General features: G+C 39.3%; 1 protein-coding gene and 1 long non-coding RNA gene across 4 annotated transcripts; one reads left to right on the forward strand and one right to left on the reverse strand.

Moving 5' to 3' along the window:
- Positions 1-9,261: 9,261 nt before the first annotated feature.
- On the reverse strand, positions 9,262-115,861 carry ZNF608 (zinc finger protein 608). 3 transcript variants are annotated; one of them, XM_073344840.1, is made up of 10 exons: positions 115,629-115,861; positions 111,511-112,571; positions 67,641-67,896; positions 19,501-19,588; positions 16,581-19,032; positions 14,442-14,859; positions 13,730-13,902; positions 12,660-12,813; positions 11,316-11,397; positions 9,262-10,242 (listed from the first exon to the last, which is right to left on the reverse strand). In XM_073344840.1, exons 2-10 carry the CDS (start codon positions 112,399-112,401, stop codon positions 10,236-10,238), a joined length of 4,521 nt encoding a protein of 1,506 aa, XP_073200941.1. In that variant the 5' UTR covers positions 112,402-112,571; positions 115,629-115,861; the 3' UTR covers positions 9,262-10,235. The 3 variants fall into 3 exon arrangements, with proteins under 3 accessions (XP_073200941.1, XP_073200939.1, XP_073200942.1); XM_073344838.1 differs by lacking the exon at positions 115,629-115,861 and adding an exon at positions 113,457-114,071; XM_073344841.1 differs by lacking the exons at positions 9,262-10,242; positions 115,629-115,861 and adding an exon at positions 113,457-114,071 and having other exon boundaries at positions 11,312-11,397.
- Positions 115,862-116,398: 537 nt separating this feature from the next.
- On the forward strand, positions 116,399-120,001 carry LOC140911555 (uncharacterized). Its single transcript, XR_012159045.1, has 2 exons — positions 116,399-116,559; positions 119,522-120,001. It is a non-coding gene; the product is annotated as an uncharacterized lncRNA (long non-coding RNA).
- The last annotated feature ends 24,178 nt before the right edge of the window (positions 120,002-144,179 follow it).

Genomic DNA, 144,179 nt, shown 5'->3' on the forward strand with positions numbered 1-144,179 from the left:
GCACCTAGTGTGATCCAGTACCTAAAAGGCACAACTGAGCCCACAGAGCATGATCCAGCTCCCATGAAAGTCAATTACAAAACTTCTCTGATTTTCAGTCGTCCATACAAAAAGGAAATTTGGCCCCAAAAGTTACTTCTACCCTTAGTAAGATGATCTTTTTGTAGCTGGGCATGCTAACCATCAAATCATAGAATCATAGAATATCAGGGTTGGAAGGGACCTCAGGAGGTCATCTAGTCCAACCCCCTGCTCAAAGCAGGACCAATCCCCAACTAAATCATCCCAGCCAGGGCTTTCTCAAGCCTGACCTTAAAAATATCGAAGGAAGGAGATTCCACCACCTCCCTAGGTAACGCATTCCAGTGTTTCACCACCCTCCTAGTGAAGAAGTTTTTCCTAATATCCAATCTAAACCTCCCCCACTGCAACTTGAGACCATTACTCCTTGTCCTGTCATCTTCTACCACTGAGAATAGTCTAGAACCATCCTCTTTGGAACCACCTCTCAGGTAGTTGAAAGCAGCTATCAAATCCCCCCTAATTCTTCTCTTCTGCAGACTAAATAATCCCAGTTCCCCCAGCCTCTCCTCATAAGTCATGTGTTCCAGACCCCTAATCATTTTTGTTGCCCTTCGCTGGACTCTCTCGAATTTTTCCACATCCTTCTTGTAGTGTGGGGGCCCAAAACTGGACACACTACTCCAGATGAGGCCTCACCAATGTCAAACAGAGGGGAACGATCACGTCCCTCGATCTGCTGGCTATGCCCCTACTTATACATCCCAAAATGCCATTGGCCTTCTTGGCAACAAGGGCACACTGTTGACTCATATCCAGCTTCTCGTCCACTGTCACCCCTAGGTCCTTTTCCGCAGAACTGCTGCCTAGCCATTCGGTCCCTATTCTGTAGCGGTGCATTGGATTCTTCCGTCTTAAGTGCAGGACCCTGCATTTATCCTTGTTGAACCTCATCAGATTTCTTTTGGCCCAATCCTCCAGTTTGTCTAGGTCCCTCTGTATCCTATCCCTACCTGCCACCGTATCTACCACTCCTCCTAGTTTAGTAACATCCGCAAATTTGCGGAGAGTGCAATCCACACCATCCTCCAGATCATTTATGAAGACATTGAACAAAACCGGCCCCAGGACCAACCCTTGGGGCACTCCACTTGATACTGGCTGCCATCTAGACATGGAGCCATTGATCACTACCCGTTGAGCCCGACAATCTAGCCAACTTTCTACCCACCTTATAGTGCATTCATCCAGCCCATACTTCTTTAACTTGCTGTCAAGAATAGGACCAAATCTATTGTGTGTATGTATATCAATACACTAAACACACACAGGTCCATCAGCATGGAAAAGTAATAGACACACACACACACACACACACACACACACACAATTACAGCAAGCAGAAAAGGTAACAAAAGTCATCCTTGCTTTGTGATGCTCTTTAAAGAAAGTCTAACTGAAAATCATTCAAAGAAAAGCATGCACCTGGAGAACTGTAGAACTTTTAGAGAGGTTATAAATTGGTGCTCAAAATTAAATTTCTCCAGTGCTACAAAAAAGCTGACTGATAATTTGTCCCCATTTTTCAGTCCCTAGAATTTTGATTCACACCAAACTGAAAAGACTTAAACACTGATACTTACTGTATATAAATTTTCCTGTGTTGAACAGGAAGTTGGACATAAGTACCCAGTAAATAACCATGGCTCCAACAAGAGACACCATTGAAAATAAAAGACTGGACCATTGACCAAAGGATCCAAAATAGTACTTGCAAACATCTGGGAATTCCCAGTTTGAGGTATCTATTAAAGCTGAATAAAGACAAAAATACACACAAAAAATGAAACAGGTGATAAAACATGAAAATACTCTGATTAAGAGAGATTGTGCTGTTTACATAGAACTCTGACTCAAAGTAAAATAAGTCTCCTTTCACTGCTAGATAAATGCCACCAAACTTAAAATACACTTGTCGGGGACAACATTCTGTTCCATAACTTGATTTCTATTACATCAGATGGTTGGTGGAGTTTGACTGAAGGAGTTCAGATGTGGTTAAATTTGCTTAAGAAGAAACAGGTCCTTATAAATTAAAGCAGCAATGTGACAGGTGGAGATGGCCAAGCAAACGATAGTATCTAGACCACTTGAAAATTTTCTTGGACCACTTGAAAATTGCTGAGGATCTCGGCGGACCACTTAATGATCTTTCCAAATGTTGTTTGTACCGTTAGCTAACTATATTATAACGCACTTTGGATAAAAGCACTATATATAGATATATAAAAAAACGTAATTAACTGTATTTGTTCTACAAATAAAAGCACACAGCTCATATTTTAATATCAGTAGTCTTACCTTTCCAACGCCATGGATGTGCCCTCTCTCCGCTGCCGTGGTAGCCCCCCTGTCGAGGCTGGGAAGGAGGGCTGGGAAGGAGGGCTGTCTCTCCCCAGCAGCTGCAGCCCTGGAGCTGGGAAAAATCACCTCTTTCTCTGGCCGCTGCAGCCCTGCACATCCCAAATTCCCCCACCCCCTCTTCTCACCCCACTTCTCCCTCCCACCTACCCCCTATTCGCCTCAAGGCTACCACCTCACCTTACATGTGCGTCTTCTCCAGGGTCCAGGCACCTAATTAGTGGAGCCCCTCCTGTGCGGCTCCACTAATTAGGTGTGTGGCCTTTCATTCTCTCGTGTGCAGCCGCCCAGGTGCGCACCTTATAGGGAACTATCAGCGGACCACCTGAACGGAGCTCACGGACCACAGTTTGAGAACCTCTGATCTAGACACTTACATACAGTATCATACTAATAAGAGGCTGAAAATAAGCAGAAAACTCAGAATTCACACAGCAGCTCCTTAACAGTTTGGCAGATTTTTCAACCAGAGAATTCCAGGACGTTTTTATACAGCACTTCATGTTTATTATCCAAGCAGAGTTTTATTTAAAGTACATAAAGACAAAATCACTTTCCCCCCTTTACACTTAGCTAATGCTACTCAAGAAAATAAGTGTGTTGCTGAAGAACATAACCTGCAGTGAATTTATAGAGCTTAGCAATATATACATCCTTCTATTAGAAAGGTAGCCTGAAAATAGACCCATGCTAAAAGAATCCATACAACCCTGCTCACAAATCAAAAAAGAAAAGCAGAAATCACTTACTGTATATTTCACAAAAACAATTTTTAAAACTCTCCCCTCCCCCCCTGGATTTAAATTGGCTTTCAGAGAGTCTTCCTTTCCTCATGGTTATGTTTAACTGGAATTGCTATGCCATTCAGTTTCATAAACAAATATTGTAACACTACACTGAAAGCAATAAATAAGCACTATTCTAGCATCAGCAAACTCAAATAATGGAAATCATATAATTAAGGTACAATGTTATATCATTCAAAATGCTTGGAAATGGTGTTGAAAGGACTACATATATGACTCCACTGATATAGAACTGCACGTATTAGCTCCGTGCCTAAAGGTTCATTCACCTTAATAAAAACTACTTCTGAAAGTCCCCAATGCACATTTATATGGTATTATGGTGGAAATAAGTTTTCTGAGTCTGTAAGTAATAATTATATTTGCTAAATCCTAAAGTTTGCTAATGTATCAGAACATCTAAGAAGTTTCAGAGTTGCCACTGATGTTGAAAGAATAATTTAGCATACTAACAACCATCATGAGGATTTTAATGGGGTCTAGCATCCAATCACGGCACATGTTAATGGCTTTCTGTGTGCATCAATGGTCCTTAAAGACTCAGATAAGAAAGTGAAAAATTCACTATCTTTGCAGTTTTTCCATAATGAAGCAGATTCAACTTGTAAACATTGTATGCACAAAAAGGGGTCATTTCCTGTTCTCACTGGGGCCAATGAGAGTTGCAAAGTGAACCAAGGGAATGGTCCAAAGTTGGAATGAGCGATTAGTGCTTGAACAGACAATAGGGTACCCCATTTTCCTAAAGCTTAGTGAAAATACATATCTGCAATATTTTTCATTTCCTATAGTGAAAGAAAACGAAAAAGGATGAAGACAAAGTACAATGAAATACTGTACATAGACCTTCTCTATGTTAAACTAACACAGATAGTTTATTGTACTTACTAGAGTCGTATTTCTCTGCTGTCTGATGCAGTCATCTTAGGTTGCTGGTTAACAAGTAACAGAAATATAGAAAGGCTCCAACAAACAAACAAAAACTATGTTAACTTAGAATTATGGCTGTCTAGTGCATTTCCTAGCAATGGAGACACTAAAATCAAAGAAATATAGTCAAGGCTGCATTAACATCCAATCCAACCTCAGTTCATATGCTTTGCCACCGAGACATCATGCTATCTAAATACAGGCAGTCCTCAATTTTACGATGTTCGAGTTATGACAAATGGTACTTATGACGTTTATAAACTGACATCCTGTTTTGACTTTCCAATGTCGGTTTCGACTTTATGATGCTCGATCCGACATTGTTTCTATGGGAAAATCACGTTATGACATTTCAACTTAAGACACAATTTTCAGGAATCAATTGTGTTGAAAGTCCGAGGACTGCCTATATACCCAGATTCTCCTCCAATCTACAATATATTTCCATTCGATTCCACTATACAACAACCCTCAGCATTCAAACAATTCTTCCAGCTCATGTGCAGCTGCACAACCATAATTCTTATCTCAGCAAGATACAATGCCTTACCAACACATCTTTTACTTGAAAAGTATAGTGTGTGTTATTAATACTTCTGGAAATCCAAGGTAGGAGTTCAGGTTGTGCATTTGAGTGAAATTTTGAGGAATCTAGCAAATGCTGACCTATCCAAAGAGAAGTTATCAGGTATAGGGAAAATGTAGTTAAGAGTTATTGCGTCAGATTAGTTAATACAGAATTCTGAGTTTACCAAGGGATGAATTTGGGGCAAATTGAGAACAGCCATCTTTTTGTAAAAACTAAAGAAAGACGGATCACAAATCAATAAATCATGACTAAATCTCCAATTCTGGCTAAGAAAACAAAGACTAAATGAAACTCCTTTAAAATTCCAGTACAGAAATGATTTCTTCCCAAGTTTTGAAGGGGACAAGACAGATTCAACAAGCCTTTTAACTTTTTTTTTTTTTTTTTTTTTTTGGAAGTATCGAGGCCTCATAAAGAAGTAGTTAGTAATTGTTCTATTTAAAATACTCATAAGCATATTGTGTTATCTAGTGAAAAGATAAAAGCATGAGTTATTTTAAAAATCATTCATATAGAGCAATAAATGCGCAGAGTGCTACATAAACATAAAGTGAGATGTGTTCCCTGTCCCAAAGATCTGAGCCTAAAGACAAATACACACAGTGTATGATACAGAACAACTGTGCAGGGAAAGGAGAGTGAGGAGACCAAGGAAGATGGAATCCTGGAAGAGAGGTGTTTTGAAGGCAAGAGAGGGGACTTAGTGGCCAGTTAACAGGAAACTGGTTCAGGCATATAGGCCATTGGAATAAAAGCTGTAGAGCCAAGATTGCAATGAAAACAAGAGATGGGTAGAGCAACATGATAAGACATAGTAGAGAGAGGAGAGAGAGAGAGAGAGAAGGGGAATTGGGGGAAATTTATGCCTGGTTGAAAAACTCTAGAGTCCTGAAGATGACAGGAAACTTGAATTTGATGCAGATGACAGGAAATCAATGAAAAAATATGGGAGAGGTGTGGTCAGTGTGGCAGAAGAGGAAGTTATGGATAGTTTGGAAAGCAAAGGTAACGATAGGAGAGGCCAGAAAGGAGAAAGGTGAAGTAATCAAAGGGAGAAATAACCAAGCATATACATACAGTTTTAGCAGTGAGGATAGTGAGAAAAGAGTGGGTTTTGGTAGATATTAAAGAGGAAAAAGCTGGAGGACTTATTGTCTGGAGATTGGAGTAGGAGAGAAGAGAAAAAAAATGGTGAAGAGGACACTGAGATTTTCAGTCAGGGAGATGAAATGCAGTAGACATCAGTAGTAATAGACAAAAGACAGGAAAGAAAGGAATAATGAAGACAATGCAGTTACATTCTCTGCTACTCCCATTTTCCATTGGGTGCACCTGAAGTAGGGAGCCATAAAAGAGGTCTGTACTGCTCCCCAATCGTGGGTCTAGTACTATGCCATTCCCATCCCTAACATATTTTAAACACAGATTCAGGGTTGCCCTAATCTATACTGGCTGGCTCTGGTCCCCAGGGGCCACCTAGGAATTTCCAGAGTAGTGATTCTCCAGGCCTATCTCCAACCAAACCACTATATCAAGTACCTGGAGGGACTGGCATAGAACCAGCTCTACTAGTTCTAAGGGTTCCCCGATACCAGGCAGAATTCCCAATAAATTGGTTCTGCTGGCTTTACAGTCCCTTTGTACTGGTGGGACCAGCAAAAAAGGGACCAGATGAAAGAAGGGAATCTGGTCTCTCATATCCATTTTTTTAAGTGTTGATTTTGAGATGACAGTAGGACCTCAAACAGGAGACAGATGAGAGGTGTTCTGGAGGTGTAGAAGGTAGGGAGGTCTATGGTCCTTCAACAGATAGATAGAAAGGCTGAAGGACAACAGAACTAAAGTTAGATGTTGAAATTGTCAGTATACCTGTAGTGATACTAATAGCGCCTCTTCTGGGATTCTCTGTGCCTTTGTGGACTCTCCCACAGAGCACCTGGGAGCACGAAGAAACAAACTGGGAAGCCGTCGCTTATTGCTTTACTCCCTCCACAGGTTTCAGGTCTCATGAAGGGGTTGTCAGGCCCAAGAATGTACTGGGATGAAAATCATATTGAAGAGCAAAGGCAGCACCTACTTCTGGGTACATTAGTCACCCTGGAGAAGAGATGGAATGGAGCAGGTGCTTGTTGCTGCTGGAGTGAGCAGAGCGAGATACATTTCACTAGCGGCAACTAGGGCAGGACTATCCTTGTGTCTGTCACCACACCCCTGAAATGCCACTCTGCAGCATCAGGGGAGTCACGTTAGACTGGCTCACAGGGCTCGGACTGCAGGGCTGTTTCATTGCTGTGTAGACTTCTGGGCCCAGGCTGCAGCCCAGGCTCTGGGACCCTCCTACCTTGCAGAGTCCTAGAGCCCAGGCTCCAGCCTGAGCCCAGAAGTCTACACTGCAATTAAATAGCCCCTTAGCCCAAGTCGGCTGGCACAGGCCAGCCGGGTGGGTTTCTTTGCTGTGTAGACCTAGCCTGAGAGATAAAGCCCCCAGTGAGGAGATGGCTTAGCAGGGAGGCCCAACTTTTCTTGTATTCAGACAGGTCCTGGGCTGGTGAGAGTTTCCCCCACATTGTCTCCTCTCTTCATTGATTTTTTGGAGTCTCAGCCTTCACATAGCTGAGGCAGAAGTGTATATCGTGCCTGACTGTTGATGCTTGGCAGCATGGCCACTTCCTGGCTTTGGAAGAGGTCAGCCATGGTGTACTCCTTCTAGCGGTTCACAATTGCAAAGATGTTTGTCCCTCAAAGTGTTAAAGCCAAAGGAAAGCCACAGAGAAGGAAGAACAGATTAATCGTCAGTGGAGGGAAAAAAAATGAATGGCTTTGGCTGCTAGCCTCTCTTACAGCCTAAAGACTGTAATGAAACCCTGTCATTAATCATCTTTTAAATGGCTGCTTACCCCATATCAATCAGAGTAATTCATTCTGGTTACTTACGGACACTCATTCTTAAGCCACACTAAATCAGAATCACCAATAGTGTGAATATGAGGTCTGTTTTGCTGTGGAAGTGTTAAAGGCGAAGGCTGCAAATCAATGGCACATTTCAATACAAAACCAATTGAAATTTTAATGTAGAAGTAATACAACACTTATCTAAGTGGTCAAGAATTCTGTATTTGAAGGACACCCCACCTCCCCAAGGAATACATCCTTTTTTCCCCATTTCTTGATTAAGTTAATTTGAACTGTGTCAGCACTACAAGCTTCCCACATGTGTTCAAGACTAGATGATAAGAGCAACCCAGAGATGAATAATGTATAGTAAAATCAATAAACCTTATTACTAGCCACTAAGGGGGCTGATTTTATGTCCATAAAAGTAAAACAATTATAGCAACATTAATGGCAGATTCATCAAAGTAATATAACAAATTCAAGTATGCTTGTCTGTTGGGAATCTTTAATTCACCCTTGTGCATTTAGTATCCACTAAGCAAGAAAAACGGTACCCACTTCATATACAAGCTCTGACCTCTGGCAGTGCAAGTTGTCATCAGAATAGAGAATGAGAGTTCAAACACCCCTGTATTTGCTGAGGAATGTCAGTGGTACACAATCAAGGATAAAGTTGACACCCGAAATAACCTGGCTAACCATCTGTTTCTTTCATGCATTAATTTTATTATCATTTTGTACTCTACTTACTGCAGTGGAACAAAACTATCGGACAACCATAGGATCATAGAACTGGAAGGGACCTCGAGAGGTCATCTTGTCCAGTCCCCTGAATTCATGGCAGGACTAAGTATTATTTAGACCATTCCTGACCGATGTTTGTCTAACCTGCTCTTAAACATCTCCAGTGATAGAGATTCCACAACCTTCCTAGGCAATTTACTCCCATGCTTAACCACTCTGACAGTTAGGAAGTTTTCCCTAATGTCCAACCTAAACTTCCCTTGCTGCAATTTAAGCCCAGTGCTTTAAGCTCATTGTTTCTTGTTAACGCAACAACATGTTCTTGGGTAGTATGGGTAGGAATATTTAAAATAAAGGTGGCCTAGTTCTGTCCACAGGTACACACAATCAACTCCACAACGTAAGGCTGCACAGGTTAAATCCAGGGCAAAGTTTGGTTAGCATTTCTAGTGCACACAGCCAGTCATTTCTCAGCTGAAGGTATTAGAGGTGTAAATATCAGAAAGATCACTCATGGGTACTAGGGACCTGATCCAAAGCCTACTGAGGTAGATGGAAAGACCTCCTTTAACTGCAGTTTTGGCTCAGGCCCTATGTGCCCAAAAGGAAGAAAGGGCAAGGAGAAAATGGAACAGGCTGGGCATGGAGAGTGTGGATTCATGCTTCACCTTATTCAAGGATAGCTTAGCTGCCAAACTGGTGAGTGCTGCCTGGGAACCAAGCCAAAAGTCCTTCTGGGGACACTAACAACTGTATAGTGCCTCCAGAGTCTGTCAAACATACCTGTTGGTAACTAGGACACAATCTCTCTCTGAGCTGGGCAGAGGAAAGCAAAGTGAGACAGACGCCAAAAAGTACAAAAACAACTTTTTTTTTTTATTCTGATTGCCAAATTATTTAAGGCAGGTATAAAAATGAAAGCATTCAATATACATTTTACATAAAATAAACTAGATTACAGCATAAAACAAGTAACCAGGCAATGGCATTAAAGTCTCTCTTCTAAAACTGGATAATTGTAAACATTAAAAAAAAGACTGCAGGACTATTCAAGTAATAGAACAATCACAGATGTCTTCTGGTATGCAGGCTATTGGGTTATTTGCCATTCAAGATTATAAAAAAAAAAGACATTTCATTATTCACAGATACTCATTATTTCCCCATTTAAAATCTATACATTATGTACAACACAGTTTTTGTGGTACTGGCAACCCCATGCCTTCCAAATGTATATTTTTCACAATACACAATTACAATGAAACAGTGAGTACAGTAACATTTTACACTGATGCATCTTAACAGGAGCCACCAAATAGACATCTAAATTGTACCAAAGTGTCATCATCACAGTTAGCCTCTCTGAGGGCTTGTGGGCAATATTAGAAGGGTATGCAAGGTTCAGGCACACTGATACATAATATTATTTATTTACAATTAAAAAGCAAAAAGCAAAAAAAAAAAAAAAAACCGGCCTTTTGTGGTTAACATTTTTCTAAACATGACAAATACATTTTTCCTTTATTGTGTGGTTTGCAACTTAGCAGCAGACCCAGTGTGCGAGCCTGGTTACCGATACAAAAAAAAGTAAAGAATATATATATATTTATATATATATATACGCGCATATATATATATATATATAAAAACAGAAGTCTAATTACAGCAACATTTGTTACTCTGTGATAAAATCTGCAATTTACAAAAACGAAATGACTGGTTTTTGCCTGCCATTAAGGCATTTCAAATTAACACCATGGAACTGATGTCTGTAATAAAGCGCTTCCTCATGTGATCCAGTCACATGACAATGTACATTTCCAAACTCCTCATTCTCTAAAAAAAAAAGAAAGAAAGAAAAAAGAGGTTTTAGTAGGATATCCTTTTCCATCATTTAACTCTGAACTCTTGAAATGCACAAAAACTGTGAAACTAAACACATGTAATTAGTATTGCCAAACCTAGCCCCCTGCTCCAAATCATGAGATTTTTTAAAAATAATAAAATTGAGAGGGGGAAAGGAATAGTTTGTGTCTCTTCTAGTTTCTGAACCTTTAGGGTGCACTTGGGTCATGTGCTCAGGCTTGTCTCTACAACACTGAGTGCTAAAAACTTGCTTTTTATTCAAATGAAAGGTGAGATTCTCATGTAATCACTGCCTCTGGGGAGCTGGGACTTTAAGAAAAACACCATATATCACGGCACTTGTGATAAAGTCATGAAAATTGGTAATTTTAGTGCGTAAGATTTATTCTGGAAGTGTTTGTGGATACTCCATTGTTAAGGCAGAGTTGAGCTTTTCACTTAAGACAGAATTTTTATTATATATCAGGTTTTCATTTCCTTTAGAGGTTGAAAAGTAAATTCTATTTAAAAGCAAGTAAACCGTTTACATTTGATTCTTAGGTAACTTTAAAATAATATAATCTTTAATGTACCTTCTAAAAATATTTTATTTCCAATAAAAGTATCTGCAAATCAGGAAGCCAGATAGACTTGTACTTATACATAAGAGCAGAAGTTTACTCAACTTTAGATGGATCTACTCCAAAATGAATCCCTTGCTTGCCTTTTATGAAAATATTTTGAATCCTAATTATATACTTCATAATAACTTGTTTTACTTTAATAGTACCAAGAGGTAAAGGATATTCTCTGAAAATCTCAGAGAAGAAGCAGTCTATTTCATTGATTAATTATCTACATTATGATTATAGTATGAGGGTCAACGACAAGTGTCTTGTTCGGAAGAATAGAGCTACAATTAACCAAAAAACCCCCCTCCCTTCTCAATAAAAGCTGCTGTCTATAAGGATGCAGATCTCCAGTCTTAGAAACCTATAATTTGCTTCCTCCCTCTCTATTAAGATGTCTATGTAAGTATAATTCAAGGGTTACAAGATATTTACCTTCTTTGTGCAGGAAACATACCAGATGCAGATGCCTGAGCAGCCACCTGCTGAGTGGCAACAAGGGCAGCAGAGGTCAACCCTGAAGGAAAGAAGAAACAGAAGACTGTGGATATACTTTTGGATTTTATGGTGTTCAGGAAGATAAGTATTGTCGTCAGTTCAAAAACCATAAATAGCAGCCAATCACTTTTTGCAGGATGCATACATCAAATATTTCAGGTAAGAGAGGTAAGACAATTTGCCTGGTCTGACCAATTTGCCTTAATATAATGTACTGAATTCTCCTTAATAGGCATTTTACAAGAAAATATGGCATTCTACCTTATTGTATTTCTTTCCAAGCACTGCACTGCATGGTGCTAAACGGTTTGTATGAATTCCTGAATAGGAAGCTCAGTTGAAATAATGGGTACCAGGAAACAACAAGAATCAAAAGTCACAGTGAATTAAAGAAACGACATGCTAGCTGCTTGGAATACAATACTTCCGTAGTAACTTCTCATTTTAAATTTCTCCCACTGAATGAGCATAATGCATCCCATAAGGCGTATGGAATCACTGAATCCAATTTAGAAATATTCAAGACTTTTGCATAGGAAAATGACTCTAAGGCACTGAGAGAACACAATGAATTAATGTCATTTTAGCTACAAACTGTACTAGTGTGTACTTCACTGCAGGGGAGGAAATCTTAATTCTGCTAGAACAGTGTCAGAAAAGGAAGAAAACCTGGGGTAAATCAAGAGAGAATGAATGATCTTTCATGCATCTCTTATTGTGCTTCTTTTTCCTTGACTGCAACAATACGTGCTGAATTCACCTAAATAAAAACAGATCATGTGCTATTGAGAAGCTGTAGCTGTGAAAATCTCAAGGTTGACTGCAGGGTCTCTCTTGTACATAAAATTTGTTCAAAATTAAAAGCTTTTCTCTTTGCCATGCTCTCTCCATTGTTTACACAAGACTAATTGTGTAAAAAAGTTTATTTTTTTACCTCCTTTGGGTCTTTCTAATCAGTTAGTGTCAGTTTTTATTATCGTTGAAAATACTCATGTGAATGATATCCTAGCTGACAAGTAAAATTTTAATAATTTACTGGCAATCAGTGGTTGAGTTCTAAAACAGTATTACTCAAGCATGAAGCTGTAGCTATAGTGTCATTTGGTGTTACCAGCTTAGTCCTTGCTGAGTGTTTTCAAACCTTCTCCCTAGATGTAAACTATTTTTTCTGGTTTCCGTAAAACACGGGTTTCTATTAAAATAGCTTCACATCACACTTGCAACATCAATTAAATGACTTTAAAAGACACATCGATCCTACAGTCAGAAGCCACAGCTCACCTTGAAATGGGTCATATTGCCCAGGTATAAGTGGGTAGCCCATTCCAACGTGTGTGTGGTGGTGTGTATGAAGGTGCCGCTGGCTAAAGGGGGAGTGACGATCTCGCTCCCTCTCTGCTTCCCGCTCACGCTCAGCTGTAGATTTTTCCACAGGCTGACAATAAAAAGGTAAAAGAAAATGTATATAATATTTTTTAAATTGAGAATATCACAACCAATACACTCACTCTGGGTATCTAGCAATGGACATTTAAACACGAACTATGAGATCTGATTCTCCAGTAAACTGGAGCGGATTTGCTTTGCTCCCCAGAATAGAAAGCTGCCCTAAGGCTGGTGTAGCCATACTCTCAGGATAAAGGGATCCTCAGGCATCACACAGCAGCCACAAACCACCTCTTCTCCCACCAATTCTGCAGGAGGAGGTGGCCTATAGGCTCCCTTATGCCCAGCTGATTCCTGGCTGCTCTAACAGCCTATTTGAGCTGGTGGCAGCCGGTGTAAATCAGTCCTTGGACTTCTTTCATTTGCACTGGGGACTGAACCAACTCTCAGGAGCAGGAGAGCTATTTCAAAACTATCTTTCATCAATTACAACTTTACTGACTTATCTGAAGGCAAAATAACACGGTTTACTCTGACATGCAAGTCTCCAAAACAGGATTTTAGTAATTTGCTATTCAGAAGATAACAGCTCCGCAGCAAATATATTGAAGGGATATTACCAAATCCCGTAGTTCAACTTTTTAATCTCATTATCTGTTTTCAAACAGGATCTTCTTGGTAAACTTTAATAAAGCGTACCATGTACCAAGAGCTATCTATGAATCTGGATTTCCATATAAATCTGCTACTTATATTAGGAAGTATATTAGCAAGAATCCTATTATACTTGTCACTTCCAGTATATGCCAGGGAAGCACCCTGATTTTAAATTACTTTGGATTTAGATGCAGATATTAAAAATATAGTCATAGCTTGACTATGCACATGTTTGGATGATGTTCTCTGCCCTTTCCCTACCCAACCCCAGATGTATTGCTGTTCAATAACAACAGATGAAGCCTTACAGCAGGGGACTTGCTGCGGTACTGGTTGGCATGCTGCTGGAGCAAATCCAGTGCTTTAGATTCAGTGGTTGATTTTGCGTTGATGCTAGGGCTGGTATTGACTTTCTCCGCCTCTTCTCTCCCTGACATCTTCCCATAAACAGGATAATGAAATCCTGGCGAGAGATAGGCCCCTGCAGATAAACAATAAATGCCACATCAAGTTACTGTTTTTACATTTGGTTATACATTGGGGTGGAGAGATTCCTATACAGGGGATTACATCAAAAATGGATCACGTGACTATAAAATTGTATCTTTGTTCTTCGATTTTTTCAGCTAATTCACCCTGATGAATGGAGGTTATAAAGAGGGTTGAGCTTACAGACATTTCAGACATTTATGGGTCCTCTTAAGTGAAAGGAATAGTAACTATAATGGTTCTGACAGTAAGTGCTTAGAATATTTTTATAGGCAATAAACTATCTGTCAGTCTAACAGCAACAGCAGCCTGTCAGGGGTTGTGGAAACTGTAACTGGGAACTCTGACAGTTCATAAAAGGAACATCTTGTATTAAATCAGTTTAATCTGCAGAACTTTCCCTAGCATAAGAACAAGCAAAACAAATGTCATCCGTGAAGCTGCTAACAGCCAATATTAAAATGTAGGTTTTACTCCACTGTTAGTGTGTAAATCTTTACTAGTGTACAATGCCAGTTACAGAACACATACCAGGATAGCTGTGCATTAGAACAGGAGAGACTGCACGGTATGCAGGATGGTTGGGATCATACATCTGTGGGTAAGGATAAGCGTGCAAGTACTGTATATAGGACTGATGCTGACTCATTGGTGAGGAAACGGCCACTCTAGCACCCCGAGAGTCCTTCCAATTTACAGGAGTCTTTCGATCATCGTTTTTGATCTTGCTCTCCTCCAATGACTGGGAATCAGAACGCTTGACCTCTTTCGGCTCCTCTTTAATGCTTGTTAATGAGACAGGGAGGTTGGGTATGGAACCTTCCTTATTAGGTGTTTTTCTAGGGCTGTCTTCTTTTAGTTTTTTCTCCCGATCAAGTTCTTCTGATTTTTGCTGATCAAGGTATTTGGGCTGGTAGACATAATGATGCCATGTTCTTGAATCTGCGTCCTAATATGAGGGAGAAATACATTTGGTTCTAAATGCACACTGTGAAACAAGATAGTTATTGATATTTCTCATACTTCTGTAGAGGTCTTTTTTTTATAGAAGTGTTAACAACACACCCAGATTATGTATACTGTAGGACAGACATGCTTCTTATAGGTTCATTATACTTTTAAGCTCAAACTCCAGCCAATATTACAATGTAATAGCAATGTAATAAACTTCTACCATAATCTGATTGAATTATTTTATTTATATCCTTTCCATGCCTTTGACTAGTTTAATCATGAATTACATATATATTAGGTGTTAACATTATGTGATCATACTATATATGTATTTTGATTAATGGCCATAGAGAGAGAGATTTTCCCATCTGTGAACTACAACATTGCTAATGCTACGTCAAAGGACTTAGATAACCTGGAATGATGAACCTGAAAAATGGATCTTGCTGGAAAGGTGCTTATATTGGCCTTGATCCTGCCAACATTTGTACACTTGAGTAACTCTACGCATTACAGTCCCATTCAATTAAGTGGGACTGTTCACATGTGCAAAGTTATAAAATCACTGTTCACCGAGATAGAGGTCAGGGTTTGAGAAATGTGTGTAGAATATGTCTAACTATTATAAAACAGTTTATAAACATGCTAAAGAGTGGGTACATGGTTTCTCTACAGGATTACTTAAAACAGCACTATCTTTACTGAATAACAAAAGAACATTATTTTTTATGAGATGTACAAGGGCTAATTACTATTACTTTACTTTAATGGTCAATGTTCACAGCATAAGAAATACTAATAGGTAAACTGGATTAGCGTTGGTTCAGATACTCATCATAGTCCATGGAAATCTTCTCCTATCCAAACTTGAACCATCCCACTTTCCTTCTAGTTCCATGACCCTCAGCCTTACCTTGAAAGATGGCTTATGAAGATGAAATCTAGGAGTCAATCTAGTGCCAAATGCCAGAGCATGAGGATATTCAGTGTGGGAGCACTGGATCACAGCAAAGAAACAGTAAAATGTCTTGGCAGGGGTGTGTATTGGAAGGCTGTCTAAAATGTGAGAAGGCCAGGAGGAGCCAGAGTGGTAAAACCATCACTGGCTTCAGTGGGGCCAGGATTTTACCCATTGTGTGGGCCTGCAGAGGTCAGGAGCTTACTGACGACAGATAGGGAACCATGTCCCCGATTTTGAAAAGGTCACGTCGGATTAGGATAAAGAGTTGAGCATCAAAGAACCTGCTTGCCCTTCTTTAGTAAATGCCAGCTGTCATCAAAAAAACAAAACAAAACCAAAAAAAAAACCCCAAGCCATTTTTTAAATCTACTTTGCACTTCATTCATAGTGAAGAGTGCTTATTTCTTGAAATTTCACTCTGCTGCACTAAGCAGAATGACTTAAATTTACATTTAAGAGTTTTAATTCTACTTGTTTCTATATGGAAACCATGAATTCTGTTTAATTAAGATTAAAAATTTTCTAACTAATTTCTTAAACCTGGATTCTGTCACCTCTACTCATGCTCAGTTTCCTCTCTCTCAGAAGCCCCACTGAAAGCAATAGATCTATTCAAGGAATAAGGTACTACTCAACGTCAGAAAGGGTGCCAGAGTTTGGCCATTTAGGTAAGATAGAAAAATACAATAAAATCGTGCCAGTAAAACCTTAAGAATAATTCAAGATTATCCGTGTTCAAGTTCCAGTGGCCTCACCTGTTTAAATCTTGTGGTAGGATCTACTCCTGTTTGTTTCATTGAATCCATAACAGATTTCATTTCCACAGCCTCCTTTATAAGCTGATGGTTTTCCATTTGTTTGGCTTTGAAGCTATCAGACTGAAGCTGCTGCTGGTGAGTGGAAAGAATCTGTGATTTGCTTGTCTCTTCAGCTTTGCTGGGGACTGATGACCCCATTTTAGTGTTATTTTTGCTTGTCTCTGGAACTGAAGGAGCCTTTGAGATAGTAGCAGAGGGGATATTTTTCTGCTTGTTGTCATCCTTTCCTAGTTCCTTCAGTGGAGGTTCACTCTTCCTTTCACAGTCTCTCCCAGTTTGTGCCATTTTCTGCTCTGCCAGTCTCTGGTCCTCATAATATCTTTCATACTGCTGCCTATAGGCAGGGTTAGAGGCCATCAAGGACTTTTGGTCCATGTAAAGCCCATAGGCATACTGTCCATAATAAAGTGACTGGGCAAGTGCAGGATGTCTCTGAGTTATTACTGACTGGTGCTGAGGCTGTAAATTAGTGGAATTGGTATCATTTTTCTTGGAATCTGATGGTTCTGTCTTGTCTTTCTTTTCAGCCTCTTCCTCAGCCTCCTTTTTGATCTTCAGTCCCTGTGAGGTACTGCTGTTCCCAGCTGCAGGGGTGCTGACCTGTCCAGAGTGCATGTAACTTGGAGAATAATAAGGATCGTAGCCATGGTAATAGGGAGAATGGGACTCTTTTACTTGTGATGATTGTGCTGTGATTGAAGAATGTCCTTTTACAACACTTTCCTTATTAGAAATAATATCTGAAGGAGAGCTGGCCTTTGACCTCATGCCCTCTGACCTGCTGTCAGAACCACCATCGTCCGCAGCATCAGAAATATCAGAGTAAGCCGGGCTGTTGGTTTTAGCAGCTCCACTATCTGCACCATTTTGTGTCAACACATGCAGTGGCGCCAGAGAAGATTGTCCATTCACCAAAGTGCTGCATTCCATTCTGGAGGCACTCCCTATAGAAGGGCTGGGTGCATTGTCTGTGAAAGTGTAAACCTTATCCGCTTCAGCTTTAATACTTGCCATCCTGCTCTCTTGAGACTCTGACAGTCCATTAGCTAACACTTCATTCTTGTTGAGATGGTCCTTTAAAAAATGTCCAGATAAATCTTTCCCAGACCCTTTTGAATCCTCTAGCTTTCCCAGCTTAGAATCCATTTTAGGACTTCCAGACTCTTTGCTTTCTTTGTCCTTCAGCTTTCTCTTCTCCTTTTTCTTTTTGTCTTTGAGTGATGTGAGAGCGGGGTTTACAGTGCTTGGCTCTCCCATAATAGTGGGCTTTGGTTGAATAGGTTTTAACGGAGGGCTCTTTGGTGTAGCCTGAACAACAGTAGTTGTGAGTGAGGGCAATCCGGGTATTGTCCCTGTAGTGGTGGTTGTAAAGGCTGTAGTGGGTATAGCTATTAATTGGGGAGGAGTAGGAGCTGGAGCTGGGGCAATGGGCCTAGCTGTTTTAAGTTTTGACAGATTTTTATCCACTTTGCAGGTATTGGCTTTTTTGCCCCTGTCTTTGTCTCCCAAATTTTTCTTGTCTACTAATCCTTCAGCTTCCAGTTTGGGCATTTCAGAGGCCAAACTGCCATCTGCTACTGAACAATTGTCCAGTGAGGCTGCCATATTAGAAATTACAGGAAGGGTGTTCAATTCACTGTTTGGGCCCTTCTTTTTACCAGAATTTTTGCCAGTTTTAGAACTGATGATTGAAGTTGGGCCATTATTGGTCAACTCTCTTTTCCCCTTGGGTGTCCCAGGGGTATTAAGAGGGCAAGGAGATGTTGGTGCTTTTAGCTGATCAAAACTTGATATACTTGTGCTTGGCTCACTGCATTCAAGTGCCACATTACTTAATGCTTCCTCACAGTCTGAAATTTTATCTTCGCTGTCAGGCTCAAACTCCAGTTTGTTTTCTGGATCTAAATGTGCATGAGCCTGGTGGTAACGCAGTCCATTAATGTGCTTGTACTTTTTGTTGCAATTGGGGTGAGGGCAATCAATCAATACTGGAGAAGAGCAGCCTTGGTCCAAAAACGTAGTCTCAAGTTTCCCCTGTGGGGTGGTTGGAGTGCTTCTAGAATTGGTGCGAATGCGCTTTCCAGATTTATTGTCCTCTGAACTGGAGTTCAAGTCTAGCTCCATTGGAGGCTTATTTTTCCTCTTATTTGTGGATGAGGGGCTAGCTTTGACATCCTCCACTGCACAATTTGGGGGTGTCCTGCGTCCACTTGAATTAAGGCTGCCCCGCCTCCCCTTCCCATTGGCACCACCCCTGTTCTTGTTCTGCAGTCCTCTTGACTCTGTAAAGCTAACATCATTTCCAGGTGCAGCTGCAGCAGACCTTGCTCGCTTTCCTCTCCCCCGACCTCCTCGCATTTCCAGGTCACTTGTTGGCGATTCACAAAACCTAAGTTAAGAAGAACAGATGTCAGAACAGATACTAAAACATCACCACCAGACACCATCAGCTGTTTCAACCATGAACTGATATTTCAAATATCAGAACGACACAGCTTTATGTAACAGAATCCTCTTCCAAATATTAATGTCATGAAAGAAAAAACATTTGCTTCAGGAATAATACTGACAGAGAAAAAAAGTAGTTCTTGTATCCAAGAAAATATTTTAAAATAAACTCAATTTCAATTTAATTCCAGAGATATTTTTTCAGTAACACAACAATAGAAAATACAAATTGCCAGCTCAACGTCTGCATTTTGCAGTGTGAAAGAGAGAATTACTCATTCTTCTTCTGAATGGTGTCAATTATATACAGTTGTTCTTTATTTATCTCTATTTGGTTTCTTGCCAAAGATTGGGGGTGGGGGGGTGGGGGGAAGAGTGGAGAAAAAACAGTCCCAGAATGACTGCCTACCTGGGAGGGGCCCAATCATGCTTTGTACAATCCAGCAGGGTCCCGACATAAGTCTTGTTCCGCCATGTAACATTTACCACCAGGACACCTGTAGGAGGAAGAGAAACAAAATATTATCACAGTTACAACTTTTTTTAAAAAACGAACAGAGCCCCATTCTTATTTGCTTTCAAAAGCTGTGGTCTACACTCTTCCTCTTTTCTGGTTTCAGGGACCTCAAGTTAAAACCCACAGGAAAGAGTGTGTGTGTGGGTGCGCGCGTGTGTGAGATCAAGATACAGCTGACAGAAGGAAATGGTTTTTGCCATGTCCTGCTGTAAAACGGCAACATTCACCTCTTAATTTTGCTATTACTGCACATAATTGCTTTCATTTGGCAGGCAGCCAGCATAAACTGAGCACCAGTTACCAGTGCTTAAATCAGTAGGTGACTCAGAAGAATGTGCTTTGTTTTCAACAATACTATAGTGGTGATATTATTGATCTGAAATTACAAATATCCAAATCACCACACACACAAGTTTTGTTATATAGGGATATCTACAAACCCTCTAGTTATTATTTGCTTTCTCTCTGTCATTGTGAGCCTTCCATTAACCTGGCCTCCAACCTAAATTGAGGCATTTAGGAAGACAAATAATAATAATAATAATAATAATAAATAATAATAAACCAATGTGCTGTTTCAATGTTAATGTCTTTATCATTTAAAGCTTTGCTTTAAAAATACTTATGTTAAAATTTAAATAAATCTGCACAATAAATGTGGGCTTAAAATTTTGTTTTATCTGAAAAATCAATGTATTAATAAGTATATACATTAGGGGCTTCTTTTAAAAAAAATTAAATGGAGGGTTTCATTCAAACTCATTCAGCTTTCTCTCAAACACTTTCACAGACAGAGACAATTTATACTTTCATTTTCACAGACAGAGACAATTAATCATGTTTGTTGACCAGTCAACATAATTACCCCTTTAATTCATTAGATACTGTAGATAAACATAAGGTAATATTCTGAATCAGTTATCATTTCTCTTTAGAATGCATGCTGAAAAGATTAATTTCACCTAGGCAGAAGAAGAGGCATGGTGCAAAATGTTAGCAGATTCACAGAAATTCATTCTAAAGAACTAAATATTTAACTAAAACTACACACGCGAATCTCATGGTTTGTATTTCTCTACACTCCCCTTGTTCTAGCTAGCTTTAGCTTTCCTACAATGGAAATAATAATGGCACTGTGCCAAAGACGTTTCTAGCCTGTCTGCTTGCTTTGTGTTACCAGTGTGATTTCTAATTTTACACTAAAACTATCCCACTCTGCAGCACCAATGTAAAGTAAACATGTAACCTCCAGCTTATTTCCTTAGGGACCTTTTAACAGCAGGAAAGTATTTGAAGTGCTGTTAGCTAAAGTACTAGGGAAGAAGGGATTTCCTTGAAAATTCTCAATAGCAGATTTGAAAATTGTTCCCCATATGGTTTTAAGTTGCTATTATTATAAGTTGACAGTAGAATACCATATATTGTGGTAAGATGGTCTAAAGGACAAAAAATAAATCACTCTTCAACCAAGGCTAAAAACAGGCTCCCAGGATATAAAAGATCAGGCTAAAATTCCTATTTAGACAATCAGTATATTAAATTTATTTTTTATCATCTGTGCTTTGATATTAACAAAATGGAATAGCTGGGGACATATATTTTATTCTGACCCCTTTAAAATAAAAAACAAACACCTGACAAAGCTATGGGGGGGAGGGAGTGAAGGTTTTTCCCATCATTTGCTCTCTAGGGCATCGTGTGTGGTGTCAGAGACCTTTCCAGCTGCTTAAAATTCTTCAGCATGTCAGCTATATTTACAACACTGGAATATATTTGTATTGCCAGAAGGTTACTGCATTTTAGCTTTAGATGCAATAGGCTGAATCACTGTGTTTCAAAGTCTCTGATGTAGCACAAATGTATAATTAAAATTGCTTGAAAGGAAACATGAAAGAAACAACAAACCGTCCATTCTTAGAGTAATAAAATTAAAAACGAGAAAAGTCTGCACAGACACTTAACATTTGTCTGCAGTGAAAGGCTTTTGTTATTGCATTCCCCTAAGGGTTTCACGTTTCCAGCAAAAGCAGGCTTTGGATTGGCCAACTCCTACTGCGAGCATTACTATCTGATTGGCTGGGCAGAGCACTGCAGCACAGACCACAAAAAGCAAGTGCCTCGGATAAGTAAGCTTCAAAGGGAAAAAATGATGCAACACCACAGAACAGAGCAGTAAGTGAGAGGGTGACTGACTGAGTGAGAGAGACTGTATATGCAGAAACTGTTTTATCAGGCAGGAATAATCCGAACAATGAGAGAGGCTTGCCTAATGCTTCTTGACTCTGTAAATCAAACACTGGTTTATTTGCACTAACTAGGCTTGTCAATGTGACGAAAGGTTACTGTCTGCTAAACTGCGTTGTGTTTATACACTGAGACTCATGTCATTGAACTGTTTAAGATAGCATTCAAACCTATTCAAAACTGTAAGAACTGAATTTGCTCACAGGAAAACAGGATTAAGAAAAGGATTACTTAAAAAATAAGTTATTAATCATTAATCATCTGTGGCACCGTTTAAGGCAGGGTAAGATTTTATAAATAACGGCCTAAATGAAACTGATACCTCAAAATAGTAAACCATTAGAGGCTCAACTTAAATGTATACCCCAAATTAAAAAACACAGTAAAAGAACTAAAAAAAGAGCCACCGTGGCTTAACAACCATGTAAAAGAAGCAGTGAGAGATAAAAGGCATCTTTTAAAAAGTGGAAGTCAAATCCTAGTGAGGTAAATAGAAAGGAGCATAAACACTACCAAATTAAATGTAAAAATGTAATAAGAAAAGCCCAGAAGGAGTTTGAAGAACTAGCCAAAAACTCAAAAGGTAATAACAAAATATTTTTAAAGTACATCAGAAGCAGGAAGCCTGCTAAACAACCAGTGGGGCCCCTGGATGATCGAGAGCACTTAAAGACGATAAAGTCATCGCAGAGAAACTAAATGAATTCTTTGCTTCAGTCTTCACGGCTGAGGATGTTAGGGAGATTCCCAAACCTGAGCCATTTTTTGTAGGTGACAAATCTTAGGAATTATCATCACTAGAGGAGGTTTTGGAATTAATTGAGAAACTTAACAGTAACAAGTCACCGGGATCAGATGGCATTCACCCAAGAGCTCTGAAGGAACTCAAATGTGAAATTGCGGAACTATTAACTATGGTTTGTAACCTGTCCTTTAAATCAGCTACTGTACCCAATGACTGGAAGATAGCTAATGTAACACCAATATTTAAAGAAGTGCTCTAGTCTAGAGGTGATCCTGGCAATTACAGACCGGTAAGTCTAAACATCAGTACCAATCAAATTAGTTGAGACAATAGCAAAGAATAAAATTGTCAGACACACAGAAGAACATAAATTGTTGCGCAAAAATCAACATGGTTTCTGCAAAGGGAGATCATGTCTTACTGATCTATTAGAGTTCTTTGAGGGGGTCAACAAACATGTGGACAAGAGGGATCCAGTGGACATAGTGTACTTAGATTTTCAGAAAGCCTTTGACAAGGTCCCTCACCAAAGGCTCTTATGTAAATTAAGTTGTCATGGGATAAGAGGGAAGATCCTTTCATGGATTGAGAACTGGACAAAAGACAGGGAACAAAGGGTAGGAATAAATGGTAAATATTCAGAATGGAGAGGGGTAACTAGTGGTGTTCCCCAAGGGTCAGTCCTAGGACCAATCCTATCCAACTTATTCATAAATGATCTGGAGAAAGGGGTAAACAGTGAGGTGGCAAAGTTTGCAGATGATACTAAACTGCTCAAGATAGTTAAGACCAAAGCAGACTGTGAAGAACTTCAAAAAGATCTCACAAAACTAAGTGATTGGGCAACAAAATGGCAAATGAAATTTAATGTGGATAAATGTAAAGTAATGCACATCGGAAAAAAATAACGCCAACCAAACATACAATATGATGGGGGCTAATTTAGCTACAACTAAACAGGAGAAGGATCTTGGAGTCATCGTGGATAGTTCTCTGAAGACGTCCATGCAGTGTGTAGCAGCAGTCAAAAAAGCAAACGGGATGTTAGGATTCATTAAAAAAGGGATAGAGAATAAAACGGAGAATATCTTATTGCCCTTATATAAATCCATAGTACGCCCACATCTTGAATACTGCGTACAGATGTGGTCCCCTCATCTCAAAAAAGATATACTGGAATTAGAAATGGTTCAAAAATGATTAGGGGTTTGGGACGGGTCCCATATGAGGGGAGATTAAAGAGGCTAGGCCTTTTCAGCTTGGAAAAGAGGAGACTAAGTGGGGATATGACAGAAGTATATAAAATCATAAGTGGTGTGGAGAAAGTGAATAAGGAAAAGTTATTTACTTGTTCCCATAATATAAGAACTAGGGGCCAGCAAAAGAAATTAATGGGTAGCAGGTTAAAAACAAATAAAAGGAAGTTCTTCACTCAGTGCACAGTGGAACTCCTTGCCTGAGGAGGTTGTGAAGGCTAGGACTATAACAGAGTTTAAAAGAGAAATGAATAAATTCATGGAGGTTAAGTCCATTAATGGCTATCAGCCAGGATGGGTAAGGAATGGTGTCCCTAGCCTCTGTCTGTCAGAGGTGGAGATAGATGGCAGGAGAGAGATCACTAGATCATTACCTGTTAGGTTCACTCCCTCTGGGGTACCTGGCATTGGCCACTGTCGGTCGACAGGATACTGGGCTGGATGGACCTTTGGTCTGTATGGCTATTCTTATGTTATGTTCTATTCCAATCTGTTATCATTTATAGAAGCTTTAGCTGAGTGGTCAATAAAACCAGAGCAATATTATACTGTGATTGATAAAAAATAAATGAAGGAAGTTTCATCTTCAAGGAGGAGGGGAGAGAGTAGTTATACTCTTTGAAAATCTCATCCATCTACAATGTTCCTCTGCATGAGAGCTTTACAGTTGCAGACAGATATTCCTATATACAAATATCTATTTAGAACTGTGTGTCTGTATTATGTCCATATGTCTTGCATATAAATTCCTGTGTGGATTGCTCTCATATAGGGAAGTGTACATTCAGTCCACATATGCCACTAGAGCCAAATGAGAATGGCAAGTTTTGGCTTTGGGAAAATAAATGGTATAGCATTTTACTCAAGTGCTGAAATCATTTATTTAATGTCCCCCCCCCCCACTCTCCTGCTGGAGAAGATCACCTTAAGTGATCACTCTGGTTACAGTGTGTATGGTAACACCCATTGTTTCATGTTCTCTATGTATATAAATCTCCCCACCGTATTTTCCACTGCATGCATCCGATGAAGTGAAGCTCACAAAAGCTTCTGCTCAAATAAATTTGTTAGTCTCTAAGGTTCCACAAGTACTCCTTTTCTTTTTATTTAATATTTTGCGATCCCTGGACCTACTCAAGTGAATGGGCAAAAACTTAAAAGAAGGAAGAAAGTGCCAGTGAAGATATATGATGACAATTAATGATTGGTCACTGGAAATTTGGTTTCTGCAAATTAGAAGCTCCAAACTAAATGTCAACTCTACATTTCTGAACCATGGAGATACATTAAAATTATTTCAGTGGTAATGTTAATACTTTCATCTCATTTTATTCTAACGACCATAACCCTGAGAGTGGAAATCATAGATCTTCCCCATCTTTAAATTCTATTATGCTATCTAGCCCATCTCTCTCTGCTACTACAGAATTGTTCCCTAACGTAGATTTTCAGTATGTTGTCCAGTTTTGTTCTAAATGTACAAAGCAACTGGGCTTCTACGTCTTCTCTTGGGAGATTATGCCAAAGCATTAGAATGCTCTCTGTATTTTCCTAATATTCTGTCTACATTTAACCTTAGTTAAATTCATTTTGTTACTTCTTGTTAAAACCACATGTATCATCCTCAACGATTCGTCTCCCTCTTTGGTGTTTATATACTTGTATTCCATTATATTTCCCTGTATTTAATAATGTTAAATGTATGTAGTTTTTATATTGTGTATATATAGAGTATATGCATGTTACATTTTAAAAAAAGAAGCAGCACAGAGACAGGCATCAGAAGTAGCCACAAGCACAGAATAACTGAAATCAATAAGAAATTCAATCATTCACATGACCTTCCAGTATAAGAAAGTCAATACTGTATATTTAAAAAAATAATTGTCAAGCAAATAGGAGTAAATTCTTTCCTTATAAATCAGTTCTACTAATATCCTACTCATTTTTGTTGGTCATTTCTACGGCATCAATCCTTAACTTTAAGCATGTGTATAGTTCCATTTCAATGGGATTGCTCACATGTTTAAGTTAATGATGTGCTTAATTTTTTTGCTGGAATTGGGTCTAAACTTCCTTCTAAATTTGCCAATATCTTTTTGGTAACAACATGCCCAGAATGAAACAGAATGATCTAGGTCACCTCAGAGACATCTGTAGAAAGGAAGCCTTCACTCTCTATTCTTTAAGAAAAGTTATGGAAGAGGATGAATTCTCATTCCTTCATGTACAGAATACAGAATCTCTTTAGCCACAGGCAAGTTCTCTAAGAACGTGCTGTGAAGGAAGCACTTTTAATCAACTAAAATTATAACAGACATGCTTTGAGAGAACAGAAGCAACATGGGATTTTAGGAATGCCTCATAAAGAGACACAACTGGAAGGCCCACTGCAGCAGAGCTCTGGAAGATGAAAATGGAGGTGATCAAAATACTGGATAGCTGGAAAAAAATGACTTGTTGAATCCAGTTAAGATGTACTATTATAATTGGTTCCTTTAGTCCAAATCTTTATCCTGGCACATAACTCAAGTAACAAAGCTACATAACTGGGAATTCGCTGGGGATTGAGGGGGAAGGGATCTTCTTGCCAGGTTTCAGAAGCATTACACGGCCAGTAGCTTCTAATCTTGCTGCATCTGAATCCACATGGAGTGTACCTGCAGATTCACTGGCCCTTCCCTGACCTCACCCACAAAACTCCCCTATATGCTGAGGTGTTGAGAGCACATGTGCTTTAGTGGTTACAGACTCTTGTGTGGTTCTTCACATCCTGACAGATGCTTCTTCCTGTTCAGAAGAAACTCAATTGACGGAGATGAAAAAAAATGTCTCTGTGCACATCTCATGAGTCATAGCACTACTACAAATTATGCCACTCTGTCTTCACTAGCTTTCCATCCACAATTCCCAGACAGGACAAACCATTTCTCTGATAATACACAGCAAAAGCATTCACAGACTCTTAGAGGTGTGGCACAATATCTCACCTTAGGTGGGTGCCAAGGTATAGGAAACAGCTGTAAAAAATAATTACCTCCCTTTCCATAACTGTTGTTCTTTGAGATGTGTTGCACATGTCCATTTCACTATAGGTGTGTGCATGCCTCGTGCACAGTTGTCGGAGATTTATACCCCAGCAGTACCTGTCAGGACACCATGAGTGCTCTCTGGTGCCTTGCACCATTGCAAGCATATATAAAGGGCTCTGCTGCCCCTGAACCCACTCAGTTCCTTCCTACCAGAAAGACTCCAATAGAGAGGGGAAGGAGGACAGGTTGTGGAATGGACACATGCAACACATCTTTAAGAACCACAGTTACATAAAGGTAGGTAACTATTTTTAGTTCTTCAAGTGATAGCACTTGTCCATTCCACTGTAGATGACTCACAAGCAGTTCGAATTGGAGATGGGCGAGAAGTCTATTTGAACAGGGATTGCAGCACGTCGTGTCCAAATCTGGCATCCTCTCTAGATTAATGTGAGATGTCATAGTGAAAGGGAAATGTATGGACTGATGACCAGGTTGCCACCCAACAAAAGTCCAGTATGGGTACACAAGCCAGAAAGGCTATGAAAGTTGCCTGTAACCTGGTTGAATGAGCCACCACTTTGGCTAATATTGCACCTCAGGGTAATCAGTAGCTCAAATGCATATAGCTGGAAATCCAGGAAGAGATCATCTGGGTGGATACTGCCTGGCCCTTTACTCTGTCTGAAACAGCAATGAAGAGCTGAGACAAAGACTTAAAAGGCCTAGTCTGATCCAAGTAAAAAAACCAAGGCTCTTCTAGCATCTGGAGTATGGAACTTTTCTTTTCCTTTATTTAAATGAAGCTTTGGAAAGAAAATCAGTAAATCAACGGCTTGATTAATGTGAAAATCGGAAACCATTTAATTTTGGGTGAGGTCGAAGGAAAACAGTGCCCCTAAAGAAAATTAGTTCCATCAGAGTCCATTTGGTGGCTAAGTGCTAACCCTTGTTTCCAAAACAAAAAATAGTCCGAGATATAGCAAACTGGTGCCTGAGCTGAGGGGATGTCTCTTAAAAAGGAACAAATGGATAATCTCTTCCATTTAATAGAATATCAGGGTTGGAAGGGACCCCAGAAGGTCATCTAGTCCAACCCCCTGCTCGAAGCAGGACCAATTCCCAGTTAAATCATCCCAGCCAGGGCTTTGTCAAGCCTGACCTTAAAAACCTCTAAGGAAGGAGATTCTACCACCTCCCTAGGTAACGCATTCCAGTGTTTCACCACCCTCTTAGTGAAAAAGTTTTTCCTAATATCCAATCTAAACCTCCCCCACTGCAACTTGAGCAAGATAAATAACTTTAGCAAGATAAATAGACCCAGTTGAAAGCTTCCTACTATTTAGAAGAATTTTCTGCATCCCCTTAGAGAAAAACTCATTCTGAGGTTGTCAGCCATGAAGCTTCCACAGAGTCAGGAGGAGGTCCTGAAGATTGGAATGAAGGAGACAGCTGTGGAGGTTTGACGGATAGAGCTAGTAGAATTGAAAACGAATGCTGATAGGGCCATGCTGGGACTATTAGAATAAGGTAAGCAGACTATTTCTTGACTTTGGATATAACTTTGGGAAGGAGTGGAACTGGAGGGAAAGCATCCAGCAGACCTTCTGACCAGGGTAGGAGGAAAGCATCTGTCAGTGAACCTGGGCTGTGATCCCCTTGTGAACAAAAAAGATAACATTTTTTGTTTGCTATTGTTGCAAACAGGTCCACTTGGGAAGTTCCTCACCACTGGAAAATGGATGTAAACACATCTGGATAAAGAGACCACTTGTGGTGACCTGTGAACGACCTGATTAGGTGGTCTACTGAAGTGTTTTGAACTCCCAGAAGATAAACAGCTCTCAGGTTGATGGGACTGGTGATGCATAAATCCCAGAGGGGGATCACCTCTTGGCATAACTTTATCAAAGGTGTCCCCCTTGTTTGTTTACACTGATCATGGCTGCTATGTTGTTGAGTACCAACAAATTTTGCCCCTTTATATGCGGAAGGAACTCCACACAAGTTAAACAGATGGCCCAAAGCTCCCTTGATATTCATATGGACACAGATACTGAGGCGACCAAAGGCCATGAGTCTGAAGGGGACTGAAGGGACCCCCCCCCAACCTAGATCTAATGCATCTGTGACTAGAGTGAGTGACTCTTCTTGAAAGTAAAAAGGTATCTTCCTCACAAAAATGTGCAAGTTCTAACCACCAGTCCCGGGAGGATAAAACTTGTGCAGGTACTTGAACCATATGATGATGGGCCACTGAGTACACCAAGGCCAGCCAACCATGTTGTTCTCTGGGTTGTAGCCTGGCATGCTACACAACACAAGTGCATGCCGCCATCATGTGTCCTAGAATTTTGAGACAATTCCAAACTAAAGTGAGAGGGTGCACTTTTAGATCTACAGCAGTGATGCGCATTGTTTGGAACCTCTGTTCTAGCAGCAAGGCCCCAGCCTTTGTAGAGTCCAGAGCTGCCCTAATAAATTCTGTTCTTTGAAAGGCATGAGGATAGATTTCTTTGTATTGATTAGGAGCTCCAGAGAGAGTGTCAAAAGTGGACTGAATAGTGGTTAGGGTTGAAGAGTACCTAAGACCTGGTGCAGCCTCTTAGCCAATCATCCAAGTAGGGGAACACATGAACACCCAACTTTTGCAGGAATGCCACTACTACAGCCATGCGTTTTTGTTGGATCATATTAAAGAAGTTCTGTATTAAAATCACAAATGAGTTTGATTCCCCATTAGTTTAAATTCTAGGGTATTACTAACTAAGAGGTCTCTTGGTTTTTGGTACTGTTTCTCTCCCTCTATGTGTGAAACTTGCAAGCTGCTAATTGCATTAGTACATTCTAAGACAGAGTCTGTTCTCAAAGCAATTCACGCAGAGAGACTCAAAGCAATACTCTAACAACAGAAACAGCACCCAGAGACTCCCCACCCTTTTGTTGTATTAACAATTGTGATTAAAATAGAGATAGAGGATGTATGTGGATGGATGCTTGGTGTGGATAATAACTGAATGATCAGGGAGGTGCCAGCCTAAGAATCCAGTGTCCATCGGCTGAAGAAGGCGTCAAGTGGAAATAACCAGAGGACCCCCCCGGAGGGCAGACTGGAATCCACCCAACAGCCTCAAGAATGGGAGCACCAAAGAACAAGATAACATCTTGGAGCCGTCAGAAATGTGCTATCTGCTGATTGATTCAGCAACAGCATGATGAAGCAATTCCCATAGACTGGCATAGGAAGAAATTCCTATAAAAACAGACTCTAAAAAGTGAGAACTTTGGGGTCTGATTCTGCAAACCAACTTCCAGGAGCATCAGATGAGCATCTGACAAGGCCCTGCTCCCTCCTCATGTCCAGGCCACTTGGCCAGTGGCTTGGCATGAGCAACTCTAAGGCTGGTAACTACGGTAACAACCTTGCAGAACCTGTGTGTGTGTTTGTATGAATGAATGTGTGAATAAATATGAGACTGAATGGAATGTTATAACTATAACTAACTGCTTACTATGATTCTTTCTGTATTCACAATAAATGTGGTATTTTGCCTTTTTCCCTTTAATAAGATCCTGCTGGTTTTTATTTTATTGGTATAACATTTTGTGACTAAGCTAGGGGATGCTGACAAGTCGAAAAGCAATACTGCAGTTTGGTTGTGGGATCTGTTGACCATGAATCTGAGAAACTTTCTGTCAATCTCCATGTGAAAAGAAAAGGAGTACTTGTGGCACCTTAGAGACTAACAAATGGTGGGAGGAGGTATTGTTTCATATTCTCTGTGTATATATAAAGTCTGCTGCAGTTTCCACGGTATGCATCCGATGAAATGAGCTGTAGCTCACGAAAGCTCATGCTCAAATAAATTGGTTAGTCTCTAAGGTGCCACAAGTACTCCTTTTCTTTTTGCGAATACAGACTAACACGGCTGTTACTCTGAAACCTGTCATGTGAAAAGAAGCATCCCTTTAAGCTAAGAGCAACGTACTAGTCCCCAGGATTGAAGGAAGAGATAATAGACACTAGAGTAATCATACAGCCTTTTGTTTTCATTGTTTAGCTGCCTTAGATCTAAAATAGGCCTCAGAGCTCTGCGACATGAAGGACTGAAACCATTGGGACTGCTGTAGGAGGAACAGCTTTCTTTTTGTTGTCGGTGTATAGATCTCCAGAGACTTAAGGGTCTCCCTTGAATCCTTAAGACTATGAAGCCTCTCATTTGTTGTATTGGAAAAGAGAAAGGGACCTTCAAATGGGAGGGCTTGGATGGTTTGTTGCTCCTCTGGGGGAAGACCTGATGATTGCAGCCAAGATGAACATCACATAATGATGGCGAAAGCCATTGCTTGAGCCACAGAGTCCGTTGCATCCCAGCTCACTTGCAATGATATTTTGACAATTAATTTCCCCATCTCCCCCACAGCACTGAACTCCTGCTTTGCCTCATCAGGGAGCTTGTCTTTGAACTTCACGATACTATCCCACAGGCTGAAATCGTAGAGACCTAGCAGAGACTCTGAGTTCACGATCCTCAACTATAAAATTCCTCTGGAATAAAACTTTCTGCTTTATCAAATGGGTCCACCTTGTTTGTTTACACAGACCATTGCTGCTATGTTGTCTATGAATACCGACAAATTTTGCCCCTTGATACGCGCAAGGAACTCCACCCAAGCTAAACAGATGGTCCAATGCTCCCTTGATATTTATATGGAGACACAGATCCTAAGGAAACCAAAGTCTAGCTTTTTTTGCTTCTTTTCTTTTCAGGGTAGAGGCCCGGTATCTCTGTCTCTCTTTATGTTAGCAGCAGCAACTACCAGGGAGCCTGGATGTGGGTGGTTATAGAAGTGCTCAAATCCCTTTTCCATCCTTTTAGCAGTTGGAGGCAGGGAAGATGGGGTTTGCCATAAAACCTTGATAGGTTCCAGCTTAGCTTCATTAATAGGGACAGCTATCCTAGACCAGTGTTTCTCAAACTTTTGTATTGGTGACCCCTTTCACACAGCAAACCAATGAATACGACCCACCCTTATAAATTAAAAATACTTTTTTTAAAATTTAACACTATTATAAATGCTGGAGGCAAAGCGGGGTTCGGGGGTGGAGGCTAACAGCTCACAACCCCCCATTTAATAACCTTGTGACCCCCTGAGAGGTCATGACCCCCAGTTTGAGAACCCCTGCCCTAGACAGTCCTGCAAAGGCTAAAATATCCATGGGCCTGTGTGACCCTTGCTGCACCTCTTCTGGGTGGAAATACAGAGCTGCAGCCACCTCCTCAACAAGTATTGATGAGCTCTGAAATCATCAGGAGAGGGAAAAACAGACTCAGTCACTACCACCTCATCAGGCCATGAAGAAGCAGCAGCAACAGCTAAGGGTTGTTGAGGGGGTCCCTACTCCAGTTACTCCACAGGAGAGTCCCAAGCACACTGTCCGACACCAGTCCTGGGGGGAAGGAAGATGTTTACCTTGCTGCAGATGGTCCCTGTGTCTAGCCAATATTGAAGGGTGGAAAGGGAGCGGAGAGGCTCTAGAATGTGGAGGGAAGCCCAAAAGAGCCACTGATACAGAGGCAGAACCCAGCTATGTGCAGGCCATTGGCTCATACAGTGCTGAAGCTGTGGCTGGTACCACAATGGGAAGGCACCCACCTCAGAGTCTGATAAGGATTCCACTTTCTCAGACCACAGACCAGCTCCAAGTCTGAAGATGGGGGTACCAACAAGATCATTGCTGGCTTCCCTCTAAATGGAGCCCCACGTAGAGGAGCCACAACTGTAGAGGCCACTGGTACCAAACAGTGCTCTGGGGCTGGAGCTGGGACTCCAGAAGCATATGCTTCCAATACCAGTAATGGGTAAGATTCCTGAACAGCAGGGGAAGCTGGCACTGACAGGTTATGCAACTCTCTGGCTACCACAAAAGTCAGAATTGTAGATGGCACTGAAAAGGGCTCCTGAGTCTGCAGTACCGAAAGATATGCCAGTCTTTTAGGGATTGATCTCCTTGGACAATTATGGTCCTCCAGATTCAGCAATCCCTCCTGTCTTATGAACTGTGTCAGGAGGTGACACTTCTTTGAGTGTACCTTGGAGTCCTTGCCTCCATTCGGTCCCTTCACCGTAGAATTTGAAGGCCGTGGTACAGAGTCTTTGGTGTCTTTTCTTAGGTACCGGCAACAAGGATCTGCCTCTGGACTCAGAAAAGGGGGAGCACTCCTAACTGAGTCAGATGTGCTCAGTACCCGTTCTGAACAGGAAGGTTCTGACAGCAGGCGAAGTGCAGACTTCAATAGCAAGTACTTGAGTCTGGCAACCCTGTCCTTTTTCTATTGGGGTTTGAACCCCCTACAAATGTGACATTTGTTACTCACACGCACCTCTCACAGACACTCAAGGCAGCTGGGGTGTGGGTCGCTCACTGACAAATTTATTACATGGCTGACAGGCCTTGAAGTCAGGAGAATGAGGCATTAGTCTGGTATAGACCCCAGTATCCAAACAGGAACCCAACTCTAGAAAATTACTATTCCAAACTTATTCTTATCTCTAAATATGTACAAACACACTACACTAGACTAAAAACTAACTCTACAGGTACCATATACACTATTAGAGAGAAGATTTACAGACACAAAGATCAGCACTCCAACAGTCATCACTGGCAGTAGGAAGGAACTGAGTGGGTCAGGGCAGCATGGCCCCTCATACCTGCGTGCAGTGGCGAAAAGCGCCAGAGGGCACTCATACCGCCCCATCAGGTACTGCTTAGGGGAAAATGTCTGACAAACGTGCACAAGACAGGTGCGCACACCTTCAGCGGAATGGACACGTGCAATCACTCAAAGGAGGAGGATTATTTTTTCTGTTCATTACACTACCCCTCTTCAGTCCATTTCTTTAGCATTATTTCAACAGGAGGCACAACTGGAAAATATTTTGAGGAAATCAGGGATATGATGCTATCTGCACATTGGCATTTCTTCCACAAGGAAGGACAAAACAGCTCAAAATAACCAAGGAAAATTAATGTTCTATTCAAGGAGGGAGAAAAACTAAGGAATTTATAATGCAATTTTATCACAAAATATTTAGAGTATAAGTTTCTCTCTTCAGGGAACTTGTCCTTTAAAAGTAGGTAGTTATAAAGTGCCTAGCACATTTTTGATGCAGTCGTATCAAAATAATAATAAATATGATTAGGTTAAATAAAAATAACTCTTCCAAACTAGTGTAGTAGACTACTAATTCCATGTTGGTTTAAGTATTAGGATTTGAGCGCAGTTTATAAATTATGTATATAATAGCAAACAACATATCCCAAAAATAGGAGCATATATCCCCTTTACAATTTGGATATATCATTCTATATTCAAGTTAACAAAGGCATTCACAATTAGGATACTTCTGTAACAAGTGATATCCTGCACACCAAGCTGTGTCAAGCACCCAGAAATCAAAACAGCCAAGTGTAAGGAACAATCTTTTTCAATATTTCAGAAGTTGACACTCCTGCTGCTGTAGATTTCCTTTTTTATTGCAAAGTGGACACAAGTAACCAGTTCTCTAAGAAAGAAAATAAATGTATTACACCTTTGGATTCTCAAAAACAATCCAATAGAACGAGACAGGATCATGTTACCTAAGATAGTCAATATTTTTTTGCACCAACATCCATTGACCAGTTAGTCAATAGCTCAGTCAAGGTCTTACAAATAGGCCTTAATGTAAGTGTAAGAGATGCCAAAGAATAGTTAGGGGCTGTCCCAAAGACCAATGAATTCTATGTGATCCTTTCCGTTGACTTTGGGGGGCTCTGGATCAGGCTCTTAGCAGTGGCAGAAGATCCTATATGAGAGACATTTATTCTCAGTTCACACTTTGAGGACCTTTCATTGCTCTTCAGCTTCACAGCCACATTGTAGGATGTGATAATTATGGCAAAAATGAAGCTAAACCAGTTGCGAAAACAGAATATACATAAATATCCCCAAGGACACAACAGGGTGTTCCCAAAAACATTTTGGGATAGTATTACTCAGTTTAGTGCATATGAAGGGTAGAAACTGTAAGCAGGTACTGGCGTTTTGTTATTGGATGAAAGAATGACATGAAAAGTGAAAATTTAAAATACAGTCCTCAGCAAGTTTAAAGAAGAAGTATTTTGTATGTTTTCGTGATGTTTTCATGAACCCACTTTTCTTTTCCTTCCTTCTTTTCACTCATTGGATACCAAATAGCAGGCCTGAAATTCATTGGCTACTGAATATAAATCTAGATAATAAGGTATGTAACACAATTTTGGTGGGGGAAAAGTCTATATTATTTCAGCAGTGATTTAAAAACAAAATCAGTAAAAGTAAATATCATAGCAGTGCTATATATGCTAAGCATTACAATACATATAACTCTAAATTCTTTCTTAGTGTTAACTACACTGTATACAACTTAGGAGACCGGTTGTGACATTAGTAAAAGAGAGAAAGCATAAATACTGTCTACACTGTTCACCACAAGGATCTCAGCTGGGCACTGGGGATCGCCAAGGTAAGGGTGGCAGTAGGGAGGGAGTAATTCTTCTCCCCCAGACTTTAGATTAGGAATGGGGCCACCTCAAGCCTAATGCTCTGAGTAGCTTCAGAAACCCTTGTAGTCACCCCAACAGCCCTGCAGCTGAAAGAACTAGACAATACATGTAAGATTACGATAATACATTATTTGCTTTCATAGTTCTGTTACTAAATCATAATAATAAACTTAAGCCAAGATTTTTTGATGCCAGGGCTCAAAAGTTTGAAAATGAGATTACTAATTTAGGTTCACCATTAACAAATTTAGGAGCCTAACTTTAGACCCCAATTTTTGAAAATCATGACTTCATAAAATATGTCATACTTTCAAAGCACTACACAAGTAGCCACTAAATGAATTATAATAGGAGAGCAATGAAATGCTCACATGAGATGTAGATCACAGCAACTACCAGAGAAATGCTAGTTTACTTAGATCAACTCTAACCTATCTTCCTAAATAACTCAAGGGCTGGATTATAGGGCCAAATTCTCTACTGGTGTGAATGGGTGCAGCACTGATGCCAATAGTGCTGTTTCTATTTACTTCCATTTATTTGGCCAGTAAAATGAAGTCAACAGGTTTACACAAAGATTGTCTGAATATCTTCCAGATGATCTTCTAAAGGTGAGAACCATTTTTTTCAATCAAATGCCTCAACATGGATGACAGTCAAGCCTAATTGCCTTGGCATGCTGGTGTACCGTGGAGACTTTTCCACTTTCAGACAGTTTTTGCTCACTTGAAGCTGCAGAGAAAAACTCCCAGACAGTAAGTACTGCACTTCTTTTTTTGTCATTGTGTCCCAAACAAAGTCAAATTGGAGAGACTTTTATACCAAAGCTTTTCTGATTTAGCAGCTCTTGAACCTCGAGAGACCAATCGCAGGACTTCAAAACGGCATATTACCACATTTGTCACTTGATGCACACACACAAGCACACAAAATCAATTCTGAATATCTTCACTATCAGTAAATTTGTACACAAATCAAATTCAAATTGGTATTTGGCCCCTCTCTGCTGAATATACATAAAACAGATTGGGACACCTAAGATAGCCCAAACTATGGGAAACGGTCAGCCATGAAATAAATTGCTACCCAAGGATTAAGCTAGCTTTATTCTACACTTGTGACCGTCAACTAAGTTCTGCTCATACCTATTTGACATCATTATGTCCACAGTAACTAAAGTATTTCAAGTGTCAAAATGTATGGGAAGGAGAGGAGAAGGAAAACCACAATTTAGGAGACTAAGACTCATATATGGTCTGAACTTTTTATTGTCACTCATTTAGGAGGACCAGTATAACTCCTGTGTTAAAAATTTTATACAACAGCACCATCCATCATATAATCCTCCATCTATCCATCCATCCACGTTCAACAAAAAGAAAAACCCATACAAAATTTCATATTTTTCTTTCAATGAAAATTATACAGTATTTTTTCCTGTTCCATGACTTCCAAGTATTTTTTCAATAGCCTAAAACCCACATGAAATTCTTATAAATCTACACTGAAGAGTGAATTTGTGTTATAGTGATCCAGAAACTCTATATTTTTCACTAGTTTTATCACGTAATACACGTAACACCACCTAAGAATCTCACCATCTACAGCAGGTATATATATGTTGCAGAAACCAAGATCAACAAGTCTGGAACTGTAATGTTTGTCAGGTGACCAGAAAATGCAAGATGGGTTTGTTTGTCCCCCTCCTCCCCCCCTTCCAGAGAGCCCTACTGCTGGGCCGAATGTTTGAAGAGTTGCTTTACCCACATCCTGTAATCAAACCATCTGGAACACAGATCTGTGATTAGTCATCCTGAACATTAGGCTTTATCTGAACAAATAATGGACAGCAATGGAGCAGAGGAGATAGGGCAGCATTAACAAAGAGAACCGTAATGAAACACTTCATGCCTTAGGGTGCTGCTGCTACAGTCACAAACCTTTGAAACACATCACTCTAGTATTAGTGTACTACTTTATGAAAGCACAGTGATCTTAAAGATTAAAGGTCTGAAGGAGGACTAAACATTTCTGGTTTAGATAGTGTTGCTCTGTCGAAGGCTAGCGTAGGTTGGCCTTACTCTATCCACATTAATTTATAGCCTCATCAACAAGGTACCAGACTCCATTCATTTTCATGTGATTTCCAGTAGGTTTTGAATAATGTCAGTTTACATTTGCCAGGTGCTTAATCCAAATACTGCGCCTTTTTTATTTCTCCCTTAACTAAGACGTCATCACCACAAGTTACTTAAAACAACAAGCACCTTGACTTGAAATGATTTGTTATTCATTTGGCTAGTTGCAACATTTACGTAACAAAGAATGTGTCTTGTACCTATTGTTTCTGGGCATCAAGATGACAACCTTTTTATCCCATGTAAAAAAACTCACAAAAACCTAAAGATTTCTCCCAAAGCACACAGAACAAGCATTGAAAACCATAACTGAAGAAAGCCCGTTTCCCCACGGGCCCACATGCTTTAATTCACAAAAGAACATACAGCCACTTCCATCACTGTCACATCCCCTGCAGCCTTTGTTCTGAAGCCTGATGAGCTGTATTGATTTGGGAAAATCGTTGAGCTTCCTGGAAAACTAGACTCTAGCTTATTCACCACCATCTATTTCTTTCTCATGAAGACAGTTGGTCAATATTCAGTTGACTGGTCAGCCAAAAGAAGCTCTTGCTGCTTTTCTTTTTCTTGCCTCCCTAGTAACATTATCCTTTCCCAGCTCTAGAATAAAATACAACAGCATGTTAGGAAGGCTTGTTGCTAAGGGTGATATGAAATGGTAATGTCTGTGTGCACAAAGCAACCACCTAAATGCTAATGTTAGTGAAGTTTTAGAAGCTAGTACAGTGTAAAAGCCAAGCCCTAGTATACCTTATCGACTTTTCTGTATTATATTTTCACTGTAGGTTTCCGTTAAATAATTTTAAAAAATGCCTTCGTTAAAGTATAAGTGAACTCTATTATTCTATTTCCACCATCTACATATGAGTAGATAACTGATAATGCAGAAGTTCCTAATTAATGAAGGGCAAAATCCTGCATTCTTTTCCTGGGCAGCAAAAGACTTACTGAAGAGTGAGTTACCCACACTGCAGATTTGGCCCAAAAATGACTAGTAGACTTACTGCAAATTGAATAACTACACAAAAATATAAGCCACTTGGAAGAATGGTTTCCAAAACTATGAAGCCATAGCCATCAACACAGATAGTTCTTTCTTCTGTCAAACTGACCTGAAAATGGTTAGATCTTCCCAGAATTAGGAAAGGTTTTGATCAACTGCTGCTACACTCTTGCTTTTGTTTACAAACATTAGACTACCCTTTGCATCCTTTACAGGAAAAAGTGCAATTAACGTTACTGTAAACTAACTACTCTTATCTGACCTCCAGAGTACAACTTGAGTTTTATTATTTGTAATCTCTATCTTTTCCATGGTCACAGCAACTGAACCATTTCACTGTTCTTCGAACGTTTGAAAACAAAGCTGCAGACCTAAGGTTTCGGTGCCAACTGAAAGATAGTTAGTTGAAAAAATCTTTTAATATCCACATATTCTGAACAAGATCAAATCTGTTTCAGAAAAAAAAATCAATTATTTTTTCTCCAGCAGTACTTTTTGTTCTTTAACTGCAATAATCACAATTTGTGATTCATATTCTCTAACATTAAAGTCATATGGTAACAATTTTGATATAGAAAAGGAAACGCTCTTTTGTAATCTCCCAAATTTACCACTCGTTTCTCAAGGAGAGTTATTTTGGTCAACGGCTTTCCACACTATGTTATTGCTTTGTGGAACACATGGCCAGTCTTCTGCATTATACTGCAGAGGAAAGAAAAAAAAAATCCACTGTCTTTGCTTATACTCCCAGCACCACATGTCACTTGAGATAAGCAACAGAATGCAAGGCCTTTCAACTCATCTGTCACACTCACTTCCTGCAGTCTATATTAATTACAGGATCTCTTCAGCTAGTTACTCCTCCCTCAAACTCTTTCACCTTAAAAACCAAGTAAACAGAAAAGTAAAACAAGATTAGAGTAAAAGAGCCATAGTGTTTAAATCAAAATAGTGTAAGACAAAAGAGGAAAATCAAAACCATTCTTCCCCACATGGTCAGGCACTCAGGAGTCCTTTAACGATTATCTGCCTCCTTCCTATTCTCTCTCAGATGTCAGATCACGTAAGCGCTGTTTAGAGCAGTAAACTGTTGAGAAACAGCTGAAGAAATAGGGAAGCTCATTATTTTAAAACAAAAATTGCTAAAAGAGCTCATAGTACTAAATAAACAAACAAATAGCTAGCCAGCATTAACACACATCAACAGAACTTTGTTTCCTGGCTCTAAGTTATACCTTTGTAGGAAAAACGCACTGGGAGTGTAAATGCAAAAAAGCACCAAACAACAAGTGTCTTCAGTGATTAGTCCCCCATTGCTATCTATGGTGATAAAATGTTGCCACGTGTGAACACTGGCGCAATTATTTGTCAGAAGTGTGGAACAATTAATGAAACATAAGCCAGCAGGGGACAGGAGTGAAGGAAGTGGAGTTTGGGGGAAGAGAGGAGGAAGGATACAAACAAAACCCCCACAAAAAAAACAATCTGTGGACTGCAGATATCAAAATGCAATGGGAACAGAAAGACAGTTCAGCTCAACCTCAAAAAGCTGTTGCTGATCCATGTATCTCGTTGGGACCAAAAAGCAGAGCCTGATATAAATTATGATGCTTTATTTAAAGTCAAAACGTTTATTTGCTTTTGTGTCAGCTTTGGAGCCTTTTCATCTCTAGATACCAGGCCCAAGAGAGAACACATTCCTATAGCTCTGTTTGCAGCCAGCTGTGGCTTCACTAAATCATAAAGCCTCCTAACAAGCCATTCTTTACAAAGGCCAACAGCAGTTACTAGACATGATCACTTCTCTATTATTTCACTCACTGGAATTTAAAACAGCAGCTGAAAATACTGAAAGCCACTGAACTGCATTCTACCAGCGTGTGTGTCTGCATTAAGTTTCACATATCGTTTAAAGGCTTCATTGTCCACAGTCTAGGGAAAGGGTAAGTAATGAGGGAAACACCTGAACCAGATGCTCTCAAGACAAATGGGGATAGAGTTTGCATGGGATTTCTTTTACATGAGTCTCTAAGGAGTTCCTATTACAGTTAATAAAAGACCAGTTCCCCATTTTTATTTGTCATGAGGCTTTGGCCCACATCTTACATGTCTGTGGCGGGTGAAATCTTTCCAGCTCTTCAGGCAATAACATCACATAATGAAATGTCACAGTAAAATAACCAAAGCTAGGAAATGATGAACTCTAGCTAAGAATGGTCAACAATAAAATGTACACTAGAGTAACCTTAATAATTTCCAGTTACAATGATTCCAGTGTTACGATTTACAGTGTTAGCCTCTTAACACTGTGAATCATTGTAACTGAAAATTATTAATGTTACTCATCTTCCAGTTTACTGTTTTACTCCCCAACCCCACTTCCCCACACCTCTTCATATTGATTAATTCAGATTAGTACAAAACAAACATCTCTCACCAAGAACCTACTAAGCTTGACCTGTTCCATCTCCTAAACTATCTAGAAAAAGGAGAGTGGGAGGCTCGTGAATTTGAGGACATCCCTCACTTAAAATTCTTTACAACCACCAGCTCGGTTGAAGCATCCGATGAAGTGAGCTGTAGCTCATGAAAGCTTATGCTCAAATAAATTTGTTAGTCTCTAAGGTGCCACAAGTACTCCTTTTCTTTTTGTGAATACAGACTAACACAGCTGCTACTCTGAAACCTGTCAAAATAATCTTCCCTCTGACAAACCAGTTTTTCTAGAAAATAATAGTGGTTTTCTTGCCACCTTCCCCTGCTGTCCACATTCCAAAATTCTTATCTTCTAGTAGGGGAAAAGAAGCCCAACACAGTTACAAGTATTTCAATAACATGCTTAGAGACCAGCTCTCTTCTGTAAACAAGCCTAATGAAGTGTGACTAATAGTGTTCTCCTTGAGCAGAGGAAAGACAAAAAGGGCCTTTGTTAGCATTTACTGAAGCAAAGTAGGCATTTTGCTGGGGCAGAACAAAAGTTAGCTAGCTATTGACTGACCAACCTCAGTAGGCATCATAGTCCAGTTCAACTTTTTTCTTTAAATTACCCCGCAAGTGGGTGAAACTGGTAGACTCTCTGATGACCAACTGGTTAACCAATATTGATGGAATGCAGTGGGAAACTACCAGAAAACCAGTTTCCCCGTAGTGATCAGTACACTTTGAGGTAGGTATCTCTTCTTTTGTCTGTGATTGCATGGACAGTTTTCCTAACACTCTCCTTTGTGCAGTGTGTCCCAATTTCTCTGTTTATGAGTAAGAGACAAGCTAGCTTTCCTTGACCTGCTGTGATCCATACAGCTGCTACAGTTTTACCCCACTTGTAAAGCTGATCCGCCTTTGACTTTCATAGATTTAGAAACAAAACTGTGTTAGACACTGAGCACAGGACAATCATACCCACAATTTCAGCAGAATCTTATAGTTTGTGTGTTAATAGCCCTAATATAATCAGCTGAAAAACTCCACAGACCATGTTACCTGGGAAGCTTTGCACAGATGACCCCACATTTCTCTCGCTCTCTCTCTCCTGTGAAACTGACACGATGACAGAAGCACGTTTCAGCATTAATGAAAACTTGCCTGGCTTCAGCAAGAGCAAGAAGAGGCTGAACTCTCAGCCATGACTTAATTCTCACCTTGGTCAGACAAACAAAGTCAAGAAGTAACTTGCCTTACTTGAGAATCTGTGCACAAATTTCTGTATAAATTATTGGCTGAACTTTGGCCTCGTCTGAAACATTGGCCCCTCAGGCTGATAAGCTATGACCCCAGGTGGCACATCAAGTCCTCTCAGTTGAGGTAGGAACATTATTGCTTTGCACAGGGGATTGCAGCGTGAGAGCCAATCAATCAAGCTCCTTGACAGTTTTTACAGCCTCCTAACATTAGGCCTAAGTCAAACTCCACAGCTCCTATTGTTCACGTTATTATCTTTTTTTCTCTACTCTGATGAAGTTAGGGCAAGTCCAAGGCTTCAATGAGAAAGAAGGCTATTATGAGCAGCTCAGGGTTTATTGACTCTGATCTGTGGAACAATGTCCCAAAAGCCTTTCCCGGAAAGTAACACATTCTTAATTGCTAATAATAGTCAGTAAAAATAATCTCTTCCATACATCCTCTCATGAAGGAAAGATAAACAGTCAGACATCTCTTCTGATAAGTTTCCATTTATTACACAGCATGCACTAAGCATGCACACAAATAAAGACTATAAGCTTTCAATCAGCTACATTGACTTGCTGTAAAAATACTGAATGTTTAACAGAATACACCTAACACACCAAAAAAACCCAAAACAAACAAAAAACCCCATAGAGACTAAAAATAGAATAGGACTAAAAAAAGCAAATGCATGTCACATTATGCTAGGTAAACAGACAAAAGGATATTTTTTCTGTTAAGACTAGTGCATTTTAAGTTCTATACTATCCTTTGCTCAAAATGATGTGAGGAAAAACAGTTTAGGAACGATTTGATGGTGTTATATTTCCCTCTAGCATTCTTCATGAAGGTCTAGATGTCTTGTTCAGATTAAACATTTTCAACTCCTACATGGAAGTAACTGAATTTGTAGTTTAAGTACATTATGCACTAATTCTCGTTATTTTTGAGTACCAGTCTGTCACTCTAGCTCAGGGATTCTCAAACTTTTGTACTGGCGACCCCTTTCACATAGCAAGCCTGTGAGAACGAGCCCCCCCTTATAAATTGAAAACACTTTTTAATATTTTTAACACCATTATAGATGCTGGAGGCAAAGCGGGGTTTGTGGTGGAGGCTGACAGCTCGCGACCCCCCCCATGTAATAACCTCACGACCCCCTGAGGGGTCTCGACCTCCAGTTTGAGAACCCCTGCTCTAGCTGTATGTACAAATCTTATTACCAACAGGCTGTAGTCATGATGCACCACAGTTAAAGCCTATACATGACCTCCTTTTGTGTAAGGATTTCAGTCTTCCTTTACAAAACTAATTTCTACTGCTGGGGAGGATGCATCTGTAAATGAAAAATTGGAAATATACTTTCTTTTCTTCTGATCAAATTTAGAGCTGGAACTCCAAAAATAATAATAAAAAAGGGTCGTTCTGGTACGAATGGAACTCTTGATCATAAGGACATAAATCAGAATTTATGAATCAATTCTGCTGGATGCTAAAGAAACAGAATGGCTCGTTTTTATCTTAACTGTAGCGTTAGATGATTCTGCCGTAAAATCTCCAGCCTTTAGGAAAGCATTATGTCATTTTAAATTCTAAAATAGAACTTGATAGCAGTACATGAATATTTACTTACTTTCTTAAACCTGAATACCAGTACAAAGCTGACATTTCATCCACGTATGTTAGGGTACTGACTTCAAAATGTGAATGGAACCAGTAAACTACTCAGTGAGCTTTCTGCAGAGGTGCTGGTTGAGAGAACAGCAGTTTCTTTCTGCTAACTCCTCTTGATACAGCAGCTTGCCCTTTCAGCTGTCATTCAGTGCAACAGCACTTCTCATACAAAACAAGAGGATATCACATACTTGTTTCAAATTAAGGATTCCCCCCTTTCATCTTGCCACATTTATACCCTGAAGAATGAAAAGAATTCATATTGTATAATATATCCAATAACGTGTTTTCAGACAGTGCCAAAAACAGAATTTAATGATTATTTAGGAAAACATCCGAATAAACTGATCACAGTCAATGAAGCACTAGACTTTTTAAAAGAAGCATAACAGAAATCGGAGTAAGGCAGGCCTTTCAAATTACTGATGTAATTATTGTAAATATAAACAGCTTTTATGTTTATACCTATTCTGTTATTCTATCCCAAAATAATAACTAAATGCCCCATGACATATCATGTTTCTTGTCCTTTAAGATTAAAGTCCATCTTCTGGCTTTTATATACATTTTAAAAGACACTGGAAATCAGCAGTTAGGTCGAGTAGAGACTAAACAGCTCTCTCATCACTAGAGGGTTGAAGAACATTGGAGGCAGAATGAAGAGGCTTGCACTGGTGTAGCCTGAACTCTATTTGTTCTGAAGATATATAGTGGATTCCAGTTTCCAGCACAGTCAATCAGACACAACATTCATTTTGATGTTGGTGTGTGTGTTTTGTGTGTGTGTGTGTTTTAAAAAAGAAATAAGAGTGTAAAAAAACACCAAACCCCAATACATCGAGAAGGAAGCTTCTCTTTTCAATTTTCAGCTGCGGGATAAAGCATCCTTCTTCCAAGGAGGGGGGGGGGGGGGGGGAAATCTACTCTTAAACACGAGCGTCTTGATTTGCCTGCACTTAAAACACAAAGAAAATGGGTTCATTTCTATCTCATAATTTTTACAAAGCAATACAAAACTTTCAATGTGAGTGCTGTGTTTTAATGGGTGCTCCATAAAGCAAACAACATAGAAGTTAGAGGAATGAGAACACTTTTACTGGTCTTTCCAAAATAAACACCTATTTTAGTTTAACAAAACAACAGGAGACTGTTGAGGTGTATTTGTCTTTCAGCTGATGTATATGCACTAAGTACAGCCCATAACCCACCTACCCACAGTAGCTCCAGACAGTTAGCCTCACCCACAGCTCTTTGCAATTTAATGAACAGTCATATCCAACAAATCTCTTTCCAACAGTCTGACAGTAGTTATTCTCTTAGACTCTGGGCCCAAAAGAGAGATTTGTCATTGCTTAAATAAATTTTACAGATGTAATAGATAAAGGCAATAAAGAAAACAGGGCTTTTATAAAACAAAGTCGACAGAGCAGAAAGCTATTCCTCTATAATGTGCATGTCTCTGTGTGCGCACACGTGTGCTTGTGTGTACCAAAGGGAAATAGACAATGAAGGTTAGGAAGCATGAAATGACAGCATTCTTTGCCTTTCAGGGAACGTAAATTTTATTTGCAGAATGTAAATCTTGAAGCCATGGTTTTCAATCTGCATGTGTGATCACCATAAATTGATTTCAAGGAGATTTTAAAGTATTTAACTTATTGTTCAGAAATGCAAATCCCATCCAACACATTCATTACTGTAAAACAGAGAAAAATCTAGATGACATTTGAGGACTCTGTTTACGTATTGCAGTTTTTCAGGCACACACTGGTTATCAAGCTTTCAGTTAAAATTAAGCCTGTCTATACTAAGGAACAAAATGTATATGTTCAGTTGGGTTTAAGTCAGTTTAATTCTGCTAAAGGATAATATAGTTAAATTCAACCAGCTTGAGAACACATTTTTAAAAACACTGTTTAAACATGGTTATGCCCCATCCACAATGACCAGCAGAATACTGTTTAAAACTGCTTCAGCAAACATGGTAGTGAGGATGAGACCTATATTGGAAATGTGTAAATATAGCTAGTCTTCAACATGTGACTTCTGAGTCTCCACAGTGACATTCTTAGTACAAACTGTAATGTAAAAAAAAAAATAAATTTTTTTTTTGATACTTCAGTTTACTACTAAACCCAGAAGCTAGAAGAAGGAATTAACTTCAGAAATCCAAAACAATGTGTTCCTTTAACATAGTAGGGATGCCTGACAGTAAATCTCTCTGATGCTAATTGCTGCTTCTTCCAAGGAGGGGGGGGGGGGGAGGAAATCTACTCTTAAACACGAGCGTCTTGGTTTGCCTGCACTTAAAACACAAAGAAAATGGGTTCATTTCTATCTCATAATTTTTACAAAGCAATACAAAACTTTGTAGTACATGCTGAGTGTTTTGTTTCGCTTCCTTGTCACATAAATTGACAAAGAGTTTTCCTCCCCGAAATTCTCTCTCCATACTAACTAAATTTTACACTAAAAAGTACCTTTGCTGAATACATAAAAAACTGAAATCAACAGTCCTCGAAGACTAAATTCTCATTTCCATTCCCTCATTCTCAAAGATTTTTAAAGTATGGTGAGGTACTGCCTACACTTCTTCTTATACTTGGCCATAGTTCTGAATGAATTTCTGAATGAATAGTAGTTCAGTCTAATTACCTTAAAAAGACGGAAATCGTGTTTTTTAAACTGAGTAAGTTTAGGAAGATCATGCTAGCACAATCTCGTTTTCTAGACATCCTGAAAGTTCTGCCAATATATTTTCAATTTTTGAGATTCTAGGATAGGAGCATAAGAAAAAAAAAGTATTGTTATATGTTTGGGTAGGTACAAGGAATGGTGAACACTTCAGACAGATTAAGTATAAGTCTTTACTGCATGTTTTATTGTCATTTAAGTTTTACCTAACCACATGAGGAAAGCTGCTTTTGACAAACCATGATTTGTTCCCGCACTGCAAATCCCATGATGCATTCATTTTCTGACCTCTCTCCAAATATAAAATTGCAGCTCACTCCCTACATGATCATCTTTGTCAGAACAACTTCCACTCAGACAGCAGCTCTAATCCACTGCAGCTAATGGTTTCTGTCAGGAAGGAAGCAAGGGAGATGATACCATCATTATGCTGTACAGAATCTTCCACATATCTCATGGGTAGCTCTCCTTTCATCGAACGCAGGGTGATAGATCAAGTGCATAAGGAAACTATTTTTCTTAACAATAAAATGAGCAAACACATTTCTCCCTACTTGTCAATATATTTACACATGGTAGCTAATCACAAGAAGAGAGTTTTGCACCGCTCTCCTTCATCTTGCTCCTCCTATTATGGCTTCCAAAAAATCCTAAAGCAATACGCCTTACGGAAAGCAGCCTCTGTGAGTGTTTCTGCAAAGAAGACTGCTTAGGTGACTTTTCTGAAGCTACAGAATCACAGAAGAAGAAGAAGAATTAGCCAGTAAGAAATACAGTAACTTGTTTTCTCTGTAACTTAGTTGCTCAGGAAGGACTGGTGTTCCTGGGAAACTGGTATGTAGAGGCAAGAAGCCTTCAAACCAATAGGTGGTTTTCTCAGGCATGTAGCCTTCAAGGTAGTCCAGAATGTCTCCATCCCAAATTTTATCTATATCACTGATTTTACCATTTCAAGCGCAATATTGACCCTTTAACCAACTCTAATAATTTTGGAAATCACAAAACAGTAGGAGTCTCATTCTTGGGATACCATTCTTTAGTAGAACAATGAGGAGTCCGGTGGCACCTTAAAAACTAACATCCTTCTCCTAAAGATTGAGGGGATAGCCATGTTAGTCTGTATCCACAAAAACAAAGAGGAGTCCAGTGGCACCTCAAAGACTAACGGATTTATCTGGGCATAAGTTTTCAAAAGCCTAACATGGCTACCCCTCTCATTCTTTAGGAGAAGAATATGAGAAATGGCCACTTTTCCTGCAGGAGGGAATTCAGAGACCTCCACATTTCTTTTGCTTTGCACAGAAAGAGCCAGCTTGTTTGTAGCAGTTTCCTGAAAAACCTGGAGTCTTTGAAAAGGAATACGATCATTCTCAGCTCTAACAAAGTCATCCCATTTGATAGATCTAGGGGCTTTGAGAGTCATAATAGAGAGTTTCCCGAGTTAGAGGCCGTGATTCCAAGAGGACCTGATTCAGTCAACAGTGGGCTGTGTTACTGAGGTTACTGATGGTAAAGACATTTTAGACAGAATCTTCTAAACTCCTTTGGATTTCAGACATCCATGCAATAGCTGCTATGACATGTATTGAAAATTGACCTGCCCCAAACTCAAATTTTTTTCTAACTGTACCTCCCACTCTTTCCTGTCTAGTTGATACATTAGAAGCATAGTTGAATCCAAGGGAAAGTCGGGCTGTCATTACTTGATGATCTCTTTTCTTCAGGGCTTTTGGATAGATTAATCAATTATTCATATTGTAAAAAGAAACACTTCTAGAGGGATTTGGGGTTTCTGTACTGGCTCTGAGCAAATTTGCCCTTTCCGTTGACAGAGATTCTGAAGAGAGAAAGAAACAGAATCCTTTACAGTGACTTTGCACCTACGTTTCTTGGTGTGGCAGAGGAAGCAAATATGCACAGAGCCCACTCCTTGGCCAGCTGTGGATCAGTTTCAGGATGGGAGATTATGTGGTGTACCAACCCATAAAGTCATGTGAACAATTTAAACCTGACTAATCCAGACTATGGACATCTGTGGCCCAGGGCTGTCATACTTTATGAGCAAAGGAATTCTTCTTGTCACTAATTCTTGGTGCTTAGATACCAAAGTTCTTCATGCCTCAGAAATACTATGGATTGACAGACAGACTAATGCTGGTTTTTAAGGTACCTGGAAGGACGTTTGCCTCATAATTTGCATTTGGGATAGGTCTGCCAGAAATGACTACTCAGTATAGCTATATTTGCTGCTTCTTTGATCCTGATGGTGGATGTAATAAATGACTGCAGAAGGAACCAAAGGATTCCATGATGAAAGGAAGAGTTTTGCTGCACAGGGCATATTTCGTTCTTCTCTCTCTCCATGGTGCTGGAACTTAGAGAAAGTAACACTAAGAGAAAACAAGATGGTGACTGAGAATATCCCACTATGAGCTGCCTTGACATGAGACAGGAAATAACTGGGAAAGAACAAGAGGAGTGGAAAGAGCTGGAGGACATAAAAACCTCATCATATGATTGACTGCCGCTTGCCTTATGATGCAGAGAGATAACACCTATTAGACTCAGTAAAACATACTAGATTACAACTGTGAGCCCTTGGAGGGAAATGTTTTCTGTGGCCCAATCAAGATTCAAAATGCAGCCAACACCACTAAAAGAACAGGCAAACACCAATAAATACTTACTGCTGGTGCTTTCCAAAAATATCCAGTTGGAGATGTTCTCCTTTAGCTCGTCAGACTAACAATAAATTCCACTCATCCTGCCAAATGAAAACTAACAGCCATCTTCACTGAGCCTAGATTGCATTATTTATGTGCTTTGCTCAGAATCAGCAGTTCATTTCTTGGATTTTAATATGGGCTGCCATGTTTACAGCTCTGCCTTCTTCTGCCATTTATAACATAACTCGAAAAGGTTATTTATTTTATTGAGAAGGGTAGATAACTGAGGAAGTGCCCTTCAAAATTTATGAGACAGGTACTGACTTGATGCTGGCATGAAAGATGGAGGCCCAAGAAGGGCCAGGTGCAGCATTCTAGTAGAAATACCAGCACCCTCTCCCTTCCCAACACACAGGGAAAGGGCAGTTGAACTGTTCATCAGTGTGTTGCCCATAGAAAGTGGGGTCTTATTTTTCCTATCAGCCGCTGGCTAATAGAGTAGCTATTCTGACTAACAGGTATCGAGTATATTTTCACGCTCTGACTTTTAGCAGTCTTTACACCTAGCCTTTAAGTATTATAAGACACACTTGTCACACTTTCTAGGTGGGTTACTGAATGTCAGGCCAACTGCAGACTAGTATTCAGCTGAACAACATGCTTGTACCTAACATAAAACAGATCACTCCATTTGGATTATGCTGGGGTTTACAGAAAAAGAGGAAAGTGATGGAAAAGCACACACTCAACATTACACCTTTTAGATTGTTTTTTTTTAAAAGCTGGACAAAAAGCTAGCCTTCAGAAAGAAGTCACCATGGCAAATAGTGTGGGGCCAAAGTCTAGTGAACACATTTCTACATTTATTACCTTCTATCAGTATGACTACTGTAAGAATGAGAAATCCTTTGTTGTAATTTGTGGTCTCCATTAATCTATTAAGAATTTTTAGCCATATATTTTTTCCATTCTATGTTATTCACAACAGTGTCATTCTTACATGCATGCAACCTGCCTCCGCCAATGTTGTTTTAAATATGACTAGTTTTAGGTGTAAAAGAAATTAAGGATTACATACTAACTTCACAGCAATTCCTTGTATGACAAAGGAAAGTGGAAAAAAACAACTTCAGTTTATCACAGGACCTTAGTTCAGAAAATTCATCTAGATCTAAACGAACTTTATTTTTTTTATTGCAATCACATGGTAATGAATGCTTTGCAAAATAAATCTACAAAAAGCAGATTTACAACTTCACATTTTAACATGCACATTAAATATTGTGATAATTCCTAAAAAGAAAAGGAGTACTTGTGGCACCTTAGAGACTAACCAATTTATTTGAGCATAAACTTTCGTGAGCTACAGCTCACTTCATCGGATGCATACTGTGGAAAGTGTAGGAGATCTTTTTATACACGCAAAGCATGAAAAAATACCTCCCCCCACCCCACTCTCCTGCTGGTAATAGCTTATCTAAAGCGATCACTCTCCTTACAATGTGTATGATAATCAAGTTGGGCCATTTCCAGCACAAATCCAGGTTTTCCGAAACCTGTGATAATTCCTGATACTCTTCTACCACTGTACTTTCCTTCATCTTGTTTGATTACAGAAGACAAAGGTCTAAACAGATCATGGGGCAATATGATGATTGATTAATTAATTTAAGCTCTACTAGAGACAGGGAGATTTATTAGTCACCTCTCCACCAAAGGATGTTTCCTGCAGGTATGCATCTCTGGCTGAGCCGGAGTACAACTTCTGTCTTTCACCATAATCACCCCATATTAGAATTGCACTTAACCATTACCCTTTTTCATGGAGTTTATCAAAGAGCTTTTCCTTTAAAGGACTGAAGGGGAAAGACTGTTGGCTTTACTGCACTGCTTAACCACAAAACCCTCTTGTGAGGTCTTCAAAAATAACAATTCAGCAAAAAGTAAGAGTGTTGCAGCCACCGAGTCAGCCCCTATAAACCCTTTTCTAAAAGGCAGCTTTCAATGAATCCGTTTTCAATGTTTTTTCAGTTATTCTTATATAGAAACTTCCCTCCCACACCCGCTTTCTCTTTGGAAATTTGGTAACCATAGTTTCTGTATCCTGCTGAGACTTGATATGTAGAGCTGTATTCTACCTGCTATTAAGCTGCTGATAGCAGTGTTTCTGTTGCAATTTATGAGAAATGTCAGTTGAAGGCAGAGAGTATTGTACATACTATATTTTCCCAGCTGGATACCTCCGTGAATGGAAAGCAAAAACATGACTATACATGCACTGTAGATTTGAGGGGGGAAATGAAGAAAAACGCTGCAGGTTAGATCTGTTGGGTGGTCTCAACCCACCAATGAGTAAACACATGAATGGGAAGATGCAACTAAGATTATCAAGAAACAGTGGAGACACCCAACACATTGATGCTAAATCACCTCCTCTAGGTGGTTTAAACCCATAAACACCCCCCATCTTTTCACACATTCAGCTTATCTGCTTGAATTTACAACATAAATTTGTTTGCCTGGCTGACCTAAACTTCAGGGTTTTGTTTAACATTTTAGTATGAAGACAGACATTTTAATCCTAAATGCAGGCATCTGTTTCCATATTAATCACACTTTTTTTATAAAACGAGTACTGAGTTGCTAGACACAGGAAACATGATCAATTTTCTACTCCCCCTTCAAGATCAATTTTGCCTACTTTTAATTTTAAAAGTCAATCTGTTTGCTAACGAAAATATTTTAACCTTTCCTGGCAAATATATATTCCCTGTAAAAGCTCTTGGTTTCTTCATCACACAAAGGAGGCAGTTGCAGGTAATAGTCCTGACAGCACAGTAAGATGGAAGCCCAATGCAACAAAGACTGGTGGAGAAATCATGAGTCAATGTCTGCTCTATCTGTCTTCTGAAAATATGGGACTATAATCTTTTCCCCCACCAGTATTGGGGATTACAGTAGAAAACACTGACAAATGATTATTATCTAAACATTGTCAATTTGAACCAGATTCAAAATTCTGTGGTCCAGGTTTTGCCTCTCCAGAGATTATTATATTAGACTAAATGTTTTAAGGCAAATGAATTGATCAAGTTCCGTAGTTTGTGCTTACCGTACAGTCCACAATATACGAAAGCATTCAGTTGTCTGAGAGAAAACTACTATAAAGTTTCACATCTGGAGTAAAGGAGAGACAGATGATTACAAAAGCAGAATCATTTACTTACAAACACATGCTTCTCAAGGAACTTGTTTGCCTTACCAAAAAGCTGTCAACTCCTACCACAAGTAACTGGCTCCAAATTTGCAATTAGTCTTTGTCAGTTCCCAAATCACCCTCTCTGTTAGAAACACAAAACTGAAATAATGAAAGTCCAAAAGCTGCTAAACTTAGTCAAACTGAGGAAAGAGCCAAATTACCATTTAAATAACAATATGAAACTCTTTGAAGGAAGGGCCTTTTGATCTCAAAGATTCAAACGCTGATCGGTGAGAATCTGCATGCTTCAGATTTCCAGGGGAAAAACTACAGAAAGGAACTATGACCCAAGCTGTCTGTCATATGCTAAATTCCTAGCATATTTTAGTGTTGAAACATAGGGCTCTTGGCTTGTACTTAAAGGCAGTTTCATTGTCAATACCCTAGTTATCAAATGTGTATTGCTTTTTAAACAGGTTTTGATAGGAAGGGACATTAGCAAATAGTAGGGGTGAATAAAGTTAGACTGATTAACATCCTCTTGCTCACCCCAAAGTTTCATGAGTGAATCACTCTTGCTTTTTGTGCCAATTTTACACATTTAATGTTTTGTTTTATTTCATATTCATAAAATACGGATGGTCAAACAGAATGACAAGTTTATGACAGAAACAATGATCCCAACCCTTTTGAAGAGGAGAATCAAACAATAAAACTGTGATGAACTGTGGCTCTGAATGCTGTCATTTTTGCATTTCTTTTCTGAAAAAAAAACCATGAACAGTTGATGCCTTTGAAAACTACTCTAGCCTTTGAGAGCTTACGGAGTTTGCTGATGTCACGCCTGGTAATTGACACAATGCAAGGTCTGCATGGCACATTGCTACAACATTTGTTTTACAAGTGCACATTTCACAGGAAACCAAGGATCAATATTCCCCAAGACTTATAGACATACACTTCCAAAAAGAGAAAAATAAAAAATAGTTACATATCCATACAAATCAAAAAAGTCATAGAATGGTGGCAGGCAGCCAGCCAAACTATTTCAGGTCTGCTTTCCCATCTGCTTGGCCTGTTAACTATTGTAAAATACAAGCAAATTGCTTTTTCTCCAAACTAATTCTCAGAAGGACTCCTTAGAAAACAGATTCCATGATAGAACTTTAATAAAACAGGATGCCTTATGATGATCAATAAACCTTCTAGCACTGAAAAAGGTAGGAAAACCATCTCAAAAACGAATAGCAAGAAAAACTGTTCCCTTCCTCCACCTTGGCACTGAGCCATGAAGCTACCACAGACCAGGAAACAGTTTTATCTTGATCCCTCTGCTAGCAAACAAAGTTATTATCAAGTCATAGTAAATTACTGCACCAATATACATTATTTAATTTACTGCAAGTTTTTTATTTATAGATTAAAAATAGAGTCTTGCATAGCTGTAGGCAATTTAGCACTGCACCAATATACAGTAATTAATTTACTACAGGTTCTTAATTCATAGATTAAAAAATAATTTGCCTAGAAGCATTTTCAACAGCTGCCCATAAATCAGCCCCTTCTGCCTGTAAAGTTCAACTCAGGAGTTATTGTGTCTATTGTGCATTTTAAGGTTCAAAGCAAGAATTATTATTGCATTCATTCATAGCCAAGAATGTATCCCAGCAATGAAATTTACCCTTCAAGGCTGACCCAAGCTTTACCATTGGACTGACTAAACAAATTAATTTCTCAATGATATGCTAGCTCCCTTTTCTAAAGACTATTTTTGGTGAGCATATCTAGGATTATGACCAATAGTATGTAATAGCACAAATTGTAAAGATGTAAACACTTGCTGTCTACAAACAATGCCAAATTGTGAATAATGGAGTATGAACAAACCTCCCGGGGATACAGTTGGGTTCTAAAAAAAATGTTTGAATTATAGGGTTATAAAATGAGTTTGTGGAAATAAGGATACAGAAGATGCACTGCAGACTAAAGCAAAGGTATTATTTGCAGAATGCCCCATGTGAAATATGCAAGGTATAAGTAATGTCACCAGCACAAAGTGATAGCTCTGTCACCTCTCCATAGCCAGCAACTGAATTTTTCCCCACTTACTGTGTGAGGTTTTGTTATTAGACACAAGCGAAGTGTGTTTTCATAATATACCAACAAGTCAGAATAGTCCCTGTGCAACTTCTCTGTGTCCTTCAGAATGAGGACTCTGGTACAGCAAATTCAGTAAACATTCCAGCCTTTCCTTGCTACATTAATCCAATGCAACTAGACTGACGATTAAGGAGCAGGAAAACAATTACACTGTGTGCTACTGCCAAGGATGCAAAGACTCTAAATCTCCTTGAAGCCGAAAACAAATTAGCAGTTTTGCCTGCATCAAGCTGTCTGTCCAAATGGAGGCTGCTCTTCACAACGACATTAGTAACTGTGCTCCTCTCAGATAACGCTTTAGGGATACAAAAACATTTTCTCTAGCTTATTTCCTGTCATTTCTTGTCTAGACCAACAGAACAGTTTGTAACCCAATCACCACCTTCACCCCTGGAGCAACACCAGGCTGGGAATTCCTAACCTCCTCTGAAAAAGCCCCCCACTTCGTTTCTACTAATCTAATAAGGACACTTGGTCTGGCAGAATTAAGATAAGAATGAAGAAATGGGTTAACTTAGTTTCCCCGTTTCATAAAAATACACCATCAATGGAAAAATCCAAACCTCTCAGAGTAATCAGTTGTCACCTTTTACTTTAATCTCTATCTCAAGAAGAGACCGTCTACCTATTCTTGTGGGAAAACCTCCAGGCTGAAATCAGGATATAAACTAACTCATTTCTGTTGTTAATGGAGAAGAGTTAGCAGTAAGATAACATAGTCATTCAAAACATGGGTGAGACGTCATGCTGGAGCTCACTGCTTCTCTAGTCAGCAGTTTGAAATATATCTCAGTTTAACAAAACAAAAGGGTGAAGGCCCTTCAGAACCTTCCTCTGCTGGGGAAAGAAAAAGTTAAAGATATCAACTGGAGCAGCTCGTGCTGCTAAAACATGCAGTGCTCAGATGGAATAATAGGCCTCTGACACCCTATTTTTAATGAGATGTAAGGGTTTTGCTGCAGAGGTCCATAGGAAATTTGAAAATGGGCTAGTTTGTTGGAAAGTGCCCCATGCAATATGGCAGGCTCATACCGGATTGGAAAAAGCAGTATGGAGATGCTTTCAGATTTGTGGTGGTGGCGTTTGTGGGGAGAACTATTTTGCTCTCTTTAGCTCTTTCCACACTGGAACGGATTAAGGAGCAGTGTTTAAACTTTGTTCCAGTTAATATGGTTTCTAACAAATCTTGGCTAGTCAGCGTGGTTACAAAGAAACTAGTTAAAAAACGTATTGAAAAACCATACTGCTTTTTCCAAACCAGTATGAGCCTGCCATATTGCATGGGGCACTTTCCAACAAACTAGCCCATTTTCAAATTTCCTATGGACCTCTGCAGCAAAACCCTTACATCTCACTTAAAAATAGGGTGTCAGAGGCCTATTATTCCATCTGAGCACTGCATGTTTTAGCAGCACGAGCTGCTCCAGTTGATATCTTTAACTTTGAAAAACCATGATGTTTATCTCCCATCTTAATTAGCTTTTTGGTACAAAAGAAGTGAAGCCCAGTTGCATAGCTGTCAACTTTCAGCAAGTTTAGCTGAAAGTTTAGTTTAGTTTAGACAGTTTAGCAAGGGACAGTTACCCAAATAAGCTAAATTTCTGAGGCTGTGACCGGAAAGTTCAGCGATTGGAAGGTTACACAGGCATTTTCATGTGCTTACATACATTACATTCTTAATGGTCACAACACTCCTGGGAGGCTGGGTGTATACCCTTTATATGTTAAAGAAACAGGCAAAGAGAAGTTTAAGCGAATACTTTCAAGCTTGGATGTACACAGTTAAGTATGCAGGTCTATATTTTAGCACCTAGATAAAAGTGGCCTGCATTTTAAAGGTGATGAGCACATATACCACTCACTGAACTCAATGAAAGCTTCTGGTTCTCAACATCTCAGTATTTAGATGCCTAACATCAAGTATTTCCATGTTTGGAAATACTGACCTATGTGATAAGTCTTTTGTTCTCAGCATCATTTAGCACACTGCCCATGGGGCCTCTTTCTCTATTGACTTGCCCCTTCTTATGCTCATATGCAGGAAGAGGAAGGTTGTAGAGGACCCAGTGCCACCAGTGGTAGCTTGGGCACAAATGCTCCCTGCAGATGTGAACTGATCTGGAGTTTTCATCAAAAAAAAAATGCACAGCCCAGAGCCATGATTCTTCTAGACTCTAGAGACCAGACCTAGAAAATAATTTGTGAACTTTGATTTTTTTCACAATGACAAGCTTTCAAACCTCCCAAGGAAAAGTGTTTGAAAATCATACTCATTTAATTAAATCTGAGATTCTCCTTTATATTTCTAGGCTCTCCAAATGGAGGTTGCACAGATGCACTGAAAAGGCTAGCTCTACTTAAATGGAAGCTCCCTTTACACAAAAGCATATGAACAAGTCTGGTGGTAAAGTCAATCTCAGCAAGGGAAAGCAGGTAGTAAACTCTAATAAAACATTGTCCCATCTAAGGGCAGAAATTTTAAAGTGAATTTTTAAGCACCAGATTAATTGAAGATTTTTTCTGGAATTGTCTTTGCTTGTAACCATTGTTTCAATGTTAAGCACAGGATATGGAATCACTAGCTACTGAAAATTAGCTTCAGCTCAGTTTTATGAATGGAGATCTTTATGCTACTGACTCCCTTTTTTGTACAGCTTGACCTACTTCTGGTGAAATGAAAACAAACAAAATACATCCTACAGCTGCTTTTGAATTAGTCAAACCACTTAAATACAGAAAAACATAATGCAATGCGTTCTGTCATTATCTCTCTGACCTTCCCTGAAAAGCGACTATTTAACAAATAAGTCACACACATTAAAAAGAATGACAGCTACACACTGTATGGGAAAAGAGGTTTTAAAAATACTTTTTTCCCCTGTATTAAAAAATAGAAACACGAGAACAACTTCCTCATTTCTGTATTTACATTCACTTAAAAAAATCTATATGAGATTCAAAAGTCTGCATCAAGGTAAAAGTTAAAAGAAAATGCAAACAAACCCTCTGAGTCTTGATGTAAATAAAAAACACTTTCAAAGCTGGTTAACGCTTTTTTAGAACAAAGGATTAAAAAGAATTTTGTCATACTGGAATGAACTGTGGATTAATCAGATTTTATGTTGTTGTTTTTTCACAAATCTAGAGGCGTTTAGGACAATAGACTTGATGAACCTTCACTGAAGTTTCCATTGCAACATTAACTTTGTGAGTGAAATTGTAGGATGCGTTGCTTGTGATAGTAGGGGGCAGGGTTCAACAGCCCTGGGGCTCACTTCCAGTGTATTTCTTTTGTTCCTAAAGCTCATGCTTCAGGGTTTCAGCCAGCCACTGGCAGATCTCAGGAAGGGATTCCACCCTCCTACCCCTCATATAATCTGGGAAAGTTATTTTTATCTCCTTCTGAAGCATCAGGGATGGCCACGGCCGGAGAGGAGACACGGGTGGGGTGTGTTGGGCTTTGAGGTGGCACCGAATAGTCTCTCTCTCTCTCTCTCTCTCTCTCTCAGGTGGTTGGCTGGCTGGTTTCTGCTCACATGCTAGGATCTAATTAGGTGGGGTCGGGAACGAATTTCCCCCTAGGTCAGATTGGCAGTGACTTGGAAGTTTTTGGACTTCCTCTGCAGTGTATGGGTGTGGGTCACTTCCCAGGATTGTCTGGGTATATCTCATTGAGTCATTCCTCTGATATTGCAGGGGCCTCAGGCACTGATGCACCTAGGGGTCCCTTCCACTTCTCTGTTTGTGTCACTTAATGCTCTAGTCTCCTGTGGGCTGTAATACCTTGGTCTCGTTTCAGTTGTTGGGTATAGTGTGCAGGTGCAGGGTGGTACTGGTGTCCTGCGATATACAGGAGGTGAGACTGGATGATCTAATGGTCCCTTCTGGCCTTAAACTCTATCACTGACTAATAAAACTGGACCTAGTTTTTCAGTCCAAATCAAAGCACGCCATTTCCCTTGAAAATTTCTTCAGTTGATATTCTCTCTCTCTCTCTCCACCCCATTCTCCTTTTTCACACTCCCTCTTTCAGAACAAAAACATAATCTGAAGGCCAAAGATTCATCATAATTTTAGAATTCTGAACTGAGATTTCCCGCGTGGTCTTTGGATTTTCTTTTGGGCAGCAGCAGCCATTCCTGCCAAGTAGCAGTTACTACTAGATTCATTATTAATATGCCCTAAACTAAACCTTAAAAAAAAAAAATTCAGTAGTTAGTTGCTGGTAATTCTAAAATATTAGGGGCCAAATTCTGTTCACCTCACCGCATGCAAAGCAGTAGAGAAGAGGACAACAAAAGGAAAAGTTCCTATTCTCTAATGTAGAGGTTCTCAAACTGTGGTCTGTGGATCAACAATGGTCCGCGAGCTCCATTCAGGTGGTCCACGGCCGCACACGAGAGAATGAAAGGCCACCCACCTAATTAGTGAAGCCGCACAGGCGTGGCTCCACTAATTAGGTTCCTGGACCCTGGAGAAGACGCACATGTAAGGTGAGGTGGTGGCCTTGGGGGGAGTAGGGGGTAGGTGGGAGGGGGCAGTGGGGTGAGAAGAGGGGGTGGGGGGAATTTGGGATGTGCAAGGCTGCGGTAGCCAGAGAAAGAGGTGATTTTCTCCAGCTCCAGGGCTGCGGTTGCCGGGGAGAGATGGCCCTCCTTCCCAGCCTCAGATCTGTGGATGCTGTGGTGGGGGAGCGACCCCCCTCCTTCCCAGCCCCAGCTCGGGGCCTGCCGCAGCAGAAGGGAGAGGGCACATCCACCGCATTAGAAAGGTAAGACTACTAATATTAAAATATAAGCTGTGTGCTTTTATTTGTAGAACAAAAAACGCTAATTATTATTAAGGGTTTTTTTATATAGCGCTTTTATCCAATGTGCTTTACAATAGTTAGCTAACGGTACAAACAACATTCGGAAAGATCATTGAGTTGTCCGCCGAGACCCTCAGCAATTTTCAAGTGGCCTGCGAAAAAAAAGTTTGAAAACCACTGTCTGTATGATCTACATATTAATTCATATTATTGTAGACATACACCTCCAGCAATAAGGGGAACCAAATTTGTTTCTCCTTCCCCCATTGCATACTGTAACCCAATACTGCCAGCATAACATGCATTTCAGAAGACATTCCTAAAGGGAACCGAGATAATTGAAACATTTGCAAAAAATAATGTACAATAGTGGTGCTAGTAGGTAATTTTTAAATAAATTATTTAATCTCTAAAACGAGCTAGATGCATATGTTTTCATTCCTCACTTTGATGGTATTCATTAGTTTAAAAAAATACCCATGCACATTAAAAATATATTCTTGCTTTGCAGTCACTCCACCCTGATGGCCTGTTATAAACAGGAGTAGAACATGCAGTGAGTACTTTATAATGAAATGGTATCAGTCATAAAAAAACTGCTGCTGAGTGATTTTGCTTTGGAATACTGACTGGCTTCAAGGAACTGCTGTGTTCATACCTCATTGATGGAGCAGGCTCAGTTTCATGCTCAAATAGCTCCAAGCCAATGTTTCTAATCTTAATCATCCTCCTTCCTCTTCCTATGCACCCTCCCCACCCCCATATGTTTGTTTGAACAAGGAATAATTTTCTATGTACGTATAAGCAGAGCAGGGAGTCTTGCACTGCTGCAGTCTTGCAAGAAGCAGGTTTTTATGTAAGTATTGTCTGCAATTTGCTAGCTTTTCACATTCTGTGCCTTGGGTTATACTCATTTAGCTGTACTTAATCTTTTCACTGAGCTGTGAAAAGTGGCATTTGCTGGTTCCCTTTAAAGAAGCTGGCCTTTACTGCCCTTGCTAAATAAGACACCTTAGATATTCTTGGTCAGCTACCGTCAGTAAAAACGGTGGCTATGCTCTGCTTAGCGTTACAGCTGGTCAGTCAATATGAATCATATGAATATGAATCAGTATGGATACACAACCTGCATATTAAACAATGTCATATGGATTTCTCTCTCTAATACAAATTGGCTGAAAGAGAATGAGAATGCTAATGAGAAGCAATATTTTGAAGTTAAATTTAATGTATTTGGCAATAATGTTGCTATGCACATTTCTTAAATACTTTTCCCTTAAAGGTGACTAGTCAAGTTCACCAAAAAAAAAAAAGCCACTGCACTTGTGTGGGGTTGGGTTTTTGGGGAGGTGTGGGAGCGAGGAGGGACTGGGTTTTTTATAGCACAAGAAGAAAGCATGAAAGGCTTTTTCCTTTTTTAGATTCTTTTCAAACATGTACAATGCTATAGAAAGTAGACAAATAGTCTTGTGATGATATTACAAGACAACAGACTGAAACCTGGGCAACCGAAAGGAGAAAGGAGTTTTAACTGGCTGCTTAAAATATATGTTGACTTTGTTTTTAACACTAATTTAATTTTAATGACTGAGTATTTTAGAAAAGAACATCTTTGTTAGAGACTCAACACCCATAATGAAATTATGAGAGGTCAAAATATACAGCCTTGGTACACAAAGAATGGCTCTTCCTGCTACTTCAGGGAAAACCCAACTTGAGTTTTTTAACCGTAGAAATGGCTGAAATGTCAAGCAGAAAAAAAACTAATTTAGAAAGGGAATTTTAAAGAAAAATACACCACCACACATTTCAGGCTTCCTTTATAAACAACAAAGCAGCAAAAGAAAAAAGGGCACAAACACAATTTTTAAAAAATGGAAGTCATCTTTAACAAAGAAAGAAAGAAAGAAAAACAAACAAGGTAATTTAAGGAAAACCATGCCTTTTTATAACAACTCATCAAGTGGTTCAGCTTAGAAAACATTGTACTATGTTACTGAAACACCTTAAACTATGCTGTTAATTCAATTTAGACCCAGGATTTGCACTAATTTTTAGTCAATAACAAATACCAGCAGTGGGGGCAATGCTAACAACTACATTAACCAGATGTCACACCACAGAAACTAATTTTGGCTTTATAAGTGGCCAGGATGGCTCTCAATTTTGGCATGCAAAGTTATATCATCACACACTAAGATGCCAATGGGCTCTACACTTAGCCGTGTTTCAAATCTCTGGCGTGGGAGCTAAACTGCGGGCCATATCAAAAGCGTGGCTAGAGTGTACGGCACCACCACTATTCTCTGCTTCCTAAAGCCCACAGGTGGTACCAGGAAACAACATAAATTATTTTGCTTCAACTTCCAAAGACAGCTGAGCAGGCTTCCGTGCAGCCCCCGAATATATGGGATGGCTTGAAGGCACCTTTATCTCATCCACCTACAACCCTGCAGTCCTGCTGCAAGTGCAGGAATTGAGTAGCTAAGTGTCATTCTTCGGCTATGTCTACACTACTGCGATAAGTCCACTTACGCTACACAACTTCAGCTATGAATAACATAGCTGGAGTCGACATACCTTAGCTTGAGTTACCATGGGGTCTACATCGTGGGGGGGGTCGATGGGATAAACTCTCCCGTCTACTTACCTTACTCTTCTCCTTGGGGGTAGAGTACCGGGGTCAACTGGACAGCGATCTGCTGTCGATTTGGCAGGTCTTCACTAGACCTGCTAAATTGACCGCCGGTAGATCGATCTCAGACTGTCGATCCCAGCTGTAGTGTAGACCTGCCCTTCATGTTTTAAAACTGTTGTACTGCAAAAAAAACATGACCCAAAGGCTCCAATGAAGACCAAGGGTTTATGATTTAAAGTTATAGTTTGGTCCAATTTGTTATAACATACATTTCAGATCAAAATAATTTGGAGAAGTCTTAATAAAAGCACCATTTTAATTTGGAAACCAATAGTTGTGCGCTTAACTGTTAGTTGGTTTGGTTTGAAGTAATTACCTTTCTGCTTAAGACACAGCAATAAGACAACCTGGGTTTTAGACAGATGTGTTATATCCATGAAATATACAGGAACATAATTACTGGCCAGATTAGATCACAACAGTGGTCCACCTAGCCCACTATCCTGTCCCAAACAGTGGCTAGCACCAAATGCTTCAGAGTAAGGTAAAAAAAAAAATAAAAAAATCCTGATGGAAATTCCTGTTATCAAATCATCTTTTAATATTGTGCGCATCACTGAGAAATGACTGCAGTTAAAGAGACACTGTTGACTTAATTGCCCTTCTGGTCTATTGTTCTTACACGGAACGCCTAAGATTCCTCTAACAAAGAGATCAGAGAAACCAAAACTTATTTTTCTTTATTTTTTGCATTTGATTACTTGGGCATATGACAGTACTTTCAGTACAGTGAGTTTCACTGTTCCACCACAATCAAGTTTCCTCTGTATTTATGATTTTTTCACATGTGAGTCTTGCACACAAAAAAGAAGAGAAAACAATTTTTTGGAAGTAGGAAAACGTGGTTGTTAAACCACAAAAATTGCTAAGGGGATTCAGCGGCAGGTAAACAACTTTTACATTATCTATATATATTTCAACGGAATAGATTTCAAATTGATTGTGTCCCTTTAAATACCTTTGCAAAACCAAAGCCATGTGGGAAGGGAATTCTCAGTCTCAGTTCTGTATAGTAACTACAGTATATTTTCGAAACCGTACCTACACTCAAAAGAGTTGGATGGGGAAGTTGGAAAAGCCTTCTGTAATAGATTTGGGAATGCCTGTATGTGAATGAAGGTGTTTTGTTTTGTTTCCTTACGTGCTCTTCTGCAGAGTTATGGCAGAACTGGCTGCAGAATAAACAATGAGATATATTTAGCCCAATTCCCTATTCGCAGACCCCATTTCATCTCTAATAAGAACCAACATAATGAAATGAAAACAAACCTCAGATTCCTAGGGTTTAAATTTGAGAACAAATCTCAATTATAAAAAGAACATGCCAACGCTGACAACAGCACTCTTTTCAAAAATACAATTCATTTCTCCATTATTTATTCTATAATGACAAAAACAAATTGTACCCAAACTCCACAAAGAGGAAGACTGTCAATCCAGCAATGTGAGAACCTGAACACCACATGTTGACAGCTTGTTCTGCACACAAAGGCAGCAACGTGACTGATGGCTGTTTCCTGATTCATTTTCAGGCAAACAAGTAATCATCAGTATAAGTACTTCTCACAGCTAACAGCTGACTCCACTGCTAGATGCAGAACCAAAAGCAGGACATAACCCAGGGCAACTGACTGTGAGAAACAAAATAATAAAAACAACCTCTAAGCAGTTTAGAAAGTTGGTAAGTGGTTTTCCCTTTTTTCTAGGCGATTTTTATTTCCTCCAAGCAGTATGAGCCAAGAAGCCCACTGCCTTTTTGCACGCTTCAGAACCATTTTAACAGAAGTTAATTAAAACATTCAAGGTTAACCTTATTTCTCAATTTAAAAATACGCACTCTTAACAGTTGTTTCCAAGAGAAAATGTCCAATATTAGATACAAATAAAACAAAGCCAAACCATACTGCTGTTTATCAGTGATTCTTTATGTTCCTAAAATGGTAGTTTATAGTATTATAGTATCAAATATCCACATCATCTGCCAAGTTTCAGGTTGACTTACCTATAAATAATTCCTCATACCACTACTAGAAAGTAGCCCCACCAGTTCTCCTCTTTCCTTTTTCCTCCACAACAATTAAAAACATTCCAAGTCCCAGCCAAACAATGAGATTATGCAGATGAGAACAGTAAATGCCTACAGTACACATGTGTGCAAACTGAACACCCATGGACCATTTAAGAAATACCCATCGGATAACCATCATTTGGTAAAAATTATATTGGTGAAATCACAGACACATTTAGTTACAAAGCTCCATCATAAAATGTGACAGATTTCAATTGTCTGCTTCCCACATCCTAAAATTGAAACATTCAGAGGAAAAAATGGTCTTATGTATGAAATCTTCTGATCAAACTAACTGGATTGATTGGCCTGGGATAAATGAAAAATAGGGTAACAAAAATTTTCTTTGTATCAGCCACAATATTGCTTGAAATCCTATGTGTTTTTTTTTTTTTTGCTTTGGACTGGCTACCCTAAAAACAAGACTAATAAAACCACAGCCTTCTTATGACCTAAAAAAAGAGAACAAATGCAGCAGAACATGCAGAATGTTACATTTTGTGTAATGATCCTAAAAGGGAACCAGTTATTTCAAATACTAGCCATCCTCAAAACATGAATCCTCAAGTATACTTCCCCCTTGTCTAGAAAAGTACGATTAGACTTAGTAAAGAATGCCAAATAAAATATCAGTTCATCTCCTTTACCCACTGTAACTGTTCTCATTATAGCTGTAACCGCCACATCCTCTCTGTATTTGCATTCCCACAGCTAGCGTTTGAAAGCTCCTCAGCAAGCACATTTGGTTCATAGTTCCCATATGCAGAAGAATGTAGGGTGTGCAGACATCCTACAAGCACATGCTGATCATTAAGCAACTCGTTTTACCAAATGGCTAATTACATACAAAATTATTCAAATTTCTCATAATTTCTGACCTTTGTCCAAGTTCTTACATACTTTAGTCTGTTACAACTCTTTCGACTGTGCCTTGAAAAAAAAAAAACAGTGTAGGTTTTAATTTTTTGTAATGGGCTTTGAAGCGAATGGGAAAGAAGGAAACCCAAATTTCAACTGTGCATTATAAACAATGGACCAGATTCTGACCTCAGTTACCTTGGTGAAAATTCAGAATAACTTCATTGACTTCAATGGAGTTCCTCTAGATTTAAAGCAGTAGTGCAAAAGGTCAGGCTTTGACCTAATTAAAAGTCGAAATCAGAACTAAAAAAAATAGACACCTGATAATAAACCCAATGTTTAAATTAAATAAAAGGCACATGTGTACCCTGCATTCATAAAAGGATGACAAATTTCAGCAAACATCGATTCATGCGAGCTATAATATAGACCTTCTGTGAAAACGTGAAGTCTGAGCAAATTTGAAAACAGCTAAATACATGTGTGCACCTGTGCTCCAAATGTCAAAACTAAACTATAAAGGAAAGTTAATCATCTGTTCTACTGGTACACTGTTTTTGGAAAGGGTAAGAGAATAACCAAACATCCAGATATAGTAATCATATATTCCATTAAGCAGGGTCTGAATTTTTTCGTTTTTTTTTCCTAGAGGGAACCATACAAATTATCTTACTCTTTCCACACAATTTAGGCTCAAGCTACACTACCATTGTTGAGTTGCTAGTATTATCATTATTCTAGCAGTATCCACAACCTTTTAGGCACTATCCATAGACATGAAGATACAGCCTCTGCCCTGAAGAGTTTACATGTAAGAGCCTGATTCTGTACCTCCCTGCACTGCATGTAGTCATTTACACCTGCAACCCCGCCACATAATATCTGTTTACCCATAGTAAGATTCATAGGCATTCAAAAACTATTTCACAATTTCATTGCTTCCTCAATTGTTTTAGAAGAGCGTTTTATGCAGGATGGAGAGAGGTTAATGATATTTGGGCATTAATTTTTAATAAACAACAGGTAGAGCACTGAGAGAATGCAGATGGAATGTCATCCTCACAAGTGTACTAGAACTTTATAAAATACCATATTTCTGGCCTCAGACCTTAAACAAGGAGGGCTTCTTAAAGTCAGTGGGGGTCAGAAGTTTAGATTCAGCAAGAATAACATTATTAAGAACTACTGCTCTTTCAAGTCACCACAGTTAACACCCACACATTTCAACACTGGTTAATACAGACCCGTAATGGGAAGATTGTAGCTGCTAAGGACAGCCATCTCTGCTGGAATATTCTAAAACAGAATTTATACTGTGCTTTACAAACAATCTGCTTTATTAATCTGTTGTAGATATACGGAGAGAGAAAAATGGATGGATGAGAGCATACAAAAGTAGGTAAATCTGACTCTCTATATTGATTTTTCAGAGGACACTGTAAAGCACTTTGGGGAGGCCTTATATATCATTGCAAAGAACCAAATGCCATTGTGCTTATATTCCACGGATGTCAGGATATATTATCAACTGATGCACTTTTGTATTCTTTCATTATGTACTTTTATAAATAATCTGGTTTTCATTGCAGAGTTAAACACTACAAACCACCTCAAAACAAACAGGAGACAATACTAACAATAGTATCTTTTAGTCGCTTTTAGACATAATTTGGGAAATACCTTATTACAGTTATTATTACATCAAAACTTGCAATGGTTTAAAGTACACACACAGTATTTCTATAACTAACAACAGGAAGCTCAAATTTTAATAATGAGCTTTTAGAAATCAAAATGGAAAAATCTGCATATATCGCAGCATAACCCTCTCTCTATTTATTTTATTCTAAATCACCAGCCAATCAGCATCTCATATTCCCCAAAGCTCTACAGCACTCCTATATGGCCAAGTGCCATCTAAGGATATTGGAGAAATCAGACTGGTTTAGCTAGCACTTCTGCAACCAAGGGAACATTCCTTTTAAAACAAAAATGTTTTCTCCTTAAAACATGTTTCAAACCAGCAAAATGCAAATAATTCATAACATAACATAGGAATAATTTTAATACAAGTCTTTAGAATAGCTTTTATTATATAAACATGCAGTATCGATCAAGGTGCCTGGGGCCAGAATTGCTGTTTTACAGTTTTCACCTGTACTACTCATAGGAGCACTCATAATATACATACCCCTCAAGAAAGACATATAATAAAACTCTATTTTGCTAATGATTTGTTAATATTATGTTTTACTGAATACCATGATAGGAAACGATTAACTACATCACTAAATGATCATTCCGGCTTATACAAAGACAGTTAGCACAACACTTTAACAATAATGTTTTTAAGGAAATGAACAGTCTCACTAGGTTTTTTATAAAACTGTGACAGACACCACAGGTGATGGGAGATGAATAGTCTTGTACCACCTCAGACAGGTAATACAGAGTGAGTCCCCTAATATACCTCTCTCATATACAAGCCTAATGGGGAAAAAACAAACAAACAAACACACACAATTTACCTTCTTCGGTTTCATGCCACACAATCCCTTCCAAGTTCACACTGGTCCCAGGCTCACAGGGTCCAAGGCATTCCGGTTCTGTTACTACTCCAACCTCGCAAGTATTTACACCCACTGAACGAGTCCGTACCAAAAGCTGTTCAACTGGTGCAGCAATATTGGATGAAGATGAGGAAAAGTAGGAAGGTAGAATCTGAGGCGTGATACTGCTGGAAATTGGAGGTGGAGGTGCAGGCACTGTAAACAGGGGGTCAACCTGAAAACAACAGACAAACTTACTATAATGGTGCTGAAAGATGTTTTTTTTTTTTAAAAATCAGTTTGCTTAGAATTGTATCAGCTTTAGAGTACATAGGTATTTAGTATATCATAGCGTGATTTCAGTCTTGCACTCTCCATTTTTTTTACATGGATCCCACATGCTGCATATGAAAAAATTATAGAAAAATCTGTCTTGCTAAACAAGACAAAACACTAAAGTTCTAAAAGAATATTCCCTGCAGCCTTAGATTACTAGCATGAAATAAAAAAAGAATTAAAACCACTGTTTTTCTTGCCTCTGGCAGAAGACTGATTTGTGGAAGGAAATTAGTTTTGCAAACTGGGAACAGCATTTTTCTTCCTTAAGAAAAACATTTATGAAGGCATAAAGACATAGAAATGTCTTGTTTTTCTGTAGACCATACAGAAGTGATGTACATGGAACAACTCAAACACCCCTATGCCATGAAACATGATCTCTTGTCATTGCAGCTTTTAAAACACATTATTAGGCTCATCCAACCGATAACACTCCGACACAGTTCTGTCTACTATCTATGCACTTACAATGTCAGAGATTATGACTTCTTTAACAATCACAACTATGCAGCTAATTTATAGGGCTTATCAACACATAGATTTTAGAAGAATAAAATTAATTAGACAGTTACTCTATATGCTGATTTAAAAACACCACCACATTTTTGCAGTATGTTAATTATACCTGTGCAACAGGAGATTTTTCTGCACTGGGGCTTGAGCCTGCAAGGTACTGAGCATTTTGGTCTAACCTAGCAAAGTCCTTAATCATGTGATGGGAATTTGTTTTAGTTTTCCACTCTGCATGCTCAGTCATATATTCACTCTTAAGCACTTCAGAAGCTCAGTACTTTACTGTGGACATAATGTTCTCTTCTTCACATAAAAATGGAAATAAAAAAATGAGGAAATGAGCTCCCAGTTAAACAGCTGAACCAGGCATCCTGTCAGCTTTGCGTTTATGTTAGTTAAACAATCCTCTAAACAATCGTACATTAAAAGGATAAACTAATGTTCATTTGGTCCATCTGAGCCAAGACTCAACCAAGAAACACTTCACCCATCTGAATGTTAAAAGTTTCCTGCTTTCAAACCTGTAATAAAATTTCTTTAACTCTATGTTCTTTACTGTTCTGCATCCCTGATAATAATGCCCAAGAGAGAAGATATTTAGAAGTCACATCCCTATATGTTTTGATTTATGTTTCATGTAAATGCAGCTTAAAGCAGATCAAAGTTCACATTGATGGTTACTCTTTTAAAGCCAAGTTGACAAATGTACAGAGAGGGAGGGAGATTAGAGAGCACATGCTAATATCCATATTATTTATATATTTTCATTATGAGAAAATCTAATCAAATATGAAATGACGAAAAACTTTTAAAAATTGTAATCTGTTCTAACAACAAAGACTGCCAATTTCTCTTTTAATCATCATTCATACAATTGAAAATTGACACTCTCCAGCTATGCACACAATTCTGAATATATGTAAGGACTGAAACTATTTCCTTAAAAATCACTTATTCTTGGTCTTAATTGTTCATAAACATATAGGAAGAAAATTATGATTGCAAGGGCACGAACAAGATGAAATGTAAAGATAACTGGCTGGATTCTCATCTCAGTTATACTGGGGTAAACCAAGTATCAGGGGTAGTCGTGTAAGTCTGTATCCACAAGAACAACAAGGAGTCCGGTGGCACCTTAAAGACTGGGGTAAGTGATGTAATTGAGATCAAATTCTTGTCCAACATACTTATCACATTAGGACTAATAACATCTCTGAGCTAAAAACATAGTGGACCAAACTTCCAAAAAGCAGAGTCTAAATTTTTACCCACAATTCTGCATGTATAAATTTTTTTGCATTGTAACTGCATTTCTCAACATGTGTTAGTTATGTATATATAAAATGCATTTGCATGTACAAGCAGGATAAGTAATGGTCTGACCTACATGCACAAAAGCAATTTGCACACACTTTTTAAAAAAATATTATACGCTATTAATTTTTAAACCGTTACTGCAAGAAACTAAATTTTGTTTCATACAAGATAACACTACACATGGAGAAGAAAAAAAAAAATCAAAGAATGCAAATATTACAGCAATTTGTAAAACTGAAGGCCTGATTCTCCATTTATTTACACCATGTTTACACCAGGGTGGTCTACTGACTTCAGTGGTGTTATTATGGCATAAAAATGATGTGATACAGTACAGAATCAGAGCCTAGCATCCTTATGCTTATCTTTCTGCCATCAAACTTGCAGAGGTAGGCAATAATAAAAGCAAGAAAGCTTTGTACCATGGGCTGAAGCAGGCAGGTCAACTACCAGCTGACTCCCCAATAGATGATCATTGCAAGATTTCCCTGAACTAAATATGAAATAAAAGAATATCTATGTATAAGCAGCATTCAAAAGACACTGATTCTGCGCTACATAGATCCTGACAGTACCTTGCCAGCAGATAATTCGCTGGTGGAGGGGAACTACTAGCTGAGGCAGAGCCCTTGGAACTGGCTCCTGCCATTGCTACCCTTGCCATCCGAGTGTAGCTCTGCATGGTGAATCTCCACTCCTGGTATAAGATGCCTTGGGGATCATATGCCATTGACATAAAAGTAGAGGCGCTCCTAAGATGCTCTACTTCACACTGGCACAGAATCAGGAAGTCATAAATGCACACACATAAGCCTCTACTTATTTGAGTGCAGCTCAGCTGCAGAGGAGAATTTGAGCCCTGTGCCTTTATAAAATTGAAAAATGCTAAATGAATTGCCGGGCTGATGGTTTGCAGCTGGGAAAATTCCTGTGTCATAGATGACATCATTCTTCCATAGGATGTACTCATCACAAAGAGAGGAGAAACACTAAATCTTTGCTTCTGCAGAACTAGAAAAAAAGGACATATTATAAATGGACAAAGACAATATGGCAGACTTTGTTTTTCCATTTCCAAAGTATTACAAACAATTGAATGGGGGGAAAGTGCATATTTGATAGTGTACCCCTTTAGCTATTGATATAAACAGTTTTATTCAGTTCTAGTTTCTCTCCACTTACTAATAAATATTTAGACTTTATTGTTAAAAATACAATACAGCCATAAGGAACCAGGAGGGGGGAAAAGCTGCAAGGTGAATATTACAATAAAAGGAAAGATTGCTCTGTGGAATTAATATAAAACAAAAATCACTGGTAAATAGAAAGATTGTACTGTCCTTTTGAATTTGTGCTTGAGGTGAACATTTCCTCACTCATAATAAAAGTGGTGTGGAGCTTCAACAGTGCTCCAGTTTCCAATATTTTAAAATTATTTTAAAAGGTTGCTTGATAATCATAAAGCAATAGTTCTCAGTGATCAGTGTGGTGTCACAAGTGTTTTTTTATGAATGCTCAAAAGGGCACTGATGTAATCTATTAGAGTTAAAAAGAGAGAGGCAGGAAGGCCGCCATCTCCAGTGGAAAAAAGGCACATAAGTTTAACATCTGGTGGTGGCAGTCTGTCAACCTGAAGAAAGTTAATGTCAAGAACAGACGCTCTGCCATTTCTCACTGTTATTTTTGCATGATTATTCCCAGGTGCTGGTACATACGGAGCAGTAGCCTTGCTATTTAACGCACAAGAGATTCCAAGGGGTGGGGGGAGTTGAAACACAGGAAGGTTATTTACACAGATCGTAGCTCTTAATGTACATAATCAAAGGGCTTAAAAAATGTACAGAAATAGTAAAGCAATATTTTCTACATTCACTGTATTTCAAGGGCTTTTGAGAGCTGATTAATAATGAAGGCTACAAAACTGGAGTGTTGTTTGTGGCCGCTTTCCATCGCGGAAAGTTTGATTGTATCAAGCAGTGGTGGTTCTCAGGACTAGAAAGCTGACTGCGAATGAAGAATGTCTGCCAATGAAGGGATAGTAAGTGCTCCAGTGAGCACATCTCCAGCTGAAAATGACAAAAAGACATTTTGGTGGCTGCACTATGAATGCCTTGGTGACTGTATTTGGGTGGGAGAGTTTTAAGAGAGAAGAAATGTCATCTTAAGTGGAAACACATGTGAAGCTCTTAATGTATGCAGATTTCCTTCAATTTCTCATTGGTTTTATTTTAGATACTGAAATTAAGCTCTGTGCATGACAGCCAGTCTTTCTGATGCAGTCACTAATCTCCAGAAGTACAGTTTTGGAGCTTTAAAATTCTGCCTCTCCTACAGGGTGGATTCCATTAAAAAACACTGAATTTCTGTAAAAAAAGATAAGGCCTTCTGTCCTGTAGAAAGGAAGTATGTCTCCAAGGGCCTCACTACACCTGTGGAAACCCATGCTGATGAAAAAATAATCTGGACTGTACACAAGCCCATGGATCCTGGGGTTGTGGTGATCGAAAAGTGATTTAGAATTTTGTTCTAATGAAAATGTTCTGACCTTTTCAGAGACTGTAAATAGATTACTTTAAATTATTAAACATTATTAAGACATAACATATGTCTTTGCTGTTACCTGGAAATTAAGTTTATTTATTTAAACATATTAAATATTTTTAAAAGGTATCTTGCTGAAACTCTAGATGTTCTTGACACAAATTGCAAAAACACAATAAATTATTAGCAGCTATACAATAGCCAACAAAACTTCGACGATCAGCTCTGGTTCAGCAAAGCACATAAGCAGGTTCATACTATAAGTAATTAAATAGTCTCACTGAAGTCATGACAACTGTCTTGCTGAATTAGGGTCAACAGATCATGATTCTCCCCGCCCCTTTTGAAAAAGTCTGAGTGAACAGATGTCCCTCAGAGAACGCTCTGAAGATCAACAGAACTGATCTATTTCGGATCAAGGTAGAGAAGCAGATTCCAAGCTGAAGGCCCTTTACGGAGAACACTCTGACACCAAACCTCCTCTTTTAAATCAAGACAAATCTAGCTTGAACACTTCCAGTGATAACTACAGCAGCATGGCTGGGGGAAAGAAACTTTTTTTTCCAGGCAGGAAAGGTTCCAAGACATTTTATGGGTCATTTTATGGCATGCCTGAAAATGAAAGCATGACCCTTACCAAAACACACCCTCCATTTTAAAAAAAAAAAAAAAAAAAAAAGGCCTGCAAGGAGGACTGCAATATACAAGAAAATGGCAACTATTAATACTGGCGGCAGCATTCACCTTTTTTTTTTTTTTTTTTTTTTTTAAAAATACAGATGTATTAGCTCACATTTAATGAAACCACCGCTTCTCAAGTAGGGCTGGGGGAGCTTGAATAATCTGTCCTTGAAGCAAGCTCTCCTTTTCTCCAAATGCCTTTCCAAGATTCCAAGGCCAAGCAAAGATTAACTTGGTTTTACTTTAAAGTATGCCTCTCCTTCGTCAATGGAGCACTGAAACAACAATGGCCCCAGAAGGCCTGATTCTAATCCCATTTACGGTGTGTATAAATAGCAGGAGCTATTCTGTTGAAATTAATGGAATTAAATAATGGGAAAACAAGTTTGAGAGGAGAAAAACTGACCAAGAATGTATAGATACAGATCTAAAAACCACTGCTCTCCCTACTAATTCTCCCACTTAATGAAACTGACCATATGAAATAATTCCTTCATCGTCACCACAGAAGAATAATCTCAGGCTCATCTGAAAAATCTCAGTTTAATCTCAGTTCACATATCTCATATTTAAATAACTAACTATCAGCTTTGTAACTCTCAACAATCCACCCAACCTAACCAGTCTGACACAGTAGCTCAACAGACTCGGGTACCAAATAACCAAATGTAAAGTGCAGCTGCTTTTTAATCAATCATTTTGAAAGCTTTGGTCACTACTCAACTGCAGTGCTCTCTAAAGACAATGTAAAACAAACCAATATTCTTCTCAACATTAATTGGGGAAAATGTTATGAAATATGTATGGGAAATATCAAGAAATCTTTTGTAAGCTACATATGTTGCTTAAAATCCTCAGTGCTGTACAAGTTTGATATTGTACAAAAAGGGTCAGTTCCCCCATCTTCAAGATTTACTGTAACAGTCCAACAGCTGGGTTATAGTTCCTCCCAACTGCCAAATACATACAATACACAGAAGTATTTTGATGATCACATATCCTCATATGCATATAAGGCTCTACCCAGCTCTCAGATTTGAGATGAACACTTCAAAAGTTGTTTCAAAAAACTGGACTGAAAACACAGGAAACCAACTATGTTAATGATCATTCACAACACGAACGAAAACCTTTCAATACATTCTCATGCAGAAATGAACTTGAATAATAGATGCTAAACTACACAGATAGCACTTCAAGACCAGAAGAGAAGATCTTAAAAAAAGAAGATTAACAGGCAACGGTAAAAAAATCCTCTTTTTCCTTTGATCTTCTATACAAGTCCAGATGCTTGCACTTCCCAAAGCAGCTCACCCCTTTTTAGAATGGGACAGATTAGCATTTGACAGCTGCCTGCAATATTCTGCTGCCAAAGACTGCATCTGCAGAAGCCTGTTTGTCAACTCCAATGTTTGGCAGAGGCATGGGATGATGGCCAGATGGCCACCTTGCCAATTTCTAATAAAGATACTTCTCCTGTCCCAACCAAAGAAAATCCCATTGATTGGGATGAGTATCCCTTAAAAGTCTCTGTCACGACCTTTCTCCACAGTAACATAAGCTTTCCTGATCCACTTCAAAATGGTCACCTCAGGCTGCCTTCTCTAGTGCAAAATAAACAGTCTCTGAAACTCCCTAAATCTAAGGGTAGGTCTTCACTACCAATGTTAAAGCGCTGCCGCGGCAGGACTTTAACGTGTCTGTAGTTGCGGCACCAGCGCTGGGAGAGAGCTCTCCCAGCACTGTAAAAAAACCCACCCCCACGAGGGGAGTGGCTCCCAGCACCGGTGTACTGTCTACACAGGCACTTTACAGCGCTGAAACTTCTATCGCTCGGGGGTGGGGTGGAGGGTTCACACCCCTGCGCAAGAAAGTTTCAGCGCTGTAAAGTGTCTGTGTAGACAAGGTCTCTGTAGATTCACACCACTCTCAGGACAGCAAGACAATGAGTCTACCTTTCTTTTTACTGTTTGGGTTTGGGCAGAATGTATATAAAATTAACTCCCGTTTCATATGGAAGTCTGATGATATCTTGAGTCTGAATTATGAAGAGTTCTAAGCCCAAGCTTGTCCCAGTGAAGGATCAGTTATGGTTCTTTGCCTGAAGGTGCCTGGAGTTCTGTAACCCTTCCAGATAAGCATTCCACAACAAGGAAAAGAAATGTACATAGATATTTTCCTCAGATGTCTGAAGGAGGAGCCTTCAGGATGCTGATCAAGTTCAAATGCCATTCAGGGAACAGGCAATGCACTACTAGATTCAGTTTATGAAAAGCCTTCAGAAAGCTGAACAAATCAGGGTCCCTGCCTATGGAAATGCTGCTGTCCAAGCACTGAAAGCTGCTACTGCCGATGATTGAACCTTGAAGCAGCTGGTACTTAACTCCATGTCCAGCCTAGCTTGTAGAAACTCCAGATCGCTGGCACTGACATGGAGTGAATACATCCTTGCTCTATCACACCACCAAGATAAGGTTTTCCAATCTCAGGTACATATGTGAAGTTAATAACTTCATTGCTTGCGCCATGATTGTAATAACCTTACCTGATAAGCTTGTCTTCTTCAGGTTTTCACTCTCAGTATCCAGGGTTTCAGAGCAAATCACCAGAGATCTTCAAGGCAAATAGGCCCTTGGCACACTAGTTCTCTTACTGGAAGTCAAATCCAGCTAGTCACTGACATGATTGCTGTATCCTGGGACAGAGGTCTCTTCAGCCAGTCTAGAGCCATTGAAGACGCTGTATGACTCAGTAATCTCTCATAGATTCATAGACTTTAAGGCCATAAGGAACCAATATGATCATCTAGGGATCTCCTGAATATTGCAGGCCACAGAACCTCACCCACACACTCCTATAATAGACCCCTAACTTCTGGCTGAGTTACTGAAGTCCTCAAATCGTGATTTAAAAAGACTTCAAGTTACAGAAAAGCCACAATTTACAATAGTTTATTTAAACCTGCAGTGACCCGTGCCAATGCTACAGAGGAAGGCAATCCCCTCTACCTTGGGTCTCTGCCAATCTGATCTAGGGGAAAATTCCTTCCCAACTCCAAATATGGCAATCAGTTAGACCCTGAGCATATGGGCAAGACCCACCTGCCAGACACCTGGGAAAGAATTCTCTGTAGTCACTCAGAGCCCTTCGCATCTAGTATCCCGTCAGCAGCTGATGGAGATATTTTCTGCTAGCAGTAGCAGATTGCCTACAATGGCATATAGCCAGTCTCCTCATACCATCCCTCTGCAGGATCTGTAAGTGAGGCTGAACCTCATGGGAGAGCTAAAGAATCTATTTTATCTGCTCTGGCCTCCTTAGAATTCACTAAATACTTCTGTACTTTTCTGTTCTTTCTGGTCATCATTAGGTCAACTTGTGGTCTGCACCCCACTTCTTTCCACATTCAGTCAAGCACTGTGATTTAGCTCCCAGTCTCCTCAACTCAGATATAACATCAATTCAGGTGCATCGTGCTGAGTCAGTCCATCTTGTTATTTTTATTTCCTGTAATGTGGACTGCCAAAACGAGGGTCTATATCTTTGGACATTTCATGACACCATGTGCTCCCCCGATGTGTGCCACAAACTTGGCATTATCTGATTAGATCCTTACAGATGAGACTTTCAATATGTTCTGAAAATGCAATGTCTTTTTGTCTGGTGTATTTATGGATCACTTACTTTCTTTCCATGCCCATTGGCAGCGTCCTAATTACTTATAAATACTAGATATTATTATTGTCATTATGTAAATTATGACACACACTCATAACCACTACATGACCAAATAAAGTACAACAAAAAATGTCCTCTCTGTTTTCTTTCGCAATCTGGTAGTTCTAATCCTGAAAAGGTATTTATATGATTAGTATTCAACTATCAACTTGAATAACCATAGTTGAAAACACATAGCTAACAAAATACTCTTTTTTTCCCCTAATATCGTTTGCAGTATTTAAGGAATCTTAAATTATCCTAATGAACAAATTCTGCTTTCAGTTACACTGGTGTAAATCCACAGTAACTCCACTGAAAGCAGAATTTGGCGAGGGTGTTTGTTTTAATTGGTAGGGAGGAAGTTAGCTTTTCAAGAGATTTTTAAGGGGCATAAAAACCTTTTGAAAATAATCCAAGTGCAGTGAAGATTTTGAACTGGAAAATAATCCATGTGAGAAAGAAACTGCTAATAACCATTCCTCTCCAAGATGTTTATTTTCTCCCTCTTTTAAAATGGAATTTTGTGCTATGAAAAGTGCCAGACCAATAGCCCTAACCCACAAAGATAGATACACACAGCATAGGAGCTAGCAGTGAAAGCTTTCCCCACATTTACCTATCAGTGTGCCTGAACTCTGAGCTAGCAGACCTTTAAAAGTGTGTGTGGGGGGGAAGGGCGGGAGGGAACAGGACCTGAGATTCTTTGCCCTATTAATTCTTTTTCTCTCTGATGTAAATACTAATACGGCTGTCAATTAATGCCAAGTGTAATTAATTATAGTTTATATGAAGACCATCTGTCCACTAGTAACTAAGATCATCAGATAATTTGTTTATAGGCCACTGAACAGATATCTGATCACCAGAGCTTTTCCTCACTGTGCTGAATTCAAAGCTGTGGCCTTGGCATTGGAACCTATTAACTCAGTGGTTCTCAAACTGCAGCCCAGTCAGCAAATAGCTGCGGCCCAATCATGTGACCGCCTCATGGCCATACGGGCAGTATATATATTGTGTGGACGTGGCTCACATAACACACAGAGAGCTGCGTATGTGGCCCACAATGGTAATTAGGTTGAGACCCACTGCATTAACCCATGCCACCCAATCTCTTTCTCAAGCATGTTCCACATTTCTAATGTTTTGCTTTTTCACTGATACTGTCAAGTTGCTTATACAACCCCATCCCTATAAAATCTAAGCATCCAAATAGTTCTGGAGTTTATGCTTGCAACTTTCCTGTTAGGGCATTATTATTTCCATTTTACAGATGCAGAACTGAGACACAGCAAGCCCGTGGTAGAGCCAGGAATTTAACCCAGCTCTCCTGAAGCTCAATCCAGTAATTTAACCACTCAAAACCACTCCTTCCTCCTTTCTTGCATTACTTCATGGATTATTTTTATCAAACAACAGTGTGATAAAAACTGATGGAACTGTAACACCCATCTTCCCCACATAAGAAAACAAAAAAGAAGTCCTATTTTGGGTAATTAATTACTGTATGTTGTAAATTTCTTGTACAATACGCCATCATTCCACACACCTTTTATTTCCTTCTCTCCCTTTTTCTATTTAGATCACTCTGTGATTAATCCATTACAAGAACAACAACAAAAACACTTATTTACACTTGGAAGAAATTCAAATACTTTGCCCAAGTGAAATGAAAAATAAACATAATCTTAACTGTCATAAAATCACGAAATGCCTCTGGCAGTTCTATCAAAGTATGTAGACCTCCAGACCCTTTGAAGAAATGAAACTGCAGTTTATCAAGTGTGATTTATAAGCAACACTGATTTAGCTAGGAGATAACACTGCTTTCTAATCATTAGTAGTCAAACAACAGCCATGTGAACACATCAATTATGGGCCACTGCCAAAAGCCCTTGAGATCCTGGAGATTAACAGCCAATCCTCTGTTTTACAAGCTCACATCAAAAAGAATATTAATAAGAGGAGGGGCAATGTGAAAGCTTGTCAGAGTAATTCAGCCACTGAAACAAGGCTTTTTTTTTTTCTTTTTTGCTCTGCCTTGAACAGGTCCATGAAAGAAGCTGGCATAAGCTATAAAACATGGAGCTGCCAATTTCTCAGAAAATGTTTTGCCATTAACATATGAGAAGTTGTAAATGCCCACAAAAGCTCTGTTTGGTGTATAATGGCTACAACTTCTGAGTCTCTATCTTTAAGGCATCAGTTATACAAGAGCAATCATCATTCAAATATTTGCAAATTAACATCCATATACAGCAGCACTCACTGGCTTTTCCCTTCCCTCAAAATCAGAGATATTTGTAATCATAAAAAGAAAAGGAGTACTTGTGGCACCTTAGAGACTAAGCCACAAGTACTCCTCTTCTTTTTGCGAATACAGACTAACACGGCTGCTACTCTGTAATCTGTAACCATAAACAAATTAGCCAGTCTCCAAGACATCCGTCTAATACACCTGACAAGTGAATTAAAATAACTACAAGTGCTAATAAATAGTCATCTCCATATTCATTTTTTTTTCTTCAAACGAAACTAAATGAAAACATTTGCCTACTTGTGGAAAAATCCCATGATTGTTCCTTTCTTACTGAATTTTCTCTTATCCAGGGGTGGCTGAGGAAGCCCAACTAGACGTTTATTCTCATTATCATGTAAGGGAGGTGCATGGAGACAAGAATACACCTCCAAAAGGGAGAAGTAATGCAATATTTATTCTTTCACAAAAATGTAAACATTCTCTGTGAGACAAGTTTCAACGGCACATTACTGGCACTTAAATAAAATAATATCAACAATAATACTGCAATAGGCACACTCTTACAACTTGATCCACTTAAGTCAGTTGGACCTTATCTAGATTAGGATAAAGGGTGTTGTTTTAAATAAAATGTGTTAGCTAAACCCTAAGGTTCACTTCAACCAGCTAATCCATTCTAGGTTTTGTCTTCACTATGAAAATAGGTGTGTTCTTAACTCAAGCTAGCTAGATTTACACTAGTTAGCGGGTCAATTAAAACTCAACCTGCTAACTCATGTGTAAAACTACAAACTGGCTTTATACTAGAAGTTTAACCCAATTTAATTAATCTGAGTTAAATAAATCTTATTTGCGTTTTTTTCACAGTGAGGACAAGACCTCAAAATACAATTTGCCCATTAAGATTTTATAGTCTGTTAGTTAAAATGTGCTAACCAACTTTTTTGGTTTTTTAATACCTGTTAGCCTGGTCTAGACAATGCCTGGGAATATTTCCGTGGGCACTGGATTGGGCTCTAGTGCTAAGAGTTCTCTTACAATCCCTTCCAAAAGTCATCAAGACCCCTCCAAAAAGTAAAGGACCCCTCCAAAAAATACTACACTTTTACTTCAGAAAGTTTATTATTTCCTTTGTTTTCTATAAAAGCCACCCATTTTAATATTTAGCTGTTTATTTTAAAGAGAATATCTTTAATTAAGTCAGTTATATTTAGAGTGGCATGTCCGCTTGTGTTACTTCTGCTCTGATAAAAATCAGAAGTGGTTCAAGCATCATGCACCTGCTCATTACAAAAATGCCTTCTCATAGTGGTCAGAAATATTTTTTTTAAAAACGTATGCTTGTTTCAAACTTGTAATTTAACAACAATCTGCCTCAAGGGATAAAGTCACCGGAAATCTGAAAATAATTCTTAATAAATGGGGGGAAAAAACCCTTAATATTGAACCAATAAAGTTTCCTATATAGCTGGTGTGGCTATGTAATTGTCATCATTACATCATATTAGGATCCATGACACTTACATTATAATGTATTAGATCTGATTTTGCCAATTAACAAGCAAAATTGGGTCAAGGATACAATAGCCAAACTATAGAATGCCTGCTGGTTTTCTCCAAATCTCCGTAAATTCACCTCTGTTTAGCAGATACTCTGCTACAACCAAAACAAGTTACACGTTAAGAGCCAGATAATAGCTGGCCCTTGCATGGATTTGGGAGGGTACAAGAAGCTTTCCCTCCCTCATATGGTGAGCCCAGTACAGCCACAGTTACAATCCCTGCGATCTCCTAAGCCAGTACCAGCTGGGGTGCAGGGCTGGTATTACTTTGGATGCAAAAGGGATGGGAAGATGGTATTGCCTCATAACTCCCTCTCCTGAGCAGGAGAGCTGAGTGGCTGCAGAGGGAAGTACATGCCATGTATTTCTAAGGGGTAGCACAGGGCCCATGCCACTCCTGAGCAACAGGGAGAGTTCCTGACCTCAAGCTGGGCAATGCAGCTTCACACCACCCCGAACACAGGGTAATGATGACCCTAAAACAAACTGATTGAACTGATAAACTGTTAATACTACCCACAACTCTGTCACTCATTGTGTCCAAGGTGGTTTCAAGAACAGGATACATTCATCTGCCATCTGGTTTTTGTTTAGTTGCTTGGGACAAGAAAACCAACTTCTTTACTTTCTCTAACGATAACTGTTTTCCAGTGTGAATGAACTAATCCAAATGAAGAAAAAAATACTGAATATTTAAAAATTGATCTCAGTGGGTGTATTCATATGAATTAGTTTTGCAGGATTGAGTTCTCAATGTCTAGCAAATCAGAAATAGAATATTTATCCATTTTTACAATAATGTTAAAATTAGGGAGGAGATTTTCAATAGTGACCAATGTTTTTCGGTTCTTCAATTTTTGTGTGCCCAGCCTTCTGATATTTAGAAAGTGTTGAGCACTCACTGTCTCGTGTCTCAAGATGGGCAACCAAAAGTTGAAGTCCCTTAAATCACTAACCACTCCTGAAAAACTTGCCCTAAGAACATGAAAAATGAATTTAGGGCCTAGTCCTTTGGAGTCAATGGAAAGCCTCTCACAGCTGACTTAGAACAACCCTTCCTCAGCTCTCGTCCCCTAGCGCCCCTCCTCTACTTACGCTACATTGATGACATCTTCATCACATGGACCCACGGGAAGGAGGCCCTTGAAGAATTCCACATGGATTTCAACAATTTCCACCCCACCATCAACCTCAGCCTGGACCAGTCCATGCAAAAGATCCACTTCCTGGACACTACAGTGCAAATAAGTGATGGTCACATAACCAACCCTATACCGGAAACCTACTACTGACCGCTATACTTACCTACATGCCTCCAGCTTCCATACAGGACACATCACATGATCCATTATCTACAGCCAAGCCCTAAGATACAACTGAATTTGCTCCAATCCCTCAGACAGAGACAAACACCTACAAGATCTTTATCAAGCATTCTTAAAACCACAATACCCACCTGGGGAAGTGAGGAAACAGATTGACAGAGACAGGTACCCAGAAATCACCTACTACAGGACAGGCCCCACAAGGAAAATAACAGAACACCACTGGCCATCATGTACAGCCCCCAGCTAAAACCTTTCCAGCACATCATCAACGATCTACAACTGATCCTGGAAAATGATCCCTCACTCTCCCAGACCTTGGGAGACAGGCCAATCTTCGCTTACAGACAGCCCCCAACCTGAAGCAAATACTCACCAGCAACTACACATCACACCACACACTAACCTAGGAACTGACCCCTGTAGCAAACCTAGTTGCCTACTCTGTCCCCATATCTACTCTAGTGATACCATCGGAGGACCCAACCACATCAGCCACACCATCAGAGGATCATTCACCTGCACGTCTACTAATGTTATATATGCCAGCAATGCCACTCTGTCATGTACATTGGCCAAACCGGACAGTCCCTACTGTAAAAGAATAAATGAACACAAATCGGACATCAGGAATGGGAACATACAAAAGCCAGTGAGAGAACAGTTCAATCTTCCTGGACATTCTATAACAGATTTGAAAGTAGCTATACTTGAACAAAAAAACTTCAGAAACAGACTTCAAAGAGAAACAGCAGAACTAAAATTCATTTGCAAATTTAACACCATTAATTTGGGCTTGAAACGGGGACCGGGAGTGGCTGGCTCATTACAAAAGCAGCTTTGTCTCTCCTGGAATTGACACTTCCTCATCTATTGTTGGGAGTGGACTACATCCACCCTGATTGAATTGGCCCCGTCAACACTGGTTCTCCACTTGTGAGGTAACTCCCTTCTCTTCAAGTGTCAGTATATTTATGTCTGCATCTGTAATTTTCACTCCATGCATCTGAAGAAGTGGGACCCACGAAAGCTTATGTTCAAATAAATCTGTTAGTCTTTAAAGTGCCACCAGACTCCTTGTTGTTTTTGTGGATACAGACTAACATGGCTACCCCCTGATAATTGATTTCAGTAGGCTTTGGATCAAGCCCTTTTGTGCTCCACCAAATCCATTCTTTAACAAGTTTAGGCTCTCATACCAACCAATAAAAATGAAGTCTTTATCAAAGTAACTAGGGATGGAAAAGGACTAAAATCAGTCATTTCGATCAATTCTTCATAGGGTGTGTGTATGTATATATAACTCTTTTAGAGGTAAATACATTTTATGTATAATGAAGAATCAAATGCATGTAAAAATTCCCTGTACTGTAAACCTGAAGTGCATTTAAAATCAAATGTAAATCACAATGAGAAGCTAATGAAATTATATGGTTCCAAGATACAGAGACCATGATGTGCATAGTTTCAGAATCCTTGTCTCTGACAATCCCAGTTACTCCTTTTCAAATTCTCTATTAGCAAGTAGCTGATACGTAGGTTTTCAGCACCAAGTGTGCCAGGCATTTAACACTTATTTGATTTAAGACAGTGTTAATGCCTTTGCCAATCACACTTTTTTATAGTTCTACAAAATACTGTGCTGTAAGAATTAAACTGCTGTTTATTATACCTCTGCTACCTTATACTTTCCTACTTATTGCATGAACTCTTAAATTAGTTAAAGCAAATACTGTACTACAATAAAGCATAAACAAATGTACATTGGGTCTGATAGCACTTCTGAAGATGTAAGGCAGAAAGCATTTTATTTCATAAACAGCTGTGCTGTTTTCAGATAATAAAAAGAATGATACATTTATTATTCTACTTGGGGAAGGGGGAGTAATTAGGTATAAGACCTGGATACTGTCAAGCTTAAAATTAAACAGCCTTGTTTGTATTATTATTAGCATCTTAGATTATTTAAACTGGAAGAATTTTTAAGAGGGTGGATAAAAATCAATTTTTTTTTAAATAAAATTTTTTTTTTTAATTTAAATTGGATTTTTTGGATAAAATGCTTTTTGAGGAAAAAACTATTTAAAGATAGTTTTAATTAAGATACTTTATAGCTCAAAGATATCTCATCATGGAATAGGGATTATAAATTCTAATTCTATAGTATGTGACAATATATTCCTGTAATGTTTAAAGAAAAGTTTTGTAAATGAGTTCCAACAGTTCATGGATTAGGGACCCAATCTTATGGGGCTTCTGTATAGATTATTTAGGTTAATCTTTCTATCTACCCAATGGGACAGTGTTCAGTCTAGAAGATACCATCAGAGATGCTTAGTTTTGCAGTTCTCAAACGGTGGATTTGTGTTTCCAGTGATAACATGCTTGTTAACAGCAAAAATGTTTTTAAATAAAATAAAAATAAAGAAAGAAAGAAAGAAAGAAAGAAATAACAGACCTCAACCCTATTGTCCCTCTGCAAATTTGTGTACATAGAGTCAATCCCTTACCTCGCTCTAAAAAGTGTACAGTTTCAAAAGTTCAATGAATAGAAGATTGTTGGGGGTGGAATAGATCTGGACAAAGAGAAGAAATCTGGAGATAAATGTGAGAAGGGAGGGACAGGTAGTAGAAACAAAAGTGAAACTGTTGAGCAGCATATTCCAGAAGTCTTGAGGTCTTTGTGAGTATAGCCTTCATTGATTTGAGATCTACCATACCATTCTCTTACTAGAAGGGAAAACCTAGAATGGCAGCAGCCTGTAAAAGAGACCCAGTTTGGGAATATTTTAACGAAGTTCCTCTACCTGTGAGTAAGACAGGCACGTGTGCAAAATGCAAACAGTGCAACGAAGAAATGCAAGGCCTGGTTGCCTGAATAAAACAACATCAGGAGAAGTGTTCCTTCTCAGGAAGAAGCTGCGCTGAAGATGATGAAAGGAACATGTCTGAACATGCAAGATCTTCAGGTTGGTAAACTTTTTTATTTCATACTTCTTTCTTAAGGACTGCTTGTCTTCCTTCTGGACTATTATTGAATTTTCATGTTTGGGCAAAAAATATAGTTGTTACTCTATGGTACTATTATTTTTGATGCACTTGTGATAAAAAATAAATAACTGAAATAGGCAGATCTTCCTTTTACAATTTCACCTTTAAAGTAGTACTGAGTGTCAGTGAATGCAGTGACAAATACTAAATGAGCAGTATGGTAATAATAATTAATTAACTGCATTGACTTATTTTGTTTAGGAGAATCCATCCTCAACATACAGGATTCTAAAGACTATCCACCTTCAAGATCACCGTCATTTTCTATAGTTTCAGAGTTATCTGCCAATGATAGTGTTTCAGTCACATAATGTATGTCACATAGCCACAGTATATCACCTATAGCAAAAAGAAAAAAAAATCTCCATCATCCAGAAAGAGCCATAGATAAGTTTGTGCCAAGAACGAATAGATTATAAAAAGAGGTAATTGATGAAAAAATTGCCTCGTTTGTTTATGCAACAAACTCTCCTTTCTGTATGATTGAGAACCCACATTTCATTAACATGGTTCAGTCATTAAGACCAGGATACAGTCCACCCAACATAGCAGATGTTGCAGGCAAATTGCTGGATAAAGTGTATGAAAAAGAAATTGAGCAGTGTGCAAAAGGTCTAGAGGGTGAAACTGTTCACCTGAGTCTTCCTGGGTGGAGCAATGTCCACAATGATCCTGTTGTATGTGCTTGTGTGACAACAGAAGAGGGGAATGTCTTCCTTACAGAAACAATTGATACATCAGGAAATGCACACACAGCAGAATACTTACAAGTAGCAGCAGTAAGAGGTATAACAAACTGTGGAAAAAAATTCAAATGTCTAGTACACAACTTGGTCACAGACAATGCTGCAAATGTATCCAAGATGAGAAGAAATTATTTAGAAGAGAGTGAAGAGACTCCCAAACTAACAACATACGGTTGCAGTGCTCATTTGATGCACCTCCTAGCCAAAGACTTCAGTATTCCAGAAATAAAGGCTAATGATGTTGAAATTGCAAAATATTTCCATAACAACCACTTTGCAGCAGCTGCTCTGAAAAAAGTGGGAGGAACCAAGCTCCCACAAGACGTGCGAGGAACTCACTAGTGGACTGTTTTGAGCACCAGATCAAGAACTGGCCTAATCCGATGACAGTTTGTGAACAAAATCATGAAAAAATAGATGGCACGGTCATAGCCAAAGTTCTCAACATTGGGCTTAAGTGAAATGTTGAACACATGCCGAGTACCCGGAAACCTATTTCTGTAGCCTTGAACAAAATGCAGGGAAACAGCTCTTCTATTGCTGATGCTGTTGAAATTTGGAAGGAACTGAGTGAGATCTTAAAAAGAGAAATATTCAACGACAGAGGTAAATTACAAGTATTAAAAAAACAAATGGGACAAGCACTATCTCCAGCTCATTTTCTTGCAAATATTCTCAATATTCAGTACCAGGGTCAAACCTTAACTGCTGAAGAAGAGGAGCTGGCTATGACATGGATCTCCAGCAATCATCCCTCCATAATGCCAACTATAATAAACTTCAGAGCTAAGGATGAACCATTCAAGAAATATATGTTTGCTGATGAGGTTTTCAAAAAAGTCACACCAGTGAAGTGGTGGAAGTCATTTAAGCACTTAGATTCAGAGACTGTTGAAGTGATAATCTCACTTTTAAGAGCAGTAGCTTCTTCTGCCGGTGTAGAAAGAATATTTTCTTCCTTTGGACTAATTCATTCCAAATTGAGAAATCGTTTGGGACCTGAAAAAGCAGGAAAACTTGTTTTTCTTTTCCGGATTATGAACAAACAGGAAAATGAAGGTGGAGACGACTGAGTTAGCTGCAGAAGCCAATATTTTAAGTTTCTCATATTGACCTGGCTGACATAGTCGATTTAATTTTGTTGTTGTTGTTGTTGTTGTTGAATATTTCATTTAACTGTTTTAATTAATTAAAAACTATTTTTAAAAAAATGAACCTGATTTTAAAAAACTTGAATGTTTAACTAAATTCAAAAATTCATATGCTTGTTTTGTTAAAATATTATGTTTTCTGTCAAAGAAAAAAAATCCAGAATACATAACTTTATTTTTTAGTTAAATAAAACAATTTAAATGCCTGTCTGGTGATGTTCTCCTCCTAATACAGTGTGGCAAGAAATCCTCCAAATATTAATGATTAACCTGTTGAATTGGAGATATTTATGAAGTCATTGGGAGGAACTATCTGCTTCAATTACCTTTGGTAAATAAAATAACCAATCGTTCATTTTCTGATATAGCTGTAAAACTAATCTGAAAAGTTTTCAAAATAAATCACTTTAAAAATGTATAGTGTGTACCTTCTAAAAATGAAATCTACATTGATCTCTGAGCTGTGAGGAATATGTATTAAGGTTATAACAACCAACAAGAATGCACTTTTATGTAGAAATCCATGATTAAATCGAGTCTTCCTGACTAGTGATTTAAATCAAATCCACCCTGATTTTTAAAGTTGAATTTTCTTTTTATTATTTATTTTTATTTACTTTTTGTATTTTATTCAATTTGGACTCTAAAAATAGACTAGTCCATTTAATTTGTGTGTGTGTGTGTGTGATCTTTAACTGTAGCTAGTACTTCATATATAATTTTATACGATTCTACTCAACCTTAATGTAATTTCCACATGAATAAATCCTGCTAGTGCTTTTGGCAGAAAACATAAGCTTTACCTACTTCTTTTTTCCCGATTTTTTTTTCCACCACTGTTGCCAACATTGGTTCAGATCCACCAGTCTTACCCATTTTAGGAGCCCTAACAGAGGTGGGCTACTTGCTGCTGCCAGTGTTTTAAGCACCATGTCATATAATCCCACTTGGCGCAAGTATGTTAGGGGTCAGTGTTGCTAACACCAGTGGGACTGAATCAGTGTTAATATTGGAAAAGTACTGAAATATATCCTAGGTGCAGACAAGGTTTATCTAACATGACCTTATGTGTACTGTCATAGCTGTATTGGGCCCTTCTTCAAAATGTTAATCGAGAATCATTACAATTAATGGCTGTGCAGACAAGACTGGAAGGGGAACCTCTACAAAGCATAATGCTTACTATCCATGCCTATTGAGGACTGTGAAAATGGGTAAGGCAGATCCAAATGGTTGCGGGAGATGGGTAAATGGACTTCTGGAATATGGTGGTGGGGGTGATGGGGCTTTTCATAAACAAAAGGAACCTAACAACAATACTTAGCTCTTATACAGTAACCTAGTTTTCCTATAACAAAAAAAAGCTCTAGAAAACTCTGGTTTACAGAGACCTCTTGGATCTGGATACACAAACCATGTTGGGATACTGAACGGCAGAGATGATAAACAGCCAGCTACTCTCTACTACGCAAAGTTTTCATTTTGCTTCAAATATACTAAATTGAGAGAGTCCAGTTAGCTATACTTTTTACAACAATTAGTCTTGCTGCATTAGTATTTCTGAAAAACAATTAGTTTGATTTGTGGATGTCAAGCACTGTGGAAATGTTTCTTCTGTCCTGGAATCATATCTGTTGGTCTGAATTTTGGACCTCCTTTAACCACAAGAACTCTCTACCTTAATTTTTCTGTCTGTAGAATGGGTGGTGTGTGGTTTAAAACAGACTTTCAAAAGAGCTCAATAACCACAACTGACGCCAGAATTTCAAAATATTCCTCAGTTCCTATTTAAGTATCAACTCAAGTAGCCAGATTTTCAAAAGAGCAAAGCCTATTTACTGCTAGGGTCTTTTGCAAATCTGCCCATAAATCTGCTTGCCATTGTGTGTGTTAAAGACTTAAAAGTCCAGCCCTGAGCTCTTCTGCAAATCTACTCCTTTATGTTTATAAAGTGCTTTGGGATTATTGGAAGAAATGAACTAACCAAGTGAACAGTTATTTTAAAATTTTTTTTTTTTATGGCTGAGCGTTACAGTCCTAATTCAGACAAAAACCTGTTGACTTCAATGAAAGTTTTGCTCGAATAAGGACAGATAAAGGAATCTGGAATTTAGCCCTTCATTTGTATTTCAGTAAATTCCTCCCACTTTGCACAGAGACCATTTCTTGGCTTGCCTCTTCCCTTCCCTGTCAACAAAGGTAAATCTTTCACTGTTCTCTTGGTTCTCAAATGAAAATAAAAACAGAGCTGGAGATGGATGTCACTGCATAAAGTGGGGCAAATTAAGCTATGTTTCCTTCTCCTCCAGAACAAGAACTCAGCTCAGTTACATATATCACAACAGCACAACAGAGCAGAATGTATTGGCTTTTTCCGATTACGCCATATTTGCATGAAAAGGAACAGTCAAACAAAAAAATTAAGCACTTAAACAGCTTTAAAAGGACTAGTTCAGAATACTGTACTTCAGCAAAACCTTCATTGTTATTCAGTGCTTGGCAAATGACATTGCCATCAAATACCAGCAGAGGAACCGTGAAGAGTAAATGCTATCTGAAAAAGAGGCTTGTACTTATGCAGTGCTAATGACCATCTAAAAGAGCGATTCTGCATGGTTACATCCTCTTTTAGAGTCACAGCTGCAGTTTCACAAGAGCAGCCATACATCATAATCTGCAGCCATTTTAGGCTATCCTTGTGCTTTAAAGAACAATATGGGCAGTAAAGAACTGCTAAACTGTGAACTACAGTTCCCAGTCAATACCAAGTCTATTTTAATAGAAATGATTGGGGAGGAAATATTTAAATGTTATTACAAACAACAGATAGCAGGACCAAATGAAAGGCAGTGAAAGGACTCCCCTATAGTTAGCTTCACTAATATACTCCTTTATTAGGTTTTAATTTCTAGTTAAGTATAGCACAAACACAGAGTAGTGTATTAATTGTATGAGGTCAGACAGTTATATTAAAATATAATACACACATTTTAATTAATGTCATGATTTTGATTTAATCACAATGTTTATCTAAATTGATGCCATTTATTAACGGATATACAGTGACTTTTTCAGAGGTTAAAATTTTGGAAATGGAACATTATTTCATTGTACTTTGAAACAGTTCCACCATCAAAGCCAAACATATGGGCAAAAATCTTAACATTCACTAAAATCAGTCACAGACTTTGTGGGCAAGCTGAAAAAGTAACTGCTATATTCAGTGCTGAGATTTACAGTCACACCCACCACAGCAAAATAATCTCAATTATGTACACACATTCAAGCCCAAGTAAAATGGAGGAAACTATAGGTCACCGCACACCAGATTTCTATGCCTTATTATTACATTTCTTTAGTTCTTGAACTGGGTTAAGACAATAAAACAGCCTGGCAGTTCTTTCAACATTTACTCTCCAGGTGAAGGACTACAGGAAAGATCCCATGTCAGATCACTTAAATTAGCTGTGGTTTCCACAGTCCTAAAAGTGACATCAGTCGTCACTGTGGTAACTTTCAGGATACCTTTTTGTATACATTTGGAAGAGGAAGTTCTAGAATAGAGAGATGGGCTGGTGCCAGTTTAAACTGTCAGAGTTCAGCTGGAGGTTAACTATAACCAGGGAAAGAATGTGTTTTGCTTTTGGCTCATAGTTCTAAAAAGAGAGTCACTGGTGATATACATAGATAATGCTTCTTGTAAACCCCAGTGAGATGAAAGCAGCTTGGAGTCCAGGTTACTAGAGGCACAAGCATCTATATGGAAGTGTTGAAGTACTGAAGAGAAACGAACTCTTCTGTAATTAGTTCATACCATATGTTCCTCTCCAGTGTGAAAACACACTGAGGGAAACAAATTAATTCAAAGTGTCCCTGGGCTTGAAAGGGCAGCTGTGATACTGCATCCCTGATCTGCAGGAGTGGCAACAGCATGTTGGGGTACGGCCAGAAAAAGCCACAGAATTAGACAGTCACAAGAAGGATCATTGTACAGTGTCCCCTGCCCTGCCCCCAGCAATTAGCCACTGTCTGCAATCTATGTCTTAAATGGTCTTCATTCCCAAAGGGTGTGTTCCTACTTTGGAATATCTAAAGTGTGTTAGCTACAATGCTGTAAAATCCTAGTGGAGACAAGGCACACAGTGAAGACCTAGTCTATGGCTGCTCTGAAGGCGCTCAGAGGAGGAGTTAATGCTGCTCTAAGCAGTATTCATTCATATTTCATACAGATTTTAGTTTGTGAAGAAAGGAAACAAGCTGCTTTAAGTGGCTTATTCCTCCCCCTGACAGTACCCCTTTCTCCATACGGCCCATTGTGGAAGGGACAGAGAAAGCTGTATGGAAAGAGAAAAGAGAGTATTTCATATTATCTCCCTTTTCCTTCCACATGGCCCCACAACTAGTTTGACAGTTGTGTCCCACCCAAATCCTCATCTCATGAAAGTCTGCTATAGATGGATGATGTCAGGGAACGTACTCTCCTTGACTCTCGGAAGAACACAGCCTGTGCCAGATTAATCAGTCACATAATGGATTGCTCTCCACTGTTGGTACTTATATGGTCCCCAATATCATCCTATGTGAGTGGCTCACAACCTTTAATAGATCTATCCTCACAACACACCTGTGAAGCAGGGAAGTACTATTATCTCCATTTTAAAGATAGTAAACGGAGTCACACTCCGACTTGCTTGAGATCACACAGGAAGTTTGTGGCAGAGCGGGGATTAAAATGGACATTCTGAGATCCGGACTAGCACCCTAACTATTGGACAAACCAACCTTCCTCTCCTCATTGTTAACTCAGGGTACACTTACACTGAACCTGGATGTGAACCTCCCAGCCTGAGAAGACAGACTCACACTTGCGGTGCTTGAGCTAGCATACTAAAGATATTAGCATGGTCACCGCTGCATTGGTGGAGGCTCAGGCTAGCCACCCAAGCTCGGATTGATCCAACCCCAGTAGTTAATGTGGGCTAGGGATATATTTAAATTAAACATTTGTAAACCTGTAATTTAGATGAGTGAGATTCAATTAATCTCAAAACAACAAAGGTCTCCTCTCCTGTTCATAACTTGACTTCTCAGGGAAACATCATTAGGCATTTAGCCATGACTAAAATAAAATAGCCTATTTATGCAAAAAAGGATTTCTGTACAAGAAACTGTTGGCACTCAGTTTTACGCTTCAGCGGACTTTCTCAAGGACAAAAAAGGAAAATATGAGAATGAATAAATTTGGCGCTGCAACCTTATTCACAGAAGTAGTCCCTACTCATATGAGTAACACCAGTGACCTCAGTGTCATTACTTGTGTGTGGGCAACTCTCTCTTTCACTCTCAGACACACAGAGCTCTCTCATACACTTTTGCTGTATAGTCGTACGTTAAACTCAGCAATTCAAAATCACCAAAGCTTCATCTCCTGTGTGATATTTACCATGTGGGTTATTTTGGTAGTTCAAATCACTCCTTTCAACTTCTGAAGGTATCACTATATTCACAAGGGTTTTCTTGGAAGGATTAAAATTTGTTAAACACAGTTTCAAGACCCCGCCACTTCCCCCCAAAAAAACTTTAAAGCTGCTATAATCATCATCATCCATTTTTATCTTAATGAGTTGGATCTATGTCCGCAACTTCCTCTGTTTTTCTCAGCTATTTTACCAGCCCTTTGGCTCCCAAAGCAAGCCAAAGTTGAGAGCATAATGAATTTCCAAAAATCCCTAGGTCAAGTAACTTAAAAGGGCAAAAACCTGCTCCCATTGAAATCAAGAGCAAAACTTCCTTTGACTTCACTGGGCCCTATATCCAAGGGAATATTTCTTATTTTTCCTCTTTGTCTCTTCCAGACAGAAATATACAAGATACATAAAAGTTAGTCTATCACTTAGCCACATGGTATTATTAATAAAACAAACATACCTTTGTACATACTTTATTGTTTTGTTAGAAATTAAACATAAGCCTGGGATGAATTTGGGCCATTAGAAGTTAATGGAAGCCTTGTGAACTTTGCCCTCTGAGCTTAAGAAACTATGCCTTATATCTTCAGTAATAGTATTTTACCATGTAGCATGATGAAAGTCCATTTGCATATTGTTGGAAGCATCAGTAATAACAAATGGTATTAAAAATATGTAACTGGCTGCAAAAAATATCACCACTTTGAGGACATGCTTGCAAAAATAAACTGAAAAAAACCCCGTTCAGTCACTGGCTATCATGATAACTTGCCAGTAATATCATACACATTTCAAAGTACAATGTGAACAAGATCACAATACCAGAACATAAAGTAAGGAAAGGTTCCTTAAGGGTCACTTAGAACATTGCTTTAAATCATTTAACACATGATGTCAAAGCTCCTTGTACCAAGTACATATCCGGTAACAGACTGTAGTTTTAATGTTCCAGAAGAAAATATCCCTTTCATTGCCAAGGAAAAAAACCTAGGATTTATACCCATACACAAATATGCATATAATTATGCTGCGCATAACAGATCATTTCTCAGATTATATTTAGGGCTCAGTTCTGCTCCCAGTGAGTCAGTGCTTGTGTTGCGAATGCTTCCAAAGGGAGCAAGATCAATCCCTAAATGCAATTTGAGAAAAGGCCTGTGATTTGCAGTATAACTTTATGTCTTTTATGATATGTTGTCTCTTAATTATATATATAGGTGGAAGCTAATATTGAAAACACATCTTAATAGGAAGCCTCTTGTTCATAAGTAGACTATAATTCTGTTAAGTACAAGTACTTCTTTAATAACACATCACTGACTATTTCCCTTACGTGTTTATTTGTAACAGAATTGAGAGGGAAAATATTTAAAATTATAACAATAGACAGTATTCCATTAAGAAGAGTATGTTAAGTGAAAGTTAAGGTTGCATAGCTAAGCACTCAAAAGTCAGGAAATGCCACAATTAAGGTCACATGTACAACCTTTTCTCCTTGAATGTATACATTACAATAAATATTTCAATTATATCTCAAATGCAACAGAATGTGATACAGAAAAAATGTATCTTAGACCTTGTCGACACACAAACTTGCACTAGTTTAATTAACACAGTTTAACTAAACACATGCAAACCCCTACATGGACACTATTTCAGTTTAAAAGGCTGTATTTAAAATCAACTTAAGATCAATTGGAATCAGGTTTAAACGGAAGTAAGAGTTCCCACACAACCTTTTGCGCCAGTTAAAGTCCACTGGTTTAAAATCGCCCCTTAAGTTAAACCAGTTCAACTCTGCATGTAAACAAGCCCTTATGTGTAACATCTTCTAGTACTGAATACCACTCAGAGTCCGGTGGGCAAACCAAACCCATCAGACTGATTTTTATGGAACAGTGACAGCAGCGAAGGATGCAGAACAGCTTTTTTAAGGTTTACTTGTGGCACCTTAGAGACTAACCAATTTATTTGAGCATGAGCTTTCTTGAGCTACAGCTCACTTCATCGGATGCATACTGTGGAAACTACAGAAGACATTATATACACAGAGACCATGAAACAATACCTCCTCCCACCTGGAACATCTACAAAAAGTCCTTGAGCACATAAGGGAGGCAGGACTAACTGTTAAGGCTAAGAAGTGTCAAATAGGCCTAAACAGAGTGACTTACCTTGGACACCAGGTGGGTCAAGGAACTATCAGCCCCCTACAGGCCAAAGTGGATGCCATCCAAAAATGGCCTGTCCCAAAGTCAAAGAAACAGGTTCAATCCTTCTTAGGCTTGGCCAGTTATTACAGACGATTTGTACCGCAATACAGCCAAATCGCCGCCCCACTGACAGACCTAACCAAAAAGAAACAGCCAAATGCTGTTCAGTGGACCGAAAAGTGTCAGAAGGACTTTAACAAGCTTAAAGCGACACTCATGTCTGACCCTGTACTAAGGGCCCCAGACTTTGACAAACCGTTCCTAGTAACCACAGATGCGTCCGAGCGTGGTGTGGGAGCAGTTTTAATGCAGAAAGGACCTGATCAAGAATTCTACCCTGTAGTGTTTCTCAGCAAAAAACTGTCTGACAGGGAAAGCAACTGGTCAGTTACTGAAAAAGAATGTTACGCCATTGTCTACGCTCTGGAAAAGCTACGCCCATATGTTTGGGGACGGCGTTTCCACCTGCAAACCGACCATGCTGCACTGAAGTGGCTTCACACCGTCAAAGAAACTAACAAAAAACTTCTTCGGTGGAGTTTAGCTCTCCAAGATTTTGATTTCGACATCCAACACATCTCAGGAGCTTCTAACAAAGTGGCTGATGCACTCTCCCGTGAAAGTTTCCCAGAATCAACTGGTTAAAATCGTCCTTGGGATGTAGAAAATATTGTTAGTCTTTATGTATTTGGTAGTATATTTAGAGATACATGTGTCTTGATCTATGCAGGAAATAGCCCGACTTGATTATGTAAAGAGCTGTCACTTTGGATGGGCTAGCACCAGCAGGAGAGTGAATTTGTGTGGGGGGGTGGAGGGTGAGAAAACCTGGATTTGTGCTGGAAATGGCCCACCTGTTGATCACTTTAGATAAGCTATTACCAGCAGGACAGTGGGGTGGGAGGAGGTATTGTTTCATGATTTCTGTGTGTATATAAAGCCTGCTGCAGTTTCCATGGTAAACATCTGATGAAGTGAGCTGTAGCTCACGAAAGCTCATGCTCAAATAAATTGGTTAGTCTCTAAGGTGCCACAAGTACTCCTTTTCTTTTTGCGAATACAGACTAACACGGCTGTTCCTCTGAAACCTTATTAACTCTGTTTTCCTAGAGCTCCAGGAAGAAATCCCAGCCAGTGTTTCACCCTAGCTGCGATTTGGGGGGGCGTGTCATAAATATAAAGGGAAGGGTAAACCCCTTTAAAATCCCTCCTGGCCAGAGAAAAAAATCCTCTTACCTTTAAGAAGCTAAAGGTAAACTCACTGGCACCTGACCAAAATGACCAATGAGGAGACAAGATACTTTCAAAAGCTGGGAGGAGGGAGAGAAACAAAGGGTCTGTGTGTCTGTCTATAATCTGTCTTTGCCGGGGATAGACCAGGAATGGAGTCTTAGAACTTTTAGTAAGTAATCTAGCTAGGTACGTGTTAGATTATGATTTCTTTAAATGGCTGAGAAAAGAACTGTGCTGAATAGAATAACTATTTCTGTCTGTGTATCTTTTTTGTAACTTAAGGTTTTGCCTAGAGGGGTTCTCTATGTTTTGAATCTAATTACCCTGTAAGGTATCTACCATCCTGATTTTACAGGGGGGATTTCTTTATTTCTATTTACTTCTATTTTTTATTAAAAGTCTTCTTGTAAGAAAACTGAATGCTTTTCATTGTTCTCAGATCCAAGGGTTTGGGTCTGTGGTCACCTATGCAAATTGGTGAGGCTTTTTATCCAACATTTCCCAGGAAAGGGGGGGTGCAAGTGTTGGGAGGATTGTTCATTGTTCTTAAGATCCAAGGGTCTGGGTCTGTAGTCACCTAGGCAAATTGGTGAGGCTTTTTACCAAACCTTGTCCAGGAAGTGGGGTGCAAGGTTTTGGGAAGTATTTTGGGGGGAAAGATGTGTCCAAACAGCTCTTCCCCAGTAACCAGTATTAGTTTGATGGTGGTAGCGGCCAATCCAAGGACAAAGGGTGGAATATTTTGTACCTTGGGGAAGTTTTGACCTAAGCTGGTAAAGATAAGCTTAGGAGGTTTTTCATGCAGGTCCCCACATCTGTACCCTAGAGTTCTGAGTGGGGGAGGAACCTTGACATGGTGGGAGCAGTGGGATTGTTTCATGGTCTCTGTGTATGTAATGTCTTCTGTAGTTTCCACAGTATGCATCCGATGAAGTGAGCTGTAGCTCACGAAAGCTCATGCTCAAATAAATTGGTTAGTCTCTAAGGTGCCACAAGTACTCCCTTTCTTTTTACGAATACAGACTAACACGGCTGTTACTCTGAAATCTTTTTTAAGGTTGAAATTTTCAAAGCTGTCTGAGAGATCTGAATGCCCAATTCAATTCCCTTTGAGGTTGCTTTGAAAATCCACCCTAAGAGTACACAGTAAAATGTATTTACACAACATGCTACAGATTAAGAATAACAGCTGAGAGTGCCAGTCAAAATTTGCTGAAATATTTGAATCAACTAAGGCCCTAAACCTGGAGGCAGGCCTGAACAGAGCCCTAGTGAAGAGCTCTGTCTGGATGCAAGGATCATGCCCACGCAGATCTGATTGCTGGACTGGGGCTTAAATTATCGGAAAAGTCAATTGTTCCATCCTCCAAATTGTAGCCAAGGAACAATACGTACGTACACATGGAAGCAAATTAGTTTACTGACTCCCTAATTCGATGCCTATCTCAGGCAACATCTTCACTGTTAAAGAAGATGTATTATTTACTTCAGCTTAACTATCTCCCTGCCAGCAGGTCACCAGACTACTGTGAAGGAATCCACCCCTTTGTCCTCGGTATTTTAAGCTTCCCTGGGTGTCAGAAGGCTGCAGAATGTCAGCTATCTTTGAAGTAAAAACACAATGAAGAAAAAGCACTTGAGTTTTACTGTGAGGGTAGGCAAGGTGTATAGCGATGACCTTGCCTAGTTTACTGCATGGTAAAACTAAAACTGTCTTATCTTCACTGTGTTTTACCTCAGAATAGCTCACACATGCTAACAGGTTTCAGAGTGGTAGCCGTGTTAGTCTGTATCAGCAAAAACAATGAGTCCTTGTCGCACCCTAAAGACCAACAAATTTATTTGGGCATAAGCTTTTGTGGGCTAAAACCCACTTCATTAGATGCATGGAGTGGAAAATACAGTAGAGAGGTATAAATACACAGCATATGAAAAGATGGGAGTTGCCCTACCAAGACCCCCATTTGGTAGGGCGGGGCTTGGTAGGGCAACTCCCAGTGTGTCATGAAATTGATGTCCTGAAATTCACAAGCCACCAGTCAACTGGTCTTTTTTAGAAAAAAAAAAAAGTATAGCAATAAAGCAGTAACCACAGCCTTGCTGACCATTAGCACTTGCCACTAATGAATTACGATATTGAAACAAAGACCCATTTACACAACTTTTTTTTTTTTAAAGGTTCTGTGAGCAGGCCAAATTGCATTTCAGGGAGACAGGTTCAAGAGACTGTATTATGTTTGTTCAGATTAGCAGAGGTATTTCTCCTCTCTCTTTTTAAATTCAGGCGAACAAAAGAGGCAAGCTCTTCTTGCCAACAACTGGTGCCCCTTAGCTGGAAGTAGCTCGAGTTGTCAGGTTCCTGTCAGACTGCAAAGGCATACCGACACTTCCCTTCCCCCACCCTTTTGTTGTTTTTAAATATGTGCACTTTGCTCAGCAGTCCTCACCATTAAACAATTCATTTTTTCCTTGCCTTCTCTGGTTTAGGAGGGGGTAAAAATAGCAGAACCTGGTCACAAAATATAAAGCCAGACATTCATTTCCTGTACCTCAGGGTCTCATTCTTTCACCTCCTGGTCCATAGAACTTGGCTACCAAATAGGTCTTAATCTGTAAACAAATGATTTGCTCTACAATTAAACCATTCATTTCTTTTTCCCTTTCTGTGGCTGCTTGGCTGCTGTCCAATGTGGAGGCTCACAGGTTCTTCTGTTATTTAGTGCTCATGATGGTTAAAAGGCAATAAGCTCATTTAGAGTTTATAAAACTATAAGCCATCAACAAAAGCATTTAATGCTTCTCAGAAGCACCGTGGCTTTTGCCTGCAAAATTAATAATACTTTTAAATGTGCTGACCCTGGTTATGCACTTTGGATTTCTTTAAGTCAGTTATTGTATATTGCAAATACATGCATTCCACTTGAATTTTAATTGTCTGTGCACTTTCTTCTTAACAACTGACAAATCATAGCAAATGCAATTTGTCCTGGAATTAGTATTGAAGCTCAGAGACTTCTGATGTTTCATTTTTAAAAAATGTTGCTGGAGCATTTCACAATGTGTGCCAATATTGTTTCCTCATAAAAACGTGATGTGCCTCATTGGAGGTTACCGGAGTAAGCAAAATAAAAAAAAAAAAATAGGTTTCCAATCTTTATATCAGGAGTCTCATATCAGAGCTTTATGATCCAAGAGAAACTGAGTAATATCAAGGTCATCTTCCTTTGCCTCTATTTTAACCATTTCCTGCTGAATGAAAATCAGTTTCTCCAAAGATATTGTGTATATGTGGGTATCTACATTCATGTTTATATGGACAGAAAAGAGAGCGTGATGGTGATATGCTACTACATAAGCGTAGGGTAGCTAATGAAATTTAATTATTTTTTACATTTTCATGTCCATAAATAATAGAATTGTTGATAGTGTACCAATAGCTCAATTTACAGGTGCAAATCTCATTTAGAAATGACAGGTACTTAGCAATATCAACGTCAGCAATTTACTTTCAATGAAATTCTGCAAGCCTATTTAAAGTCTATTACAGCTGCTGACATCAATCTGCCAAGCTGTAGAGTGCTAAGCTGTACTAAACATTTGCACCTATAAATTTAGCTACCGGTATACTTGAGTTAAATACACAGCATTTCTCCAGATATGCTACTAGAGATATAATACAGTGAGGTGGAAATGCAATATGGTGGGAGTTTTGCCTAAACAAGGTCTGCACATTGGGGTCCTCTAGAGTTTTAGGTTCCTGTGCTTCCCCCAATCCTAAATGCCACACAAATTAAGGTCTAGTTCTGAAAGTCTTTATGGCACTATTTCCTACTCATCCAAGTGGCCCTATTATAAGGGCAGTAGTCCTAATTGAACTACTCATGTGAGTATAAGTACTGTTGCCAGAGAAGTTTGCAGGATCACATCCTATCCATTACAATATACATTTAAAAGGGAAACACTCACATTTTAACAGGTTTCAGAGTAGCAGCCGTGTTAGTCTGTATCCGCAAAAAGAAAAGGAGTACTTGAGGCACCTTAGAGACGAACCAATTTATTTGAGCATAAGCTTTTGTGAGCTACAGCTCACTTCATCGGATGCATTCAGTGGAAAATACAGTGGGGAGATTTTAATTAGCCATATCTATTTTAATCTTGCCAACACCAGGAAATAAGATGAATCTAAGACTCTTCCTCGACCAATCAAATAATTACTCTTAGCTGACGGAAGAAGAATAGAAAATAAGCATTTTCTTTCTCCTGCACAATATCTTAAATCATCAGAAAAAAAGATTTCTGTGTTGTGGATCATGCACAGGATCGGTGTTCTTATATTTTGAATTGCCAAGATAATTATAAATGAGGAAATATAAAAAGAAATTGCTGTAGTTTTAACTTCTCTATATGTACTACATTTTCAATAATCTCAGAAAGCTGGGAAGGTTTATGGGTGGGTTTTTTTTAAATTCAGAGGACATCTTTAAATCTATGCTAAATATTAGAGTTTGAGGGAAAATGTAAACCTTGCAAGTCACTTGAAAACAGTTGGCAACTTTTCCTCTGAAAGTAAATCCAAGGGCTCAAAAAATAAATATTCAAGAGCATTAATTTGTTTCTAGATGTGTGCATGCAAGTAAAACAGCAGTCATAATGTGGAAATTTCAGTCACATTTTGCAACTAATTGGAAGCAGATTAGAATTCTGCCTCAGGGGAACATTGTCAAACTAGAAGCTGGAGCAAATGAAGAAAGAGGTGAAAGAATCGTGAAGAGCTGACAGATTTACAGTGCTCAAGGCAATAAACGGGTACTAGATGAAAATGAATGTGCTTCACTGTACTGCATGCAGTTCTCTCGGTCATATCTCAGCAACAGCAGCTTACAGCTATGAAACTATTATTTTCAGTGGAGCGGGTAGAAAAGCAAAGTGTAAGAGTTCAAAGTATATATTCAGACTGAATGTAAAAATCACACAACAGTTGTCAGAGACATAAATCAAATTATTAACTTAAGGTCCTATTCTGCAATTTATGTGCACGTTGAGTAGTATTTACTAATGCAACTAATCCCAGGGACAACTAATGCGGGAAACTGCTACTCAACGCGAGTAAGGATTGCAGACTCAATATGATCAAGAGTTGCAGAATCAGGCTCTTCATGGAAAAAAATAAAAGCAGATTTTTTTCAAAAAATACTAGCAATGACAAGATAACCTGGGGACAGATAAATCAGAGTTCCCAAATGTCAGTGGGGAAAATGTATTTAAAAGAGAGGGGGATACAGAGGAAGAAAAAACAAAAGAGATACACAGTTATGGTGGAGAGTATAGCAATGGTGTAATGGAAACAGCTGCCTGCCTTCTTCTTCAGTGTCTGGCATCTGCTGAAGCATCATGGGAAAGGCTGATGAAGGATTTGGACAAGGAATGTAAATATACACAACTGGCCAAAAGTAGCTGGATTCTGAAAAGCTCAGTTACTATATTTTTTTAAACAATAGCATGTTTTTATATTTTGTTTTATTTTTTTACAGCAACAAGCAATATTATCCGAGTTATATCAAATTATACCTTCATACCAGCTAAAAGAGTAGGGAATCTGAATATCTTTTTCTTTTTCCGCAGTAATTGATGATGTGAAGCAACAACATACAATATGCTCAAATTATGACCAAAATGATTTTTCTCAAAGTCCAGATCTCAGCACAATTTAACCTTCATATGTACATCACATAACATTCGGTCAAGGGAGAATTAATAAATTAATATTCAAATATACTCCAGGCGTATCTTTCATATATCTTCAGGGAAAAAAATAAACTAACAACTTCTTAGCTATTTGGCCAATCTTATGTAAAACTTCCAACACCACCACTGACTCCCATTGAGAAAAGGGGTCAATTTCTGATTTGTTTGTGTGTCTAATTTTCACGCTTTGTTGCTAAGATATAGATCTAATTTCATTTCCCTCCCCCCAAAAGAAAAACAGGCAACGACATGAAACCCAGAAACATACAACTACTGCTGATGCTCTACAGTTATAAGCTTATAATAAAGCCCAGATTTGATAGTATTATCCATGTACTGTGGCAAACCACACACAAATAAACAGTTCTCCATGAAGAATAAAAACCTAAAGACCAAACCCTTCCAATTCAAACATTATTGTTACTTTTAACATGAGCCATCCATAAAAATCAGCCAAGGAGTTGACAGGAAATCCAAAAATAATTTGGTCTGGCCCTCTACACTGCGTGAAAGGAGGTTACAAGTTGCTTTTGACTCTTCCAAATGGTTGAGGTGGAAGAAACAGCAAAAAACTATAAAATCTAAGTTTATTTAACAAACCTATCGTAGTACTGCTCTGACAGAGTCAGAACATTTTCTAGCATAGGTTATTATAGCATAGCTCAAATATCACTGAAGGTGTTTTTTTGAGTGGATTGTGCTTTTGAGAAGGAAAGAACTTTAACAAAACCTCTGAATTAAGTCAATGGCTAATGTGAAAGACTAACAGTGTGCAAAATTAAACTGTATAGTGTGAACAGAGGCCAGATGTGCATCAAGCTTTCCTGGGAAACTGAGCCTAAACTTGGGAGCTTTCTTTAATCAAAAGGATGAAAGGTGACTTCTAGGAGTTTACAAAAGTGTGACCAATTGGAGCTTAGTCTTCTATTGCTAATTGAAGCATAAAAAAGAGCCAGTTTCTTAGAACCAACTACAAACATCTATGTTTTATATTGCATTGCCACATGATAAAAACCAGAATCAAGCTAACTAGTAGAAAGTTGACTGGCAACCAAAGACCAAGCTATTATTTCAAACTGTCATGGGAAGGCTATAAAATTGCTACCAGCTCTCCTCAAGTTACCCTTCAATAAAAAGAAGCCATCAGGGAAATAAGAGAAAAGAAAACACATCAAAACCTTTAAAGTTCCTTTAAGTAAAATTATACTTCTGTGGCACAATGCCATCTGCTTCCTGGTTAACATAATAAGACAATACCACAACCTGAACATCAGCTTTTTAAAATTGCTAACCAAAATAAAAAATATGATCAATATACTTTCATCTGTTCTTTTAACAGCAAAAGCTGCATTCACATGGTCTGATTGGAATATGCCTAAAATGTCCATGTGGACACATATTTCTTATGTTACTAGTTGACAGTGAAGGTTCCCAGGAGGCTGAAAACGCAGTTGTCAAGCAGGGATAGTCCCTGTGAATAATATTCAGACATAAAAATGAGAAAAAAGTTAAATCAAAAATCAAGAACAATTTCAGTGTTCACAATAATTATTTTTTCCACACAACTGTCTGTAGCCATGAGCCAGAAAGGATTCCATGTAAAGGATTCAAAATTCACCTAAAGCACTGCTTTTTTTGTTTTGTAAATTTACTGGGAAAAATAACTTCAAATTTAAACAGACACTAGCTTTGTAGAGTCTCTGAAGACATTGTGTATGTGAAGTGCTGGAAAAGGTGACATCTTTCTTTTCAGGTTTAGTAGTATTTGCCTACCTAGATTAAATAAGAATACTAATATTATTAAACTTCTCTCACACTAAAGCATAATGTATTTTGAATCACAGTGTTGACCCAGGATTTTAGCACTTATAAGGGACACAGACACCAAGACTGTGCAGCCTGAAGTGTAAATCCAAGCAAAACAGACATCACAATTCACCACATGCGTCCATAAATTAACTGATCTATTCCCAAATGTATTTTAATCAAAATTCAACAGCCATAGGGAAAAAGTGCCAAACTTTCTCTTCCACAAACACAAAATAAAAAATACAAACAATTCAATTGTCAGTCACGCCATTCTGAATAGTTTTACAACCTTTCTTTCAAGTGTAAATGCTTTGTTCCAATTGCCAAGACCATTTACTGTGAATTAAAGAGAAACTGCACAACAGTGATTAGTGCAACCTCAGCTACAGCACAGTGCAGTTCTAGACTAGTCTTTATAGTTCAAGTAGCAATTCATTGCTTGCACTCAGCTGCTGATTTTTCATGGGTAAGATTGAAGAATACATCTGATTTAAAATTTGAATGCTTTTGATTCTAAACCCAGCTTCAGATGATTTACACTGGCATGTTCTGAAACTACCAATAGGACACATTCAGCAACTATTCTGTTCTAAATGTATTTTTCAATGTAGTGAAAATGGCTTAGAAGTTTGACAAGCCCTGAAAAAAGAACCTATGGCTTCTGTGATAAAAACCAGAGTAGCCATTTCTAAATTCTAAACAGCCATTTATACTGTGTATTCAGATAATCCTCTAAAAGTAATGAAGAAGAAACAAACACGAGTTTGCAATCCTCAGCTATACAGAAATATTCTCTGTTTTTCCTATCTGTGTATAAATACAATTTCTAAATTATGCTTATTATTTAAAAACCTTAACAATATAACAGTGCTGACCTGAGATTTCACTATAAATAGGCCAAATCCTCAAGTAGTGTAAGGGAATCAATAGAGCTAACTATCTATCTAAGGATCTAGCCTGATGTTCTAATTGAAGGGGGAAAGGCACAAATAAGAACTGGACAAGCTCATCAACCATTCACAGAAATGCAGTGATGTGTTGAGGATTCTGGCTAGCATAACTGTATGTTATGACATTATATATAATTATTGGGTAAAGCTTGTATTGTGCTCAATGAATTAAGTACAGAATAACCTGACACCCCCATCTGATAAATCTCTCTACAGACTTTGTCCAACAGGAATTATCCCAGCTAGAGGGCAAGAGATAATCTGAAGTACTACAAAAACTTGATTATAGTCATGAAGACTAATTGAGTACCATGGAACAAGTCAAGAAGATGCATCATTGCCTACTGCTTGAGTTATGCAAGGGAGTAAAACAGAGTAATAGAGACTATTCAATAACTGTATCTAGAGGGCAGGTAAATACTGTAGCTGTGAAAAAAGTCTAGCCTGCCTGTGGGACAGTGGAAACTCCTGCACATATACAGCATTGTCATTTCGGTCCGAGGACCTGAAGAAGAGCTCTGTTTAAACTCGAAAGCTTGTCTCCCTCACCAACAGAACTTGGTCCAATAAAAGATATTACCTCCCCCACTTTGTCTAACTCCTGCACGTTATTTTGCTCAAAACAGTCATTTGTCCACAGGTGAGCCTTGGTGGCTTGGGTAAGAGTCTGGTAGGAATCTTGAGTAAGGTCTGACAAGCACCAGGATAGTGCATGCTTAGATGCCATAGGCACCAGTAACACCACGCCAAACACAGTATGCAGGATGAAAAATTACACACAGGGCTTGAGTTGCAAAGAACATACATGCATGGTGTATCTAGGCATTACTTACATAATTTGCATCTTTTTAGCTGCACTCTGCCTAATTTCATATTTGACTGTAGCCTCTTATCTCCATATTTCTTTATAGTATTGACTCTAATCTTCTGATGTAGCTCTTCCTGGGTCAAAACCTACAACTTTTACTCACACATGTAGTCCCTACTTGTAGTCCTAGTCTCAGTGGCTTCAAGGGAAATAAAGGTTTCATGATAGAGCACTATATTTGGATCACTTCCATCCCTGCTCAAGCATGGGCACCAGAAAAATGATGGCTTTTCTCTCCTGATTTCCCATCTCTACTTCTCATAGGATTTTGCCAAGTGCTCCTGGATCACAGTGCATACTTTATCTCTCAACTCAATCTCCAACTGACTGAGGTTTCTGTGTAACAATTTAAAGAAGTATAGTATACATTCTGTGACCTGCCAACCTGCAGCATGCCCTCGTTTTGGTCTCAGAAACTGAAGCAAGTTGGAAGTGCACAGGAGATGCATTAGAACCAGCCAGGCACTGTAAACTTTCAAATAGAATAGATTTGCGTTTGCTTCACGGAACAGTGGAAGGTAAGTACCGTCTCACTGGAAATGGTGAGCAAGAGGCCTGCTCCTAGAGATAAGGAGCAGACCTATCCATCCTTGAGTGACATCAATCTCGCAGCTTTCTAATATGTACTATTAAGTTCCATCACCCCACAACACCTTTCAAGACTTTTCCTTTTTCATAGAGAAATGCAGTTTATACCAACCTAATAAACATATAGGTTTTACAAAACACAGAATAAATCCTGCTCCCATTGAAGTCAATGTAACTTTTTGCTTGAATAAAACAAGCAGCATTTGGCCTCATATCTACTTTTACAAATACAAATCACCAGGATAACACAGTCCAAATGCAGAACATAACGCTTAACATCCAAAAGACATGTTCAATTAATGGAAAGCAGGCCACAAATTCTCATATAGATGTCAATATTATACAGCCTAGAGCTGGCATCTTTTAAAAACTAGAGCACACACTTCTTAAAAAAAACACACAAGTTTTAGTATGCAAAGAAACTAGGAGTTTCAGATTATGATTTAAGTGCTTGTTGATAAAATAGCTTTCCAATTATCATGGCCCCCATAGGAAAAGCAGGAATGCATTATGTGTTAATGATCACAACCAGGGGTCCATGCTTTACCCTTTTGTCAGAACTATGGCAGATCCTCCCTGCAGCTTCACCATTAACATGTCTGTTTCCTGTCAGCCCACTCAGAGATAATGTCATTTATCTCAGGGCGGCACAAGACCAGTCATTAGCTTCAATAAAAGACCTCAAACAAAAGCCGGATGATGTTTTATCCGGGGCTCATAGTCTGCAGCCAAGAATCTTATTGCCTAACAGTTCAGAACTTAAAAGGTATCTTTAAAAAAATGTCCAGCTATCAACAATTTTAGGACACTTGTTTGAACAGCAAAGTCTCTCCATGGATATTTGTAGTTAATGGTTTTATCACATGCAATTTGGTAACTGATAGGAGCTCACTAAATTTACCCTTCGAAAGATTTTTCCCTCATTGGGGAAAATTGACAGAATAATTCAGGTTCTAGCTAAACAATAAGATCTTTGAAGAAATGGCCATCATTGTGTTTGCCTGCAGGAGCTGATTCAGTATAATAAATTCTTCAGTGACTGAACTTCTGGAAATGTCTTTAAATAAAAGTAGAACTGGTTAAAATATGCGTACAATCATGTGTTTTCACAGTCTTGCTTGTATTATTGCAATTCAGAAAGTTTCAAAAAAAAAGTTCCAGGTGAACTTTTTTAAGTAATTAAAGAAAAGCAGGAGTCAAAATATGAGTAAATCTCAGCTATTCAATTCTTGTCTTTATGTTGAAAACTAGGAACAGATGGTACTTTCCATGTTACTTGACTCTGGTTATTGAACACCTTTGTGGTTATGGGAGAATTTTGGTTAGCACTTTTAACATACATTTCATTTATTGGACTATAAAATGCTACTTTGGAAAAACAAGTCTTTATATAACTCTAATTAAAACAATCTTGCAGTGAAACCATTTAACGTCGAGAACATGCTTAACCTCATGACATCTGGACAATCAATCCTTTCCTTTTTAATGGGTATTTATGAAGTTATTAAAATTGTAAAATTACCGATGTTCTAAGTGAAATATAATTTGCCTGACGTTCAGAATAACCTCATCACCTTCAATACTTTGTGATATAAACATTCTAGACCACCGTCAATTGTTTTAATGCTACTTTAGCTTTGCACAGGAATTCAATAGCAAAGCTGGTCATACATATTCTCAGAGGTCAGCAAGTTCACATAGAAAGCTTTCCTCAGCCAAAGGGCAACACCTCTTCACCCAGCTCAGAAAGCTCTGTCACACTACTAGACAGCACTACAGCACATTAGGACCTTGAGCTGTGCTTATTGTTAGACACCCATAGTTATCAATGATTTTAACAGCTAAATCCCTTATGTAGCTTTCAAAACAGTTTGCTATCAAACAACAATGGACTTTGTTCTTTAATTACAGCAAGTGACCTTTTTGCCCTTTTATTTCACAGTGAATAAACTACACCCAAGAAGTAGTGTTTGTAAGGCGCAAAATATATGGAAAGCATATCTCTATAAACTCATTAATCAGAACATGTTCTTCAGTGATTTACAAGAATTCCCTGATTAAGTGTAAAAACAACAGCTATACAAGAAGAATAAAATAAATGATGCCAGTCACATGTGAGTTAATTCACTGAAGACAACTTTCAGATGTGAAATGCCGTCTTAATGAAAGTCAATAAACCAATACAGGAGAAATAAATTCCATTCTGGAATATTACCAGATTTATTAATTTTAAAGATGGAACACAGCTAGACTTTATATATATGTATATAAAAAACTGTTGATATAGACTTTCTGTATTTCTTCCCCCCTCCCTAAACAAACAAGGTTTTCATAGCATATGCTTAGTATTCCTATTTTTAGGGTCTGTTGTGAGCCCCCACACACAATAAACAAAATCTAGGACATACTACTACTTATAATCTGAACATTTCTCAGTGTAAGAGCAATTAAAATTACAAAAGTGTAACATGGGTGAAGAGTATATGTTGACCAATATTTACTGAGTAATTGTCCTTAAAAAAAACCTAAAGGGTGGAGAAAGGGGACAGGTTTTAACACCAAAAATCTTAGGAGTGGTTAGCCTACCTGTCAAATCTACCTATTCAGACATGGCACTGGTGTCTTAACCACAAAATGAGCTTCATGAATATAGCTCAAACATTTTAGAATTATAGCATACTTTGACTTTATCCACGTATTAGGGGAGTGGTGACTTTTACAAAATACTTGTGGTTTTTGCATAAAAGAGCCAGCAGAACACAGTCATTGATTTAATTAGACTTCATGAAATCCAATTTATCATGTTTTACATGACTTTCTGCAGTAAGGAAACAGAACAAACAGACCAAAAATAGACATTTGAGCATACTGTGAAAATTAAACAGTGACTGCAACTCTTGGGAATCTACTCCAAGCTTTTAACAAAGAGTAAACAAACAATAAAATATCCTCCAATACCACACAAAGAAACTCAGGTTTAAAATTTGTGGGCATTAACTAATTTGTATCTAACAAGATATTATTCAAATTTACGAGACAACTCATTCATAAAAGATTAAAACAACTGGAAATTGATTTTAACAGCCAGGCTTGAAAATTATATAGTCATCTACGGTCACAACAGTGCTTTTTGGTCATGTCACATCTATAGATACACGTGTGTATAGCCAAAGCGGGAAAAAAAAAAGATTCAATCTTAAATCCCTAAAATAATTCTCTTGAATGATTTGTAAGTCTTTTTTAAAACTGAAGTTTCATTGATCGCATTACAGGCTGGATCTAAAATTGCAACCAAAGTCTGCAGTGAGTTCTACTTTCATATGCCAAGTAGGAGACGTTCTTTAAAGAAAATTGCTCTCTGGAGTGAAACACTAAGGGATGTTGTTTAAAACAGTAAGCCAGCACACCAGCGTGATAGACAATGGCCAGCACTGCAGGACTCTAACGTGTGAAGCCTATATTAAAGTCACTGTGTGCCAACAGCAGTGGGTGTTAGTGGAATTGCAAGCTCTGAGAATTCTATAAAGCCAAGAGCTGGAAAATAAGGTGTACCTTTGGCTCAAAACTACTCCTAACATGTTTGTTCTTAATTTACCTATTATCCCATTTACATTACACTGACTGAAAATTACTTGTATGTATATGAATTCATTCTTCATACAATTTCCTGTGTGACTAGAGTGAAAAGAACACAAAAACTGAGAAACCACACTACTCTCTAATCTCTGTTGCCATGACAGCAAGCCTTTGAGATACTGAAATGTTCAGATTGCCAGCTAAACAAAATTGTTGAATGTGAACATTTGGCTGAAAGATTAAAAGGCTAAGGGGGTTGCAAAAGGGCAGTACCTCCCACATTCCAGGCAGCCACTGAATCCAATCAAATGGCTCTGACTCTTTAACCAGAACCATTGTGAAGACTGGATTAGGGCAATTTATCTAGATAGTTAAAGCAGATTAGAGAACTGCAATTTGAAGACTACTGGTAACAAAAGTAAATGTCTACTGTATGTACTAAATTAGGAAAAAGACCATGGGATTTTAGGACACCTTTCTGAGTGACAGCAGACCTTTAGTAAATCAGAGTGCAAGTTTACACCTGTGAATTAATTAAAGCAACCTAGTTTCTCTCATCTGTATTTAGAAAAATCAAACAGATCATTCAAATTGACCTGTAGATATATTATCCTAAAAGTGGCAAAATACCTACAAATGTGAAATTCAAATTTTCTCCTCATACAAGACATTTGAATCTATCTTTACATTTTCTTAACATATTTAATGTCACAACCCCCAAAATCTAATCCTATCAATAGCCCAAGAGTTTGTTGAAACGTTACACAATCTTAAACATCAGCAATGACACACAAAAAGAGGCTCATAATATGTTGTAAATAGCATAAATTTTCCCAAGGATTTCAATCCAGCTGGACTCTGGTAAACAACTCTGTACACTTAACACTAGCCAGAAAGTTTTCCCATCACTTAGAAGTTAGTCAGGGAAGTTGTAAAAGCAGGTAATTTAAGAACAATTCCAGACAATCATGCCACAAATTAATACCCTTAAGGTTTTGGGTTTTTTGCGGGGGCGGGGGAGGGGTGAGGAGAAGGTGTCTTTGTTTAACCAAACCTGTAGAATTCATTTGACTCTTAATCATGGGCCAACAATAGCCCCCTAGATCCTAGAGAAGAAACCTTCTGCCCTCTGGATAGAACAATTGCTGCTGACACTAGAACCTGCCTGAATGAGCAATAACAATAGCCAAGAAAACCAGCTCTCTCCCCGCCCTCCCTTAACAATACAAGGCCATTTATTCTTACAGAGAGCATCCTTTATGCATTAACACAGAAAGGAAAACACACACATACCACTTGATTTCTTTCACACATTTCAACCACTCAGCAAACAAGAAGTTCACAGCCAAGAACCTATAGGGCTCAGATAAGAAAGACTGCCCTGACAGGAGAAAACTGTTCCCCCACATTTGAGAGAAAGATATTTTGTACATATATCAGAGTACAAGGTGCGGTGCACTCCCCTCCCCCAACTCCCTTCCTCCAGGCTGATTATTACAGGCACTGAGTGTCTTCTGGCTCAGTGCTCCCCTTTCCCCACGCCAGCTTCCGAGGCCTCTTGGCTGTTGTAAACACAAGAGCCCCCCAATACCAAAAAGACCCCAGACTAGGGTGGATGAAAGAGCCAAAGTATCTGCAGATGCATCTCTCCTCCCTATCACAATCTAAACTCCAAAGAGAAGAGTGGGAAGAAAGGATGTGAATTTCCTTTCCACCTTGGCAGAAGGAACATCCGCTTTTATACTAGAGTGCACAATAAAAAGGATAGTAAACAAAACCCAGGCAGGTAGGTCTGAGCCACACACACACAAACCAGCCTCCGGTCTGCAAACACGTGTCCTCGGGGGTTGCAAACATCACTTCGGAATGTTATTAGTGTAACAGCCCCATCAGGGAGGGTCACTTCGAATTCTCCTTTAAAATAAACACAAGGAGGAGACACAACAACAGGACACACACGTTTGGCCACATTTGGGAAGATACTGGGGATGTGGAGAGGGGGAAAGAGAAATTAAAGACAGGACGAAAATAAGACTCCACCGTAGCATTTTCTGTCCGGGAGTGGGGTTTGTACACACAGATTATATGTATATCACAAACGCATAACATCAATAACAGGAGCGAGGAACACAGCTGCGGGAAGTTTGTAATAGACACAGGGGGGGAGATAGCCAGGGAAAGAAGAGCTTGTCCTACCTTTTCTGTTTTCAATTTCTTGATTCGCCTGTGGTTCTCCTCCTCCTCCTCTTCCTTCTTTACCAAAATAGAGTTCCCCATTAACCCTGAATCCGGGGCGCTTTTGCTCACCTCCCCCACCGTGGAGGAGCCGCAGTGGAAGGGGCTGTTGCTCCCACCACAGCCTCCCTTGGCCCCGAAGCCATACAGGTGCCCAGAGGGAGCTTGACTGCTGCCACCCCCACCGTTGGGGTGGCCCTGCTGCAGGTCATGCTGCTTGTCCTTCCTGGATTTCCCCGCATCCTTATCCCGCTTGGAGCCTCTGCTGCCCTGGCTTTTACCTGGTTTCTCCTCTTTGTTTTTCCCGCAAGAGGCAATAGAGTTGTTGTTGCTGGTGTTGTTGTTATTGCCGTTTGGGTTGCTGCTCACACTTTGACCCAGTGCTGAATTCATGCCAGTTGCCTCTCCAGGGCGCCCTTGGACTTCCTGCCTCTTGCCAGCACTGCTGATCTCAGGAATCCCATACAAGGCAGCAGAAGGCAGAGATTTATTAGCATCCTTAGAAGTTTTACTCCTTTTCACTTTTGATTTGCTAGTCTCTTTGTGAGAGGAATTCCCCTGGGGGGCAGGGGGCTGAACAGAAGCAAATTTTAGGCCATCAGCTAAGGCTGAGGTAGCATTAGCCCCACTGGAAGCCAGACCCCCACAATCCTTGGAGCTGGTGCTGCTGCTGCTGCTGGTGGTGGTATTAGTGGAATTATTCATCTCAAATTTCTGTCTGTCCTTCTCCAAATCGGCGTCCAAATCGATTATTAAATTTCCAACACCGATTTCCCAATCATCGCCACTGTCATAAGTATCAACCGCGTTTGGATCCACACCTTTGCCTGCAGTGGAAGTGTTCACTGACATCCTGAAGATGAGATCTCTAGAATAAAAATCCGATGAACTTTCCTTTGGAGATGAGGGGACATTCGTTTATCTCCGTTGGGCTTTTCTTTTTAAATTATTATTTAACTCTTCTTATCTTCCTCCCCCTGGTATGTCTAGGTTTATACCCTGAAGTCCAGGTCCACCTTTTCCTGTGAGGAGGGGAAAAGTCGAATATTTCTTGTCTGGATATTACCAGAATATAATACGATTAATATAGGGGGCAAAGGAGAGGGGGAGCAAGATCATTCAATGTTTCCACGTTTAATTTTGTTTTAAAAGTTGTTAAATAGGAGGCAATTGCTTGTGATTATTTTATAGTGAACAGCTTGAATCTAGTTGTACCCCAACATCCATAATCACTCTTAAAATAGTCATCTATAAAAAAAAAAACCCCACCCTAACTACATGATTTAAATGCACAAAGTCAGGGACATAGGGAGTTAGGGCTGGTGACTAGCTGTTGGAGCACATGTGTAATATAAGCTCCTGGACCACCACTTAGACACAAAAGCCAGAAAGGAAGGACACAGCTTCAGCCCTCACTGCATTCCTTGGATTTTGTGGCTTTATACAAGACCCTGGAAGTTTTGTGACTTTTCTATACTATTTTTTACCCCAATTTTACTTAACCTTGGGGAGGTGGGGGGCATGAAGCCTGTTTTTCATTAACACAAGATAGTTTCCATTAAAAAAAATCAACAACCTATACTTTAAATGGTACATTTACTTGAGAAATATCCATCTTCATGGGTAAAAGTGTCTTTTCTTCTTAAAATATACCCAAGATAATTCTAAAATCAGTTTTAATGCACTCCTAGGTTACACAATTGCTCACTCTGTTAAATATAGTATTACTGACTGTACAGGAAACTGATTAAGACGTACACTTTAAGTGATCTGCACCAAGGTGGCCTCAATGACCGCAAATGAGTGTGTGTTTGACAAAGCTTAGTTAAAACGATTTTTAAAGGGATCTCTATCCCTTTTACAGTTGACTGTCTCAATATTTATACATATATAGGCATATTGCTTACCTTTAATCCTTTATCATTTTTAATTAAGCCAGCAAATCAAAATGCTGTCCCCACTCGACTCAGCAACAACTCTGTGCCTCATTTTACTTAAAGAGCAAAGTGATCAAGAAGTAGAAAACAAAATAACATCTCAGCCAGTATAATCGCTCAAAAAGATATCTCCCCCCATTTTGGCATACGGATCAGGAGTCCTTTTATTTGTGTTGGTTTTCCTCCTTTCTTAAAAATGTTGTTCCTCAACTTTACAAGCTGGAAGATAATATTTCACATTCAGAACAGGAGCATCAAGGACCAGGGTTTTTTGTTTGTTTGTTTTTTCTTAACAGGCACCGAGATATAATAATAACAATTTTAAAATGTTTTCCAACTTCACATTCCGTCTTCAACTCCAGACTTCAGAGCCATCCTGATCAGTAAGTAATGATCCCATGAAACAAACCTACAGGCGTCCGGTTGTTACAAGACAGAATGTGCTAACATCAGGATAAATTAGTGAAAGGGAGGAAGGAAAAAAAGAAGAAAGGACTGAAAATCTGGGCTGGATTCCGCCTGTTAGTCGGGAAGTGGCATTTTTTCCGCCGGTCCTGACAGATCTGATTTCTTGAACTAACTTAAGGAAGGGGGGAGGATGAGGAGGGGAAGGGGGGGGGCGGAGAAGAGGGAGGGGGAAATCAGTGTTCTGATAAACCAGTTATCAGAACATTTCGTGGGAGTGGAGGAAAGAGTGTGTTTTTAAATTAAGTAAATCTTCCCAAGGGTATGATCCGGGGATTCCCCCCCCCCTTTTTTTTCTCTTTTGTATATTGTAAAAAAAAAAAAAATAGCATCCAAACTACCCGGGGGAGCGGGGGAAATCTGGGAGCTCAGGCTAATCAGTCATGTTGCAAGTAATTCAGTAATTAGAGACCAAAGAGATAAAATAGACTTTGGGTTTTTGCAGGACACATTTTTTCCTTATCGTTTCAGCAAATGTTGCATCGTCTTTTTATTTATTACCCCTCATGACTTCCTCCCCTTTTGCCTTTAAGTCAGATAGTCTCGGAGCTTGGCTTAGTATTTTTAATTAGCTGGCGTTTGGAAGCTAAAAGCTGTAATGAATTGTTGATGGATTGGAAAGGAGAGCTGGTTTGCTGGAAATGTTAGGGCAGGAGGGGGGAAGGGCGAGTTACCAACAACCAACCATCTAAAAGGAGAGATTTTGTTACAGTTCAAGCCTTTCTCATCACGTGACGATCAAGGGCTCAATTGGTTGTCGTGAGAACAAAAATGGGTGACAAGCGTATCAAGAAAATACTGATCTGGTCTTTAGGGGGAAAAAAAACTTAAGGTCTGTTTCTCTCCCTCCCCCTTCTGCTGCTGGCACAGCTACAAGTTATGAATGTGAAACATTTCTCTCTGCGAACTGGGTCTCTGAAGTTAGGAATGAGTAAAATGTACTGAACACCATGGCAAAGCATATGTTTTAGAGAAACACCTTATAAAATCTTTCTTCGAGTTATCTGCAATTTGTAGTAGTTTAGAGACACGGGATGGGGAGGTTATTTCAAGGTTTTAATATCTTCGTATATAAAACATGACTAAACATTTGATAGCTTCCAAGTTAGTCTCCATTCTAAACCCTGGGTAGATTCTGGTTGGGGGATGGCTGGCTTTGGGGGGGTGGGGGTGAAAAACGCTCACTGCACCACAACGTATGGGCGTCACTATCCCCTAATTTAGCATTACATTATTGGTATTAACATGTGACAGAAGAAGAAAAAAAACCTCCTGCTCCACTACGCTATTTTGTACCCCTAAGGTCCTATTAACAAGTTGCTTGCTCATTTTTAGGGGGGATTGAGTGGAGAGAGAGAAAAAATATGCTGGCAGGCTTGTAGTTGTGTCACTTTGATTTTCCCCTCTTGGTTAGTTTAAAAAAAAAACCAAAAAGGTAAAAACGCCCCCCTCCCCCCGCCGAGTGCACCGTCAAGTATGATTTGTGTGAGAAGCTACAATGCTTTCACCCTCCTCACCTTCATATCCCTTAGATAACTCAGCCTACTCGTGGTTTTTTGTTGTTTTAAAACACAAATAACTAGTTCCTTATTTCAATGCACAAAACTCATAATACTCCCCTTCGCATGAAAAAAATCCCCTCTAAGTGCTAGAGACACACCACGCAACCGTACTTACGATCTGTATTGGATCGAGTTGACCTTTTCCTTCTAACTGCATTGAGTGTGTTTTTGTTGCAGCCGCTTTTTATTTTTGGAAAAAAAATCTAATTTCTTCAACAGATTTATTGTGTTTGGAAGAAAAGAGCACCCGATTTCATGAACCTTCTTTTTTAAAACAAAATTAAAAAAAATAAAAATCCCCCTACACACATATACACACATACACACTACACAACAAACTGGCTTTACTGCAATAGTGAGCTGCAGAAATCAGAACTGGAGAAGGGAGAGTGTGAAGCAAGCACAGACTCTGTACCTGAAAGGGACTTTTCTTTGTTCCCAATGCCCTTTCCCATCTGCCCAATCAGAGACCAGCTTTTATGAAACCGGGCTCTCCGATTGGCTAGCTGCTCCTCTCGGCTGCTGAAGGGGGTGAAAGGGAAAAACACACACACACGCATACATACATAGAAGCCTTGTATTTTGCAATCCTCAAACTACATTTAGTGCTACAGCAGGCAGCCTCCTGCTGCAGCAAGATACAAATCATGTTTCCCATTTCAATTACAGCATTATCCTATATAACATTTTATGTCAAGACAACCAAATAGGGAGGCGAGCAGCCCAGCCAAGCCTCACACAGTGGGAGGAGGACTTCCTCATTTTCTTTTTAATTTAATTTCAAGGCAGTTTTCAAAGCAATGATGGATGATTTTTCTGTTTCAAAGAGGCAAATTAAAATCTCACTCTCCGTTTTTAAATGCCCCCTCATTCAGAATTGCAACAGTTTGACACGAAACCGAGAGAGAGAGGCTGTTACCTGAGTGCGATCATTTTCATGTTTAGTGAAGGAGAAAAGCAAACAATGTCTTAAGAAGGGGAGGCTCAGCAAAGAACAGAACTGGATTCCATTCCTCCCCCACCCCAGCGTTAGAGAGACACTCAAGGTACTGCAGCGTGTTCGGTTTGTCCTTATTCCTCAGCCTAACGCTTGTCCCTTCCTCAGAGTTTATTTCATGTTCATTTTTACAATAGGACTTACAGGAGACAGTGCGGTTTCTCTGTTGTTGAAAAAACACGTAACCCTTTTGTTTCCAGTTTCCTCATTTACTGCTGCAAGCACTGAACTGTGAATGCAAGCGACCATATAACTACCACGTGAACAACACCCTTTCACAAGAATCAGTAACACAAATCTTTTCTAGCAGGCTTTGTCTTGCGTCAAAAAAGGGGGAAAAAATCTTAATCAGTTCTTTTGTTTAGCCTTAGATCCAAATGCTCTTTAAAATGCATTTGAATTGATTAAAAAATGTGAGTACGTTCCTTATGCAGCTTAAATTGATCAGTTTGCCAGGCACAACCCCTCCCCCACGCACTCTGCAGAGAACAATTTCTACATTGAAGGGACCCAACAAACATGAATGTCTTGTCGAGAATTGAATTAACTGTAGGACGAAAGGCTGATAACCCAGATAATGTGTCTCTGCGGTCACATATCATGAGGTTGATGGGGTCTAGCATGAAAATAATAGTTTGTATGGGTAATTTAATATTAAAGTCTATTAACTACCCTGGAGTCTGGCTAACTGTGCGCTTTTATTTTTCATTTATGTCTCATTTCAAATCCTCTGTGTGTGTATTTGTGTGTGTAAAGTATCTCACTCTGAAAATCAATATTGGACTTTTCTTATCTTTGAATAGCTAATTGAAAATTTTGTCCAAATCATAGTTTCCGGGAAGAAGTTAAAGCACGACATTTGTAAAACTGCTTACAGATGACAATGTGACAAGATACGCTTTTGGATTTTGTCCAACTGAGCAAATTATGTGCATTAGTGCTTATACGGTCGACACTTAACATCAAAATGATGTTTAGTAGAGTATTTTCGGATGAGTAAACATTTTAGATCCTTCTCATTTCAGAAGTAACAGTTAAAGAAACATTTGGTTGAATAAAAATCACTTCTGATTTAGTTGTCTTACCAAAACACTAGACAGCCTCTGTCTGTTCTTTAAAACCAAACTGGAGTTGATGCTGCAATAAACAACATTTTCCATTCTTCTCTGTGGCGAGTGCATACTTCTTTCCCCTCTGGCCGCATAGTGAATCACAACACGTCTGAATTATTGCTAATGTATCATATAACTGAGATCGTCTTTAAACGTAATGAAAACTATATTTTAATGACCGTAAACTACAATAATGGGTCGCGTCTCCTGTTCTCCTTTCCCCAGCTATACTGAAATTTGTTGAGAGTAAAGAGTACACATCACGCCATATGTTGTTTGGATAGTTGCATGGAAGGAACGATGTATGCTCCTCTTCCTTTTCTTTTAAAAGATATCACCTTTTGGAGCTGCTAGAGAAGGGTCTAATTCGCTCAGATAAAGTAATTGCCAAGAAGGCCCTTGATGACATTAAACATTTGAAATTGTTTTAAAAAAATACCAGTTTGCGTACACTATAAGTAGGAAAAGGCATTTAACGATAGTGTCAAAGAATCAGTGGAGAATACTTCTTAGGGGTGGGTGAGAAGGGGGATTCTTGAGCATGGTTGTTATGTAAGCAGGGTTTGCTGTGTGGACTCTTACACAGGCAATCTCACAATACACAACACTATGCCAACAAAGTAAGTGCTTGCAAAGTGCCTACTTCCAAAGCAGCAGTGCAATGCAAATCAGTGTAAACACTGAAGAATACACGGCTACTCCTGCCTTCTATGTTCTTTAAATTGCTATGCACATCATAACTGGTATGGATACTGTGACATGGTTGTGAAAAGAGTGTGAAATGAAACTATTTTAATGATTTAACTTTGTGCTAGTGAAGCTTTTAAAATCACCGACATCGAGGCTACTCCCCCCTCCCCCACTACTTAAGGCAGATCATTGTTGCTGGGTTTTTTACAATATGTGTTTTACAGATTTAGGTAATAGCCCTGATTTTTCAAAATCGACCTCTGTTTAGACACGTTTCACTTTGGGCTGTTTCTTGTCTGCAAAATTACAGTCATTTGCACGTTATTATTGCAGTGAGTAGGAGACAGATTGTATTTAGCATTGGGTGGGGGAAGGGTTATTATGGGACGTGATCTGCTACCGTCAGCACATAATTTCATCCTGAAGAAAATTGCTTCTGAATGGCTGGTCTGTTAGGTAGCCAAGGAATGGTCACTGGGAAAGATTGCAAAAATGCGCCCACTGCTTTATCTGAATTAGTCAACCTTTCTAAATTTTTTGAAAGGACGGCCTATTGAACAGATGTTTGTGCAACTGAAGCGGGCATTATGTAGATGAAATAGCGTCACCTTACCCCGCAGTTCATATAACTCGTGGGGGGGGGGGCGGCGGACGGACCCCAATACATATAGCTACATGTTTTGTGTCGTTTATTGACTGATTATTAAGAAGCTTTTTCGAAAGGAACGATTACAGCGAGCCCATTGCCAGGGGCTGCTGTATCTTCAGCGCTCACACGTCATGGTGAGTGGTTGCAGAAAGATTTCTCACAAGAACTCCTTTGTGAAGGGGAAAATGTCCTTCATCCTAAAAGAATGAATGAGCATCCAGAGGCTTTTCCACCTTCATTAATTTCTGCCTGCTCTCCGAACTGAATTACAATTTTGGATTCGTGCACATTTTAAAAGACCCGCACAAGGCCAATAAACTTGTGATGTTTGTCAGAAATAGCACAATCTTGTTTAATTAAAGCAATTGTAGACTGTTATGAATCTTGAAGAAAACCTCACTCTATTTAACTAGCCAGGCATGTGCATCAAATTTGCTAAGCAAATTTACCAGCAAAAATCTATTTTTAGCAAAAAGAATGATAGGCTATTATATGAAACCCTTTGGCTGTTTGAAACCTATTTCTTGTGAACAAATGTTTCCTTTTTCCCCAAAAAACAGCTTTTTAAGAAGATGAATTGGTACCGAGAATATTTAACAAGCAACAGAAAGTTGTGTTGCCTATCTTCTCAGCAAAGCTCCTCTTTTTCTTTCCTTTAAAGGCTGAAGTGAGCCTGGAGTCCGGCAGCCAATCATCATTATGGAAATATGCTTTTAAGCCTTCTCATTGGCTGATACACAGGCCAGTATATTCAGTTAGCAGCAATACAGCAGAGTCTGCACACCGACCTCGGCCTGGTTTATGCCTTTTGTGGAGGAGAGAGTCAGGTCATCTTATTTTTCACATTCCCTGCTCCACAAAGCATTCTTTGTAAACAAGCAGTTAACCATGGAGAAACATATTAGCTGTGTGCAAATATATTCCCACTGGGAAGATGTTCATGGTTTTGTTAACACTAGTCCCTCTGACATGTCTGATTTTAAAATAATTGTATTTTTAAAAAGTATTGTTTAAATGTTTGAATAAAATCTTAATTTTCAGCTGGGTTTTTATTGTCTTATTTTATTGTTTAAAAATAAGAGAGTCCCTGACTGTTGCTCTTTGTTTCTGATTTGTAAAAGGACTGTGCGGGATTTTTTTTAACTAAGGGAGCTGAGAGGTGTATATGGGAGCTGAGAGGTGACAGTATTGATTCTAAAAGTACCATAGCAGCAGTAACTAAACCAGCATTTCTTCTTTTAACCTAGCATCCAAAAGGAGACAATATCTAGTTTTCTATTAATTATTTTACTCGATGAATTAAGTAAAAGTAGAATGAAATGTTGTTGTTGTATATAGCACCTTTTATATACAAAGCACACCACAGTACTTTTGAAAGCAATACATTAGATACTTGTGGGGCAATGATTGTATAGACAAATAGAGTTAGCCATTATACACTTAGCAAATAGTTCATAAACAGACTTACACAGAGTGTATTTTACTGAAAGAGAATATTAGTGAGGTTATCCCCTATTCCTTTAGAACAGTCTTTAAATTTCACCTGAATAATCACAAGGTACCTCAATTTAATGTTTACTCTGAAAGTCAATCTCTCTAATTGTGCGGGATGCAGGTAGGTATTGCTGTGCATTGTATATGACCACAAGTCACCTCAATGGTGTTTAGAGAAGGGCAACAAAAATTATCAGGGGCTATGCATCTGTGTTAGACAAGAGTACAGTTAAGAGTCAGGGGCTGAAAATAATAGAGAAAAATTCAGCTGAAGACCAGGAAAAGAATCCTGCCAGTGAGATGTATTAATCTATGGAATAATATCTCAAAGGAAGTTGTTAAATCCCATTGCTTGAGACTTTAAAACTAGGTTGGACAAAACACTAGACAAATATACTGTAGGGAGCAATCCCATGCTGGCAATGAAATGGACTGAATGATCGAATAAGTCTCTCATTTCTAACTTCTGTGATTCTATGAAATCCTGCAGTAGAATTTGAGCTACTGACCTTTTGACCCAGACATGAGTGACCCAGCGGTATAGATACTCCTTTTTTCAAATAATTTCAAAACTATAGTACTTAGTGTATTGTGTAAGTATTCAGCTAATTTTAAGAATACGTTCTATTTATAAGTAGATTGTGCATGATAAATAAAAATTTTAAAATATACATTACTTTTCTTATAGATCTAACATATTATGTATGCAATTGTTGTATAGCGTCTTTCATACAAAACATCACAATGCTTCATAGTGAATTAAAGTCTGTAATACATATGATGTATGAAGGTACAATATTTTATACAGGTAGTAGTCATAGTTATTATAGTGCTAAGGTGAAGGAGCATACAAAGGCCAATGACTGAGTGCCACACTTTAGATTTTCAGGGAGAACAAATGAGCATGGGGAAATGAAACTAAGGCTTAAGGAATAGGATTAGATTGTTTTATTAGAGGGAAGGCTAGAAGTCATAGGCCAGGGAAAGAGGAGATGAGTCTTGAATTGGAATTTGCAGAGTGGTGGTCAATTAGGCATAGGGAGTCTATACTAGAAAATGAGGGAGAGAGGGATGTGTTGTGCAATGTGAAAAGAGGGCAGACAGAAATCTGACACTGAGTGAACAGAAGGAATGGGACAGGCAATGGAAAGAAATACAATCAGATAGTACATATTCGGAATAAGATCACGGTGACTAGGAGGCAGAGTGTCTACTAAAATTTGAAATGAAGAGTGATTTGGTGAAAGTTTCTGAGTATGAGGGTAATAGGTTCCTACCACTGAATAGGCAGGACAAGACAAGCTGCTACATTTTAGACAGAACAAAATTTGGAGAGTTGTAACACTGGAATTTCAGCAAAGAAGGTATCAGAATGTGTTTGGAAAGTAACAACTGGCATCCTGACAAGCCTCATAAGTGGAGGGTGAGAGACACAGGGACAGAGGACTGTGGGAGAGAAATGAGAGAACTGTCTGAAAAGGTGAGGGAGAAAAGATAATATGGCAGACAATGCAGAGGGGAAAAACACAACAAGAGATAGGAGATATTGGAACCTAGAGATGGAAAAGGAGGAAAGAAATAGCACAGGTACAAAAAGAGGAAGAATGATCTTGTGGTTAATGCACAGCACTGGGAGTCAGAACTCCAGGGAGTTACTTTCCTATTTCTCCAATTGATTTGCTGTATGGTTTTGGGAACATCCTGTCATCTCCCCATGCCTCCCTGTTTTTAAAATGGGGACAAGACAATAATACTGACCTATATCTCAGATAGGTAAAAGTACCTTAAGATCCTCACTTGAGAGTATTAGCGTTAATTTGTTATGTCTACACTGCAGAGCCTCTGATGGCATAGTCCCCAAGTGTAGATGCAGCACATGGCAACAGAAGGAGTTTTTCTACTGGTGTAGAAACATCAAGAAACCATCTGAGAAGCCCTCTTCTGTCAGCAGGGCTATGTCTTCTCTGGGGGTTTTGCCAGCATAGCTATGTCACCAGGGAATGTGCTTTTTTCCCCCACACATCTGACTGACACAGCTATGCCGGTATAAATTTTAAGTATATACCAGGCCTTAGTTAGGGGAAGAAAGGCTGAATCTGAAAAAAGCTGTTCACTCCATACACTCCTTATGCCACTAAGGGCATGTCTACACTTACCTCCGGAGCGATCGATCCAGCAGGGGTCGATTCATTGCGTCTAGTGAAGATGTGATAAATCAATCGCTGAGCGCTCCCCTTTCGACTCCGGTACTCCACTGGAGCGAGAAGGTTCTAGACCTGCACGTTCAGATCTTCACAAAAAGGTTTAGAAAACCTGATCTATGAGGAAAGGTTAACAAAACTAGGTATGCTTAACTTGAGAAAAGACTGAAGGGGTCCTGAAAATAGTTTCCAAAGATGTTAATGGCAGTTGTAAATAGGATGGTGATCAGTTGTTCTCCATGTCTGCTGAAGGTAGAACAAGTGGTAATCAGCTTAATCTACAGCAGAGGTTCTCAAACTGTGGTCCGTGGACCACCAGTGGTCTGTGAGCTCCATTCAGGTGGTCTGCGGATAGTTCCATATAAGGTACACGCCTGGGTGACTGCACACGAGAGAAGGAAGGGCCACCCACCTAATTAGTGGAGCCGCACAGGCATGGCTCCACTAATTAGGTGCCTGAACCCTGGAGAAGACGCACAAATAGGGTGAGGTGGTAGCCTTGAGGGGAATAGGAAATAGGTGGGAGGGGGCAGTGGAGTGAAAAGAGGGGGTGGGGGGAATTTGGGACTTGCAGGGCTGCAGTGGCAGAAGAAAGAGGTGACTTTCCCCAGCTCCAGGGCTGTGGCTGCCGGGGAGAGACCCCCCAGGCTCCTTCCCAGCCTCAGCTTGGGGACTGCTGCGGTGATGAAGAGACAGCCCCTCCCCCTTCCCAGAGGGCTGTTGCGGTGGGGGAGAGAGGGAGAGACCCCCTTCCTTCCCAGCCACAGCTTGGGGGCTGCCACGATGGGGGAGAGAGGACACATCCATTGCATTAGAAAGGTAAGACTACTGATATTAAAATATGAGTTGTGTGCTTTTATCTGTAGAACAAAAACTTTAATTATTATTAAGGGTTTTTTATATTGCACTTTTATCCAAAGTGCTTTACAATAGCTAACGGTACAAACAACATTCGGAAAGATCATTAAGTGGTCCGCTGAGACCCTCAGCAATTTTCAAGTGGTCCGTGAAAGAAAAAGTTTGAGAACCACTGATGTACAGCACGGCAGTTTTAGGTCAGATATTAGGAAAAATGTTCTAACTATAACAATAGTTATGTACTGGAATAGATTACCAAGGGAATAATTGTGGAATATCAGTCACTGGAGGTTGTAAAGAACAGGTTAGACAAACACCTGTCAGGCATGGTCTAGGTATACATGGTCCCGCCTCAGTGCAAGGAAATGGACTAGATGATTACTTGAGGTCCCTACAGACCTCAATTTTATGGATTCTATGAAAATTAGAAGAAGGTGGTGTCTAAGACCCCAGCAAATTCTTCCCAGTGATCAAGGTAGCAGTGGTGATGGCTCTCTTTGTCTTATTCTATCTCTGTTAATGTTTTTAGACTGTAAATTCTTTAGGGCAGGGATTGTCTTTTCATTATGTATATATATATATGGCACCTAGCACAATAGAGCCCCAATCCTTAGTTTGAGCCTTTATACTCTACCACCATATAAATAATCAATCATCATAATTACTTATCATTTTTATGAGGGAAGAAGGATAGTCTTGAGTTAACCTTGGGTAAGTTATTTAGGCCCTCATTTTAAAACTGTATGCACTATTGTATATGATCAATAGTGTTTGCACAATTTGCATAAACAAAACACCTGGTCTATTTACAATTTGATTTGCATACACATATTCCAGACTTGCGTGCACATTTCTGCCATTGTGCATTCATGATCAGGAGCGTTGGTGTGTGTGTGTGTGTGTGTGCATCTTTACAGACATATTTTGAAAAATGTGGGTCTCACCATCTCAAGTGCTGTCCTCTTCTGTAAATTGGGGTAATAATGATTACCTACCTTATAGGGATGGTTTGAGGTTACAGGTTTCAGAGTAACAGCCGTGTTAGTCTGTATTCGCGAAAAGGAGTACTTGTGGCACCTTAGAGCCTAACCAATTTATTTGAGCATAAGCTTTCGTGAGCTACAGCTCACTTCATCATCGAAGTGAGCTGTAGCTCACGAAAGCTTATGCTCAAATAAATTGGTTAGGCTCTAAGGTGCCACAAGTACTCCTTTTCTTTTTGCGGTTACAGTTTATGAAGCATGTTGAGTCCAAGTGTAATGTAGTTATGAATACCCAGCTACTACAGGGAAAGTGCCATAAAAATTGTGTTTTAAATAGTAATATAGAGAATAGACCATTCCCTCAGGTATGGAAGGCAACTTCTGCAGCTGGATCTGCTGCCTTCCACATGGAAGAGAGATTCAGCTGCTTCAACAGCACCACCTCTAAAGTTGCATTAAGGAAGTGAGAGGGATGTAGCCAGGAGAATCATTCCCACGGGAAATCTGCACAAGCCTAGGCTGAATTACCTTTTGTGTGAAACCCCTCTGTCCTGTGGAATTCTTTCACGGGGCAGGATCTCAGGGACAGCCACCTGTGTTTTCCCAGCAGCTGAAAGGATGCAGGCGGGGAACAAAGATCCCTACCACTGGTGACAGCCCTAGCTTAAACTTCGTACGCCAAGTTTTAGCCTGGAGCAAAGTTTTGTGACCCCTAAACATTGTTGTGTTTTTGTTTTGTTTTGGTTGTTTGTTTTTAACGGTGATACTAAGAGATACCTTTAACTATAGTGGTATTAAAGGGACATACTAAAATAATTTCATTTTAAGAAATTATTAAAGATGCAAATATGTGCAGTGTGAAATATGTCTAGTCATAAATCTAATTTCTTTGCTTAATATATACCTGTTTAGTGTAGGATCTGACCAAAAAAATAAAAATAAATTAAAAAAAAGAGATAATTGGTAAGCCTCACTTTGTTTTGTTGGTGAAAACCCATTCCTGTGGTGTCAAAATCAAGGTTGTATCAAATGCAGATTGGTATTCTAATTCAAAATGGCAAATTCTTTTCAAACCATTTAATGCAATGGGATTATTCTAGCATAAATCATTTGTGCTTGTATATACATAGGTTGGGACATTTTGAGGGGAAAAAACTACACAAACACCCTCCCCTGCAGAATTGCATTATATACCCACTATTCTTTTGTGTCCTATACATTAAAACTGGATTACAGTTCAGCTATCTTGATACTTCTTTCTACCTATTGGTTTGCAGGAATACGTCACAAATTTCTAAAAGGCAAAAAATAAATGAATGGTACACCCAATACATGATTGCTCTTCTAGATTCTGATAGCCATGGTTGTGTTGAATAATTCCTTACTTTGTCAGTAGTCCGCTTGACTTCAGTGCAAGGAAGTGTGGCATAATCTGACCCTGAGGGGAAAAAGATGATGAACCAAATATTATTTGCATAACTTTTAAACACTTTCATACACTTTTATAGTGGCCATAAAATTGCAAAGGCATATTGCTATAGAAAAACAAGTTTATCATACACATCACAACAACTAAGATTGCAGGTGATTATTTCTATTTTTTATTTTCTAATAGGTGCTTATGGAGAGCCTGGGGAAGATGTGATTGTATTAATTTTATTTCTCCCCATTTTCACCTTATTAAAAGAAGAAAATATGCATCTGAAAAGAAAAACATGAAGAAGAGATCCCAGTGCCATTACTTTGGAGTGCTGAGAGGTAGAGAATGAAAAAGCCATTGGTCTCAGTTTTACTACCACAATGGCCTTTTATGAAAGGGATTAGATACGCCTAGAACTGGTGCAGCATTCATCGCTGCCCTGGACAACAATCTGGGAAAAAAAGACAATAAAAATCAGTTTGTTGTAAGGTTAAATCACCACAGACTTGCTAGATTCGCTTTTCAGATTGTTTTTTGTTTGGGAAGGGGAAAAAAAAAAGAAAGAAAGAAATATGTCTTAAAAGCTGATTTCTCTCTCTCTCCCCTCCCTCTCCATCATCCCCCCCCCCGCCCCCGGCGCGCAAGATGTAGCATTCAGAAAACATGTTGAGCGAGTTGAGGCATTAAAAAGATCAGTCTTTGGCTGTTGAATGAAAGACTGTTGTGCGTGTGACTCACATACTAAATGGAAATCTGCCTTCAAAGCCTATTTTACTGCCTAATTATATATACACAAAATGTAGCTGTCTGTTTCAATCAAATCATAGGAAAAGGAATAAAACTCTTCTTAACATGCAATTTTCATGGTTTGTCATAACCTTAGAACACACACTGCTAATGCAAAAGGAGGAAGTACAGCTGCAAGGTCCAGATAAGGCTCCAGTAATTGTTTTTCTTTTAATTATTACTTTATAAATACATTATAGCTCCCACTCAGAATAAAGAAAATTAGTGTCCTCTGTTTTTTTAAAGATTTTTCCTTTTTCAGAGATAGCTCGTTGATATGCATTTCAGGAGCAGCCAGCAGCCATAAAAACTAATTTTAAGTAACCTATGTAATAAAAAAGCCTTCAGGAGGACTTTAGGGATTCAAGCATCCCGAAATCTATGTATTGAATGGAACGCTCCTATCCATGGCATCAAATATAAAGAGGAAATGTTCTGCAAATATACAATAATAGTTTGCAATCATCTTTCTTGGAAACATTCAAGCTGTAGAACATGTGCAAATCTTTTCTTTAAAGAGTGACAAAAAATGTTAAATTTTTCTTATTATTTCAGTTCTTCTCGTTCGTGTTTGAAAGGGATGTGGTTAAGTATATTAAAAAAGCTAATTATTTTTTTCATCATCTAATATACATAGGTCTTTTTTAGAATAACTTAAACTGTAACATTTAATAGGCCATTACTAATTTACATCCTCTCACCGATACAAATCATTAAAATGAAAATGATGTTTTAATGGTTTACTCAATATATATATATCTAATTGCAGCTTAAAAGTTTCCAACTTGGAACATGGAATGGCACTTGATGTCTCACGAAGAGGCTCTAAGGTTCTTATACTAAACTAGTTATTGACTTCAGAGGAGTTACTCCTGAAAATAAGTAGTGAGAATAAAATAAGAATCAGGCCTTAAGTGTTCCGTTCACAAACAAATAATTTTCCACTCTTGGCACATGGCACTGGCATTACACACTGAAAAAGGTGCATAAATTGAAAACTGGGTGGTGTCCGTTAATGATGGAATTAAATAATGGGCCTTACATGTTCTAATGTGTAATATACTTGCATTCATCCAGAAAAACCTTTTTTGGCATCCTCTCCCACCATCCACTGAAAATGTAGCACCTTGGGCTACAACATGGAGACTGGGGAACATTTCGTATTTTAAAATGACTTACAAATTATCTCTCTTTTTTAATTGGGTGTGTGCACCCTCTTTTATCCTCTTTCTGGACTCTTTTCTTTCAGGATTTTTTTTTGTTTTTTGGGGTTTTTTTTGTCAGAATCAGTAGCATTGCCAACTCTGGCTTGGTAGGGCAGAACTCAGAAGATGTACATTGTTAGATTTCACCTCTGAATTGAAGAGGTGAGCTGTGGAATTTTTAAACAAGTAGCCCCTCTCCCAGAATGTTAATTAGTTATTTAAATTAAATTAAATAGGTGTTAACAAAAGAGCAACATTTCAAACCATTTGATTAGAAATTCCTTCCCTTCCCAGTTGCTCAACTTTCACTGTCTTGTGATGTCATCATTTTGTTCTCTCTCCACTTACCATTCTCCCATCCCAGTCAAAAACTGGAACAAACAGAATCCAAATTTCTAATGTAAAAATCAAGCAGTTTTTTAAAATTATGAATTTATTTATTGTTACAATAAAATTAAAATAAAATTGGCCCTCCTTATTGTAGGCGGGCATTAGCACCATTGTAGTTAAGGCTGAGACTATCTCCTTGTTTACTAGACAACTTTTCTAAGTGCTGTAAAATCCATATGCTCTCCCAGTTTATCTTGGAAACTGTTGTGCCTCATAGGGATCTGAGTTAAGATTAGTGATCCAAGTTTGAGGTCATCTGAGCAAAGGTTTCTTGACATATAGCTCCCATTCCACACCCTTGTCCCCAAAAGTGATGAATATTTTACAATTCTAAACTCCTTTTGCACATTTCTGGGGCTCAAACTATGTCTCTGATCCTTTCCAGACTGATATCACCCAGGTATTTATCTCAGCTAGTGTCCAGTGCCCATTAGGTTCTTTGGGGAAAGAATACTTTTAAAGTTTTTCAAGATTAAAAAAAAAAGTTGGATCTACATTATGACTCAAGCCCATTTGTCAAGACAGAGAAAGTCATTGTCATATGTACAGCACAGCAAGATTGGAGCTGTCACAAGCCAGTATTTGGTGATATCTCAGAGTAAGTGGGTAGTAGCTCAAGGATACATGCTGTGGCCACTAAACCCAAACAGATCCCAGGTACTGTAAGTTTGAGTCATGACCTGGGAAGCTTTATGAGAATGTGTGTTGTGCACATTAGTTGCATTCTGCAGGGGCTTTTTCTGGAAGTTTTGCCCTGAGAGCAGAGTTTAATATTTCAAAGTACCCTACAATTTGTGTGCATACTCTGATTTTACTGTAGGGTATTGTCAAGGAAAACAGCATTAATGAACTAGAGGGAAGATGAAAGACTCCAGTAAGCAGCAGCACTAAGATAATGTAAGCATGCTACATGCTTTTCACCTGTTTCCTGAATAGTGGGACCGAGCATGATCTAAGAAAGCAGGTAGCTTCAACTTTCATCAAATCAATGTGATCAAAAGGGTTGCTGAATAGAGCTGGGCAGAAATATTGCAATGAAACAGTTTTTTGTTTGAACTTTCTAATTAGTCAAAGTTAAGACGTACTGCACAGAAAGCTTGATTTTGACAAAGTTCCTCCAGAAACCAGGCAAGATTCCAACTGAAACCTGCGTTGTTCCCTGCCAACTTGACTACTGATTGCTCAGCAGCCCATGCTTTGAGGATCCACAGCACCTCACCACGTGAATTATCTTGGTGCTGGGGAACCCAGGGCTTTCAGGGTCTATGACTCTGGGATAGCCCACCAAATGGACTGCCTCAGAGTCATGGACCCCTTGACTTCCAGGGTCTGCAGCTCCAGGACCGCCCCACCCATCAAATTGCCCTAAAGCCAGAGATCTATCCCCTTTCTCAGGGAATTTCAAATGGGTGTGGGGTGCTAAATTCGAACAAAACCACATTTTGAAATAGCTAAATCATCTGTGAATTGGAATGCCTTTCTCAATCCAGCGCTATTGTTGAGCATCAGGAATCACAACTGTAAAAGAGAGCCCTGTTCTTAGGAGTGGCCTGTGGTAGATATTGACTAATGCAGCACCAAGAGACTGTCGCCAGTCAAAACAATACCTTATGTTATCATAAAAAATAAACACACAGAACAAATTTCAGCATTCTACAATAATTCATCTAATCCAGTTTACCAAACCCAGAGTTCATACCTATCCATTTTATCTGTCAAAGTGCTGTAGTTCTTTGGAAAAAAGGGGTGTGAAGGAGAGGTCAAACACTGCACACTGGAAAAAATGTCAGTCACATGGCCCTTTTAAAAAACAGATAGCAAATCTCAAATGATATTTTCCTCTACAAACTTCTACAGAAAAATCAAACAGTGGACAAAATACAATATACATTTAAAGGTGATGCCATAATCCAAAAGAGTTTTTGTAGGTCTTTTTCAACCCCATTAAAATGGAAATCTTGATGTAACCTTAACTGTGGCAGCACTGCTACCATAATATTACTATGTCACATTAGGCCAGGGATAGTGTTAGTGGTACAAACTGAGGTAACTGGGAAAGATATAAGTCTCATTATGTTCCATGGGTTTTAGAGACTTAAATACAGGTGCACGTGAAGGGTATGAGCCATTGCCAGTCAACTTGAACTCTATGTTAATGAAGTTTTGGGATAATGAATACATCATCAAGAATGAAGGGGGAGGAATCCCATAGCTATATCCCCCCACCCCCGAAACTCATCTGTAAGCTTTCTCAAAATATCATCATCAAAACATGCATAGTTTACTGCGGACAATTGTGCCAGCCACAGTGACCACAGTTAATGGCATCAGACGAGGCAAGTAGTGAAGTTCCCAGATTGGACTCAATTTCGTGAATCCACTAATCGCTTGTGAGCAGTGCCAGTAGGGTCAAGACATGTGCCCCTTCACACATCAATGGAGAGTTTGAGAGCCCACTCTGCTGGGGTGTTTTTGTGCATCCCAAATGTCAGAGGACCAGGAGCTCCCTGATATCGAGCAGTGAGTTTCAGATGACCAAACCAGTTCAGTGTACCTCAACTCACTAATGGCATAACCTATTCCAATAGGTGTCATGTCAGGAATCATCATAAAAACTAACATACCGATCTTTATTCTTACATATACAGTAAACACCCAAAGGACTGTACAGTTGCACTGGAAATATGGGACTAAAATGGTCCAAACCAAACAAGTCTGGGTGGTTGATAAACAGGTTTTTCTCAGAGAAAAGGAAAGGCTGATGCCTCCACCCAGGCGCAATTACAATCAATGCATTATTCATTAGTATATCAGAGATTGCAGGAACAGATCGATTGCATTGTAGCAGTCACCAGCAAATGAGGGGCAGGGGTAAACCAGCATGGGGCCTATCCTTCAGACCTCATGCTACTGTACTCAGTATGAACTAATGAACTTTAGCTGAAGGTACTCTTCAGATGAATACATTTCAAAGGTTCAGTGGACTATAAAAGAGAGGGGCAAAGAACCCCTGAGTTCTCCTTCACCTTAGGAGGCAAAGAACCAAGTAATTTGATCTCTGTGATAGATCCTGGCCAGTAAAAGCTGGAAAGGAGTCTGTGTGTAAAAGAAGCCATCTAGAAAAAGACTATCTTGCTAGAGTAAGTTTTAGTGTTTTAGATGATGTTTTCACTTTCATGACTTGAAATCATTTCTACCTTTATTTCTTTTAGTTGGTGTCACTTAACTTATGGCTTTTGGTTAATAAACATTTTACTATATACAAACTCAGTACTGTATTTAAAGGGAAGGGTATGTGTACCCCAGTTAAGTTAATAAACTGTAATGTACTGACTTTAAAAGAGCAGTTAACTTAGTGTCATGTGTGAATGCACACTGGTAGGGGCTGTGCATTGAAGAGAAACACTTCTGAGGAGTTCAGGGACTGGAGTTCACTGATTCTTACCTGCTAGGTGAGGTCCAGGTCAGGAGAACCTTGAGAAGTTTGCTGATGAGGAAGAGAGACTGGTGTGGCAAGAAGCTGACACAATTTAATCTCTAGCAACCCTCACTCTTGCTGAGGCAGAGAAGTAACACAGTGGTTCATAGCTCTGGGTGCTTCCAGCAGCATATGACAGCTACTTTTGAAGGTAATGTGCAATTGAAAGAACGGGTCCCTGCAAGATTGATATTTTGCACAAAGTCAAACCACTTCATGCTCAGGATTTAGCACTGACAGCTCATATGGAATGCTTCTAGTCACTCCAAGTCTGCCTGCAAGAGGGTCCAGGTTTCTGACCCATATAGCAATACAAGTAGCACACAGGTTTGATAGATCCTGAACTTTGCCTCAGTGCAAAGACTTTTTTGCATTCATAACTGAGACATGGACTCCATGTAGGAGGCAGCAAGACCTATTTGTTTGTTTCCACCATTCAGATAATGCTTGCAGCATAGGATATGAATTTGTCAATTCTCTCCCTGGTTCTCTACCCTTCCTGCACCGAGGGTTCTGGTGGCCCAACTCTGAGGTTCTGAACCTTGGTCTGCTGTCATGAGATGTTCCACTCCACAGTGCAGGCAGCAGTATCGTGGAGACCTTGGAGGGTGGTATTGAAATTATCTGACTTCCACACAAGCAAGACAGTGTCATTAGCGTAGTCTTGGTCAGCGAAGACTTCTTGACCAACTTTGATTCAGACATGTGGAAGGACAAGTCCTAATACCCAGTTGATAGCTCAACAGAATACTGCCAGGGCGAGAATGTATCCCTGAGCACACTTGAGCCTGTCTAGAAACATGGCAAGAGCCCAGTGCCATTAAGCTTTCCTCAGAGTGCTGGAAAAACATGATGTACTTTTTTTTATCTGGGATACTTAGCTATTAGGGTTAGAGCTTTTGGTTCCTGCAGACAATAAGAGTTCCACAATATAGAGTTAGTGTAGTTTCTTTTTGCATCATGGTTTTAATATAAAAGTCCTTAGTAATAAAGCATGAGAGAAGAGAATACAATGTACTATGCATACAGATTTGTTCTAACAGTAATTGTGAAAGGTTCTAAACTGGCAGCTCAGGAGATGGAATCCCTTTGGTACTTTGTATTTCTTTTGCTCTTTCCATGAAGAGCTCAAAAGACTTCACAAAAAATTAGTCAATCCTCAGAATATCCCTGTGAAGTATGATGCAGCTCCTAGATGCCACAGACACAGGTACCTTTGATATAACTTAGGTAGAAACATGGAGATAATAATACCTAGCCATTGTTCAGCAGGGCAAGCTAAGGCAACTTGCTGTTAAGTCCACACAGGAAGTCTGGTAGAGCCAGAAATGATCTTTGGACTCTGCCACTTTTTAGCAAAACAAGGGAAAGTAGAAGAATAAAATTTTGTGTATTGGATGCCTCTAGCTCAAATTTGTGTCCAAGATGAAGATGATTAAAGTTTAATTTCAAAATTTGAAACATACTTTTAAATTAAACTTGCATTTAAAAAATAAAACAAGTCTGTAGCCCTTTTTCTTAGAGAGGGAGATAGAGGTCAGAATGTATCCTGATCATAAGGGAGCCTTGTCAATGGAAAATCCCAGAACTTTTCTACCAAGGCTTGTGGGAAGATGTGGAGGACCAAGACAAGTCTCCTAAAGCTTGTAAATGGTGTTGATGAACCTCCTGAAGCTTGCCAAGTTGTCTCTCCCCTACTCCCTGCAGACCTGAAGTGCCCCACGGGTAGTGTGTGTGTAGAGGCAGGGAGGGGGAAGAGAAGAGAATGCTCCCTATTCTCAGCCAGTTTGCTCTTCCTCAGTATCTCCTGAAATCCTCTGATATTTCTCACAGCAGCAGGACTCCCCTCTGACAAGCTACAGGACATTCATCAGGTGGAAAAGAAATGGAACCACTAATGTTCCATCTAGCCCTTTCAGCTCCTTGCAGCCATTTCCAATGCACTGGCTGTTCGTGTGGTGGACATAGGGAGAAGTGGGTCTCTGATAGGAGAAATGGGGGCATAAGCCTATGTTCCCGGCCAACAGGAGCTGCAGAAAGTGGCGCGGGCCATAGGGACATGCTGGCCACTGCTTCCCGCAGCTCCCATTGGCCGGGAACAGCGACCCTCGGCCGCTGGGAGCTGCGGGTGGTCATGCTGTTCTGGAGCCCTATGCAGCCCCCCACTCCCACCGCGCAGGGGGTGCATGTGGGGCCCCAGGCCTCTGTGAGGTGGGGAGCAGGGTGGCGGGCCCCAGGCCTCCTTGGGAGAGGGGCCTGGCTTGGGAGGGCAGGGGGGCATCACCCCCCAGCACTCACCGGCGGTGCAGCTGGGGCCGGGTTGCTGCACTTCCTGCCGCCGGTGAGTGCAGGCCCGGCCCTGCTGCACTCCTCAGGGGAGTGGGGGCAGGTCTGGGGCACAGCAGGGGCGGGAAAAGGCGGAGCTGGGGCAGTGACGGGGCGGAGCAGGGGCTGGAGCAGCATGCAGTTGTGCAGGGCACCAGGAAATTTGCCCCAAATTTCCTGGTGCCCTACGCAACTGCGTACTTTGCGCATGGGTAAGGATGGCCCTGGCTCCACTCCTTTCAAGCTACTAGGTCTCACAGGTGAGGAGATTACAAACATAAGGATCACTGAGCATTGGAGGAGCCTTAATATGCCTCCTAAAACTTGTAGATATTGGCAATGATGACCCTAACAAGGATTAGGAGACTCATCAGACTTGATGCACTTACTCAAGGTCTGCAGGAAATGGGCTTCTCTCCTAAGGACCTGAGGAGGTATGCATCAGTGAGGCACATAAGGGGGAAGTGCTTCATGTAGCACCTTGCAGCATAGGGCTCTTAATGAGGAGGGAGGAATGATTCCCATTGGCAGGCTGGCTGCCTGATCAGGAATTTGTAAAGTATGTGTTCTGAATTTCACCATACTGTATGACGGTAAATATGTACTGTATGTGACTGTAAAGCAGGCCATAAAGTAGCACAACCATTAGACAATGTAGAATAAGGCAATTCTAGGTTTTGGGGTTACTGATGCAGAAGGGAATAAGAATATCTGATTTTCTCAGGGCGTTGCAAAGGGCCAGAATTAAGGTAGTTTGGTTACCTTAGCTTTATTTCCACAGTTAGTTTTCTTTTAAGTTTAACATTAAAACTATATTTTAAAATAATTATAAACTCAGGAAAATTCAATGTTCTTTAAATGTAATAAATTCTCATTGCAAAAATATATGCATGCAAATTTAGTGTCACTTTTGTTGGACTGGGATTCAGATGGGTCTAACAAATATTTATGAAAGCAAAACACTCATCAAATAGTGATCACTTACTTACAAGTGGGAAGCTCATACAGGACAATCTCATCACACAATTGTCTCCAGCTCTGGACAAAACAGCTTTAACCTCCCTTTGTTACAAACAAACAAACCCAACCTATTTATAACTCTTATTATCTTGTCTTGTTAGACCTATTAGTCTCATTTCCATGAGAACTCTCCTCCCCTAACAGTACAAGTTTAGTGTTAATTCAAACCAATCTTTATTTTTTCTTGTTCTCACATATGATTATTCTGCAATTTCTTACATATACACAGTTCTACTTATGCTTACATTGTTAAATGTTATCAGAACAGACTCTTAAAATCCACAGCAGGCTTCTGTCAGGCCTAAATATGCCTTTGCTCTCAACAGCGCTAGCAATGTTTTTTGTTTGTTTGTTTTTACCCTTTTATGAAACCCTAACACACTAAATATAAACAAACCTTTAATGGAGAATGGACACATAAATTGTTAGTCTATCATGTACAACATAAATATGTAGTTTAAAATGTATATCTTATGCATCAGTGAGACAACTACTCTCAATTATGTCTGTTTAAGATGAAGCACTACATTGTTAATATGTGTGCACACAAAAAGAATAAAGAGTGTATAAGCAATAACTGATTTTTAAGTGTCCATTAGATAGTACTAGTGTTGGTATGTTTAAAATATCATAGGGTCCTAGTATCTGTTTTTATTTTCAAAACTTAACCTGTTTTTGCGTTACATAAAAATGCACCAGTGTATTTTTAAAATGCATTTTATTTTTACTCATATATTCAAGTAGTTAGCAAAAGAAAAAAAATCACTTTCAAAAACTAAAACTCCTTGTCTAAAGATTTTAGTTAAAAACTCTCAGAAATGGAAAACACTGACAAACTGTTAAATATAGATGAGCTGACACCAGCATAGTAGAAAAATCCCAAATCATGCCAAGTGCTTGCTGTAGCAATGCTAACATATTTTGTTACAGTGCTCTCAGTCTTTTACCAAATGTCTAATTTCAGATCCGTTTCACGTGCTTTCCTTGGTTTAATGTATGTGATTAATCTTGACTCGCCTTAATACTGCTAGGAATGTGGCAATGACCTCAGCTACACTGGCAAAGTGATTAATGTTACATGAACTGGGATATTTTTTACTCTGGATGCTGAATAAACACAGACATGCAGTATTCAGTTACAGACCTTTGCTCAATTGAAAATGTACCATGGTTTCAAAGAGTAATGTTTCAGATGCAATAAACAATGTTAGAGGAAACATGGTTCTTGTTAAAGAAAATGCTGTTTCAGGCTAAAGTCCCAGTGATCATAAAAAATATATGATGCAATAAACAAAATGAACCACAGGCAAGACAGGTCCATCGATGACTAACCACTGATTGAATTTTCCAACACTCCTGGACATTCTGTGAGATAAACTATTCACAAAAGGTCCTTGTTAAATATAAGGTTGTCATTTCTTTTTTATTTTTATAGTGAGGTCCAAGAACTGTATGATTTTCCACTATTGGATGTTTGTGTTTTTGAATTTTTTATGATGTGGGAAGACAGGCAAACAGTTGCTATGATTGTCAAATGTCTTAAATCAAGTAGAGAAAATGCAATAAAACACAGTTTCCATGGCAATGCATTGTAACCTAGTACTTCTGGATTATGAGCCAGCCCAGCTCACATCTATGATCATTATTTGTTGACAGGCATAAATTGAGCCTAAAAGCATTAATTTCAGAGGTAAAATGGGAATGTTGAGCTAAGTTATAATAATGTTTAAATATATTCAAGGTAGTGGCAGCAAATCAACACTAGTTATGTAGTGTGACAAAGCTGTGTCCTTGTCTCCATGGGTCCCGTGTTTCCTGGTGGATTTCGCTAGCCTCAGAGGCTCACTGTGACCCTTCACGTAGCCCTTCTCTCTCTAGAGGCAAGAGTCACAGCCTACTGAACCATTTTCATCATAAGCCAGCGAGGGAGATGAGGAGAAGCTATCCTCCCTTGCACAGTCTCTGTTGTCTCCCAGTCTCAGTGATTAATCAGGGGGGCAAAAGGGGGAGCCCGGGCCTGCCCTCTACTCTGGGCACCAGCCCAGGAACCCTAATAGTATCAGCAATGATAGTTGACTATTTAGAAACAGGACGCGTACAATTCCCTGGCCTACTTCCCTACAGCAGCCCCCACTTCCTCAAGATCCACTTCACCCTTACCTCAGGGCCTCCTTCCTTGTGCCTGATATGATGTGTACTGCTCAGTCTCTCCAACAGCGCAACTTCCTCTTACAGCTCCTGACATGCACACCCACCTGACTAACTGGGAGGCTTTTAACTAGTTTCAGCCAGCCCCAATCATTGATTGGCTTGATTGGCTTGAGGTGTCCCAATCAACCTAGCAGTCCTCCCTGCCTTTTGGAAAAATCTTAATTAGCCCCAGGTGTCTTAATTGATCTGGAGCAGCTGCCATTTGCTTAATCTGGTAACAGGGATTTGTTTAGCCTGTGGCTAATATAACTGTCTCCCATTACTTTACTATAGCCATATGGCCATGCCCCGTCACAGTAGCTATTTAAATAATGTTAATAAATTAAATGAAATCACTATTCTATTTACAAGCCTTTCAGGGAAGATGGTATTAATGAATATATACATCTCCAAGATGGCAAACACTAGTTGACATATTCTATGCTACTAAAAGAAATACAATAGGAGCAATTATACAGCAAAAATGTACAAGACATTTTTGTCAAATAACATGATTCTGATTTGTGATTGTTTGACAAAAACCTGGAAAGAAGAACAAATATAATATACACAAATCCATCTTACTATTTTGTGCAACATCAACCACCATGCTTTTTAAGATACAAGGTAATAAAAGAAAAAAAATAGATGATCTGCTTTAGCTTTGTTGTCAGCAATTGTATTACAGAAACATTTTTTGTGGGGGGGGGGGAAGGAAGTGTTGAGAAAATGCAGATTTATCAAAACAGAAACGTTTTGCAGAAAGATAATTAAAATATTGTCAGGAAAGTTTCTCATGTCTGGGATGAACTTTCTGGTAAAATAAGAGAGGGAGCCTCTAGAATAGCCAATGGCCAGTGGTTTGGGCCTTCACCGGTGGTGATATGAGAGACCCAAGTTCAAGTCCCTGCTCAAACTTAAACATGCATCTTCCTTAGTACATGCCCTAACCACCAAGTTATAGAGTCTATCTCAATATATCCTGTGGAAGCTGCTCCACTTTGTATAAATAATTAAATATTAACTGAACTAAAGAGACTGACTCCATAGTCTGGACATGGAAGATGCAGGTTCAAGTCCTTGCTCTGAATCAGGCAGAAAGGGTCTTGAACTTGGATCTCCCATATCCTGGTGAGTGCCCTAGCTGCTGGGATTTGGCTATTCTGGAGTATCTTTCATAAAAAATATCAGAACCTCAGGGTTTTTTTGAGAAAGCCTAGACTGAATAAGCACACAACTTGGGTTGTTTCTCATATTTGATTAGCTATATTAGGTAGGTATCTTATTAGGTAGCCTTTCAACTTGGTATATATGCATCAAATATAATATAAAAAGCACAAAAACTTCTGAAGGATGTTTTCCTCTCTCCACTTTCCACAGCTGGGATCTCCTTGCTCAGAAAGTTCTGCCGTAATGCTTGAATCTTATACTGGATCTCTTCAGCTACACCATAACTGTGTAGGTCATTTGTTTGTAATAAGTTTGCTAACAAAAATGTGGCCTGAGAGATAATCAAGTTCTGGTTCATTTAGGGCCAAGAGTTTGGGTTTCAATTTGGTCTGAAATTGACCTCTGTCATGTGCTTTTCTGAAACTTGGAATACTGGATGAAGACAGACATCACTGTAATTCACAAACACTATTAGGTGCTCAGATACTTTAATGAAGAACACAGTACAAAACCCTTGATAGATCTTCTCAATCATCTTGCCAAGAAAAGGAAGACTGAATGTGGGAGAGCCACAACTGGTGAATTTGTTGGCACTAAGGGTAGGCTTCTTCAAAACTGCTCAGACTACTGTAATCTTTAGGGTGGTCAGAGGCTTCCATTGTTTGAAACAGGCACTTATGATTGCAGTTTTGTGGCTCTGGTGTTTTTTTGCTGGTCTTCATCAGTCATGGCAGGGGCAGTTTTGTTGTTGGTAGGTGGGATGTTCCTTGAGATTCTAGTGCTTCTTTCTGGATGACTGACCCAAATACTGTCAGAAACAGAATGTTGGGCACTTTTCTTGATTCAAGACCCATTTTCCTTGTTCCAGCAAGCCTCTGTTGATTTTGTCCACAAAATAGACATACAGGGCCTGATTCACCACTATTTTGCTCCAGTTTATCCATTAGTGTAATTCCTTCAAAATCAATAGAGTTTCACTAGTGTAAAACTTGAATAACACAAAGTTAAATCAGGTAAAGAAAGGAACCACTTTTGCCCCTGTTTGAAATCCTCATTCAAATATATTAGTAGCACAGATCAGTTTCAGAGACCAGTGCAAGGTTGCATAATTTGTGTTACTTAAGCAAAATACCATATAGCCAGCATATCTATCCTGCTGGGCAAATGATATGAAGAAAGAAAATATGTTTATGTAAGTTTAAAAAAAAAAGAAAGCCAGAATAGACCCCAGAGGGGAGTATTTAGACTGAAGAAGTTGTTACAATTTATCATGTAAATGTGTATTTAGGGATGTAAATACTGATTATAGATGCAAAAGACTAACAGAGCCATTGATCTATCCTGTAAATCCTTCTTTTCTTTCAAATTATTTACACATGACTATGGACTTTAATGGCTCTATGTTTTCCTGGCTCTATTTGCGATGTGCATGCTCAAATTGGGTACTAAAAATAATGGTAAAATGTTTTAAAACAGAATTACTACACATATGAAGTATCCAATCTTCCGAACAAATTCTCTGCATATATAAATGGGTGCGGCTCTATTGATTTAACAAAGTCCATCAAAATTGAATGGAAAGATTCCAAACACCAGGTTAAAATTTGACCTCCTTCATCCTGGTCATTAACATTTTTCTCTCAAATATAAAAATAATTCATCTAGATTATGAGAAAATTTTGGATTAAGGACTAATTTATGTTGAGTTACAGTTTCACAAACAGAATATGACAACATTTAACTTTGGGTGTTTTCCCTTCCTTAACAATCTAAAACAGGGGTGGGAAAATTTTTTGGCCCGAGGGCCACATCTGGGTATGGAAATTGTATGGCGGGCCATGAATGCCCACAAAATTAGGGGTTGGGGTGTTGGAGGGGGTGAGGGCTCCAGCTGGGGGTTCCGGGCTCTGGGATGGGACCAGAAATGAGGAGTTCAGGGTGCAGGAGGATGCTCCAGGCTGGGACCGAGGGATTTGGAGGGCAGGAGAGGGAACAGGGCTGGGGCAGGGGGTTGGGGTGCAGGAGGGGGTCAAGGATGCAGGCTCTGGGTGGCGCTTATCTCAAGCAGCTTCCAGAAGCAGCAGCATGTCCCCTCTCTCCAGCTCCTATGCAGAGGCACGGCCAGGAAGCTCTGCATGCTGCCCTGGTTCCCGGCCAGTGGGAACTGTGGGGGGCAGCACTCGGGGTGGAGTCAGTGTGCAGAGCCCACTGGCCGCCCCTACGCGTGGGAGCCAGAGGGGGGACATGCCACTACTTCCGGAAGCCACACGGAGTGCGGCAAGCCCCTGATCCCACTCCCCAGCGGGAGCCCAAGGGCCGGATTAAAACATCTGGAGGGCCAGATGCCGCCCTCGGGCCATAGTTTGCCCACCCCTCAGTTAAGAGAACACAGAGAATAAATTAATGGGTTGACACACTCATTTTTTGTGTTTTTATTAAAATGCTCATAATGTCTGTTATGCTTATTTGCAGGGCTGGATTAACCTTTTGTGGTCCTGATGCCAAACATATTTGTGGGTCCCCATGGGATTGCAGGGAGTCGGTCCCCGAGGGAGGCAGTGGCCGGGGGCAAGAGCACAGCAGGATAGAGATGGGGCGGGGCAGGGGCCAGGGAAAGCACAGCATGGTGGCAGTGGGGTTAGTCCCTGGAGTGAGGCAGGAGGCAGGGGCCAGGGGCAAGCACAGAGGGGCAGGTAGGGGGACAGGATCCAAAGGGAAAATGGGACACTGCATGGGGCTAGCTTGAGCCCCGCCCCATGCAGGACTGGCCCTAGCCGTTCGCCTAAGCCCTGCTCCTCTCCCCATGCAGAGCCACTTGCCTGAGCCCTGCCTGCCCCCCGCGCAAGACTGGGGCTGGTGTCGCTGCTTGCCCAAGCCCTGCCTGAGCCCTGCATCCCCCCGCTGCGCAGGACTGGCATTGCTGCTCGCCCCCTCTGCACCTCCTCTGCACCCCACTATTGTGGCAAAAGTGGGCATTTGTCCCGTTCACTCTTGGACAGGACAAATGCCCACTTTTGCGAAAAAAGTCAGGATGGCCTGAACAGGGCTTAAAAAAGGGACTGTCCCAGCCAAAACAGAACGTATGGTCACCCTACCCCTGGGGCAGCGCAGAGCAGTACCTACCTCTCTCCACCGGAATCAGGTCCTTGGGAGCCAGTTCTCTCTCTCTCCAGCTGAGCTGCAGCTCCTCCAGACACCAGTAACTACTCTCCCACCCTCCTGGTGGGCAGACTGATTGCAGTTACTCCTGTAACCAGACTTTTTGATCGAAAACTGGATATCTGGCAACAGGGGCACTGGAACAGATGGGCCAGGGGGCCATGGCCCCATCACTTTTAAAATAGCCCTCCCACTTTTTTCCAGTGTTAAGGGTAAGCGATGGGGTGAGGGGGCCGAGAGGAGTGAACAGTGGGCAGGGCCTCAGAGAAAGAGGCCGAGTGGGGGCAGGAAGGGAGGGAGTGAGGGCAGGGCCTCATCAGAAGAGGTGGAACGGGGCAGGAAGAGATGGAGTGGGTGCGGGGCCTTGAGGGATGGGTAGAGTGGGAGGCAGGGCCACAGTCCAGGCGCTGGTGGGCCCCCCACTTCTAGGGAGCTTCCAACGCCCCCGCCTGGCATCCATATGGGCCCCTTCCAAGTGTGGGCCCGGTGTGATGACACCATTGGCACCATTGTAGAAGCTGGTACTGCTTATTTGTCTATTACTGTGTTCCCTGCCCTTGTGTTTAAGAAAGAACCACAAATGCTTTGTTAAATAGTCTAAAACAGTGTCCCCCGTTACAACATTGCTTCAGAAATGGTGCTGTAACCTCCTGGTTGCGGATAACCCCCTGCCTCCTGAACGAGTGCTGGAGGCCATCCCAAGAAACGCTGCTCACCACCTTCTCCCAAAGCCTAGAAAGCACAGTGCCAGGTGACAGCCATTTGAACAGTGCAACTGCTTGCCATGCAGCTCGGCCTCATAAAAGACACAAAAAGCAAAGGAGTACTTGTGGCACCTTAGAGACTAACAAATTTATTTGAGCATAAGCTTTCATGAGCTACAGCTCACTTCATTGATGCATCCGATGAAGTGAGCTGTAGCTCACAAAAGCTTATGCTCAAATAAATTGGTTAGTTTCTAAGATGCCACAAGTACTCCTTTTCTTGTTGCGGATACAGACTAACATGGCTGCTACTCTGAAACCTATAAAAGACACAGTAAGTAACCCTTAGATCAAATGGCATTTACTCTAATTCAAGTATAACTATTGACTTATGCATATTAAAATATGTTATACTGACAGCTTATGTATTTATCAGCATTTTTTTGTATTTTTTTGCTCAGTGCTTGAGTATTTTTCACTCTGATATAATTAATTGCCTCTAGGATTAGGTATGGAAGGTAAGTTAACATATCTGCCTATCTGTTAGAGAGAACACTTTTGTTCTTTAAATAGAGCTTTGTAGAATGCAGCAGTATCTGCCATATTCATCCCATGGTATTTAATTCTCCTATACTAATTTTTAAAAAAAATATCCCTACTACCACCTTGAAAAGGAACTTGAGATTCTATTCAGATTAGTTGGGAGAAGGAAAGGCTGTATCGCTGTTGTGCCCTTGTTCCACCTCATCTTATCATTAGTAATTCTATTCCATTCTTATCTGATTATGCAGGGACACATTAACTCATTGGCAAATGAATACACTATGGAAAAAAACTCCATCAAATGCAAATGGAGCAGGAGTTGCTGATATTGAACACAAGGAAGCTTCTTATACTCCTACTTGTCTGCTGACAGGGAGTCTCCAGCCTCCAACAAAATCTGCCCTTCCCCCTCAAACAAAAACCCTGTTCTAACAAGTATTAAGGAAATTATGGCTTCCTCCTCTGTTAAAAACAAATTTGATACTTAGTAACCTCTTAACATTCAAATGTATTACCTACCTGACATTACATTTTTAAAATGCCAAATATCAACCTTTAAAATGAAGCAAAGAGCAAACACTGATAACATGTACACCTTGGGCCCAATGCTGTGTGCTGTAGGATTAAATTCAGTGGGAGTTACAGGGTCTTCAGCATCTCTCAGAATTAGGCCCAATGAAAATTAAAGGCACTCAGTATCTTGCAGGATCAGGCTGTGTATTAGCAAAAAACAAAGGCTCTAAAATTTCTTCACTTGGTTATTTCAGAGTTTATATTGTGGTGATCTTTCCTGCACTAGCTATACAACAGATAAAAAAACACCTTACAGGTTTAAAGTACAGATTGTGTTTGGCCTTTCCGAATAATTCTAGTCAAAACACAAAGTAATAGAAAGGGATTAGATGAGAGTCTAAATAAACCACACAAAAATGTGTGCATTAGAAAACTACCTCATATTTTTTTCAATTTTTCTTTTATTCTAATCTTATTTTGGCCTAAACTAAGTCTTGACAAAGGCTTAATAGACAGCAACTGCAATGCTGTATAAGAACTAAGCTGAATCATCTAAGCAGCACTTTGTTTTAGATACTACTGCTTTCATGGTGACCTTATCATACCTTAGAAAAATGACCTTGAGTGGTATTTTTAAACAGAACTAGGACCTACTTGAACAGAACAGCTTACAGCCAGGTGCATATTTTAAAAAACCCCACACACAGTTTTGCACATACCTAACTTGCACACCTACAAGGCCTGATTCACATGCAAGTCAAGGATTAATCCCTTGTGTG

This window comes from Lepidochelys kempii, chromosome 5, assembly GCF_965140265.1.
Source record: "Lepidochelys kempii isolate rLepKem1 chromosome 5, rLepKem1.hap2, whole genome shotgun sequence".
Classification (NCBI taxonomy): Eukaryota; Metazoa; Chordata; order Testudines; family Cheloniidae; genus Lepidochelys; species Lepidochelys kempii.

What these genes read in the sequence shown, in the direction of transcription:
- ZNF608 (XM_073344840.1), bottom strand. Translation starts at nt 112,401, where the DNA reads ATGTCAGTGAACACTTCCACTGCAGGCAAAGGTGTGGATCCAAACGCG. An exon ending in GTGGCATGAAACCGAAGAAG is followed by an intron (nt 19,589 to 67,640) that starts GTAAATTGTGTG and finishes TTCCTCCTACAG; the next exon opens with GTGTCCTGGTGGTAAATGTT. An exon ending in TCTAATGCACAGCTATCCTG is followed by an intron (nt 13,903 to 14,441) that starts GTATGTGTTCTG and finishes GTTTATCTGCAG; the next exon opens with GGGCCTATCTCTCGCCAGGA.